This window comes from Lactuca saligna, chromosome 8, assembly GCF_052625555.1.
Source record: "Lactuca saligna cultivar CGN05327 chromosome 8, ASM5262555v1, whole genome shotgun sequence".
NCBI classification, from domain to species: Eukaryota; Viridiplantae; Streptophyta; class Magnoliopsida; order Asterales; family Asteraceae; genus Lactuca; species Lactuca saligna.
In genome coordinates this window covers 163,486,264-163,630,442 of record NC_136424.1, presented here as the reverse complement: position 1 = coordinate 163,630,442, position 144,179 = coordinate 163,486,264, and the positions used below count along the sequence as shown (strand labels likewise).

General features: G+C 35.0%; 11 protein-coding genes and 2 long non-coding RNA genes across 20 annotated transcripts; 7 read left to right on the top strand and 6 right to left on the bottom strand.

The window, feature by feature from the left end:
- The first annotated feature begins 37,231 nt into the window (after nucleotides 1-37,231).
- Nucleotides 37,232-38,248, top strand: LOC145010265 (uncharacterized). The gene is made up of 2 exons (XM_078968829.1): nucleotides 37,232-37,817; nucleotides 37,887-38,248. The coding sequence occupies exons 1-2, from the start codon at nucleotides 37,232-37,234 to the stop codon at nucleotides 38,246-38,248; spliced, it is 948 nt and encodes a 315-aa protein (XP_078824955.1).
- A 9,426-nt stretch (nucleotides 38,249-47,674) lies between these two features.
- On the bottom strand, nucleotides 47,675-49,217 carry LOC145010264 (uncharacterized). Its single transcript, XM_078968828.1, has 5 exons — nucleotides 49,202-49,217; nucleotides 49,055-49,112; nucleotides 48,729-48,940; nucleotides 48,207-48,460; nucleotides 47,675-48,088 (listed from the first exon to the last, which is right to left on the bottom strand). Exons 1-5 carry the CDS (start codon nucleotides 49,215-49,217, stop codon nucleotides 47,675-47,677), a joined length of 954 nt encoding a protein of 317 aa, XP_078824954.1.
- A 5,461-nt stretch (nucleotides 49,218-54,678) lies between these two features.
- On the top strand, nucleotides 54,679-57,014 carry LOC145011854 (polygalacturonase QRT3-like). Its single transcript, XM_078970600.1, has 3 exons — nucleotides 54,679-54,983; nucleotides 55,244-55,480; nucleotides 55,885-57,014. Exons 1-3 carry the CDS (start codon nucleotides 54,771-54,773, stop codon nucleotides 56,908-56,910), a joined length of 1,476 nt encoding a protein of 491 aa, XP_078826726.1. The 5' UTR covers nucleotides 54,679-54,770; the 3' UTR covers nucleotides 56,911-57,014.
- Nucleotides 57,015-59,962: 2,948 nt separating this feature from the next.
- Nucleotides 59,963-65,095, bottom strand: LOC145013085 (copper-transporting ATPase RAN1-like). The gene is made up of 9 exons (XM_078971888.1): nucleotides 64,693-65,095; nucleotides 63,505-64,107; nucleotides 62,997-63,426; nucleotides 61,979-62,304; nucleotides 61,803-61,861; nucleotides 61,367-61,709; nucleotides 61,084-61,284; nucleotides 60,755-61,012; nucleotides 59,963-60,644 (listed from the first exon to the last, which is right to left on the bottom strand). The coding sequence occupies exons 1-9, from the start codon at nucleotides 65,032-65,034 to the stop codon at nucleotides 60,168-60,170; spliced, it is 3,039 nt and encodes a 1,012-aa protein (XP_078828014.1). The 5' UTR covers nucleotides 65,035-65,095; the 3' UTR covers nucleotides 59,963-60,167.
- An 18,308-nt stretch (nucleotides 65,096-83,403) lies between these two features.
- LOC145008187 (uncharacterized) lies at nucleotides 83,404-89,807 on the top strand. 3 transcript variants are annotated; one of them, XR_013663287.1, is made up of 8 exons: nucleotides 83,404-85,261; nucleotides 85,396-85,443; nucleotides 85,576-85,627; nucleotides 85,712-85,749; nucleotides 86,294-86,408; nucleotides 88,058-88,201; nucleotides 88,592-88,728; nucleotides 89,549-89,805. It is a non-coding gene; the product is annotated as an uncharacterized LOC145008187 (long non-coding RNA). The 3 variants fall into 3 exon arrangements; XR_013663286.1 differs by having other exon boundaries at nucleotides 83,404-85,443; nucleotides 88,569-88,728; nucleotides 89,549-89,807; XR_013663285.1 differs by having other exon boundaries at nucleotides 83,404-85,443; nucleotides 89,549-89,804.
- Nucleotides 89,808-92,457: 2,650 nt separating this feature from the next.
- Nucleotides 92,458-94,229, top strand: LOC145012941 (thioredoxin O2, mitochondrial-like). Of its 2 annotated transcripts, none has more exons than XM_078971737.1 (6): nucleotides 92,458-92,747; nucleotides 93,168-93,236; nucleotides 93,337-93,387; nucleotides 93,512-93,591; nucleotides 93,687-93,731; nucleotides 93,918-94,229. In XM_078971737.1, the coding sequence occupies exons 1-6, from the start codon at nucleotides 92,513-92,515 to the stop codon at nucleotides 94,014-94,016; spliced, it is 579 nt and encodes a 192-aa protein (XP_078827863.1). In that variant the 5' UTR covers nucleotides 92,458-92,512; the 3' UTR covers nucleotides 94,017-94,229. The 2 variants fall into 2 exon arrangements, with proteins under 2 accessions (XP_078827863.1, XP_078827864.1); XM_078971738.1 differs by having other exon boundaries at nucleotides 92,460-92,747; nucleotides 93,171-93,236.
- A 2,011-nt stretch (nucleotides 94,230-96,240) lies between these two features.
- Nucleotides 96,241-98,689, top strand: LOC145010263 (uncharacterized). Its single transcript, XM_078968827.1, has 3 exons — nucleotides 96,241-97,500; nucleotides 97,583-97,682; nucleotides 97,914-98,689. Exons 1-3 carry the CDS (start codon nucleotides 96,241-96,243, stop codon nucleotides 98,687-98,689), a joined length of 2,136 nt encoding a protein of 711 aa, XP_078824953.1.
- A 3,487-nt stretch (nucleotides 98,690-102,176) lies between these two features.
- LOC145011987 (phenylalanyl-tRNA synthetase class IIc family protein) lies at nucleotides 102,177-106,163 on the top strand. The gene is made up of 10 exons (XM_078970749.1): nucleotides 102,177-102,515; nucleotides 102,967-103,157; nucleotides 103,437-103,643; nucleotides 103,735-103,852; nucleotides 104,024-104,100; nucleotides 104,829-105,008; nucleotides 105,354-105,398; nucleotides 105,480-105,584; nucleotides 105,677-105,790; nucleotides 105,941-106,163. Exons 1-10 carry the CDS (start codon nucleotides 102,320-102,322, stop codon nucleotides 105,989-105,991), a joined length of 1,284 nt encoding a protein of 427 aa, XP_078826875.1. The 5' UTR covers nucleotides 102,177-102,319; the 3' UTR covers nucleotides 105,992-106,163.
- Nucleotides 106,164-106,229: 66 nt separating this feature from the next.
- Nucleotides 106,230-110,746, bottom strand: LOC145013288 (potassium transporter 10-like). Of its 2 annotated transcripts, none has more exons than XM_078972091.1 (8): nucleotides 110,466-110,746; nucleotides 109,859-110,084; nucleotides 109,206-109,451; nucleotides 108,873-108,923; nucleotides 108,517-108,777; nucleotides 108,268-108,435; nucleotides 107,777-108,056; nucleotides 106,230-107,253 (listed from the first exon to the last, which is right to left on the bottom strand). In XM_078972091.1, the coding sequence occupies exons 1-8, from the start codon at nucleotides 110,583-110,585 to the stop codon at nucleotides 106,230-106,232; spliced, it is 2,376 nt and encodes a 791-aa protein (XP_078828217.1). In that variant the 5' UTR covers nucleotides 110,586-110,746. The 2 variants fall into 2 exon arrangements, with proteins under 2 accessions (XP_078828217.1, XP_078828216.1); XM_078972090.1 differs by having other exon boundaries at nucleotides 106,230-107,230; nucleotides 107,802-108,056; nucleotides 110,466-110,616.
- Nucleotides 110,747-113,940: 3,194 nt separating this feature from the next.
- LOC145010915 (wall-associated receptor kinase-like 1) lies at nucleotides 113,941-116,613 on the top strand. Of its 3 annotated transcripts, XM_078969490.1 has the most exons (5): nucleotides 113,941-114,226; nucleotides 114,298-114,403; nucleotides 114,529-115,068; nucleotides 115,200-115,316; nucleotides 115,394-116,613. In XM_078969490.1, exons 1-5 carry the CDS (start codon nucleotides 114,185-114,187, stop codon nucleotides 116,551-116,553), a joined length of 1,965 nt encoding a protein of 654 aa, XP_078825616.1. In that variant the 5' UTR covers nucleotides 113,941-114,184; the 3' UTR covers nucleotides 116,554-116,613. The 3 variants fall into 3 exon arrangements, with proteins under 3 accessions (XP_078825616.1, XP_078825615.1, XP_078825614.1); XM_078969489.1 differs by having other exon boundaries at nucleotides 114,298-115,068; XM_078969488.1 differs by having other exon boundaries at nucleotides 113,941-115,068.
- A 1,270-nt stretch (nucleotides 116,614-117,883) lies between these two features.
- Nucleotides 117,884-121,080, bottom strand: LOC145012572 (Ankyrin repeat family protein). Its single transcript, XM_078971371.1, has 10 exons — nucleotides 120,787-121,080; nucleotides 120,306-120,362; nucleotides 120,138-120,205; nucleotides 119,823-120,009; nucleotides 119,460-119,557; nucleotides 119,115-119,175; nucleotides 118,729-118,788; nucleotides 118,571-118,621; nucleotides 118,390-118,468; nucleotides 117,884-118,212 (listed from the first exon to the last, which is right to left on the bottom strand). Exons 1-10 carry the CDS (start codon nucleotides 120,865-120,867, stop codon nucleotides 118,133-118,135), a joined length of 822 nt encoding a protein of 273 aa, XP_078827497.1. The 5' UTR covers nucleotides 120,868-121,080; the 3' UTR covers nucleotides 117,884-118,132.
- Nucleotides 121,081-122,130: 1,050 nt separating this feature from the next.
- On the bottom strand, nucleotides 122,131-124,053 carry LOC145008107 (putative arabinosyltransferase ARAD1). Its single transcript, XM_078966727.1, has 3 exons — nucleotides 123,096-124,053; nucleotides 122,559-122,924; nucleotides 122,131-122,473 (listed from the first exon to the last, which is right to left on the bottom strand). The coding sequence occupies exons 1-3, from the start codon at nucleotides 123,852-123,854 to the stop codon at nucleotides 122,270-122,272; spliced, it is 1,329 nt and encodes a 442-aa protein (XP_078822853.1). The 5' UTR covers nucleotides 123,855-124,053; the 3' UTR covers nucleotides 122,131-122,269.
- Nucleotides 124,054-125,114: 1,061 nt separating this feature from the next.
- LOC145012677 (uncharacterized) lies at nucleotides 125,115-130,873 on the bottom strand. 2 transcript variants are annotated; one of them, XR_013664615.1, is made up of 3 exons: nucleotides 130,668-130,873; nucleotides 129,977-130,150; nucleotides 125,115-125,232 (listed from the first exon to the last, which is right to left on the bottom strand). It is a non-coding gene; the product is annotated as an uncharacterized LOC145012677 (long non-coding RNA). The 2 variants fall into 2 exon arrangements; XR_013664614.1 differs by lacking the exon at nucleotides 125,115-125,232 and adding an exon at nucleotides 128,507-129,042.
- Nucleotides 130,874-144,179: the final 13,306 nt, after the last annotated feature.

Genomic DNA, 144,179 nt, shown 5'->3' with positions numbered 1-144,179 from the left:
CGGTTGTTACAGGAATTATTTCCTTGACAATACAGTTATTGGGATGACTATGCTTTGGGACAAGATATATACGATTTGAAATGCTACAGTGGAATTCCATGGTTTGATTTAGGTCTAGGTTTGTCAGAGGTGGCAGAGGCATGGAATTAGGAAACTTGACAACAATTAGATGAAACTCGGGAATCATAGATGCAAATTAGCCAGAAGTCTCAAGAAGAGGTGACAAGGGAGAGACAGGGGTATCCGAATGTTGGTGGTTTGGAACATCTCCAATGAAAGTCAAGATTTGTAACTATTTCAAGGTACTAGCTATCGGTTTCAAAAACTTGCTTCCGAGACCAGGAGCTTTTGACCAAGGATGACGAAAATTGTGAGTCATCAGTTCATTTGCTTCAAGAATGTCAATATAATTATGCGAAGCATCTATTTGGCATTAAGACGTTTGTTATCAGAAATAAGAACATTTCTTTCTGAATAGGTGATTTCACATTTGTATTTAAGAATGATACATTTATCTTTTTACATTACAAGCTCACGTTCTAAAGACTCTACGTTTAACTTCTTATCCTCGAAACATAACCTAAGATGACTCAATTCATTGTCCTTCTTCTCACTGGCTTCTATGGCATACTCATAGGCTTTATAGACGGTGTTCATATGTATTTAGATCTAGGATAGATAAGATTCACAAAGAGACAAGTCAAAATTATTATCAGTAGTCATGGAATTTACGTGCTGAACGATGCTTCACCCTGGTGGATCATTTGTGGCCATATAGCAGTAGTTTGGTTTAGCAACTTCATCTTCTTCTTCTGACCCACGGGACCAATAGCCTTCATCACATTCAATTGTTTGTCTTGCCATCAAACACATGTTTCTTCCAGTATCGATATTGTCATCATTTGTAGAGGACCAGTACCCTTCTACATCTCTTGATACAGTGGTATCAAAAGCCTTCTCACTTTCTACCATTTTTTGAGCATTACATGCATAATAAGCGGGGTCCTTGATCTTGGGTTTCTGTGGGACTTCGGCTAAGCAATATTTGGTAAAGTGGTTTGCATGTCCACATTTGTGACACACAGTCTTGGGTTTTTACGACTTCGGAGTTTGTGATGATTCCGAGGTGTGATTTGGTGTAGGAAGGTTAGGTTTTTAGGATGGTGGTTTTTCTTGTGATTGTTGAAGTTCTGAAGCTGAAAAAGGTTGAGGATTATTTTGACGAGGAGCATGAAAACAATTGTGATGCGGTTTGTGGGAAGGATTGAAAGGATGTTTGTCTTTCATGGAAAGTAGTGTAAACTCTTGATGGAATTGGAGTTTGGATTCCATTGTTTCTGGATCAATATTGCTATCAAAAGGATATTTAGAAGTGGGTAAGATGGATGGTGAGGGTTGAACAAGTGAAACAACGGATTTAAAAGGGTTCAAGGCAGATGGGTTTGGAACATGAGGTTTGAAGGAGTTAACAAGAGCTAGAGGACCTCCTGAAAGTTCTCTTAAGGTTTGTGCAATGTTTGATTCATGACCATGGAGTTCATCAAACAGTTGGTAAAGTTTCAGCTTCTTCAAAGATATGTTGCTTTAAAGACAAGATTTAACATTTTCCCATCCTTTACCAAGACTATTTATGAACTTCATATTGTACTCCAAATGAGTTCGAATAATCCCATGAGTTGTCATGTTATTAACAACGATTTGGTAGTTGGAGGCAGAGGCAACTAATTCGCTAGGAGTTTTTGTGAAACTGTCAAACTCGTTGACAATGAGGTCAGACGCTTGTCTTTCATGTTCTTCTAACCTTTGAAAAGATCTTGAAGAGTATTCCAAATCTCTTTAGCAGATTTACACAACTTAATGTGTTCAAAGAGAGATGGTGGAATGCCAAATACAATTTCTGAAAAAGCAACTTGACCAGCATGCAGCTTCTTAATATCATCAGCAGTGACAGGTATCGGACGTTGTACATCTTGACCCATGAGTTGAGCAGCAACACTTCTAATTGTTGTTCTAACTGGAACATGAGGACCTTCTTTGATGGATGTCCAGATAGCTTCACCTTTCTCTTTAACCAGTAAAAACTTTTCCATCCTGAATTTCCAATGATCATATTCTTCAACAACTAGCAGTAGGGAATGAGTAGGGCAACCCACGCTATTTGATATTTGCATTGAATACATTTGTTGAGTATTACAAGCAACCATTGAAATTAAGATATCTCAAGCTAAAGTGGTATATAGAAGAACTTTTATCCTGGCCACATAAATGATTGAAATAACAAGGTAATTTCAAATCAACTATAATCTGATATTTTAGATTCCAAAGACAACTTCAAGCTATAATACCAATTGTGATGAGAAAGGATCTGATTGCGCAGGGACAAGGTTCGACAACTCAAACCTTCAATTAATGCTTAAGATCAATGTCTTCTACTAAATGAACGTTCCAGTCAAGTCTGAAGTAAGAGATTCAACAAAGTGTTCAAGCCATAAATGAAGAATGAATATAATGATCAGAGTAAGGACAATAAATGAACAAGATGAATGTTTTTGAGAATGGATTTGAAAGAGAGGTGCATGATAAATAACTTCAAGCAATATTATCTTTGGAGCAAAAATTTGTCTTATATTCTTTTCATTAAATGCACCATAAATATGTGAAAATGTTGCATCGTACAAACTCTTGAACATTCATAGGACCAGATAAAAGAGTTATTTCTAACATTCTGATTATCCAAGTTGACAAAAGAAACTAAGTCCTATGACTGGTTACATCAAACAAAATGAAAAGATAAATTAATATAGACGGATACATCATTTCTGAACATCTTCTTCATTTCGGACTTCCTTCACTTCGCACCATAAGCTTTTACTCCTAACGCCAACTCCACTTCTAATCACAAACTGACTCCGGAACATTTTCTACTTCGAAACTAAAACTGGCCTCAGAACTTTATTGTGAGATTGCTAGAGGTTCACTTTCAGGTAGTAACAATTTCAAGATCTAGCAACTCTTCCTTGTTCCTTCAAACTTTCATTCTTTCCAATGCTTCAAACACCCACAAGAACAATCCAAAATGGCTCAAAATCACTCAAACTAGCATTAGGGTTTCCGGGTCTAGGATTAGGATAGTGGATGCTGGAAATGTGGCCAAACCCTAAATCATAAGGTGTTTAAATAGGGTGCAAAATCCCGGATCTAGGGTTTCCCAAACCCTGTCCAACTCATCGAGTTGGTCTTCCAAAACACGCATCCCAACTTTCCAACATGTCAATTTTATTCCTTAAACTCAACGAGTTGGTCCTTAGAAATAAGGTTTTGTTTCCATATTTAACCTTTTGAATTTGGGGTCTTACATCAAGAGTCCTTAGTTTATCCTACATTACTATATATAGTCCATATGGCATCCTTTATTCTAAAGATAACCAAAACGAGTGGGTCGGCATTGGTGTAGCTCCCTGTTTCGAATTGTTTCCCATTTTGGGGGTGGAGATCAAGGTTTTGGTATTAGCAGACTTAGGACCCTTAATGAATTGATATTTGGGCTCATTTGGAGGTGGATGATGTAATTTGGATGACCCAGGTGTCCTATTTGTGTTTTGGGGCCAGAGGGTACATGGTAATATGTCAGTTCGGGCTTTTATGGAAATTAGATATCTGTTCAAGAAATGGTAAGGAACGTACGAATTGATTAAAGCGTAGTGCTTCTAGTTATCTTGTTATGGATATATGGATCGCTGGAATCGGATTTATAACGAAGAAGTTATGGCCTTTGGAGTGCATAAGGATTTAAGAGGAAACCCTAGTACACTGGGTGTATTGATGTGAAGGTCATTACATTGGGCGTAGTGTGGTGTACTCTTAGAGTACTTCGAATATTAGATCGGGGGTGAAAGAGATCGTATGTTAGGCGTACGAAAAGTATGTGAGGCGTACGAGGGGTAAATGAAAACCCTAATTTTGATGTTGTACCCTATATAAGCACATTAAGTCTTTTGCGTTGGCCTCTCTACCAGCCTCCAAGTCCCTAAAACCCAAGATATCATTCCTTAGCCTCAATGGTGGTGTTTTTGAGCTCATTATATGCATCTTGGTGTTTTTGGTTCATTTTCAAGAAGAAGGAGTTTGATACAAGGTTGTAGATCAAGGAAGAGCTTATGGATCTTGATTCTATACTTTATTTCCATCTTGTTTGAGGTAAAAAGCTATGAACTTGTTTATTGTTGGCTTATATATATTATGTATGAGTTTTGGTTCATTTTGGCCCCAAGAATGAGATCTAGTGGTTTGGTACCACTCTAGGAGCTATGAGTTGCCACTCTTGGTGTTTCTAAGGTTCTAGATTCATAAAGTTATCTCCTTTAGGGTTTGAAATCCCCCATGTATGAGATTGTGTTCATTTGGTGAAAGTATAATGCTATATCTTGAAGTTGGGTTTTTTTGGGGGCATGCAAAGTCACCATGTCAATGACTTTATGTTTCTAGACACTCGTTTGGACTCAGATCTGTGGTTTGGACTTCTGGACTTAAGCATTAAGAGCTTAAGAAGGATTTTGGCTTAATGGATGAGTACATTAGGCATATAAGTTTGTACGCACAGTGTTCACCCCAAAGAGCGTGTACGCTTAGTGTATAGCTGAGTACTCCCCGCGTACTCAGTCAGGTGGGATTTTGCTTAATGGGCTTTATGTTTAGGCTTTCTTTTGGGCTTGGGTGTTTGAGTTCTTAATAGGGCATCTGAGTACAAGTGTTTTGGACTATGAAAAATGGTTGAGCTTTAGGGTAAGGCTCATGTAAGGGTTTTGGGCACAATTTGGAAAATTGGGCCATATTTGGTCATTCGTTGATTAATTAGCTTTTAGGCCTTTTAGATTGTAAGTTTGGGCCTTAGCCTTTGACCAAGCTAGGTTAGGGGTAAAATGGTCTTTTTACCCCGAGTATGGGTTTATGGTTATAGATTGAGACCCAAACGTTAATTGGGTGTGGTTTTGATTTTGATAGTTCGGGAATCTGTCAGCCATCAGCCAGGTATCATTAGTATGATTTGGCAGTGCGTGGTGAGTCTCCTCACTAGGTTTAGCGGGTCGAAGGCACCAATGCTGACCCATGGTTTTTATGTTAGAATGTTAGATTGTTGTGTAACTCTTGCATGTGTTATGATATGGTATGCTTACCGGGCAAGGCTTGATGCCAGGTGGGGCCTTATGAGTATAATGTATGCTAGTTATAAGTATCTATTTTATGCTTACAGGGCGAGGCTCGATAAATGTATGGTATGCTATAGTCTTTGTGATTATTGCATGACCTAGTAAGGTTATATGTTTATATGATTATGTGTGTATCGGGCGGGGCCCAATGTCAGGCAGGGCCTGGTGATTGACAAATCTACCATCTGAGCGGGGCTCGATGTCGGGCGAGGTATGAGGCCAATTGGGACTCGAGACCGGGTGAGGCCCGATAGAGGGCAAGGGACTAGTATGTGGTTTATGTATCTGTAGTATGAGGTACCTTGGCAAAATCACTAAGATTTGTGCTTATGGTTTTCAGTTTATGTTTCAGGTAATTCTGTTTTCAAATGGAAGAGCACACACCACATATTTCCGCATTTTGTGATTTACTTTGATTTGATGATATTTTGATAAATCTTGATTACCTTAACTTTATGGAAATTTTATGTATTAATGATTTATTAATCTAAAAATGAAAATTTTATGTCATTATTTTGGGACGTTACAACTTGGTATCAGAGACTTGGTTTAAGGTATTCGAATATACTCTCGGGTGTGTCTAAACTCAAACTGAGGATTCGGTACGTTTTTTATTCAAAAATGAAAGAAAAAGTATTTAAAAGGGGAGACCCAAGTTTTCTAATACAAGAAAGGGTGTGGTGCATGCAATCAGTTGAGCTCAAGTAAGTTTTTACAAATTTTCCATACATGTTATCAGATATGCTTTGATCTATGAATCTATGAATCGCATACTAGATAGGGCTAAGGATCTGCTCAGTTTTTGCAAGGTAGAATGTTAGGAGAGATGCATTTGTATGCCTATTATATGAGCTTGTAGACTTACATGCTAGTTCTGATTAACTAGTGATAGGTTGGCTTGTATGTAATTCCTGGTAGCCTAGGAAGCATGGGATGTTGGATTGGGAATGATTTGTATGCATATTTGTGACAACCCGATATTTCGAATCAATGTAATGACCTAAAAAGTCAAGAATTGTAACCCCTTTTAATATAATGAAATTATTGTCGAAAATAAAATGTTCAAAAGTCATCTACTGGATTTCATAAATGATAGTTATCATGTCAAGGTTTTTAGAAATATAAAGAACACTAAAATTCGAGATATAACGAAGAAGTTATGACCAACCTAAGATTCACAACAACACTGTCAATACAATTAAACGTAAAATGCGAATTTTTAATAAAATACTTTTTAACCTTAAGTATCTAAATGAAAATCGTAGATATCATTAAACCGTGAACATACATAAAAAGAACGCCCAAATCTGACTTCGTATTGGGAAGTTATGATTTTTCGAAGTTTCAGTGTAGCGGTAGACAACTAAAAACTCGAAAAGAGATCGAGCGATTTCTAGCCAAAACAACCTAAATGAGAATCGAATACCTCAACAATGGTAGTAAAACGGTAAAAATATAGATGAAAACGGACATCGGATGAAGAAGTTAGGGATTTTTAACAGAGTTTTCGTGTCTCGGCCTGTTAAAAATAATGTATTAAAAATAAATTCAAAATTAGCCGACGGAGTCTAAATAAAAGTTGTAGAGTACATTCTCACCTACGCGTGCACATAAAAAATATCAAAAACGGAGCTCGCATGCAAAAGCTACGGATTTTACAAGTTCGAGGTGCACAAACCGAGACGAGTTACACCCCGCGTACCCTCGTACGCCCAGCGTACTCGGGTGCTAGGATTCAGATCGTCCATGTTGCCCCTCTACGCCTCTATGCCCCATCCCATCCGAAGTCCGGCAGACGAGGATGCGGTCATGCATAACGTCCGGTACGCCTCGCGTAACCCAGAGTTACCCCTACGTATCGAGGGTATCCAGCCCCTATAAAAGAGAGGCGAGGGTTCCGCGTATAATTGCTCATTTTCTCTCCTTCACTTGCGTTTTTACCCTGTTTTGTGTGCAAGAAGTATCCCAAAGCCCCGGTTTTCATACCCAAGTCCTGAAGGAAGTTTTACGCTCCTGAGATTCCCGAAAATCCCAAGAAATCCGCTTTCTCCTGCCAAAGTTCTGCTCGGTTTTCATCTCACCATCTTCACTCTATCAAGTGAGTTCATACCCCTATAACTACGTTTTCAAATGATTTTATACACTTTTAATGGGGGGAAATACAAGTAAACACACAATTATCCTTGTGTGAAAAACATCAATTTCTTGCTATGCTTTTTGTTCTAATCAATCATATGTGATTTATAACTACCATACGAAAACATTCTCATAGAACAAATCATGATAAGACTTTGTCTTTTTGGAGTGAAACATGTTTTTATATAAATATCAAACATTTTATTTATATTTTGAGTATAAATGTCGAATAATGGTATACTTTACATACAAAGTCAATACTACACTAGGGTTTACCATACAAACGAAACATACTTTTGGAAAAACTATAAAAGGTATAGTTTACTAGATATTCATGAGATTTTACATACTATAAGTACTATATCAAGGAAATACTTTCATATACAAGAACAAATGGACTTTTAATACGTAAATCTATTTGATACTAAGTTTTGTGAGACATTCAACTTCACGTACTTTCAAGTATGCCGGTAAAGTCATGTATTATATACCATAATCTCTTGTAGGGAGAGTGTGATACTTGTGTATAGATCTATACGGGATTGACAATCCCGCACCTAAATTGTTTGCTACAGTTAGACGGGCAGGCCTGGGGTGACAAACGTCATAACATTCCAACGCCTGAATAACGTTGTTACAGGCAGTCTAGGTCAATAGCATGGTTATAAAACTCACATGGATTATTAAAAACACGATGATTTACGGGGTTATCAAATGTATTAGTGATTTAATACATACATAAATCTGTTATTCTAGGCATGAAAAACTACAAATGCATTACAGTTTTGGAACTTTTAAACTACCACACACTCATGGAAAAATATTGGATTTTTCAGAAACAAACTCAGTGATTTTATACCAAACTTACAAATTTTATACATAAACGCTTATGAACTCACCAACTTAATTTTTGACACTCTTTCAAAACTACTTGTATTTCTCAGGGATTCAGTAATACAGGTAAACCCCAGCTTTTGGTGAAGTGACGTCAAGGCGTTAGTTTAAAACTCATTTTTGTCATCATATTGTAATTTATTTTGAAAAAGTATCATTCAACAATGTAAATTTTAAATTATATATATGATGGTTGTTTTACTTTCTTTGCTATGTATTCAACTGTTACGATACTACATGAAGTCATCTGCCCTCGAACAATTCCGTCGTTCTGGTTTGGTGGTGTGATAGTATGGCATTCAGTGGCGGGAGTGGGAGCTCCTAATATGGGTTGTAGTATGTGGGATTGGATGCTTTTGGTTATTCTGAGTATTGGATTGTTACTACACAAATGTTTCTTTCTTTATGCTTTGCAGAACTCATAAGTGATGTGAGTTAGCTATTAAGTGAATCTGTCAAGTCACATGTGGCAAAGGCTGGATAATCTCAGACTGAAGAATTTGACCATATTGTGCAACTCTTGTTTTATTCTAACCGTTATACGGATGAGTGTTACTTGAATAATTATCTAAGCTTTATTGCATGTGATTGTGTTCGTGAGGTAGCTAACCGACATTATGAGGAGTTCTTCAGCAGCTGATGGCAGGGTGAGATCGGGAACCTAAGAAAGCCTAGGGATTGCTCCAGTGGGTTTTGTTGTGTTGGGTAGCGAGTGTTTAGTGTATGGATTTGAGAAGGTGACTTAGAGGATTCGGGAGGATTATTGAGGAAAGTATGGATAGGTGTGAAAGGTAGTATTAGGCTTGTACTACTGAAATCACAAGATCCATACTCGAATCGGGGAGAGTCTTAGAGAATCTAGGAAGCCTGTGGGATGAGGATTCTTGGGTATATTCAGATCTTTTGCATGTTTTTTCAGTATGGTGTTGAGCACTCGGAAATGGGGTTCAGGTTTTGGTTCCAACTCAGGAGAAGGTACTGAGCCGATCGATGCGCGGATGTGGGAGTTCATCTCATCGAAGATTACTCGTGGTATTTTGGAATTCCCCCTAGTGGTCTGTGGTTCATCTAAGGAAGGGATTTTGGAGCTTTAGGATGGTCATCTCGGGGTCTCTGTGGACGAGGCTGTAATAAGGCAATCAAGGGCTCATCTGGAGCCCAAAGCTTGTGGACCCCTAGAATCCTTCAGAAAAGAGGACCATTTTGTTAGTTCTTGTTATTTTGGAATCGTAGGGGACTTTTGCACCATGTCCTCAGGATGGTCGAGGTAACCCATGAGGAGGAAGTCTGAATTCCTTCAGATGATTTTGCAGGTAGGTTATTTATGTGAATTATGAGCATTTGATTTGGCATGAGGAATTAATGAACAAAACGAACATGGTGATTTGGGTGTCTAAGAGATGTATTTGATCATGAAAGGTGTTACAAAAAAGTATAAGCTAGATCTAAACAAATAAATAGCTCACACTAACACTCTCAATGTTACATCTCTCAAGAACACCTCTACAAGTGGTATGAAACCAACTATAAAGAGAGATGTTTACATGTCTCTCTCTCTCTCTCTCTCTATATATATATATATATATATATATGTGTGTGTGTGTGTGTGTGTCTATATATATATATATATATATATATATATATATATCATTTCACAAGGATACTCTACCACATGCAAGTGGATCTACATGATTCAAACCATTACAAAGTCATACATGGATAACTTTGCACCCCAACATTGTCCCCCTTAAAGTTAGGAATGGATGGCCTGCTTCAAATCTTCCAAAATGGAGCAACTCCATTAACCAAGTATTTGATACGGTTGTGCATGGTCCTTTTGGGTTGCCTTCACCATAGCAACTTGATGGATGATTTGTTAAGAGAGAGTAAATATTATAAGGAATAATATATGGTTATTTGATTAATATAAGTCATAGATTAATTGGAATTAATTTGGTGACTTAAAGAGATTAATTAAATAAGAGGGTATAAACTGTCAATTGTTTGATAGTTACACTTTAGACTATAAATCCTTATCCATGATAGGATGGACGATTTCTAGGGCTTGGATAAGCCAAAATCATCCATAGGGTTATCAAGGAAAGGATATGGATCAACTTAAAGTCTAAGTTATCCAATTAGGGTTAAAGCTGTAATCCTTAAGGAGTCTACAAGTATAAATAGACCCTAGGGGTGAGGGAATTCGACACACCATCTAAAGTAGAGATACTCTGGCCGAATTCCTCCCCTCTCCTCTCTCCTAAATCATCTTACTTGCTATTGGTGTTTGTAAGCCATTAGAGGAGTGACATTTGTGACTCTAGAAGCTCCAAGAGAACAAGATCAACAAGGAATCCAAAGGTATGATTCTAGATCTATTTCAATGTTGTTATTTAACCTAATTAGCCATTAGAAGTCTTGAATTCAAAGCATGTTTAATTAGAAAGCCTAGATCCGAGCATTAGGGTTTTGCATGCGCACATAGGAAAGTTCTTATGGCTAAAACCCATCAGTGGTATCAGAGCCTAGCTTGGTTTTCTTTAAATTGTTGCTTGATTAACTGAAACAAACCTGCAAAATTCGTTTTTGGGTTTCTGAGTCATGGACTCGGCGAGTTCCAAAGTGGACTCAGCGAGTCCCTTTGTGTACTCGGCGAGTCCGGGCGTCAGGATTAGGCAAAACCGGGATTTTTTTCATGTTCATCTTATGGAAACTTACCTTAATCATATTAGATCAACACTAATCCAATTTTTTGATATATATGACTATAATCTTGATCTAATTAAAGATATTTATCATCTAATAAAATATTTAATTTACTTATATGATAATTGATTAATTATTTTGATAATTATCTTAAAAGAAATCCTGGATAAATCAAACAAAGATAATTAGGATATTAATTGTTAATTGGAATTATCTGTTATTTGATCCTCCATGTTTTAAATGTTTAAAACTTGCCCTCAAGTTTTGAAATTTATATTTGTAATTAAAAGGTTTTAATTTAGACAACTTAAATTTCAAACCCTACATTTTAAAAGGTTTAAAACACAACCTTATACTAATATGATATTACTAGAATAATATATATATATATATATATATATATATATATATATGTATGTATAACTAAATGCTAGTCTTACCGTTAGTAGGCCTCATTCATGAAGCCGATCTATAAGGTGGGTATAAGGTTGCGGCCTATAAAATGGCGCTTAATGGGTGTACACTCACACCCACTGCTTGCTTGATTGGTGGACGGTCGTCGCCTGTTACCAAGATTGGAGTGTATTCTTTAGTGCTTAGGAATAATTTGTGTTTAGATTTGAACAATTGTTGCTATTCGCCAGAAATGGCTAGAAACATCATTTCATTTCATGGTTTATATAGACAAGGATTTAGATTTTCTTTTAATAATGAGAATGGTTCTATTTTGGCTTATCTAAATAGTGTCTTTTACTTTGAAGCTATACCATGTAATGGAATATATGAAACTGTTATGATTGTTGATAACTTAGGAAATGATGTTTTGAATATTGATTCTTCCACTAGTTTGGATAAAGCATCCTTGTGGCATTGCCATCTTGGACATGTCAACAAGAAACGCATAGCCCAACTCCAAAATGATGGAGTGTTGGAGTCATTCGACCTTAGGGAAGATGACACATGCGAGTCTTGTTTACTTGGAAATATGACTAAGTCACCCTTCACGAATACTTGTGAAAGGGGTGAGGGGCTATTGGACCTAATACATACCGATGTATGTGGACCCTTTAGATCAACCACGAAGGATGGGAACCGCTTCTATGTGACTTTTACCGATGATTATAGTAGATATGGGTATATCTATTTAATCAAGCAAAAGTCAGAAACCTTTGAAAAGTTCAAAGAGTTCAAGAATGAAGTGGAGAATCAATTGGGTAGGAAAATCAAGATGCTTCGATCCGATCGATGAGGAGAGTACCTAAGTCTTGAATTCCACGATTATCTCAAGGAGTGTGGAATAGTTTCGCAATTGATGCCTCCTAGGACACCGCAGTTGAATGGTGTGGCAGAAAGGCGTAATCGAACCTTATTGGATATGGTTCGCTCTATGATGAGTCGTGCTTCACTACCTATCTTCTTTTGGGGGTATGCCTTAGAGACTGCCGCCCATATCCTTAACCGAGTCCCTACTAAGAAGGTTGCCAAAACACCTCACGAGATGTGGACGGGGAAAGCTCCCTCGTTGGCACATATCAAGGTTTGGGGTTGCGAGGCTTTTGTAAGATAAGATACTCACGACAAGCTTGAACCTCGAAGTGAGCGATGTATTTTCATCGGCTACCCGCAGACATCCTTTGGATATCTCTTCTATAGACAGAAGGACAATGTTGTCTTTGTTGCGAGGAGAGCAGTTTTCCGAGAGCGAGAACTCATAAGCCAAGGAGACAGTGGGAGGCAAATCGAACTTGAAGAGATTCAAGAGTCGATAGATGAAGGAACCTCTACCGTTGGCATTCAACCCGAGGAGGAAACTCCGGTTGAACCGATTGACGAATCCTTACCTCTTAGACATTCCGATAGAGTTAGAGTTCATCCCCAGTTTTATGGTTTTCATATTACTACCGAAGGGGACACGTATATTAGTGATGGTACACTAGTAAATCTTGATGAACCTAATAGATATAAGGAAGCCATGGCAGGCCCGGAGACTGCGAAATGGAAAGAGGCAATGGATAGCGAGATCCAATCCATGTACGATAACTAAGTTTGGAATTTGGTTGATTATGTGCCCGGACGTAAGACCGTTGGGTGCAAGTGGATCTTCAAGAAGAAGATCGACGTGGATGGGAACGTACACACATATAAAGCGCGATTGGTTGCGAAGGGCTTTACTCAAACTCTGGGAGTTGACTATGATGAGACCTTCTCACCAGGTGCGAAGATTAAATCTATTAGAGTGATGCTAGCAATTGCCGCATTTCATGATTATGAGATTTGGCAAATGGATGTCAAGACCGCCTTTCTTAACGGAAAGTTGGCTGAGGATGTTTACATGGCTCAGCCGGAGGGGTTTGTGAATCCGAAGCATCCAAATAGAGTGTGTAAGCTTGAGAAGTCCATTTATGGACTTAAGCAAGCGTCTCGCAGATGGAATCTTTGCTTCGATGAGAAATTCAAAGAGTTTGGATTTGTACAAAGCAAAGACGAATCTTGTGTATATGTCAAAGCCAGTGGGAGTATAGTAAGCTTTCTCGTTCTATATGTCGATGACATATTACTCATAGGAAACGACATCCCGACTCTACAGGAAGTCAAGTCCTGGCTCGGGAAGTGTTTCGCTATGAAGGACCTCGGAGAGGCTTCTTACATTTTGGGAATAAGGATAGTAAGAGAAAGAAGTAAGAGACTAATTGGACTTAGTCAGAATACTTACTTAGAGAAGGTACTAAAACGTTTTAGTATGGAAAACTCAAAGAAGGGAGAACTACCGATACAAGGAAATGCCAAGTTGAGTAAGACTCAAAATCCGAGTACTAAAGCTGAAATAGCAGAAATGAGCCGAATACCATATGCTTCCGCAGTTGGCTCAATCATGTACGCTATGACTTGTACTCGCCCTGATGTAGCCTTCGATTTTAGCATGGTTAGCAGATATCAACGGAACCCGGGCAAAGCACATTGGATTGCGGTGAAGAACATCCTTAAGTACCTTCGGAGGACGAAATAATGGTTCTTAGTCCTTGGAGGGAGTGATGACTTGAAGGTGCGAGGGTATAGTGATGCCAGTTTTCAGACCGATAAGGACAACTACCGTTCACAGTCGGGCTGGGTCTTTACCCTAAATGGAGGAGCAGTAACTTGGAAGAGTTCCAAGCAAGAAACCGTAGCTGATTTAACGTGCAAATCAGAGTACATCGCAGCGAGCGAAGCGTCAAAGGAGGCGATATGGCTAAAGAACTTCATTGGTGATCTTGGAGTTGTGCCTGCCATAAAGGAGCCCATGGAGATTTTCTGTGATAACGAAGGTGCGGTTGCCTTGACCAAGGAACCGAGGGATCATGGTAGATCTCGACATATCGACAGAAAATATCACTTCATTAGACATCGTGTAGAAGAAGGACAACTCATAGTTAAGAGGATATCATCAGAAGATAACCCAGCAGATCCGCTTACGAAGGGACTGAGTAGGGTTAAGCACTTGCAGCATGCTAGGAGTATTGGGCTAAAGGATGATATTAGTATAGATTAGATAGTATTAGAAACGTATAATAGATAAATGTAATTAACATTTGATGATTAAATAAAGGAGTTTTATTTATAAGTAAAGTTACTTTAATATGTTAATTGTTTAACTATTGTTTCACTTTGCATGTTTTGACTTCCAGAATAATTGAGTTTATTAGGAATAATCGAATTATTCAAATTGTCCACAATCGTTCATATGTTGGAAGTAGATATGAATGAAGATTGTCATGAATTGGTGTGTAGATTGTCTAAATGGTGTTAGACATAGCAAGGGTTGCTGCAACGTTCATGAGTGCTTATGAACTGGTTTTGAGCATTGGAACAAACCCGCGCATACTGGAATCACTTTATGGAATACGATATAAAAGGTGATCGCAAGACGATAATATCATATAGTCTTAAAACCTAGATATATGGTTTATTATTTATTAATTGGTTGTACATTGATAATGCGAAAACGCATTAGTAACTTGGTGTTATAAAACGCATTGTTATGTATAGTTGGTTAATGAATAAGTAAATGCATATAAGTCGAAGTTTATCTGTAAATTTTATCCTAAGAGGGTAGAAGAGATATCTTGGCCACTCGATGATTTGATTTGACTTATGTGCCGGGCCCGGTCAGAACTGAATTGATGTGTTTGATTAAGTTCTATGTCGAATAAATCGGAGATCGAGAAATCAAATGCTAGACTAACCATTCCATAGGATTGTCAGCATGATATCTAACAGAGGACTGTACGATCCCTTATCTAAAGGACAAGATTGATTAGATCAGAGTTTGATAGCGTCTTTGAGAGCTACGATTGCAAACCGAATTGTACTTGTATAGTTACTAGACTTATCCAAGTGGGAGACTGTTGGAATAGTGTCTAAGGCTGCAACTATATTAGGCAAGTATTTGATACGGTTGTGCATGGTCCTTTTGGGTTGCCTTCACCATAGCAACTTGATGGATGATTTGTTAAGAGAGAGTAAATATTATAAGGAATAATATATGGTTATTTGATTAATATAAGTCATAGATTAATTGGAATTAATTTGGTGACTTAAAGAGATTAATTAAATAAGAGGGTATAAACTGTCAATTGTTTGATAGTTACACTTTAGACTATAAATCCTTATCCATGATAGGATGGACGATTTCTAGGGCTTGGATAAGCCAAAATCGTCCATAGGGTTATCAAGGAAAGGATATGGATCAACTTAAAGTCTAAGTTATCCAATTAGGGTTAAAGCTGTAATCCTTAAGGAGTCTACAAGTATAAATAGACCCTAGGGGTGAGGGAATTCGACACACCATCTAAAGTAGAGATACTCTGGCTGAATTCCTCCCCTCTCCTCTCTCCTAAATCATCTTACTTGCTATTGGTGTTTGTAAGCCATTAGAGGAGTGACATTTGTGACTCTAGAAGCTCCAAGAGAACAAGATCAACAAGGAATCCAAAGGTATGATTCTAGATCTATTTCAATGTTGTTATTTAACCTAATTAGCCATTAGAAGTCTTGGATTCAAAGCATGTTTAATTAGAAAGCCTAGATCCGAGCATTAGGGTTTTGCATGCGCACATAGGAAAGTTCTTATGGCTAAAACCCATCACCAACTTATGTGTGATTCGATTTTGACTTCCAAAAATCGGTTCCTACTAAAAATTGACCACGAACACATATGTTTGTTCCAAACCATCATCAATCCACAATGTTCGACATCAAGATGCTATTTCCAAACCAAGATACCAAAATCAACTCTGCTCAACCACAATTCTTCTTATTTCGAAATCAAATTTGACCATAATACTACTTCAATTTCCAAAACAATATTCAAGTGTCGAATGAGACACACTTACTGTGTTCAACATCAAGAACATAAATCCAACCAACTTTCGAAATTGAACCCCAAATCAAGCATGATTTCGACATCCATAGCCAAACACATCTTGTAACTTCCAATTTCAACATTCAATTCATCAAATCAAATCATAGAAATCGAATTTGACTTTTTATGGGTTTGACTTTTTGAAGTCAAAGATCAACAAACATCAAATTCATGATTCTAATACCAAATTTCAGATCAAAAACGTGCTTAACCAACTGTTCTTCATCATATTCAAGTGTTCTTGGTCAAAATCTTTAAAATCAAAGATTCAATTTTCAATTTCTGAGCTATGAATTGAATAAAATCAATTTCATCATATACCAAATCATATGAAATTGAATTCCAGTTTCAAATTAACAATCAACATCAAACGATTGTTGAGAATGATGAGATGAAAATGAAACTCAAGAACAACATGATTATTAACTGAGACATACGGATCAGATGGTACAACTGATAAATGTATGTGATGTAAAAATGAAATCAGCGACAAGTTTAATTAATCAAATAATTCAAAGGACTTTGGGCTCAAACAATTGTATTGGATCAAAAACATTTTGGGCTTAAAGATTTGACATGAACAGTAAATGGTATATGATGTTTAGTTCAAAATTTTGAATTAAATTCTTTATGATCAAATAAACAGTATCAAACATATGATTTAATTCATTTAGCAGTAAATTTGAATTCAAATGAGAAATTGCAGAAATTTGAGAACTGAATCGAACAAAAGAAATATGAGATTGGATCGGGCTTGATCAATGAAAAATTATTGGATCATAACAATTAGGTTTATCAAAACAAATGATCCAATGAGTCAAAATGATCATAAAATTCAAGAATGCAAGCACGAGTCAAAGAGATTTAGAGAGATCATCGATAGACTGACCATAAACGTTCCAATTGTGTTGAATGTAGCCAAAACGAGAACCGTTTCTTCAAAAAATCGCTTTGATCTTCGAAGACCCGCTCTGATACCAATTGATGTAAAATTATGAGCATTTGATTTGGCATGCAGAATAAAAAAATCACAAAGAACATGGTGATTTGGGTGTCTAAGAGATGTGTTCAATCATGAAAGGTGTTACAAAAAAGTATAAGATAGATCTAGACAAATAAATAACTCATGGTAACACTCTCAATGTTACATCTCTCAAGCATACCTCTACAACTGGTATGAAACCCACTATATATAGAGGTGTTTACATGTCTCTCTCTTTCTATCTCTCATGTCACAAGGCTCTACCACATGCAAGTGGGTCTACATGAGTCAAACCATTACAAAGTCATATTTATAGATAACTTTGCACCCCAACAATTATCTTCTGTTTTCTTATTGGTTGTTATCATGAATTTGTATTGCGTTGAAATATTTCTTGGGTTTGAGTAAGTTATATCTCGGGTTGGTTCTCTACTATTGTCTGGGTTATCAAGGATTTTTATATGTCATTCTACATGCCAAGAGTCTTCAATGAATCTTAAGAGGGTTGTATCTTCTTGAGCAGGTTTTAGTGTTCTCAATTGTTGATTTGGGTCTTGTCCGGGATCAATTCATGGGTATTGCTTGGAGGATCTTTGGTCATGGTTAGCGGGTTAGTTCTCCAGTTAACTTAGGGTTTAGTGGTTTTATTGTTTGTTCTGGTATGATCGGCAGTTGCCTATGGAAGAGCATTTTGGTTCAAGCACTACCATTGCTAGGATAGGAACGGTAGCACGACATTCAGGTTTATGATCACTTGAATTACATCAAGAGGTCGGTAGCGATTCTGGATAGGAAGGTAAAGACCTTGAGGAACAAGTTAGTGAACTTGGTCAAAGTTCAGTGGAAACATCGGAAAACTTCGGAATGGACTTGGGGCCTGAGGCTGAGATGCATGAGCATTACCCTAATCTGTTTGCAGAGACTGACTTCGAGGACGAAGTCGGATTCTAGTATGGGAGAATTGTAACACCCATTGTCAGGTATTTTCATTTTCAAACCTTACTATATTAATTAATTGAAAATTAGATCCTTACATTGGGCGTATAAGGCTTGTACGCCTGGCATAAGTCAACAAAGGAGTCGTGGTGGAGGTGGTCCCCTATTTATGATTGGTTTTGTACATAAGAACATTCCTAAGTGCGCATACAAACCCTAATACTCGAATCTAGGTTTCTCTATTAAACATGCTTTGAATCCAAGACTTCTAATGACTAATTAAGTGTAAGAACAATACAAAAATCAGATCTAGAATCATACCTTGAAACACTTGTTTGAACTTCTTGTTCTTGGAGCTTTAGAGTCACAATTGTCACTCCTCTAATGGCTTACAAACACCAACTAGCAAAGAGGATGATTTGAGAGAGAGGAGAGAGGTGAAATTCGGCCAGGGGTTCTCTACTTTAGATGATGTGTCGAATTCCCTTTGCCATAGGGTCTATTTATACTTGTAGACCCCTTAAGGGTTACAACTCAAACCCTAGTTGGATAACTATTACTCAAAGCAATCCAAATCCTTCCCAAGATAATGCCTTGGACGATTTTGAGGCTTATCCTAGCCTAGAAATCGTCCAACCCCTATCCAATAAGGATTTACAGTCTAAAGTTTAACTATCAAACAATTGACAGTTTATACCCTCTTATTTAATTAATCTCCTTAAGTCACCAAATTAATACTAATTAATCTATGACTTATATTAATCAAATAACTATATTATTATTCCTTATATTATTCTCATAATATATTAATAATATCTATTCTCTCATAATAAATCATCCTACCAAGTTGCTATGGTGAAGGCAACCCAAAAGGACCATGCACAATCGGGTCAAATACTTGCCTAATAAAGTTGCAGCCTTAGGCACTATTCCAACAGTCTCCCACTTGGATAAGTCTAGTAACTATATGCGCAGGTACATTCCCATTTGCAATCGTAGCTCTCAAAGATGCTGTCAAACTCTGGTCTAATCAATCTTGTCCTTTAGATAAGGGATCGTACAGTCCTCTGTTAGATATCATGGTGACAATACTATGGAATAGTTAGTCTAGCATTTGGATTCTCAATTTCCGATTTATTTGACATAGAACTTAATCGAACACATCAATTCAGTTCTGATCGGGCCCGGCACATAAGTCAAATCAAATCATCGAGCGGCCAAGATATCACTTTTTCCTTCAAAGGATAAAAATTACAGATAAACTTCGACTTATATGCATTTACTTATTCATTAACCAACTACACACAACAATGCGTTTTATAACATCGAGTTACCAATGCATTTTCGCATTGTCAATGTACAATCAATTAACCAATAACAAACCATATATCTAGGTTTTAAGACTATATGATATTATCGTCTTGCGATCACCCATTTACTATCACATTCCATAAGGTGATTCCAGCAAGTGCGGGTTTGTTCCAATGCTCAAATCTAGTTCATAAGCACTCATGAATGTCGCAGCAATCTTTCGCTATGTCTAACACCATTTAGAAACTCTACACACCTATTCATGACAATCTTCATTCATATCTACTTCCGACATATGAACGATTGTGGACTATTTGAACAATTCGATTATTCTTAATAAACTCAATTATTCTGGAAGTCAAAACATGCAAAGTGAAACAATAGTTAAACAATTAACATAAGATAGTAACATTACTTATAAATAAAACTCCTTTATTTAATCATCAAATGTTAATTACATTTATCTATTACACGTTTCTAATACTATATAATCTACGCTAATATCATCCTTCATCCCAATGTTCCTAGCATGCTGCAAATGCTGAACCCTACCCAGTCCCTTCGTAAGCGGATCTGTTGGGTTATCTTCTGATAATATCCTCTTCACTACAAGTTGTCCTTCTTCTACACGATGTCTAATAAAATGATATTTTCTGTCGATATGTCGTGATCTACCATGATCCCTCGGTTCCTTGGTCAAGGCAACGGCACCTTCATTATCACAGAAAATCTCCATGGGCTCCTTTATGACAGGTACAACTCCAAGATCACCAATGAAGTTCTTTAGCCATATTGCCTCCTTCGAAGCTTCGCTCGCTGCAATGTACTCTGATTTGCACGTTGAATCAGCTACGGTTTCCTGCTTGGAACTTTTCCAAGTTACTGCTCCTCCATTCAGGGTAAAGACCCAGCCCGACTATGAACGGTAGTTATCCCTGTCGGTCTAAAAACTGGCGTCACGATACCCTCTCACCTTCAAGTCATCACTCCCCCCGACGACTAAGAACCATTCCTTCATCCTCCGAAGGTACTTAAGGATACTCTTCACTGCAATCCAATGAGCTCTGCCAGGGTTCCCTTGATATCTACTAACCATGCTCAAAGCAAAGGCTACATCAGGGAGAGTACAAGTGATAGTGTACATGATTGAGCCAACTGCGGAAGCGTATGGAACTCGGCTCATTTCAGCTATCTCAACTTCGGTACTCAGACTTTGAGTCTTACTCAACTTGGCATTGCTTTGTATCGGTAATTCTCCCTTCTTCGACTTTTCCATACTAAAACGTTTTAGTACCTTCTCTAAGTAAGTGTTCTGACTCAGTCCTATTAGCCTCTTACTATCCTTATTCCCAAAATATAGGAAGCCTCTCCGAGGTCCTTCATAGCGAAGCACTTCCCGAGCCAGGACTTAACCTCCTGCAGAGTCGGGACGTCGTTTCCTATGAGTAATATGTCATCGACATATAGAACGAGAAATCTTACTATACTCCCACTAGCTTTGACATATACACACGATTCATCTTCGCTTCGTACAAATCCAAACTCTTTGACTTTCTCATCGAAGCAAAGATTCCATATGTGAGACGCTTGCTTTAGTCCATAAATGGACTTCTCAAGCTTACACACTCTATTCAGATGCTTCGGATCCACAAACCCCTCTGGCTAAGCCATGTAAACATCCTCAGCCAACTTCCCGTTAAGGAAAGCGGTCTTGACATCCATTTGCCAAATCTCATAATCATGAAATGCGGCAATTGCTAGCATCACTCTAATAGATTTTATCTTCGCAACTGGTGAGAAGGTCTCTTCATAGTTAACTCCAGGAGTTTGAGTAAAGCCCTTCGCAACTAATCGCGCTTTAAATGTGTGTACCTTTCCATCCACGTTGGTCTTCTTCTTGAAGATCCATTTGCACCCAACGGTCTTACATCCAGGCACATTATCAACCACATTCAAAACTTGGTTATCATACATGGATTGGATCTCACTTTCCATTGCCTCTTTTCATTTCGCAGACTCCGGGCCTGCCATGGCTTCCTTATAGCTATTAGGTTCATCAAGATTTATTAGTGTACTATCACTAATATATGTGTCCCCTTCGGTAGAAATATGAAAACCATACAACTGGGGTTGAAACCTAACTCTTTCGGAACGTCTAAGAGGTAATGATACGTCAATCGGTTCAACCGGAGTTTCCTCCTCGGGTTAAGCGCCGGCGGTAGAGGTTCCTTCATCTATCGATTCTTGAATCTCTTCAAGATCGATTTGCCTCCCACTATCCCCTTGGCTTATGAGTTCTCGCTCTTGGAATACTCCTCTCCTCGCAACAAAGACAACATTGTCCTTTGGTCTACAGAAGAGATATCCAAAGGATTTCTGCGGGTAGCCGATGAAAATAGATCTCTCACTACGAGGTTCAAGCTTGTTGTGAGTATCTCGTCTTACGAAAGCCTCGCAACCCCAAACCTTGATATGTGACAACGATGGAGTTTTCCCCATCCACATCTCGTGAGGTGTTTTGGTAACCTTCTTAGTAGGGACTCGGTTAAGGATATGGGCGGCCGTCTCTAAGGCATACCCCCAAAAAGAGATAGATAGTGAAGCATGACTCATCATAGAGCGAACCATGTCCAACAAGGTTCGATTACGCCTTTCTGCCACACCATTCAATTGTGGTGTCCTAGGTGGCATCAATTGTGAAACTATTCCACACTCCTTGAGATAATCGTGAAATTCAAGACTTAGGTACTCTCCTCCTCGATCGGATCGAAGCATCTTGATCTTCCTACCCAATTGATTCTCCACTTCATTCTTAAACTCTTTGAACTTTTGAAAAGTTTCTAACTTTTGCTTGATTAAGTAGATATACCCATATCTACTATAGGTAAAAGTCACGTAGAAGCGGTTACCATCCTTCGTGGTAGATCTAAACGGTCCACACACATCGGTATGTATGAGGTCCAATAGACCCTCACCGCCTTCGAACGTACCAGCGAAGGGTGACTTAGTCATCTTTCCAAGTAAACAAGACTCGCATGTGTCATCTTCCCTAAGGTCAAATGACTCCAACACTCCATCCTTTTGGAGATGGGCTGTGCGTTTCTTGTTGACATGTCCAAGACGACAATGCCATAAGGATGCCTTATCCATACTATTGGAAGAATCCAAGTACAAAACATCATTTCCTAAGTTATCAACAATCATAACAGTTTCATAAATTCCATTACATGGTATAGCTTCAAAGTAAAAGACACCATTTAGATAAGCTAAAATAGAACCATTCTCATTATTAAAAGAAAATCTAAAACCTTGTCTAAACAAACCATGAAAAGAAATGATGTTTCTAGCCATTTCTGGTGAATAGCAACAATTGTTCAAATCTAAAGATAAACTATTCCTAAGCACTAAAGAATACACTCCAATCTTGGTCACAGGCGACGATCTTCTATTCCCCATGATTAGATTTATTCTTCCATGCTCCACGTCTCTACTTCTTCTTAGTCCCTGCACATTAGAACAAATGTGGTAACCACAACCGGTATCAAGAACCCAAGAAGTATTGTGAGATGAATCATTAGATTTAATCGTATATATACCTGTGAAAGATGGCTTGATCTTTTCTTCCTTGGTGGCGTGCAGGTACTCCGGGCAGCTTCTGTTCCAATGTACTATCTTGTGGCAGTGGTGGCACTATGCCTAATTCGGGTTAGAGCAGGGCTTAGCTGGATCAACTTTGGTCCCACTAGAAGAGGCAACATCTCGGGCTTTAACATTTTGATAGCTCTTTGATGAAGCCTTCCTCTTCTTTCCCTTTCCTTGTCCAATTGCCAAGACAGGAGTAGTGGGAAGATTGGGAGTTGGTGCAACAAACTTGTCCTTGAAGTTGCTCTCAGCGACCCTCAAGAGACCTTCGAGTTTGCTTAGGGTGACCTCTTCTTTGTTCATGTGATAGGTCATCCTAAATTGATTGTAGCTCGGAGACAAAGAGTGAAGCACCATGTCGATCGCCAAGTCTTCCCCAAAGTCAACATTTAACTTGCGAAGGCGGTCGACATACCTTTGCATCTTTTGCAAGTGCACGGTAAGAGATTCTCCATGACCCATCTTAGCGGAAATCATGTTTGTGAAAATCTCATAACGCTCTTGTCTCGCGTTTTTATGGTATCTCTCCAATAAGTCTTAGTGCATTTCGTACGGATACATGTCCTCGTAGGGCTTTTGGAATTCGGAGTTCATTGTCGCGATCATGATGCAATGCACTTTCATTGCATCACGCTCGTGAGTTTCGAAAGCGGATATTTCAGCGGGAGTAGCAATTTCGGGGTTGATTTTCTCAAGCTTCTCATCGAGGACATACTCCTTATCCTCATAGCGAGCAATCGTGCGAATGTATCTTATCCATTCGCTAAAGTTCGTTCCATCAAAGGTGACCTTTTGACAATGGCTAATCAAAGTGAAAGAACTCGCAGCAGCATTGTTGGCGTTCGACATCTATAAATAGAAAGGACAAAGATAGAATAGATTATGAATCCCTAATTATCACCCAATAAAAAATTAGGGCTAGGATCCAACAACAATATTTACACATTAGAAAAGGGATGCCGTAATCTAATATGCAAACAATTTGAAGGTAAGTGAATGACGATTCACTAATTCTCCACCATGAAAAACATAACTTTAAGTCCTAAATGCATTGAGAATTCCTAGGTTTGGATGAGATTCATTAAAACTTTTCAATGGCATGCTTAAATCTCGATATGCCCCTCTTGTTTGTGACTGGGATACCGAGGATCACAAAGCGGGTGTGAATTACCATGAAAATTCACATGGTTCCTTCATTGTAACGATCACCTATTCAATGTGCCAGTAAACCACACACGCTCCATCGAACTATGATAAACAATGAATCACCCTTCACCACCTTCTCTTAGAACCAATTAGTGTGCCAGTAAACCACACACACTCCATTAACTTCTTAGCAAGGTGCAAAGTGTAATTTCATGGGATTGCATCAATTCACTTTTCCTAAAGTAACTAAGATTGGGAAATTTTAAAAAAACATGAAGTTACTTTGTACTTCTTATCACACTTTTAATGAGAGGATGAGGTTGCCCTATCCTACCCGTTCGGCTAACGACCCTCCACCAATCAAGCGAGCGGTGGGTGTGAGTGTACACCCATTAAGCGCCATTTTATAGGCCGCAACCTTATACCCACCTTATAGACCGGCTTCGTGAATGAGGCCTACTAACGGTAAGACTAGCATTTAAGATATACATATATAGATATTAATCTTGTAATATTATATTAGTATAGGGTTGTATTTTAAACTTGTAAAATTCTAGGGTTTGAAATTTAAATTGTCTAAATTAAACTTTTAATCACAAAACATAAATTTCAAAACTTGAGGACAGGTTTTAAACATTTAAAACATAAAGGATCAAATAACAAATAATTTTAAATTAACAACTAATCACATAATTATTCATATTTGATTAATAATTATCATATAAGGAAATTAAATATTTTATTAATTGATAAATATCTTCACTTAGATCAAAAATATAGTCATATATATCATAAAATCGGATTAGGGTTGATCTAATATGATTAAGGTAAGTTTCCATAAGATAAATATGAAAAAATCCCGTTTTTGGCTAATCCTGACGCTCGGACTCGCCGAGTACCCACACTGGACTCGCCGAGTCAGGCCAACTTGCCGAGTCCATGACTCAGAAACACAAAAATCAAATTTTGTAGTTAATATTAAAACATTCAAGCATCAATTTAATAGAAACCAATCTAGGCTTTGATACCACTGATAGGTTTTGTACATAAGAACATTCCTAAGTGCGCATACAAACCCTAATGCTCGGATCTAGGATTCTCTATTAAACATGCTTTAAATCCAAGACTTCTAATGACTAATTAAGTGTAAGAACAATACAAAAATCAGATCTAGAATCATACCTTGAAACACTTGTTTGATCTTCTTGTTCTTGGAGCTTTAGAGTCACAATTGTCACTCCTCTAATGGATTACAAACACCAACTAGCAAAGAGGATGATTTGAGAAAGAGGAAAGAGTTGAAATTTGGCCAAGGGTTCTCTACTTTAGATGATGTGTCGAATTCCCTTTTCCATAGGGTCTATTTATACTTGTAGACTCCTTAAGGGTTACAACTCAAACCCTAGTTGGATAACTATTACTCAAAGCAATCCAAATCCTTCCCAAGATAATGCCTTGGACGATTTTGAGGCTTATCCTAGCCTAGAAATCGTCCAACCCCTATCCAATAAGGATTTACAGTCTAAAGTTTAACTATCAAACAATTGACAGTTTATACCCTCTTATTTAATTAATCTCCTTAAGTCACCAAATTAATACTAATTAATCTATGACTTATATTAATCAAATAACTATATTATTATTCCTTATATTATTCTCATAATATATTAATAATATCTATTCTCTCATAATAAATCATCCTACCAAGTTGCTATGGTGAAGGCAACCCAAAAGGACCATGCACAATCGGGTCAAATACTTGCCTAATATAGTTGCAGCCTTAGACACTATTCCAACAATTTAAACATCTTAATCCCCCTTGAACCTTCTTTTAACCATCCTTCATTCCTCTAATCCCCCTTAGAAGACTTCATTGTACACATTCGTCTGCAGTTTATGTGACAAACTAAAGATTTTTGAGTTGTAAAGTCAAGCCAATCAACCTTAAGTCATACTCGCTCCTGCTATCTTTTAGCACTATTTAGAGTCTGTTTGAGTGTTCTAAGCCTAGTACACTTAAGGATTGAGTGTTACGAAGTATTAACTCGAGATTAGAAGGTTGAAATCAAGCCGGAAACTCCATCACAAGGAGTCTACGTTCGTAAACTCTTGATGGCCATGAACTCCCATCCGATATATAAGTGAAGACTTCATTTTTCTTCATTTCTCACTTCTTGGTAGCACACCACTCCATTCTCTCTCAACCTTCTTCAACCGTGAACCCTCCAAAGCTCCAAAAACGTAAGTATTTCATCCTTAAACTCATTCTACTTGTAAGGCCTCTTGATCCAAGCCTTGATTTACACACGTTCATCATCAATCTCATGATCATCAAGAGTTTACGTCTGAGTTTACGTCCGTAAACTCTTGGTTATGGCCGTAAACCCTTGTTATGATCATGTTTTGAGACTTAAACACTTCTAAGTACTTGGCATCCATAAGAACACTTGAACCTATGAAACCCCCTTTGATTTAAGACCTAATTACCCTAAACATCTTGAGTTTACGGCCATGGAATCTCCCTTGGCTGTAAACCCATGGATTGGTCACATTTTGGCCGCAAACCCTTCTTATATCCAATCACTAGACCTTGAACCCTAAGGTATGATAGATAGGACCTTAAACTACCCTCTTATACATGTTTTACCATGAGTTTACGGCCGTAAACTCCAGGTCAGTAAACCCATGGCCGTAAACACTATTTGGTGGCCATGAACACTCCTTTGATCAATCACATGTGATTCACCACTTCATTTCAAGTGTTTCCTAGTCCCTAAAGGTGTTTCTTTGCATATGGTTGCTTCTAAACACTATATTCATGTCAATATATGCCATTATATGTCATTTAGGACTCATTTGTGTCTCGGGAGTTCATTTGTGGAACTTCTCATCCTTACATGCATCTACAATTGAATCACCCACATAAGGTGAGTTCATACCCCTATAATCAATCTTTTAAACTGTTTGAAATGCTTTTAGGGGGGGAATACAAGTTGAATACAATTGATAATTGTGTAAATGTTTGATATAAACATCTTTCAAAGGTTGCTTATGTTTTTATAAGTGGTCAAAACATTTCAAAAACTCTTTTTAAGTTATGTTACTTTATAGTTTATAAAACTACGTTTTTAAAGTACAATCATAACTTAGTATATAAATGAGTCTTTTCAATAACAGTTCAAGTAAACATACTAGTAAACTATAATAGGTATAGTTTAGGGGTTCAGTTCATACTAGATACTAGAACATACTATAAAGAGAAACAGGGAGGTAGATTCATTACACGATAACAAAAGGAGCATACTAAGATACTATAACATAAACAACATACTAAATGCTATAGCAGGAGAACAATATAGGATCTAATTATACCAATAATCACTAACTCGTTGTTCTAAACAAAAGGTGATAGTAAATTGGGTATACATGATCATATATATACGGTGCATCTACAATATGTCATGATTTATATATATGGGGTACATCTACAAAGTACCGGATATTAATAAATAAAACAAACTTGTTTTAAGGTAAACAGTGCGTCAGGTTGCCAGTTTAAAAGACAACTGTGTACTTACATTTTCCTATTACTTTCATATTGTGACAGTTCCACTTAAAAGTTAATGCAAACTATTTTCGAGTTAAGGTAGTTATAAACTAAGGAAAACTAACATCTTTTCAAATGACAAACAGAACAATTGAGTCTAGTACATTCAGTAGAAAGGGACCTGTAATGCTAACTTTATGATTCCTTACTGTACACATCAGGGATATATATTAATCGGATTCGATAGGTAATAGGATGTGTGCTTTCTGCTTCATTTCCTGTTCCTTGTTTGGTTGTGGGCTTAGAGCAGATTCACCCAGCCTACTATCTATTCAATCTTAGCTATATATATGTTTCGTATACACCAAGTAATCATAAGGGGTACCAAGTATGGGTCAGGTCATAGGACACTAATTCAATACACATTTTTCTAGTACAAAACATACTTTTCAAATATATCATTTGGTATACAAAACTAGACACTTACCATTAATGGGTTTAATCCATTTTATTAAACCAGTATAACTTAAAGCACCCTAAGTGGTTAATTCTATAATACCTTGGTCTATACATCAGGGTTATATATAATTAATACCTTATAGGTAGTTGGATGTGTGCTTTCCGCCTTACTTCATGTTCCTTGTTTGGTTGTCGACTTAGGGCAGATTTACACAACTAACTATTTATTCGATATTAGATTATATATAGCTAGTATAAACCAAGTGATTATAGAATGAACGATTGTGGTTAACAGTTTTACTAAAAGAAATAAGGGTTTTCTTAAATAATGTTCTCATCAAATATAAAGGAACTATTGTAGTTAACTCCGTGAGTACCAAGTGAATACGTCAGGGTTATATACAACGATGATCTAACAAACAATGGGAGGTGCATCTTCCGCCTCATTCCTTATTCCTTGTTTGGTTGTGGGCATATGGCAGATACACACAATCAATTATTTGTTTACTCTGGGTTTCATGGAATCTGTATCCACTTAGTACTCATAGAAAGGATTGTAGAGTCATTTTTACTTATCTTTCATCAAAGTAGGAACTTACAACTTACTATAACTTTCTTACAACTTACTTACATCACTAAAACCTTATGAACTCACCAACTTAAATGTTGATAAACGCTTTCAGAATAACTTGTATTCTCAGGAAACCAATAGACAGGTACGCGCGCTGGGATTCAGAAGATGGAGCATAATAGCTTCATGTCTTTTTGCTTATTTACTTTGTAGTCCATGTTATGTGAACCACATACTTTGTAAACACTTTCTTTCTAATGAAATGGTTGTTTATTACTTTGGTTCTATGATGCATGTCTTGTGATACTAAACATGACGTCCTCCACCCCCGAATGTTTCCGCCGTTCCGGTTTTGGGGTGTGACAGTTTATGATTCCGAATATTTTGGGACACTCTAATATTTCGATGATGATTTGTATTTAACACTTGTGATTGTATTGGAATGGTTTTTATGAAAAATGTTTTTATGTGAATTTTAAAATTAAAAATTTGGGTTGAAAACTTGGATGTTACACGGCTAGTTCAAATTTTTTTAGGGTGCTAATCCTGAAGAAAAGTGTATGTCTTGGGTTAATTGGAAACTTCTTTGAGCCAATAAAGTTAATGGTGGTCTCGGAATTTATAGTTTAATGCTTTTAGTGGAGCTTTTTTGTTAAAATGGAGATGGAGACTTGTTTCTAATCCTGATGCTTTATGGGATGGTATTATAAAGTCGATTCAAGGTCAACATGCAAGTTTTAATGCTAATTATTGTTTGGCTACAAAAGGAGTTTGCTCGTCTATAGTGGGTTCCATCATGAAATTTCACTCTAAACATATTATTCCTCTTTCCACCTTAGCGAAATCTATTGGAGGTAGGAGAAATACCATGTTTTGGAAGGACGTGTGGGTTGAAAGTGTTCCTCTCATTAAGTTATTTGCTAGATTGGCAGTTTTGGATGTCGATTCTAATTGTGTTGTTGCTAATAGGCATCAAGGTAATAATTGGCATTGGTGTTAGAGATATGATATGAGAGGAGGTGCTCAAAGTGCCCAGTTTCGTCCATGGTTGAGCTAGTTGCTAATATTCACTTTCAAGACTTTAAAGATTCTTGGGTGTAGAATTTGACTGATAATGTTAATGTTGATTTTTTGGTGAAAGATACGTGTGAGGTGATTGATGGCATGGTGTTACCTCATGGCATGGTTGAAACTAGATGGAATAGATTGGTGTCGATCAAAGTGAATACTTTTAGGTGGATAGTTATTCTTAATAGCCTTCCTACTAAAGATAACTTAATATCTAGAGATATGGATGCTCCTATTTCTCTTTGTCCTATCTGCATGGATCAAGTGGAGAATGTTAGTCATCTTTTTCTTGAGTGTCCACTTGCAAAAGCTTTGATTCAGAAACTCAGTCGGTGGTGTGATATTGACTTGTCTAAGTTAAATCCAGGGGATGAGATGTCTTTACTCTTGGAGGCTATGCATTTAAGTATGAATAGGAAGGATATCTTGGAAGCTATTATCTACAAGAACTGGCGATCTATATGGAACTTCAGAAATAAGTGTGTTTGACCAATCGAGACCTAAACAAGATAGGTTATTCGAAGATATTGTTGTTTTTTCCTTTAATTAGGTGGTGCATTGGAAGCATAAATTCTCTATTATGTGGAATTTATGGCTTCAAAACCCCATTTTTGCACTTTATGATATAATAGTTTCGTTTCGCCTTTAGCCTCTTGCTAGGGTTTTTTGGCTTTTTATAAAATTCAGTCGTTCAAATAAAAAATTTAAGCGGGAGATAATATTTCCTCTTAACATTCTCTCCAATTTGGAATGATTTTGAGAGATAAAATAGATTTTGAAATAAGACTTGATCATACTTTATTTCATTTTCCTTTCAATTCGATAACATATAAAATGTTTATTTTCTTTCAGATTTTCAAACACAGGAACCTTCTTTTCATTTTTTTCATCCTTTTCTGTTTTTTCTTCTCTAAACCTCGAAAACTAAGTATAAATGGCCGGCTTCATGTTTTCGGTGGAAATGCGGTTCCTACAAATCCGGACTAGGGCATGCGTGGGGAGTACAACCCCAACAAGGTCATGTTGTCAGGGGTCCAAAAAAAAATTCTTTTATATACATTATATTAAAGATAGATCAAATACTATGATGGATAGTAACGAATTAGTGAAAGATAGTAATAAATATTTGATAGATTTTTGTTTTGATGATTTTTATAAGAGAAAATAACAAAAATAGTCATTTACACTAATGGCATTACAAAAATAGCCAAAAAAAATCGAAATTACAAAAATAACCAACGATTTCGCAGATGGAAATGCCCCATCTGCGAAATCATCAACTCATCTGCGAAAGTACAAGCAGCTAAAGCGTAGTTGTGCTTTAGCTGCTTGTACTTTCGCAGATGGCATACTCCATCTGCGAAATCCCCTTCCTGACACTATATAAACGTTTTTTTTTCTCCATTTTTCACCCTTCTCTACACAAAAACTCTCTCTATCTTTGGGCTTTTCTCGCGATTTTGGCTAGTTTTTGAAGAAAACGGAGGATTATGTCAATAATCCCGCAAATATGGTTAGATTTTAACTCTTTTAATGTTTAAGCTTTTTCTTGTTATCATTTATTGTATTATTTAGTGTTAAAAAATGGTAATTTTGTTGTATTTTGATAGTTTTAATATTTCTTTAGTATACTTGAAGTTTAAATGCTATTTTGTTAGTGTTTGTTTGAATGTACAAGTAGAGACTGCGTAGATAATGTTTACAATTTGTTATTTTTGTTGTTTGTTTAGTTGTTGTATAACCTGAAAACTTGTATATTGTTATCGTATAATTGTTTATATAAAGTGAAAAATAGTTAAATTATAGTATGTGCAAAATAGTCGTTTGTATATATATATTTGTTTTATAAGTATAACATTTGTATAAGTTGAAAATTTGTCATATATATATAGTTAGAAATTGTTTATGTTTGTCGTATAAGTTGAAAATTTGTATAAAGTTGTCGTATAACTTGCAAAATTATTAATTTGGTTGTCGTTTTATTTGAAAAATTGTTTGTTTATATGGTTATAAAATGTTAGTTTATATAATTATTAAGATAAAAATTGTTTATGTATTTGTCATTTAAGTTGAAAATTTGTCGTTTATATATTTGTCGTTTAAGTTGAAAATTTGTTTAATAAAATGTTTATATAATTATGTATGATATTGTTTTTTTATCGTAAATACATTTGTTGTATAACTTGGAAAATTGTTTATATATGTGTATGTTATTGTTTTTTATCGGAAGTATAAAAATAATTATTAATTAAGAAATTGTATTTGCATTACTAATTGTTTATATACTTATTGCAATTCGTAATCATATATTTTAAAAACAAAATATTTTTTAGTTCTCTAATTTGTTTTTGTGTTTTTTTTTGCAGCACGATTTTAGTTTTATCAATATGAAAGCGTTTGCGAACTTAAAACGTTCGGGCGGTAACATATGGGCAGTATTTGAAGTTTTAGATGATGTCAGACGTGCCATTTTCAGAGATACCGTATTTGGTTATTTTATTGATGTCCCTCGTTTACAAGGGGACGCATTGTTGTTCCATAAAATGTTCCTTCATCAGATCCGGTCGGACCCTGTTTTATCTCCAGATGGAATAAAATGATTATATTTTCGAGTAGGCAATACGAAAATGGTTTATGGGCCGGAAGAGTTTTGTTTGATAACTAGCTTCAATTTTGGGGAGTATCCAAAAAACATTGGGAGAAAAGGGTCGGAAAAATTATTAAGCAGTAAAAAAAGATGTTTATTGCGTGAACGGCTATTTCCGGACCATACCAATAGTTCGGTGAAAATCGGCGACCTAAAACGTTTAATTTTAAATCGAACATTCCTAGCACTTGACGACGTTGATGCAGTTAGAGTATGTTTGATATACATTCTGTGTGAAGGTTTTTGGGTAAAGAAGTTAATGATCGGGTGCCACAAGATTGGTTTTTTTTTGCTGAGAATTTGGATCTCTGGAACAGGTATATTTTGTTTACGTTAAAAGTTATATTTTATTAAGGTTATAATTTATATAAAAACTAATATTGTTTTTTTGTTTTGTTAGTTTCGCTTGGGGTAGCTATCTTTGGGATTTTACTTATGTTGACCTTGAGGATACATGGAACAAAATACATCATTATTTATCACTTTCTGAGCGTCGTCAAACTTTAAAGTACTCCGTATCATGATTTACGGCTCCAATTAGGGTATAAAAATTTTCTAATATTTAAATTGTTTTATTGTTAAGTTTTTTATTTTAATTTTAACTTTTATTACTGTAATTGTAAAAAAAAAAATGTAGATATTTATATATGAGATGATTCCGGCTGTTCGTGCATGTGGATTTGTATTGAGAAAAAATAAAGACTTGCCTTGGATGAAACAATGGAGTGGAACAAAAAAATTAAAATTGGTTGACATGAACAAGATTTGGTCAAAGATGCAGGTTTATAAATTTTTCGTTTATTATTAATAAACTTGATTATTATACTTTTATATGCATTTTTAATATGTTTAATTTTTTAGGAGGGGCTACCACCAAGACAAAACATGTTACCGGTGATGGTGAGATGACATCTTGTTATTATATGTCATTTCAAGAGTATGTATATGGTGAAGGGAAAGCAGTTCCATCCCCAGTACGGGACCATTTTAGAAGACAAGACGAATCTTCGTCTAGTATATCGTCCAGTGGTCGCTCTCATGGTAGAGGTAGGGGCAGTGGAAAACACAACTTAGACGAGGTGTTGAAACGGTTACATGCACTGGAGCAGCATGTGTTTATGAACCGACAACCTACAGAGTTTTTTGTTGAAGAAGTGAATACTGAACAATTTTGGAACAACATTACTTATAATGATCCGATAGTGTCACAAAGAAATTATGATGAACAGGTTAGTTACACACTACATTATTTTTTAAATTTTATTAACATATATGAAGACCTATGATCATATTTTATATTTGAAAATATAGGTCGTGCAAGATGAAGTGATGAATAAAAACAATACAACTGAAAATGTTTTTGGTGATATTTAAGACGACAAGGTTGTTATAGATATTACCTTTACGATTTTAATAATTACTTTTTAATAATGTGTCTTTCGTTATTAAGTAAAAAGTTATATTTTTAATGTAGCTGTTGGAGGAGAGGAATGACTATGCGGGGAACAAATTTGATGATGATGTGTTTGATGTAAATGATTATACTGAATTTAAAGAGGTTCTTATAGTTACATTAATTTATATTTTTTTTTTAGTAGATTAAATCATTTATTTAATTAGATATTATTGCTTATTAAATTATGTGTATTTCGTTATTAAGTATAAAGTTTTATTTTTAATGTAGGAGTCGGAGGAGAGGAATGACAATGCGGGGAACAAATTTGATGATGATGTGTTTGACGTAAATGATTATAGTGAAGCTAAAGAGGTTCTTATACTTACATTAAATTATATTTTGTTTTTAGTATATTGAAACTTATTTTTAATTAGAGATTATTGGTTATTAAATTAGGTGCCGGACCAAGATGAAATAAGAATTACGGGAATTGTAGATTATTTTGATGAGTATGATGGCAAAGAAGTTACACACGATAAAATGAGGACTCGAAAACCATCACAATATTTGTGCACTCCTTACACCGAGGTATTCGTTTTATTTATAAACTCATGATTTTATATTTATGTGAATTATCTGAAAGATATAGATTTAAACATTTGAATATTGATTTTAGTTGCACACGACACTGAAGCCAAAAAGAAGAACAAAAAAGAAGATTGATATCAAATCAACAAGCCCCGTTCCTCCTCTAGTTTTTGGTGTTGCTCATGACTTCTCCATGTTGCGCCTGCAACCTTACGTAGAAGGCGGTGAGGTTGTCATACAAAATTATTTATTTCATTCATATGATGTCCAGCATCGTTTGTTAAATTTCGTGTTAGATAGAGATTTTTGGAGCTCATTGTTTGGGTATACACACGACGAATGGTTGGAGTCATCGGTAAATTAATTGTTAATTTATTATTTTAAAAGTTAATTGTTTTTTAGTCAATAACAAAAGTATCATGTGTGCAGCATATAACCATTTGGTACCGACTATTAATGGAGAGACGGTTTGAGAGCGACCGGCATACAATAATGCCTCCAAATTTTTTTGTTTCTCATGCTTTGGAAGAAGGACAGGATTAGAGGGCGTTTATGTCTGGTATTGCTACGTACCCTGACTTCATGGTTGCTTGGTGGGATGTTGATACGGTAAACTTAATTGTTTATATTGAAAATAATATCGTTATTTTTGTTATGTTTTTGTATTGTGATGTAAAAAAACATAATTTTATTTTATGATAATTATACAGGTCTTATTGTCGATTCATTCATCCCCTAATCATTGGCTATTTGGGGAACTACGATTAGCGTCAATGGAAGTGCATATTTATGACAGTCTTGGTAGAGGGGCTTATGAAAAATTCAACTCTGAATGAATCTTTTCCAAATTTGAACGTCGGGTGGCAAATTATTTGGACAAGATTAAGTATTGGGCCCGGAGGAACATCCCAAGGATTCCATTGAATATTCAATTCATTTATGAAGAAAATGTTCCCCAACAAAGTATTCATTTGGGAGATTGCGGTGTTTTTGTTTGTATGTTTATGGAGCAATTCGTTTCAGGTCAACGAATACGTGTTCTTATTGACCCAAAGAACACAGCTTTAGAGTTCCGTCAACGGATGGCAAAAAAAATTTGGGGGTCTAGTCTTGGTCCTATGTAGTTGGATTATATAATTGTATATCTAAATTAATGTTGGATATGATTATTAGTTTATTTTTACAGTTTCGTGAACGGATGGCAAAAAATTCAACGTTACGACAATTACAACAAATTAATGACCTACTAATAACTTATCAATACATACAACATAAGAACGACTACAACATTTGTTTTAATGTTACAAGTACATTGTTCTAAACGCAACTACAAATACAACAGTTTATTGACCTAACAATTTCAAAACCATAAAAACAATATTAAAAAGTTTACAACTTGTAAACAAGAACTGCCAAGAACAACACCCAACTACAAATCAACGCTATCTTTAACTTCTTATTTTCTGATTGAAAGAGCTTATTAGAGTTAGCTACTTTAGCTATTACCATAGATGATTGGTACTTCTCTTCATCAACCCAACTGATAAACCCGCATTTTGGTCCCTGTTAAATTTAACATTGACAGTAAGAAAATAATTTTTTATCATGTAAACACGAGGGTTTAAATTTGAATGACGTTAACAACATGATACCAAATATGGGCAAGCGTAAAACAATCTTCCTGGGTTTTTAGCTGTTCCCGAAATCTTAACGATACGTTCTCCTCCGCAATTGCAGTATGCCATTAGCCTTGTTTTTCTTAAAATAGGAGTTGCTTTCTCGGATAAATTTTTCATACTGAGTAACACCCATTTATAGAAGAAATCATATTACAGACAATTCTTTTTGACTATGAAATGAACTGGTTTGACTATGAATTCAAAAATTTGAACTACGAAATCCAGACAAGTACATTCTGTAGTATTGTCTTGTCGGTCAGTGAAATTTGACTATGAATTCAAAAAGTTGAACTACTAAATACAAACAAGTACATTCTGTAGTATTGTCATGTCGGTCAGTGAAATTTGACTATGAAATGAACTGGTTTGACTATGAATTAAAAAAGTTGAACTACGAAATCCAGACAAGTACATTCTGTAGTATTGTCATGTCGGTCAGTGAAATTTGACTATGAAATGAACTGGTTTGACTATGAATTTAAAAGGTTAAACTATGAATTTTGAACAGTAGAGATACAATATTTTCTATTTATAATTGCATTTTATTGATATTGCATTTGTGTGATGATTGTAGAGCACTTTCATCGGTTTTGAAAATGAGTACTTACAGCGAAAGAAGCTTTTCTCAACTACCAATTTTCTTGCATAACCTTCAAAGAACAAATCCTAATACCTTCACAGCCATTAAGAAAACTGATACCAACCGCTTTCAATTCTGTTTTGTGGCTTTAGGTTGCGTGGTATAACATACTTATTTTATTGAGTTATATAATATTTCATGGTAATGTATCTCGATTAGTTTTTACTCATCACTAATATGTGTTCGTTTTTATGTAGATTCGTACCTTCCTTAGGTGCATGATACCACTGATATATGTGGGTTATTTACCCCTTATTGGGAGCTATCTGACAACAATGTACTTCACAGTGGCTTTAGATGGAAATCATGAACCACTACTATTAGCAATTGGTTTGGGAACCTTAGAGTGTGAAGAATCATGGAGATGCTTCATGATGAGGTTAAAAGATTGTTTAGGTGAGGACATAGAGGTTGGTTTCATAAGCAACATGTGTGATAAAATAGACTTTGGTGTTCAGAGTGCCTACCCGGATTCCTATCATGGATATTGTCCTAAAGATATAGCTCGAAAGATACGTGACTCTGTCAGACATAACAATACGGAAGTCGAATCGTTGTTTTGGAAGTCATGCAATGCATATAGCGTTGATGATTTTTACTTGTGTTTGGAAAGGTTGCAAAGTGCATGTAGGAAATCACCTTTCTTCACCTTGCTTAGGAGTCCAATTTACTGGCTTGGCGATATACCGATTTCAAAATGGACTCGAGCATTTTTCCCAAAAATATGTTACAATGTTAAATCGATTGACGTCCCTGAAATTTTGCAAATTATATCCACACGTGAGTTTCCTATAACAGCGATAATTGAGTTAATCACCACGTCGACACAATCAAAGTATGCTGAACGGGCCGAAGTGGCGGGTAACGGAGATTGTTATATTTAGTTTTTTTATTGTGCTATTATTTTTATTAAAATATCAAATTTTACAGGGAGGTTGTCTGGTGGGTTGACCCCTTACATTGAGAGTAAGGTTCAAAAATGTGTCAACAAGTCTTATAATTGGAATGCAAGACGTTTGTATGGGGATACATTTGAAGTCGATGACAATTTTGCCACCACCAACGTACAACTTGAACGAAGGGTGTGTAGTTGTGGTAAATGGCAAAAAAGCGGTATAGCATGTCTAAGAACCCGTACATCTGAATCCATTCACAGAATGGTTGATTACAAGTTCACTAATTATGTGTATCGACTTACATATGGATCTGAGTTGGTGAATACTATACCATCACATGTGCATTGGGAAATACCAAATGAAACGGTGGTCCTGTTACCTCCCTCAATGTTGTAGTTATTCATGTAGCACCTTTATATTTTATGTAGTATTATGTATTAGTTTTTTATGTACCCCGTTTTTATTTTAGTGTCGTGTTACGTATTAGTTATCCATGTACCCTGTTTATATTTTATGTCGTATTATGTATTAGTTATTTATGTACCTCATTTATATTTTATGGCGTATTATGTATTAGTTATTTATTTTATGTCGTATTATGTATTGGCTATTGAGGAAACAACATACATTAAAAGAAATGGACGTTTATTAAATAGTGTCGACTACACACATACAACAACAAGCAACTTAAATAACGAAAAACAATTAACTTAACCAACATGCATATTAAAAATAAGGGACATTCTTTAAAAGATTCCATGCATCTAAGTGGGTAAACTCGCTACCATCATATTCAAAACGATATAGTTCCAAAGCCACCTGCCGTAGAATGTCTTCATCTGTATTTGCATGTTCGTTATCCAACTCGTTGTAAATACGTTGAAATTGTTTCACCTTCATTTTCAAATCCAGAAACTTCGCTTTGACATCTCTTCTTCTTCGATATTGAGTACGCCCCATTAAATGGTGAAACAAATGACAGACACGAGATCAAAATGATCCAGCACGAACTTGTGGGGGACCCGGTGGAAAATCCTCCTCTACAGTTATAATCCAAGCTTGAACCAAAGCGACATCCTCTGCGTTCCTCCATGTATGTGGTGAGTCCATAATTGCAAGGAGGGAAGTAATACGAAACAACTACAACGGATATTAAAATCTATTTATAATGACTCCTTACTTTCCTGTTGTAATGGTTTGTCAGTTCAAGCAGCAATGTATTGTGTTGTCATTCGACCAGGGATGACTTTTCAACTCGAACAGTGATCTGTTGTGTTATAAGTATAGTACACTGCATTCGTCAATTAATTTTGACTATGAATTGCAGACATATTAGAAGATTGGACTGCGATTTTGTGTAAAAACTACTATAAATTGACCTTGTGTTACATAAATAGTTTATTAAATAAACCAATACAGTTGTTCAAATATTGTTTTTTAGATTCTACTCTCTTAGTTTCAATCAAAATGAGTTCTATATCACGGACCAATGAAGAGTTCTTGGTTCTTACACATGCTTATATCCATGTGTACGAGACAAGCAAGTTGAACGATCCAATGTTTTGGAGCCGTTTAACCAATATTTTCAATGCTGAAAACCAAATGGCTATAAGAAACGATCGTGACGAACTAGATATCTTAGCAAGATGGTATGAAATGAAAACCAAAGTTCTATTATTCAACGATCTTTATACCAAAATTGACGACAACCGTTTAAATGCTACTGAGGAGGTCATCTTGGAAGCTGCTAAGGAGGAATACAAATCATTAAGTAACGGGTTGGAATTCCAGTTTCAAGCCCCTTGGAATATTTTGAAATATATCCCGTTTGTTTAAAATCTATTTTAGTTTATTATGTGAGTACTAGGTTATTTTCATGTACTAGGTTATTTTCATGTATTTCGTATGTATTTCGTTTGTTTAAAATCTATTTTAGTTTATTATGTGAGCAACTCGTATGATTAATTTGAATTAATAAATGCCCATTGCATTAGTTTTCACAATACATTAGAATACAATTCTAACAAGGATTCCATGAACCATTACAACAATTACATGAAAAACAACGACATAATACGAACAAAGCATTAACGTAAAACACAAGTCCATGGGTTATTCTTAACAGAAATTAGAGCGGTCTACATGAAATACTGTTTATTTTTAACAACCTTCCAAACTTCCTCATATTCGAAGTCTCTGCTGTCATGCTCACAGATGTAAAAATCTGTAACAACATCCAAGAACTCTTCTTCATCCCGATAACGAACATTGTTACGTTTCGCACAATTACATGTCACTTCTTCCTTTACATCCATCCACTTAGTAACAACATCCGATTTTTCTCTTTTTTGTCCTTTTCCCATCTCATGGTTAAACAAAGATGTTATGCGAGTCCATTCATCACCAATTAGGCAATGCGGGGGAGCAAGTAACGATACACCATCCTTAACGCTTAGCCAGCAACGTGTTAGAACTAACACCTCGTTTGTTGTCCATGGCCTTTCAGAATTGGAACCAGGTACTTCATTCGAAGAACTTGATGCATTCGACGACATTTCTAATAATGGGAGTTCGTTTCGTTTAGGTGATTTGGGTGTTTGGTTTTTAGATCTTAAACATCTATTTATATAAATAAGTAGACTACGAATTTAAACTTTGACTATGAAATGGTTACATTTCGACTACGATTTTCAGCTTTATGCAGTGATTTATCATGTCAAACTGTCATTTATGTCATGTCACTTAAGGGTTCCACTATGATTTGCAGGTTACTACAGTAACTTGTCATTACTGTCTAGTCATTTCAAAGTTGGACTTGTCATTACTGTCTAGTATGTATAAATACCGCTTATAGATCAAGTTTATTACAATGTCGACTTTATTATGAGTTCCTCACAAAAATTCGAAGTTTGCTCATGCAACGAAGTAGATTGTTACTACTGTGATTCGGTAGACCCTTTTTTTACACCCTCTTCAGCCGGGCCATATATGTCACATGAAACTTTTGAAGAATTGAAGAAGGCTGAAGAACAACAAGAGGAGGACAAAGAGTCATCCCGACTTCTCACTCAACTTGCTAATTATATTGCATCGTAATGCAAACAAGCTCAATAAAGGATAGAGCTCAATAAAAACAAAATCAAAGAGCATAAACATTGGATAAAAAAGAGTAAGAAGGCAATCAAAATGACTGAAAACGGTTTGCTGAGAAGGATGAGAAGTTGATACACATTATGGTAAAAAAGGATCGTTTGGAAGACAAAATGAGAATTAGGGATGACTATATAACAATGGAGAAAGAGAAGTACCCATTTCAGTTCCCTGAGTTTAAAAATTAGTTACAAAATTGTTGCAATATTATCATGATACAGATTAGGTTGCAAAAGGATCGTTTGTTGTTTTTTTTTAAATAACAAGTTGTAATTGTTAAAAAAAATCTGCAAACTATATTTTATAAAATAAAGGCTTCATTAATTGTTATAATCAACAAACTAAAGAAAAATATGAAAGCATAGCAATGTCTTGTAAGATTTAATAAAAATATTACAATACATAATAAGTTAACAACTCGTCATGAGTCTTCAAATCAAGGTTGTTTTATATAAAAATCAGCATTATAGGTTTGTGAGCAACTCGTTGAACCACCAATATTAAATATCATTTCTGCAGTAGAAATTATGTGACGTGCTCCGCTACCGGACGCCCTTCCAGTACAATTATTTCTCGTGTGTCCTATTTGACCACATGTAGAACACTCTTTTATAATTGGACCCTCGCCTTGGGATGGAATGCGGTCTGTGTTTCTTGGTCTGCCTGGCTGACGTTTATCCATTATTGGTGGCTTAACAATCATCAAATCATCGGGGATCTCCCATTCAGATGGCTTTGGCAGAGGGTTTATTGATTCCTCATATGTTTTCCTCAGTGTTTCGGTAAAGTAAGCATTTAATGCATACCTCGAGTAGTCTTGGTAATTGTTCACTGTTAAACATCTTATGACATGACCACAAGGTATCCCATCAAGTTGCCAATGCCTACATGTACATGTCATATGTTTGAAATCAACAATCACATTTTGTGCCCCCTTTTTGACCTCGCATTTCGTATTTAAGATCATGCGAACATCCCATTTGGTAAAAGTTTTCTTGTTTTCTTTTACAATTTCATCCGCCCAAGGGGTAAGTGTTGTTGTTGTTGTTTCCGCTAAAAAAAGAGCCAAAATGAAGAAGTTAAGATCAATAACATCAAAATTAATAAAACATTAATATTAAAAATTTACTTAATACCTGCAAAGTTACGTCTTTGAAACCACCATTGTTGCATTGTAGCACGAAAAAAATCGATCAACATAAGTATTGGCACCTTACGTGCATGTCTAGATAATGCATTTATAGACTCCGCACTATTGGACGACATAAGATTGTATCAGTTCCCTTTAAAATGTGATCTTGACCAAGCTTCTGGATTTATACTTTTTAAGTACTCCCATACTGGTTCTTTTGTCTTTTTCATAACATCCATGGCAGCATCAAAATCATTAACTGTGTACGCCCTACACGCCTCCCAAAAAATTCCTTTAACCGTCTTACTCTTTCCGAATCTAGATACTATGTTGAAATACAAATGGACACCACATATTCCATGATGATTGTGAGGAAAAATGTTGGCAACGGATGTTGCTATAGATGGAGACCGATCAGATATAATTGTAAGCTCCTGCATATTTCCTATGCAATCACGTACTTTTTGAAAAAACCATGTCCAAGAATCGGTACACTCATTTTTGCATATGCCATATGCAACCGGTAATATTTGGTTTTGTCCGTCCTTAGTAACTGCAAGTAACATGGTACCTTTGAACTCGCCCTTTAGGTGAGCTCCATCTACTACTAGGGTCGGCTTACAAAAATTGACAAAAACGCGTACCTACAATACATTGTATATCTATTCAAATACACCAAAAAAATATTAAAAAATTAATATAATATGATAATACTAACCGAGCAACCGAGTGCGACGTACAAAAACTCAAAGCGATCATCAGCATTTGTTTTAATATGTGTGACAGTACCCGGATTATGTTTGGCCAAGTTGTGACAATACGCCGGAAGTTTGGTAAAAGAATCCTCTTTCGTACCCCTTAACGACAACAATGCATATTGCTTCGCACGCCATGCCTGATGGTATGAGATATTGATATTCAATTGAGCATTCATATCATTAACAATTTCTTTTCCCCAATAAACTCTACTATAGTCTTCAGCCAAAACATCAGCAACATATTCACCCAAAACATATTTGTTTGCTTGTCGATGATTAGGTTGCAACAATGTTGAAGAACATGTGTGTACATCAACAAATTTATTCACTTGGAAAAGTCCATCAGAATTTTTAATTGCTTTTGCTCTTAGTAACCAAGAACAATTTTTCGAAACACACACAGCTTCATACCTTGATTTGGTGGATCTACTTGTCCTCGTCTGGAAACCTTCTCGAAGACATTTTTTACCAATACATTGCTTTAAAAGTTCTTTGTTCTTAAATATACTCTCACATTGAATCTGTTGAAGATTCATGTCTACCATCTATGTTGGGATATGTTCATTAATATCAACTGGCCATGCTGGTACAGGGGGCATACCGTGAAAAAGGTTATCGGGAAACTTAGCTTTAACTTCATCACCCAACTCATCTCTATCGGAATTGCTTTGTAGCTCGGTTATATCTAAACATACATCACCAACATCAACATAATGCCCGTAAACATGATTTTTTTTCATTTTTTTGACTTGAATTTTTTTTTCTTTTTAGTTTTATCTACCACACGCCTACTTATAACTTTAACTTCTTGTTCGCCAACATCATCACAACGACCACCCACATCATCAAGATAAGTACCAACATCATCATCACCAACATGCTTGTAATTCTCAGGATCCACATAGTGAATAGGTGAATAACTAACATTAACATTTTCAGCAACACTGTGAAACTGAGGTACACTAGGAGTATTGAAAGTACCTATCGGATCGTTGCTCCCTTTATAACTGCATAAATTACCAACAAGCTGGTTTCCAATTTCACCACCCACATTAACCTCCTCAACTTCATCAACCACCACAAACACTTTCACAGCCCTTCCTCCACTATATTTGATTACGTTTATCAACATTCTAACATCCATATCTTCAACTATAGCTATATAATAATTTAATTCAGGATGGTGGAAACGAAGACTAATTCTATATTTGTCTAACAAACCAATTTTGCTTCTTACCAAAGATACAAAATCACTATAACTAATATACTCAGAAAATATCAAAGCAAGTTCAGCAATACCTCCCTGTGGATATATGTATTCCAGATTAGTTCCATTAACTTGCCATCTCCCACCGATTACAAGACAAACCAAATATTCAATCATTTTTTGAGCAAATTGTAGAGAAAGTTCCTAAACAAATAACAACCAAAATGATATTTTTCTACAAAACTTTTTATATAGCAACATGATTTCGTAGTCAAACCAATTCATTTCATAGTCAAACTAAAAAAAAATACAAAAAAATACAAAAAAAATCCACTATTTCGCAGATACAGTGAGAGTAAATCGCAGATGAACCTATTCCATCTGCGATTTTACCCCTATATATACAGAAAAGAATTTAAAAAATAAATAAATAAATAAAACCACCTGCGAATGTACAAGCACCTAAAGCACAGCTGTGCTTTAGGTGCTTGTACATTCGCAGATGAGATGCTGATTTCGCAGATGGGGCATCTACATATGCGAAATCGTTGGCTAATTTTGTAATTTCGATTTTTTTTTGGTTATTTTTGTAATGTCATTAGTGTAAATGGCTATTTTTGTCATTTTCTCTTTTTATAATAATTATCGACTTATTGTATTATTAATGATTTTTGCTTATATAAAAATATATTTGGAAGAACATTTTTAATTTTTACTTTTCACATATGACTTTTAAAATCAATGAATAAGCCCTAAGTTTCCGGTACAGGGCCGGTCCAAACGTCTTGAAGGCCCAGGGCGAAAAGAAAAAATGGGCCCCTAGAATAATAAATAAAATAAATTTAATTTAATTTAAAAATAAACACATGGTTACAAAGTCCACATAAATCACTATTAATATTAAAAACATAAATATAACCACAACATTACCTAAAAGAGAAATTAGTATCATTTTAATTCAAATTAGTTTTCCTTCATTCAAACTAGACAAACTCAATGGTTTGAAAAATTATGCATTGATCCTTTATAAGTTAGATTGAAGGCATCAAAAAAATTTCGTTTCTTCCTTTTCTAGCTTCCAGATAAATGTTTTTGGGAAAATATTACATCTGATTTTTGGTATATGATTTATGTTTCAAAGTTGTAAAAGCCTAATATCATATTTAATTTAAATCAAAGTGCAACTGCAAATTAAAATCAAAAACAAACAATCAAACATCTGAAAATTAGAATTGGATTTAAACTTTTGAATTTTGAATCATATATTAACAAAAAATATTACCTTCGTAAGTAAAAAATCTAAAACGTTCGTAGAAGATATAAAGTCAAGTCTCGAGAAATCTGAGAACATCAAAACCAGAAAATATATATATATATATATATATATATATATATATATATATATATATATATATATATATATATATAAGCGTTCAACATTTGATTAGATACCAGGACCGGAAACGTGAATACAAAATAAAATCAGAAACAACACTAAAACATCAGAAAAATTAGAATTGGGTTTAAATTTTTGAGTTCTGAATCAGATATCTACAAAAAAATTACCTTGTTAAGTAAAAAATATGAAACGTAGGTAAAAGCTAGAATGAATTGAGAGTCTAGTCGCCTGCAATCTGAGACACAAATGCATAAACCAAATCAAAAAATAAATACATAAATAATAAAAAAAAATATAAGAAACATGAATAAGAAATCAAATTAGAAACTAATAAGAGTTGAAAAACAAAAGAATCGGAGGAAAAAAAACAAAAAAAAATCTATAGCCAAACTTATGGTTTTTATCTCATTCGTCGCGTGATTTGCAAATTTGCATTCAATCGACATAACTGATTATAATTGGATGGCTGGTAAGAAACTACGAGAAGGAAAGAAGTCGCACAATATAGCTGATTTTGAATCATAATTTTGATTATGATTCACGAGGAAATGATTAGGATTCACGATGTGTCAATTTGATTAATTGGTTTCCACCTGATGTAGATTCCTGAAAGACACCCTAAACGGTAGTGTTTGCTTAACATTACTTTAAAACGCGTTCCATAGTCTATATAAAAATAGGTTATTTCATTGGGCTAAAGTTAAGTTAATTTTGTAATTGGACCCTTGGAAGACATCTACATAAAATTTATATTTTATATATATATATATATATATATATATATATATATATATATATATATATATATATATATATATATATATATATATATATATTTCAGAAATTTTGGGCCCCTAAGAATTATGGGCCTTAGGCGGTCGTCTGGGTTGCCCATCATCAGGACCGGCTCTGTTCCGGTAGCCTGGCTTTCCTGCTTCAATACCTTGTAACGTAACTTGATTGAATTATAAATAAACTCTTTAAAATTTTATCTACTTGTAATAGAAGATATATTACTTATTTTTATCCGTCGATATGAAACTAGTTTATTTGGTATGGTAGAGGTTTTATCCTCTTTAATTGAAGGTCTTAGGTCTAAATCTAGATTTTGACAAATTTTACTAACATTGTAATGACTAATTTACCCTTGAAAAAAAAATAAGCATCTGTATAATTAATAACTAATATTGATAGATGGTTGGTCGAAGGGGGAGTAAGGAGCAAATGAAGGGAACTGCAGTCCCTGGCCGTTTCGCTTGATGTTCCCTTTATTTTAAATGATTTATTTTCCAAAGTCGTCGCAAAGTATACGTAACTCTTTGTATTTAATTTTATATATACAAATTAATGGTGACAGATTCGAAGAACTTAACCTTTGTCTTGCACCGTCTTATAAACATTATTACAGCAAAAGTTTTAAAATCCAAATTATATAAAGAGGAGCTACTGAAAAAAAAAAAAATAATAATAATAATAATAATAATAATAAAATCTTTTGGAACGAAATAAATAGTTCACATTAAAATAATAAATGTTTATTAGATGTTCCAAAATAAAAAAACCTTGCTAATTTTTACTTAGTCAAATTAGAAGTTTCATGATAAGAGTTTAATGGTTGAAAAGGAAAACTTACTGAACTCGGTCATCCATTGTCATATTAATTTTTATCTCTTCTTTTTCTTCATCTTTTTCAACTCACAACAAACGGAAATTCTATCTTTTTCAACTCACTCAATTAAAAAAATCACAAAACAACTAAGATACAAGTTTTTAAAACACATGGTACAAGAGAAAATGGTGAGAAAGTAGAGAGAGAGAGAGAGAGAGGATGAAGTGGGTTAGTGAAACCAATTAAACAACCTGCTGGAGAGATAGTGGTACTGACGGTAACTCTATTGCTAATTAAGATTTTACCTCGATTGTTTTGTATTTTTTTTATTGAATGAGTTGAGTGGATTGAAAAAGATAGGGTTTCTGTGTGTTGTGGGTTGAAAAAGATGAAGAAAAATGAAAGAGAAAAACTATTATGGCAGGGTTGGGAGGGAATGTCTCCCTCCTCCGTAACACATCAAATGTTGTTATAGTTCTCGCGTTGACATCCTAAGTGCTAATATATAACACATTAAATGTTGTTATATATTTGATCAAACATTATATAACAACCGTTTGTTACAATTTAAATTTGTGCTCTTCGTGCAAACATCTTTTGAAACTGCTCCATTACTTTTTCATTCTCAACTTTTGCAAGTGTTTCGGTCTCAACATTGCAAAGCAACACATCGTTCAAAAATTCATCACCAATTTTGTTGTGCAAGTCAGTCTTCAAGAGCTTCATCTTTGAAAAACATCTTTCTACACTTGCGGTCGCTACAGCTAATATAAAAGCCAATTTTAAAAGCTTATAAACTAAAGGATAAGACCATTGTTTCCCCGTACTAACCATCAAACGAGAAAGGTCGGAAATTCCTTTTAAACTAGTGAAGCGCTCATCTTTGATGCAAGAGTGATAAAATATCTCAAGTTGTCTTTCAAGATCTATCATATCCGGATCATCAAAGTCATACTTGTACAACTTACCCAATTTCAATAACTTTGATTTGTCAAATTATGCAAATGAATCACAAGGGCTCAAAAGCACCTATGTATTCTAGTAATTGGGTGCTTGTTTCACTAAATCAATCCCGATATTCTATAAGTTGAATATCTACCATCGTGTTGAAGATTTCAACCTCAAAATGAAATCTATTAGTCTTTGTAGTCTTACGGTTTCTTGCAGCAACATACAACTCTTCCATATCCGAAGTATCAATATTGTGTGTTTGACAAAAAGATGATACCTTTGGCAAAATGCTAGCAAACCCCGTGTTTCTAAAAGATTGCAATGCCTCCATTATCCCTCTAACCATCGAAGTTGCTCCTAAAATGTCTAGTTCTTTTCTTTGAAGTTGCTTTGACAATGTACCTGTGAGGCATAAAATGTCATTCATCATATGTAAGTAAAACAAGCGAATTCATATTATTCAAAATATGTTAAGATTTCAGATGCTTTTTGATAGTTTGTTAATGACTCTCCCTCCTCTTTCACAAAATCTAAAACTACAAGAACATCTACAAACAACTTCATCAAACTTGTGAGGATGTTGAAATGTGAGCCTCATCTTGTATCTCCCACTCGAACATGTGTAATCTCTTGATTTAATCCTCTTCCGATTTCAAGTTCACCAATACACAAGCCTTTTTGCACCATTTCTCTTGCTTGTTCTCGTAGTAAGTCTTTTCTTTTACACAAGGCACAAAAAACATTAACCACCAAAGAAATTTGTCTAAAAAGTCACTAACAGCATCATGCTTCTTTACTACAGCAAAAATGTAAAGCCCTCTATTTTCCAAGTTAATCAACTCGTCATGACCACAAAATGGTAAACCAATTTTCAATAAAAGCCTAACAACAATAATAGAAACACGTAATTGGGTTTTATATTTATGGTCCCCCGCTTCAGTTTGCCTCCTCAAGACTACATTAATAGTTTGTTTTTTTCTCATTAAAAATTCACACCTTTCTTTTGCTTTGTTGTGAAAACTAACAACACCACCCACATGAGTCTGAAATGCATCTTTTTTATTCCAAGTATCAAAACCTTAGGAAACAAATGCATATCTCCCTCCTCTTTGGTTCATGAGATCTCCACACACATAACAATACAGACAATATGCTTCATTCTTTTTTTTCACACTATATTTCAACCAATCAAAATCATCAAACCATGAAGGAATGAATCTTCTTAATCTATCACCTATTTTTTTTCTTTGGAAACTTATGTACCCTTATTTGACAAGGTCCTTGAAGTAAATGCGCTCTTCTTACATCATCCCTTACATTTGATTTGTAACTTGTAATCTTTGGCCTATCCGTCGGCTCCTTTGGAAGATCATTCAAATCAACATATCATTGGGTTCATTAGAGCATGGTGCTTGTGGAGTTTCATTAGAACATGAACGGATTGGTTGATTGATGATTGGTGTTTGTGGAGTTGCATTGGAATTAGAAACCGAAGGGATTGAGTGATTAGAGATTGGTGTTTGGGAATATCATTCACCAATTTCATTAGGATTAGGTTTTGGTCTTTTGGTAAAAAAAACCACCAAGGGTAACCTACAATTCAATATTAAGCTAAATAACTACTAATTTCACGAAATAATACAATAATTTCAATAAAAACATAGAAATTACACCAAATCAAACAATAATTTCTATAAAAACATAGCAACTAGACTAAGTCGAGATAAAAACATAGCAATTTCGAAAAAACTAAACAAATTGGTAAAATTTTAAAGTGTCAACAATACTTACTTGCTTCATTCTTAGGCTAGGGCTTTGATTTTTGCTTGGAATCGATTTGAGGAATGCAATTGAGATTTGGTTTTTGCTACTCAAATCAACAGAAGATGAGAAGGATTGAAGGATTCAACAATGGAAGTATCAAGAAGCTGGAAGCAGCGAAGTCAACATGATGCGATGAGTGAACACAGGAGGTCCTCGTGACCTCATTTTTTTTCTTTTTTGCTCCCCCTGCTTTGGGCTAAAATTAATAGGATTAAAATTGAAAGCATTGGTCTACTAATTATTTTGGCTTGGTTGATCCAACATAGTGACTTTTTTTTATGGTTGTCGGTTTTTTTACGTAATGACACAATAGGTAAAAAAAAATTGAAAAAATTAAAGTAGGTGTTGTCTGTCACACCCCCAAACCGGAATGACAAAAACATTTGGGGGCGGGGGACGTCATGTACAGTATCACAACAGTTGCAATCATAGTAATCAAACTAAACACAACCATTATATTGAATAAGCAGAGTATTTACATCTGGTCGATACATGATTCGTATGACAACAAAATGTATAACAAAAGTATAAAAGACGCGACTCTAAAATCTCTGTCTTCTCCAAAACATGTGGGTGTACCTGTCTACCGGTTCCCTGAGAATACAAGTGGTTTTGAAAGTGTATCAACATTTAAGTTGGTGAGTTCAAAAGATTGTTTTTGTAATGAAAACTTGTCTTGGAATCTGTAAAAATGTTTGTATGCTTCTCAAGAAAATCCAATATTTTCTTTAGTAATGAAAAGTAATCTTAAACCCTAAGACAAAATGTACGTTCGCTATTGTATTATGTAGTTGTATATGAAAGTATTAGTATGTATGTCTGGTTACAACCAGTTGTATTGTATCGTGTTGTCTTGTATGAAAACCTTTGTATGAAATCCATGGTTACTTCCAATAGTGTATGGTATTGTTCTGTATGAAAACCCTAGCTACCATCAGTAATGTATAGTTTGTTATGTAATGTATAGTTTGTTATGTATTAAAACCCTGGCTACCACCAGTAATGTATAGTGTGTTCTATATGAAAACCCTAGCTACCACCAGTAATGTATAGTTTGTTTTGTATGAAAAACCTGGCTACCACCAGTAATGTATAGTATGTTCTGTATGAAAACCCTGGCTACCACCAGTAATGTATAGTTTGTCTGTATGAAAACTCTGATTGCCACCAGTAATATATAGCAGTTTTATTACTTAAAATAAAACCATGTGTTTGTATTCCATGGAATCCTCTAGTTGTAGTGTATGGTAGTTCTATTAACTAAAATAAAACTATTTGAAAAATGGAAATCCCATAAACAAAGGTTACTTATACTATTGTGATTTTGGTATAACCATGCTTGATATGACCTAGTGACCTCTACGACGTTCTTCAGGCGTCGTAACGGTATGATATGTGTCACCTCAGGCATGTCTGCCTAACCGTAGCTAGCAATTCAGATGTGGGATTGTCAGTCCCGTATAGATCTATCACAAATATCATGCTCTCTCTCTCTCTCTAGGAGACTCTAGTTATATTGTGGTAAGACTTAGTTCCGTACCCCGGAGGGTACAATTGAAGTAGTGCCTCACAACCCTGTATTAACTAGTTTATGTGTAGTGTTGTAGTGTTCCCTTGTACTCGAAATCGTACGTATAACTTGCAGAGTAAAAATAATTATACTTAAATAATTATTTATTAACGTACTCTTGTATTCGAAAAATAGTATTGTAAATCATAAACTATATCTACCGTAGTGTATATATGTTTGTTTCTATATAATGTTCGCGAAGTAGTAAAACAGTGTATTGTATCTTAAACTATACCAGTTCCTCCCAGATACATGGCTTACATACCCGGCTCAACATTCTTGGAAAACAATCGAATCGAGGGTCCGGATTATAGTTTGAATGTATGTTCTCATTTCATGAAATATAATTCTGTAAAGTTCTGTAATGCTCCCAAACTATATCAACTATAGTTTGATTATATGTCATGTATTATCCTGAAAACTTTGCAATTATAGTTGTATGTTGAAAACTACCCTTATGCCCAGCATGTTACAAAAGGGATAAAAAAAATTTTCTAAATATTTTTATAAAATGTAGTGAATTCTATTCATTATATCAGAATAAGTGACAAAAAGAAAAGAAAGATTATTAAAAAAAAATTAATGAATTCAAGATATTATTATTTTATATGAATACAAAAATAGGTAGAAACAAAAGATAAGAGGATGTTTAATTTCTGTTATATTATATTATATTATATTATATTATATTATATATATATATATATATATATATATATATATATATATATATATATATATATATATATACATTAAATTTTTTCAAGTTTCTAAAAAGTTCGACATGTTTTCGTCATTGGGCGTCATAGCTTTAAGATTTGTATGTGATGTTATTCAGTAACAAAATATCGTTTTAAATCATATATGTATATAAAAATGAATAATAATAGAAAATATATACAAATTATTAATCTCTATTCTAATAAAAGAATAGATTTAATTTTCTATTGACAAGTGTCATATAATTAGACCTCCTCATTAATGTTATATATCACCAATTATGCCATTTGTTAACCTATTAATTATCCAATTTAAATTTTAAATTTTAAATTTTCACTATAATTATACTAATTGATAATTGATTATCTATTTTAAATTTTAAATTTTAAATTTTCCATTCTAATTATATTAAATTCATAACATTAGATTGAAAAATAAAATAAAATTAATATAGATTATAAGGTAATATAACTTCAAGTATTTATTTAAATTAACAATTATAATTTTATATAACAAAAAAATATATCTAAAGTAATAATTTATTTAAAATAATTGATTAATAATTTTAATTTTTTAATATGAAAATTTAATTAATTTTATAACCGTGTTTCTCACGGGTTATAAACTAATTTTATATAAAAATATCACCTTAAATTACGCCTTACAAACAATATAATGTGTCATGATTCGTAAAAGTTTGAGATTTAATATTACGACCAAGCTACCCTTAACGTTATTTAAAACATTGATTTTTATAAATAACGAAGTAATCACCAACCTCGTGAACCAACCAAACCCTTTTTGGAAATCCTGAACTTGAAAATTGTATTAATTTTCTGTTTGCAAGAAAGAGCAACTTTGACACAATCCCAAATACGTTAGTAATATCAAGTAGGAAGTTGGTCACTGACCAAAACTTTTAGCGCTTTATAGAAAACACATCTTTCAATAGGATCAAACAACCCAACCTCCTCCATAAATTAAAAACATATCATAAATACTTTAAATTAAATCATTCTATTTTATGTATCTATTTTTTATTTGGTAAACATATTTGCTAAAATAAAAAATAAAGAAAGAAATTGATATCTCTATGTATATATTTAGGGGTGTTTAGGATTTCTTATATAAAGTGTTTATCAGTTGTATACGATTTTAAATTTTAAATGTTTGAATAAAAAAATCAAAATATTTATTGATTTAAAAAAAAAAACAAAAAAACAAAAAAAAAAAAAAAAAAAAAAAAAAAAAAAAAAAAAAAACAATTTACTATCTTATTACTTTTTGAAAATCCTTATTTAAATTAAATATATATTTACCCATTTACCCTTATATTAACTAAAAGTAAAACATATACCGGTAGGATGAGCTTTGCCTTTTTTCTTAGTTGTAGACCCAAATTACCATCTCCTTTGCAAAATAATGTCTCTTTGGGCCTGTTTTGAATGTGAGTTTTTAGTTTTTATAAAAAAAATCCTTTTAAAAAAATAAGTTTGTAATTACAAGCTTTTAGCATTTAATTAAAAAAACATTTCAAATCTAAAAGGTTACCTACTGTTTAACAAAACGTTACCCCGTTAATAGTTATCCGACTAGTTTTACCAAACAAGTGTGTATTCATGGAAAAGGGTTGATTGTGGCATGCAGGTTTTAAGTTTTAAAACTTCTTGTTTAATAAATTACATATTTTACATTATGACGTTAAGATCCATATGGATTTTAATAAGTCTTTACAAAGAAAATAATAAATTAGATTTAATCGGTACAAGTTTAACGGCGATAAAAATATTTGTTAATTGTTAATTATATAAAATTTTATCAAGAATATTATTATGATTCCCAAAAAATGTAGTTAAAAATAAAGAAACTTAGAAACATATAAGTAAATAATATATAACGATGTCTATTCCGTTCATTTTTATATTTATAAACAAATTTTGTCGTGCATTAAAAATAACTTACAAGTTTATTGCATTTTGATACTGCATAAAATAACCGAAACATTTTCGATTAATTCAGTTTTAATATCGAAAAAACTAATAAATATTTGTAGAAAAAAAAACATATGTTGGTTTTAAATAATCAAATCCCAAACACCTTCTTAGTACAATCTTTACATATCTACACATTCATAAGTGCAAATATGTTTTTTCTATAATTATGATGCATGAATTTATATAATATTTCACGATTGTATAAGTAAGCACTTTTTTACATGCTTACAAGTATAAATATATTTATGTCTCATTAAGCCATGATGAAAAAAACCCAACAAAATGCATACTTCCCTAGTATAGTTGAAAACTATGTACAAAATTCTTATTAAGTTATAGACAGAAAAAAAAAAAAAAAAAAAAAAAAAAAAAAAAAAACAACTAGAGGGGGTATAGAATAAGACCTTAATTTCGTCACAAAATATGTTTGAATGTCGTTTTGTATGAATCCATTTTGTATAAATTTGAAAAGCAAAACACCATTTTTCTTCAAAATCTTGGTTAGCCCTTCCACTTCCCATGTCCTCTCTCTATATTTATATTAATATACATGCACGTATATAACTAAGATCTTAGAGAGAGAAAACAAGAAACAACAACTACAATGGGTGTGTTTTCGTGTGATACCACGATGTTAGTACTAGGATTCTCTACTTTCATCATGATTAACCATGTCAATATGGGACATTCGTTTCCACTGGATCGCGACTTTCAAACACGAAAATTGCAAGAATTTAAGTCGTATTTCTTCCAACGAGAGCATCATGTTTCTCTTGCTTCTTCGTCTTCATCTCCTTCTCCCTCTCCATCTTCGCCTGTAAGTTTATATATTCAAACAGATTGTTCTTTTTTAACTATTACTTTGAAGAGAATGAAAATAACTGATAACTAAATACTAGAGTTTGCAAGTAGGATCGACACATGTTTAGTAATATTCAAAATGGTTCAGCTGGTTGGGTTGATGAGTAGAAGTATAGAACATTTATGCTTATGAATACATTTTGGTATTTAATCTCTGTAATCCGACGCTAAAAGATAAACATAAAATAATGTTAAAAGCTATATACTCTCACACAGGCAACAACCGGGTCAGGAGTCTTTCCGGTGATTGCATATGGTGCGGATCCGACTGGGAAAACCGACAGCACAGACGCAATCCTTAGAGCTATTTCCGACGCCGTTTCCGGCGATGGTGTTGGGTTTTTAATGAATGGTATAAACAACGTCGGTGGAGTTCAAATAAGTCTAGAAGGTGGGATTTACAAGATCAGCCGGCCGATCAAATTCCCGGTCGCCGGCCGAGGGAACATTCTGGTATATATAATTTTTAACTTCAAATCTATTTAAACAGTTTTATATATCTACGTAACAAAAGATATATATTATATATAATTTACATAACACGTACCTAATCGCATCTATAAAACCTTTTTAGTTTTTTGTCGGGTGATTGGTATGTAAATGAGGTATGTAGTTGATGTTTGGCATACCCACTACATAAGAAAAATGTAAAAGATTATAAATATTATTTTTAAGTTTTACTCTTACTAGATAAAAGAGTAGGTACAATTAATTCGTTCAAATTCAAACTAAAACGTCTTATTCAATCCTACATGCATGATTCCACATTTATAATCCTCTCATTTGATCTTATGGTTTCCAAATGCATTTAATTACCAACAAGTATCATTGATTAATCGATGATCTATTTGAAACAGATATATGGTGGGACCCTAAAAGCATCTGATAATTTCACAACCGATGGTTACATGATCGATTTATCATCTCCATCATCATCATCATCATCAAATTCTCAATACAATTACGAATTCATAACACTTAGAGATTTAATGTTAGATTGTAATTTCAAAGGAAGCGGTATCCGAACAATCAACAACCTTCGAACAAGTATCGATAATTGTTACATCGCCCATTTTACCACAACCGGGATCCTAGTACAAGGTGGACACGAAACCTACATTCGAAACTGTTTCCTAGGTCAACATATTACAGCTGGCGGCGACCCTGGTGAACGTAACTTCACTGGAACCGGCATTGACCTACGAGGAAACGACAACGCCGTCACAGATGTTGTCATTTTTTCAGCCGCAGTCGGAATCAGTATTTCCGGACAAGCCAACATGATAACGGGAGTACATTGTTACAATAAGGCCAACGGTTTTGGTGGGACCGGAATATATTTAAAGGTCCCTGGAATCACACAAACTAGAATCGTGAATTCCTACTTTGATTACACCGGAATTGTAGCCGAAGATCCAGTACAACTTCATGTTTCCGATTGTTTCTTTTTGGGTGATGCGTTTATTGTTATGAAATCGGTTCGTGGAGTTGTGGATGGAATAAACATTGTAAACAATATGTTTTCGGGATCTGATAAAGGGATTGATATCGTTCAGTTAGATGAAACGAATCGAGAGTTTACAGAAATTGGTCACGTGGTTGTTGACAAGAATAATGTGAAGGGGATGAGTTTAAAGGCAACTATCGCGAATGGTGTAACAAGGGTCAATGGAACCTCGTGGAGTATTGATTTTAACAAGATTCTTGTTTTTCCTAGACGTATAAAATTTGTTCAACATACGTTAATGACTGATGCGGGTGACTCGTTTCCAAATACTGTTTTACGAAATATCTCGGAAAATCAGGTGTTGATTCAATCTGATGCGATAGTTGAAGGAAGTGCATCGGTGACCGTTGATCAAGGTCTATGGATGTCAGGCTAATTTATATATGTATTTAGCTGAATTCTTTTTCAATTTGTTACATATGTTATTGAGTTCAAGATCGGACTTGAAATTGTAACTTTCTGTATGGGATTAATATAAAAGTATACGGATTAATATATTTATTTGCTTATGTGTTTTCGGTTGTGATTGCAAAAATGAAAATACTTTTACAAAATTTGTCATTTCTGTGGGTCACACATATATTTTGGTCCAAGAGGATAACGTCGTGGATTATAGAAGTAAAATAGTAAATAGATATGTTTTGGGTCTAACTTTGGGCTGCGAAATGTAAAAGTGGGCCAAGTATATGACGTAAGTGCATAAATATATATATTACAATTCAGTATTAATATGTAAATGGCTATTAGGAAGTCTTTTAATTGAACGCAACCTCTTAATTTTTCAGATTTAAAGTGTTTGGTAGTAGCTAAAGAACTAAAAGTGTACCAAAAGTGCATAACAAACCACATGTACCAAAACTGTAATTTAGCATTAAAAACTAGAAGAACTAAAAGTGTAATTCATTCATTTTCTAAACTAAGTATAGGGGCCCAAAAACTGTAATTAATGCATAAAAAGTATATGGACGATAATTGTAATTCAATATTTTTCTAAATTATACACTATAGAATAGAGGCAAAAACTATAACTAATGAAAATTAAAAACTATAGGGACCAAAACTGTAAATAATGCATGAAAACTATAGGGACCAAAAGTGTAATTCAATCATTCCTTAATCAAAAACTATATGGAGCGAATTAAAACCTATCAAAGATCAAAACTGTAATTATTGCATTTCCTACAAATTAAGAAGGATTTTATTAACATATTACAACATTATGGTCAGGGCAGAACTATTTAGCCTGATTTTAAAGTCCATGGAGACTAAAAGCCCAATTTGGTCCATCAAATGAAATATGTGGATCCAGTCAAATGCAACATTGAGTAAGCATAGCCCTATTTGTTTGTTTGAATGAGTGATTATAGATTATAAGTTACAAACCCCCACTTATTAGGATTATAAGAAATATAACTACATATTGATTGAAGTTTCCAGGCATTGGAATTATAAGGAAATTTGAAGAAGTGGCATGGTTTGTATTAAGTAAAATAAATCTTTCTATTTGAATTTAAAATATTTTATGGGCAATATTTAATTGTGTATACATTGTGTATAAATCATTTTATGTTGGGTTTATCGAGTTTTATTTACGTGTAGTATCATGTTAATTTTTGTATCAAAATTTAAACACAACAAATGTAACATCCGGATTTTTACCAGGTATAATGTAAGTTTAATTGTGTTATATTGTGAGAGGGACTCGGCGAGTTGGGGCTCAGACTCGCCGAGTAGGGACGCGGAACTGATCGATGGTGCGCGCTTGGACTCGGCGAGTCCAGGGTATGGACTCGGCGAGTCTGCGCTGTGTGATGAAACCCTAAATCTCCGGGTTTGTGGCCTATTTAAAGGGCCTTATGGCCGTCATTTGCACTCATCCAACCCCCAGAGTGTGTCCCTAGAGTTCTTGAGCGTTTGGTGAAGGATTGAGAGCAAATCTTGACCTTGTGAGTGTTGTTTAGCAAGAAGAAGGAGGCTCTAGGCAAGAGGAAGCAAAGGAGGTTGCTATTTCGCGGATTTGGAGCTTGGATCATCACTTTAGAGGTATTATTTTCGGACCATTTTCTGTTTGGTGAAACTTGATGCATGTTAGGGTTTAATATGATCATTTATGGGGTGATTTGGTGCCCCTTTGGTTCCCTCTTGGAGTTGAGACCATGGATCTGGATCCATAGAGGTCCAGAGGGCCTCACTCATCAAGCTTTATGGGTGGCAATGGAGTCCTTGACCTTGTGTTGATGTATTTGAGTCAAAAACATCATTTATGGTCATGTAGAGGTTATATGTGCATCAAGATTGTGACTTTACGTGCTAAATAAGCATGGAGGGACTGGATCTATGGATTAGTGAACTGGATCTGACCTTTAGAGCAAGATTGAGTCAGTGCATGGCACGGACTCGGCGAGTAGCATGAATGTTGCGCGACCACTCAGCGAGTGGCCTCGCCGAGTTGGGAAGGGTGAACTCAGTGGGTCAAGGGAGAGTCAGGATGGACAGGTGGACCGAGTCAAGCTGGACTCGCCGAGTTGTTCTTGAGACTCGGCGAGTTGAGTCGTGGTGGCCCCACAACTCGTGCCAGGTGGAGCTCGTCGAGTTAGGGGAAATGCTCGACGTATCAAGGGAGGGTTCCAGGGAAATTGGTGCATGCGCACAGACTCGCCGAGTCGCCATAGTGTACTCGCCGAGTCCGGTCAAAGTTGACCGTTGACCAGCGTTGACCAAGAGTGATTTGTTATAGTGTGGTCAACCCTAGTGGGGAAAATGTTAATTAGAGATGTATTGTGCTATAGGGGGACTACAGCTCGGCGGATCGAGTGTTTAGTGATTTCAGGGTTACGAGTTACCGAGACACACGAGGTGAGTCTTCTCACTATACTTTACCTTGAGTAGGTAACCAGAGTTATGTGATAGAGTATTTGTATGCTATGTATGTTATGTGTTGTACTGCATGATTTCTATGTGATTTATGTGGTGCATGTTTATCAGAGCTAGAACCTGAGGGTTCACAGAGTTTGGGTGCACGGACCCACAGAGTTATAGCCTCGAGTGGCTAATATGTGTTATATGCGGTATTTTGGGAAACTCACTAAGCCTTGTGCTTACAGTGTTGATGTTATTTGTTTCAGGTACTAGTGACGACCGCGGGAAGGCGCCGGCTTGATCCGTACACACACACGTCGGAGCTTGACATTTTGATCTTGGGATTTTGTACTGTTTTGTTGAACAATTAAAATGGTTGTTTTTATGAACATTGATGGAATTATGTTTTTATAAAAATCGAAAAAAAAATTGGTTGAAATTTTTGGTGTTACAACAAAATATAACATTGACTTTTTTATACAAGAAAGTTTCCATTTTGTTTCAATACTGTTTCGTTATTGTATTTCGTGGTGTCGTGTGAACTTTAGCTACGCCTAGTCTCAGTAGAATTAAACGAAAGAACTTTCATTTTCATCACGAATACAATTGGTTTCAGTAGAATTAAACGAAAGACACACACAAGACATACCCCTAATTCTATCGATTGAATCTTCTTGATCAAACTCGATTAACAACAAGCCTCTATTTACATTGAGGGATGGAATATACATTCTTAAGAAAAAATAAAAATAAAAAACCAATAAATGCCATTACTTACTCCAATGTGATCTCAAGTATCGTAGTAAGCCTCGGTTTTCTATACAGTCGAAGAAGCAACGAAGAGCACACAACACAAATCGAAGAGAGCGCCATGCAAGCACCGGCGACCCATGGCGGCAATTGGACTTTGAACCACGGAAACAGGATTCCGGCGGATACCGGAATGGCGACAACGTTGTATGCCATGGCAAAAACGTAATTTACACGAATACGAGCGAAGGTTTTTCTTGAAAGATCGATGGCAGTGATCACGTCTTCTAAATTGTTTTTCATCAGAACGTAGTCAGCGGCTTCAATTGCGATATCAGTTCCGGCACCGATTGCCATTCCGACGTCGGCGGCTGCTAAGGCGGGGGAATCGTTGATTCCGTCGCCCACCATTGCAACGATGCTACCGTCTCTTTGAAATGAACGGATGACTTCAGCTTTTCCGGCCGGCATCACCTCTGCCCTTACATCTAGAATTCCAGCCTATAAATTGAAATGAAGTTTATTGAATTTTATGAAATTCTAGGAAGGAATTGGAATCTTATTGAATTGAATTTGAATTGAATTTGGGAGTGAGAAAAGAGAAAACAGACCTCTTGTGCAACAGCTCTAGCAGTACGCCAATTATCTCCAGTAACCATGATAGAGCGAACACCCATTTTGAAAAGCGCCTCCACCACAATCGCAGCTTCTCTCTTTAACGGATCTGCAACTCCCACAACACCGATAAGTTCGGAATCACAAGCCACTAGTATTCCTGTCTTTGCATTCTCTTCTAAATCCACCATAAAATCTTCAACTTCGAGGGGAATCATAACCCCTTTCTCTTTCAGCAAAGCTCTGTTTCCTACCTGTCCAAACCAATTCAAATAAGAAAAAAAAAAAAAAAATTAAAACAACAGTATGGTTTAGTTAATGTTACCAAAATCTGTTTCTGATTGATGCAACACTCAAGGCCTCTTCCAGGAATTGCACAGAAATCAGAGGTATCGAGAAGCCATCCTGTCATTTTTTCATCTTTGGTCACTCTCGGAGAATCTTTTGGAGCAGAAGGATTCTCAAAGAAATGGAAATGGCGAGCGTAATCACATATTGCTTTTGATAATGGATGTTCGCTATTAACCTGAGACGAATGGATTTATAATTAGTAAATGATTGTCTCTTTTTTATAATAACTGAACAAGAATGGATTTATATTTTTATACCTCGGCAGAAGCGACCAATGTCAAGAAGTCTCCACGATCCATTTGTGTGAATACTTTAACAGTGGTAACTGCAGCTTTATTCTGAGTTAAAGTACCGGTTTTATCAAATATTACATATCGAATATTTTGAGCCCTTTCTAATGCATCTCCTCCTTTGATAAGAACACCGTTATTAGCTCCAACCCCGGTTGCAACCATCACAGCAGTTGGTGTGGCTAGACCAAGTGCACAAGGACATGCAACAACAACAGCCGAAATAGAAAACATAAGTGCAAATTCAAAGTGGGACCCATTTGGAGGCAACCATGTTTCTGGGTAAACTCCAAAAATTCCACTAAAGTACCTGCGTTTAGTAAAAGATATAATATCATAACAATATTATCTTTATCTTTATCTTTATCTTTATGTTTTGTCTTGTCATGCATAATAAGCTTACCACACGATGAATGTCATCATTGACAAACTAACAACTGTAGGGACAAAAATGCTTGCAATCTGAAACAATCAACATGGCATTGAATGAGTAATGTGCTTATTCATCTCACAAACAAACTATCTTTATGGATTAAGACAAAAAGAAAGTCGCATATATACTTTGTAATGTGTACTTACAAAGTCAGCAAACTTCTGGATAGGAGCTTTGGACATTTGTGCTGTTTCAACGAGAGAAATAATCTGGCTTAAAACTGTATCAGAGCCTATTTTGGTAGCTTGAACATGGAGGGAGCCATGTAAGTTTATAGTCCCTCCAATCACTAAAGAATTTATCTCTTTTAAACAAGGTGTTGATTCACCTGTAACCATACTCTCATTCACATAACTTGAACCTGAGACAACATGGCCATCAACTGGAATCTTTGACCCTGGAACAATTTTTAATATATCTCCTAATTGAATCAGTAATGAATCTATCTCCCTTTCTCCTATAACATTTCCATCTGCCACAAACTCAAACTTATTAATCTCAAAACACCATTCATATTCATACCTGTGTCTTAGATACTACATGACATGATAGAACTAGACAAGCTTTGTAGGACTATACTGGATGATGAGGATGAAGAGGGTATTCGTGTCTTTTTGCATGGATGAGGGATATTGGGTCGGATAAAAAAAATTCACTTTTTGTCCCAACCAAAAACTGGAATAAAGGAGATGAGAAGGGTATTCATGTCTTTTGCACAGAGAGCTTAAAAGTGAGTCCTTGTCCCACCTTTTTGGATGGAATAAAAAAATTTTGGGAGAGGCACTAGACCAGGAAGAATGGCTTTTTAGTAGTAAGTTATATTTTTGGTCCCTGAGTATGCTGATTTTTACAATTTTGGTCCCAAAAAGATCCTTATAAACGTTTTTAGACTCTATTCCAAGTAAAATAACTATAATGTAGGGATCAAATTTTCAAAAATAAGCTACATTGAGTCACATAGACCAACAATAGTTATGTTACTGGAAACACGAGTCAACAGCTTACAAGAACCTCAAATAAGGGCCAAAACTGTAAAAGAAAACTTCATGGGACCAAAATTGAAAAAATTGGCTATACTCTGAGACCAAAAAAATGCAACTTACTCTTTTTCCAAGTGGTAAAAGATGTTGATGGGTTCAATTGCTATAGAAAAGAGTTAAGTACCTTTGTCTAAAAGAAGCAGCAAAGCTGTTGAAGGTGCAAGTTCCACTAACTTCTTTATAGCATCTGAAGTTTTCCCTTTTGCAAGGGTTTCCAAGTATTTCCCAAACAACACAAAAGTTATTAACATTGGACTTGTTTCAAAGTAAGTCCGAGACCAAAACCCTGTGATTGCACCATATAGAAGGGCATAAATGGAATAAAAGTATGCAGCTGAGGTTCCCATAGCCACCAAAACATCCATATTTGTTGCACCATTACGTAATGCTCGAAAAGCAGCAATATAAAAACGCTTCCCGGCTTTAAACTGAATGAGGCTAGCCAATATCACAAGCAACCAATCGCCAATTTGGAATGGTCCAATCGATAAGAGTAATATGTAATTAAGAAAGGGTATATGTGGACATATGAATCCCAATGCAAAGATGGGAATCTGTCATCAAGTGGAATAGTTAGTTAGTAAGTAAGAGAAGGCATAAAAATTAAAGAAACAAAAAAACCATTTCCTTACCCCAAGAGAGAAACTGAAAAGAAAGTTGTGCAACATGTGTGAAGATTCTTCAAGATTTTGAGTAACCATTCTTGCATAAGGATTCTTTACATGTACTTGAAAATTACCACCACTTTCTTTATGAATCACATCAACTAAATCTCTAGGAGTAAGTATCTCAGTATCAAAATAAACATCTACTTCACTTGTTATCTTGTTATAATCAAACTGTCTAACTCCATTCATGTTGCATAATATTCCATCTAATGTATGTTCATCCAAGTGATTCGATATCCCTGTTATTCCTAACATGATTCTATCTTGTCCGCTGCTTTCTGCAAGTGAAGCCTCAAAACCAGCATCTTCAATGGCATTGATGATTTCGTCCTTACTGATTGTAGAAGGATCATATTCTACTTGCCCTAGTGAGGTAGCAAGAGCAACTATAGCTTTTTTAACACCAGGAAGCTTTCTTAAAATGCCTTCAATGGAATTAACACAAGCTGCACATGTCATGCCTCCAATTATGAACTGGCCTACTACAGTTCCATGTTTTGTACCCTGGTCTTGTAAAATCTCGGCCTCAAACCCTGCATCTTCTACTGCATTCTTGATATCATCTTGCTGAAGAAAGTGTGCAAATCATGTTCTCAGTTTGTAAAAACTATGTGTTATCTATGAACTTTTTTCATCTTATTTCTTGGTTGATCATTATACTCAAATTTAACTTTTAAACAGCTTATGCTACCATTGGCTTTGAAAATAGTACTCATCAATCCATTTGGGAGTGAAATGGACTGTTTTTCAACTATAAAATTAAGTACATAATTTTTTCAAGAAAATTCCAATGACTAAACCGAAATTGAATAAACATATATGTGAAAACTTTGGTCCCAATCAAATTAATATAATAAAATGTATATCAGTTACCGAAATGACAAAAAGAGGGGGAAAAACGTAAGAACAATAAGAGGACAATCTCTAAGATTGATTTCTGCATAAATGTAAACTTGGAACAATCGTCAATGTTGACCTAAATAATAGAAACATACTGTTTACAAGTTCGGTAAGCTTACGATCACGATTTCACATTATAAATTATACATTCATAAAACAAAATGGTAACAGCAAGTATTCTTTCGTTCAGATATTACTCCATGAATCATGATTCAGAATTTAGTGAAAAGGAATCACAGAAATGAGACTTACATCGACCAAATTGGGATGAAAAACGACGTCAGCTTTGTTCTGTAACAAAGCTACGGAGGCGCTAACGACGCCGTTGAGGCTCATGAGTGCTCCTTCGACTGAATTGGAACACGCTGCACATGTCATCCCTGTGACTCGCACCTGAATTCTCGTAACGCCTACTTTCTCCTTACCTTTCCTACTTTTACCGGCATTATTATCATTATAAGCATCTTCATAAGAATCTAAAAGCCTAACATCCTCGAGGTTAACGTCTATGTCGATCGCCGACGAAGCACGACCGCCGTCGCTATCACGGTCCCCAACCTCCGTCAGCTGGAGGTCTTTGAAGGTCGGCGTCATGATTAAATCACGGGCGATCCGAACAAATTCTATATAAATGTCCTGTATGTATCTCTGTAAATATCGACAGAGAGAAAATCTACGTTATATATATACACAGGCATATGGTGAAAGAGAGAGAGAATGACAGGTGAAACTGATGATATTAAGGACCCAGACACCCAGCCATGGCGCTAAACTCTTTCGTAAATGTTCATTTACACCCCCTTCGTGTTATTTCAATTCACATCTTGGGAACTTAGATTAGCTTAATTCATTTATGAACAATTTCATTTTCTTTTTTCCTGTTGATATTGTAAAATATAATAATAATAATAATAATAATAATAAATAAATAAAATTAAAAAATTAAAAAAAAAGACTTTACTGTGATTTTACCATAAGTCACAAACTCAGGTGGTGTTTGTTTTTTGGAAAAAACCTCTTCAAACCTCTTACTGCTGCGCGGCGCAGCACACGCGCAGCACTTTTCATCTCGCAGCTGTTTGTTTTTTAGAAGTTTTTTGAATCAAAAACCTCTGCGCAGGCTCTGTTTGGCGCAGCACTTGTACTGCCTCTTCTAACCTCTTCCAACATCTTATTCTTCTTTTTTTATTGCTGAAATTTTGATTATATGTTATTAAAATTTTATTTCACATTTTTTTCCGTTTTTTTTTTTCGTTTATTCTTATTGAATTTATTTTTCATTTTTTTATATTCAATAATGATAATCTCTTGATGAAATATCATTATTTTTTACTAAAATATCTTTATTTTTTGTTGAAATATCATTCTTTTTTACTGAAATATCATTAATTTTTACCGAAATGTTATACATTATTAAATTTTACGTATTAAAAAACTATTTTCGGTTTATAAAATTAGTTTATTTTAATTTTTTAATATCTGTAGCAGTATGCGGATGTTAAAAAAACAAACACGTTTCTTATTATAGTCTGCAGTCGTTTGGTCCACCTCTTCTACTGTAGAGGTTTGCAGAGGTGGTCCGCAGACTTCATGAATTTTTGCTTCAGAAAATCAAACAGCACCGTCTCTACTAAATTGTTTTGATGAATATGATCCATATAGTTTCCAAAACTTGAATTAACGATGTCGTTGTTACTGTTCATCCATGAGTGTAAGGATATTTCTGTCTTTTCAATAGCAGGAACTGAATTTGTGATTAAGGATAAACCATAAAGAGTATTTATTTAAGTTTTTCTATACTTTATGTTTATGAGTTTGTTGATTTTCCATATCTTTACTTTTTAAAATATCACTTTGAACTTTGAAAAATATTATTTTCACTCCTTTATTTACAAAATTTCAGTGTTAACCCCGTATATATAATTTGATTTTAATTAATAATTTCTGTTCTTTAACTTAAAAAAAAAAAAAAAAAAAAAAAAAAAAAAACTATTATTACGTGTTTATTTTTATATATTTATCGATATAATTAAAGGTGGTTAGTGCTTCAATTTTAATTTACAACTTTCTTTTGTTACTTTTTTTAATTACATGGTCTTTTTATAAAGTTGTCGGCTTAAATTCGAGTTTATATACGTTTCGATGTAGTTTTTTTTTTCGTTTTTGTGTTTAAGTTTATGTATGTTTCCTACGTATGAGACGAGTCACATTGTAACGCTCAATTTTGGTATAAGCTTAATTATCTAATTAATTGTATTTTTCATTTGGGACTCAAAGAGTTGGAAGCTCCAACTCGTCGTGTCGAGAGGGATTTTTGTCGCGGATATTTATGGACCAACTCGACGATTCGGGGTGTCCCAACTCGGCGAGTTGGTGGTTGTGAATAAACCCTGATTTTTAGGGTGTTGCACCCTATTTAAAGACCTTAAGTCCCTTGTTGGCCTTCTTACTAGCCTCTTTGTCCAGGAACCCTAATTTTGTGCATTATCCTCCAAGGTTGAGTGTGTGAGCTTGTGGTGAGCTTTGAGAGTTGGTTTTTGGTATTCTTTGGAAAGAGCTTTGAAGTTGGAGGTGCCTAGTTTGAAAGGAGGGCTTTAGATCCAGAAACTCTCTATTTGTTGCAGTCCTTTTGAGGTATAAAGTCGATACCTTGCTTTGTTATCATCTAGATCTTTTTGTTTGATGTTTTAGCTTGATTTTGGGTTTATGTTTGGGTTGTCCAAGAAGTTGAGGGTTCCAGGGGTTATTATGTTAGATATGACCCTTTCATGACCTCTATTGGCTTAAAGTTGCAAGCTTTACTTGGTTCTAGGTCTCATTCATGCAATAAAACCTTTATTAAGCCATTTTGAGTCTTAGGGTTCGTTTCTAGCATGCATGGACGTAAAGTTGGAAACTTTACGTGATGTTCTAGCCTTGTGATGACATATATGTGTTTTGGGACAATGTTTTGAGAGTTTAAGGGCTTAATGGGTTAAGTCTCACTCTATTGAGGCTAGGGTTCAAGTTTGGGCTCATTGTGGTGGTTTCTAAGGGTAAAGTTGGAAACTTGACCCTTCTAGACATCATTTTGGAGGAAATCCAAGATTTGGAGTTACTAGATTCGATGGAAACAACTTAAAGCATCAAGCTGTTGGATTTCTGGCCAACTCAACAAGTTCATTAGTGAACTCAACGAGTTGATAGGATTTTTCCCGATCTGTACAGTTAATGGAGGAACCTAACAAGTTGGGAGATGACGAGTTGGGTCAACTCAGGTCGTTGACTTTGAGTTTTGATCTTGGACTTTAACCAATTTTGACCTATAAGGAATTGTGGGGCATTTTGAGTTGAATTTACGGAATTGTTTATGTTTAGGGGTTAATTAGAGTTGATATTCAGAGCCGGTACCTAGTCAGCTATCGATCAGTATCCGAGGTGAGTCTTCTCACTAAACTCATGGGTCGAAGGCACCAAGGTCAACCCATTAATTGATATGATATGTTTAGAGTATGTAATGGTTTGCTACTTGATCTATATGCGGAATTATATGAAGAACATAGGGGTAGCCCATGGCATTTGGTAAGACCTTGGGAGGAGCCCATGGTACGGGGATATAAGACAACAGGGGTAGCCCATGACATTCCATATGAAGACCATGGAGGGAGTCTATGGAAATCTTATATGTATGTGTGCATGGCATTATGTGATTATATGTTTTGGTGTTTTGGAAAACTCACTAAGTGTATGCTTACAGCTTTGTTGGTTGTTTCAGGTACTTCTAGCTCTAAGGACAAGACCTTAAAGGTAATAAAAAAAATACAAAAAACAAGAGGTAGAATCAACTTAGGAGATAATAGTTACACATGCATGTCCATCATGTACAAGAGAACAAAATGTTACTATATTTTAATTATTTTAATGCACCAATATATGTGGTACCTTAATCATTCTATTCTAAACATTGGGATTGTTTGGATTTTTTAGGCATTTCTTCTTAGTGTTACAATGCTAATTGTGTAAATTGTCCTCACCGAAGAGCATATGTAATCATTGCTACAAGCCACATATATTTCATAGAGGCTAATTCATGTCACAACTAGCATTTTTAGCTAGGAAATTATGTTTTCATGTAACCATCAACTATTGTAAGACTGGTAACCGAAGTGGATATTATGCCCTATGCTCAATCAGAATCATTCATTTGAATCAAAACTCCTGAATGAAGTTCAAATCCTAATACAATGCATCTCATATACTTAACTATGGGTCTGAAATCCTAAAAATCCTGGTTCAAGTTTATTATGGATTAGGATCCTCTTATTGGGCCTAATGGGCCAATAAACCTCTTAGTTGATGATTTTGGGCCAATGAAACCCATTTGGGCTCTAGTTAGGCCCACATTCATCAAACCATAGCAATTGGGCCATGTTGGGTCTAAGATAACTCACCTACTTATCATGGGACATGATGGGCCATGAACCCATATTCTCATGATAATTGGGCCGTAAACCCCACCCTTTCACCACCTTTGGGTCGTGAACCCTCATGAAGATCCCAATGGGCCGAGAACCTTTATTATGGGCCTTATAATCTTGAACCAAATCAAGAAAAGGCCCAAACTCTTTCATTCCTTTTCCTTTCTCGGTTTTGTGATATAAAAGAAAAAAAAAAGTTTATATGATGCAAGACTTTGACACCTCATCTTTACTTAGTGGTAATCTAGATAAAGAAACTTACATATAACTAAGCATCTACACTCTAAACCATCATGTATTAACCATTTGATCCTCTTGCCTCCTTCTTTATTTACGGTCGAGAATCACAACCTACCACCATTCTCACTTCAATTTGAAACACATACTATAATTCCTCTCATATTCCTCCAAGAACTTCAAGAAAATCCTCCCCTTCCCTCTTCAAAATTCGTGTGTGCTAGTGTGTGAGTTCAAGAGCACTTCATCCAAAATTCCACTCATCTTGGTAAGCTACTTCCACTCAAGAGGGTCAACTTCATGTTCATGTTAAACTTACTTCTCCTAACACTCCATTTCATGATCCATGCTTCTTAGAACTCCATAAGTTCGAAGATCTCCTCAAAGGGAGCTTGTAGAGCCGAAAACTCCACTAATCTTCATCAAGAACCGAAATCTTCAAATCAAAGTGAGTTCATACCTACTATTTTCATTTTTTATTATGTTTAGGGGTATAATACAAGTTGTTTTGTGTAGATCTATGTGTTTATACATGTATGTGTGTGTTTTCATGTTATATGTTGTGTTTATGTTATGAAAACATGCTAGATCTCTACCAAACTCAAAATATCTACTATACTTGGTAATGTTTGTAAACTAAACCATCTTATGTGACTTATTATGAGGTGGGAAAGATTAAACATGCTAAAAATATTTGAAAACTTATGTGACTCACAGTTTTGAGACAAAAGAGTCATTTTTAAATCAAAATGGATCTTTATGATTTTCATGGTCTTAAAGGGCCTAAAAGTGCAAATTTTCATAAATGGGCTTCTTTATGGGCCTTCACGGTTTTAATGGGCCAAATATGCTAATTTTCACAAAAATGGGTCTTATTTATTTAACTCACGATTATTAGGGAGCAAAAATGATTATTTTTGCTAAACATGGTTAGCTGCATTATTTGAGACCCTACAAGGACTAAAAATGTAAACATTTTCATAAATGGTCCTTATTTGGGCTTCTCACGGCTTTGGCCCAAAAATTCGTACTTTTTGGACTTTTATGGGCTTAAATGTCATTTTCAACAAAGTTGTGTCAAAAATGTAAAATTATGATAAGATGGATTAAAAATGTGAATCTATTAAAATTTGGACCAAAAAGATGGATTTATCTATAATGGGCCGAAAATTCACATTTTTATAAAAATCAAGTCAAAAATGATATTTTTGACAAAAGTGAGTTAAAAATGTTATTTTTACAAAAGTGGGCCCTTTATGTAATTTTGGTAAATAATTGAACTAAAACAAGCAATAAAATAACAAACGTGCTAATTTTGTCATTATCATATTATTGGGCCTTAGTAACCCATTTATATGTTTGATAGGTCATGAATACTCTTTACATGTTTATTGGGCCTTGTTGACCCATTTACATGCTCGATGGACCTTGTATACTCATTGTGTGCTTATTGGGCCTGTAAATAATATACATGTGAAACGGGGCTTAGTTGTCCTTTTACATATATATTGGGCTCGGGTTATATAATTTCATTCATTATGAGCCTAGAAATGATTTACATGCTTAGTAGGCCCTAGTTGTTCACTTACATACTAGGCCTGGAATGTACTTTATATGTTTCTATTCGTGTAAATTCGATTGATGATCTAGTGAGAAGTGTCGGTTGACACCTTTTGAGTGTACGATCGTAGCATGTAGTTATAACCATAATCACGTGGAGGGAGAGCGGTGTAACGTCCCAAAATCCAAGTCTAAAAATTTCATTTTTAGTTAATTAACTCATAAAACATTCACTAGAAAATATTGTATAAATACGTCATCTCATAAAAGAAAGTATCATGTTCGAAAACCACAACATAAACAAAGATCATATCATAGTACAATCCCAAAAAACGTCGTGCGGAAAATCAGATGTGTGTGTGATGCCATGCTACACCGTCGGTTCTTTCCCCTTAGACGAAGAGGTACCTGAAACCGTAAGCACAAAGCTTAGTGAGTTCCCCCATCATACCACATACCATACAAAACCATAGGTATCTTTCAACCGGTAATCATCATCGGAATCTTTCAACCGGTCATCGTCATCGGTATCTTTCAACCGGTAATCATCATCGGTATCTTTCAACCGGTAACTGGCGACTATTCCACTCCTTACCACTAGCATACAATAAGAAGATATAAGCATACAGTCAGGCATATCCAGGTACTGATCTACCCCTTGGTCCTAAGGACCACTATCCCTATCATGCACGTAACATATCATACAGATATAACTCGTAACCAAGCACATACCGAACCAAGATAATTATCACAAAAACAATCATCTTCTAAATATTCCTCATTGGTGGGCTGGCATTGTGGCCTTAGACCCACCCCTACTGGAAGGTAACTCACCTCGTACAGGTAGCTGTTGATAATCAGTGCGGGAAGCCTCCATCCGCTGCTGCTCCGGAAATCCTCCGGCTACAAACCCCACAAATACTCGGTTAGAAACTGATTTCTATACTCTTAGGGTAAAATGACCATTTTACCCTAACCAAGTCAAGTCAAAGTCAAAGTAAAAGTCAACTTACAGTTGACCCTACTCTCCGAGTTAGGACAACAACTCGCCGAGTCCCTCACTCTCTACTCGTCCTCATCTGCGTCCCTACTCATCGAGTTCGTTCGTCAACTCGACTAGTTCTTCTCTCATCCGAACGCCCCATGAAAACTCATCCGACTCGCCAAGTTGATGAACAACTCCTCGAGTTGGCCTTCATCTGTTGAACCAGATCTGTCCTTAACTCACCGAGTTGATGAACAAATCGCCGAATTCTAAGGAGGTTGCCTTGGACTCGCCGAGTACCATGAATTTACAGAACAATTTGCTTAGTCTAGGACTTTGGGTCACTCCCCGGGACTCCCTAAAACCTTTCCACACTCAACTGGTCCTTTTGATCCTCACTTATATGGGACAAAACCCTTGGACTCGCCGAGTCCAAGAATGGACTCGTCGAGTTGGTCACATCCCCTCCTTAAAATTTCGATTTCTGATGTACAACACTTGCCCAAAAGATAGATCCAAGCCCCTAAACTCGATCTAGCACGTAAAGTTACAAACTTTACGTGCATACATGGGACTTTTGAGCTTAAAAGGCTCTAAAATGGTCCTTTTGTTGCATGGGGCCTTCCTTGGGTGTAAAAGCAACCCAAATCTGTCTTGTGACTCCAATAACGACATGATCCAAAAGCTCAAACCCCCAACCATGTTTTCAAACATGGTTGGCCACCAAAACTGGCTTATAAACGCCCCAAGTCACCTCAAAGAGGGATCTAACAAATGAATGAGCAAGGTTCAGACTTTATACCTTCTGTAGACTGCAAATGATGAACCAAACTCGAATCCTTTAGTCTCCTCTGTATCCTTCTATGCTCTTCCTTCTTCCTTGAGGTCAAAACTCACAAGAATCACTCAAAAGCCTTAGATTTTCTCAAGAACAGCTAGGGTTTGCTATGATAAGTGTTTGGGAGCATAAATGGGGAATGGAGGTTGCATAAGGTTGCTTTAAATAGGGTGCAAAACCCTGGATTAGGGTTTTAGTCCAGACAGCAGCTACTCGCCGAGTCCGGGACCCGACTCGCCGAGTCCATCACTTAAATCCCACGTCTCGTCCCGCTTCTACTCGGCGAGTTTGTCCTTCAACTCGCCGAGTCCAAGACCAAAAATGCAAAATAAATAAATATTTAATAACATAATACGTACCAAGAACCAGGTGCTACAAGCGAGGATTTGTGTATAGATCTATATGAGGATGACACCCCACACCTGAGCTATTCCCTACAGTTAGACTAAACTAGTCTAGGGTGACGAAAACCTTACCTTATTCCGTTGGCATCCATAAACGCCAAGACATGCAAAATTGTCATTATCTAGTATGGTTATAACGACTCACTTAGAGGAATTAGCGTTATAAAATTTACGGGAGACCATTCTCTTTTCTCATTGGATTAATCGGGAACATACTTGCGCCGATACTCAACCCCGAAGGTTGGTATACCATCATTCTCTTTCACAGACAACATCGGGTTGTCTTGGGGCATTCTCTTTACATTCTCTGCATTCTCTTTTTGCATGCTAGTAAACAATAACACACATGCATTAATACAAGATCGGACACAAATATAATAAACTGTTTTCATAAAATATAGGATTTTCTGGTGGTTACAAAATTATACAAGTCATTTTCACAAACATGCGTATGAACTCACCAACATTTTTATGTTGACATTTTTAAATTAACTTGTATTCTCAGGAAATTGTTGAACAAGTTGGGCGAAACGAATTAATGGATATTTGTATATTTTGTTTCATCATACTTTAACTATTTTGGCATGTAATATTCAAAAACACAATACTCTATGAAAACAATATATGTTGTTATATTACATGTGTGATGATGATGATGTTATGTTTCAATTATATACTATGTAATTATACTACAAGGATGAAATCACACCAAGCCCCCAGACTTTTTCGCCGTCTGGTTTGGGGGTCTAACAATTCACGTTATGCTTTAGTTACATTAACCATCGTAAGTTGTTTTTTGTCTTTCCCGTGCAACAACAAAAAGACCGGAGGGTGTGAGTGAGAAACTTCCCTCACTTTTTGTGGGCCACAACACCCTTTCCATCACTTTCTTTTATCTCACCTAAACCCAAGAAATGGATGAGAAGCTTCCCTCACTATTTGTTTTTTATTTTTTAAATAAAATTAATTCATTTTTATAATTTATAATTTTTAAAATAATAACAACCAAAAATTTTAATTAAAAATAAAATGCATTTCATTAATTAAAATAAAAATTACAATAAACCTAAGATTTAAAAAATTAGAAAAAAAAAACATAAACAAAAAATCAAACAAACCAACAACAACTTATGGAAAATATTTTTTCATAATTTTTTCCATCTTCTTCATCACGAGCTCGAGAACCGGTCCCGAGAGATGGTCGGTGTTTTCCATCAAGAACTTCATAGTCTCCATTTCCCTCTTCTTCATCACACGACAGCCCCACCCTTAACCTCCTCCCCGCGTGTAATACCAGATTCCTGGTACGATTCATGTTTATGTATTTTTTTCTCATTTTGCCTTGGACTTGGCGAGTTGGAGGCTCGAATCGCCGAGTAGGAGCGATTTGGCATGGGATTTAAGTGAGGGACTCGGCGAGTCGGGTCCCAAACTCGGCGAGTCCATGCTGGTCGAGTAAAACCCTAACCAGGGTGTTTGCACCCTATTTAAACACTCTAACTCGGCCTCCCTTGTCCCTAACACTTCCATAGAGCTGTAGAGCGAAACCTTATCCCCCATATTGTTCTTGTGAGTGATTTTGGCTTGGTGAAGGAAGTTTGGAGCTTAGAAGAACAAGGAGGAGGTTGAAGAGTGCAAAGAGAGGAAGGAGATCCGAAGTCTACACTGTGAGAAGCTTCCATTCAGGTAGAAAAGTTCCTACCTTGATCACTAGTTCATTAGATCCCCTTTTGTCCCTAATTGATGGTTTTCAAGCCCTAAAACCTCAACCCCCACGTAGTTATGCTCTATGTTCCAAAAGGACTTCAGATCTGGACCTTATGGACACCTTAGAAGTGTAAATTCTTTGTGGTTGAAGTGATTGAGGTACCTATTGAGTGTATGACCTCATAAAGAGCTTGGAATTTCCTTTTGGAGCTCTTAAGGCCATGCATGCACATAAAGTTTGCAACTTTATTTGATAAGCATACCCTAGGAGCTTAGATCTATGGTTTGGAACCGTTGCATGTCTCAGATTTGGTTTGTATGGGAGGAGGGTTGAAGGGACTCGGAGAGTTCTATGAAGATGGTCTTAGACTCGATGAGTTGGACGAACAACTTGGCGAGTCCTTTGAAGATTGCCTGGAACTCGACGTGTAACACCCGTAGATCCGGGCTAGTCAATTTAGAGATAATAGGGGTCGAAAACAATTTTTCGACAAAAGATTATTTAAAATAAATAATCTTAACTAAGTTATAGTATATGTTACAAGAATTCCGTACATATAAAGAATGCCGAAATCCGAGTTATAACGAAGAAGTTATGACATGTCGAAGTTTCGCGACAGAACCGACACGACGCTAAATGACGTAAAAAGTGAATTTACGTTAGAGCGGTATTTAGCTTTAGTGATCTAAACGAAAGTTGTAGAGTTCGTTAAACTGTGAACGTGCATAAAAAGAACGTCCAAATCTGACTTCGTATGAGGAAGTTATGATTTTTCTAAGTTTCGACTTAGCAGTATGCAGTTCGAATACTCGATTTGAGATCGAGCGGTTTTTAGCCAAAACAATCTAAACAAGAATTGAAGATCTCGTCATTAGTAGTCCAACGGTATAAAGACAGACAAAAACGGACGTCAGATGAAGAAGTTATGATTTTATAACGAAGTTTTCCTGTCCCGGCCTACTAAAAAATAATATAATAAAAATAAAATCAAAATTAGCCGATGGAGTCTAAACAAAAGTTGTAGAGCATAATCTCACCTACGCGTGGATATAAAGAACGTCAAAAACGGAGTTTGTATGCGAAAGTTATGAATTTTTGAATATCGTGGCACGCATACCAAAGCTTATCCGAAGAGTACGCCCAACATAATCCCAGACCCAGCAGCCTGTAAATAGAAACCGAGATCAGCCGATTCTTTTGCCATTTTTCTTCCTTTTTCTCTAGTTTTTGCCTCATTTGCGTGCCAATTATATCCCGAAGCCCCGATATCATTCCAGAGCCCCGAAGCAATTTCCAAAGTCCCGAAGATCCCGAGAAGTGAGATTCCCAAGCCGAAGCCCTACCCGCACGGAGCCCGGTTTTTGTGAAGATCTTCCAGATCTACCCAAGAATACAAGTCGTAGTGCCGTCTGATCATCTTCTGATCAAGTGAATGTATAATCACTTTCATCTTACACATAGATATGAAGTATTTTATAAAATACGTGTTGTGTGTGTGTGTATATATATATATATATATATATATATATATATATATTGTTGTTTATATGCATGAGTGCATAGTTACTTTCTTCTAACACATAAATATAAAGTATTAGCTATGAAATACGTGCTATGTGTTATATATTAATTGTCTATTTGAGATGAACTTGGAATTGATGTTTTTATACTGGTGTTAAATGATTTAAATTGTGTTTGTATTTATATCTACAAAAATGTTGGGTAGAACATAGGTAGATGGAATAGTTGGTGACGATGCGACTTCGTGCCTATTGAGTAAGCCTTGGTGACGATGTGACTTCGTGCCTATTTGATAAACCTTGGTGACAATGTGACTTCGTGCCTTTTGTATAAACCCAGGTGACTATGAGACGTAGTGCCTTTTGTGTAAACCCAGGTGACTATGAGACGTAGTGCCTATTGTGTAAACCTTGGTGACTATGAGACGTAGTGCCAATTGTATGAACCCTGGTGACTATGTGACGTAGTGTCTGTTGTATAAATCGTGGTAGCAAATGGACTTTGTGCCAGTTCCTTAGGTAAATCCTTAGGAATGAATGAAGAAAGTATAATCGATTCTTAGGGTAAAACCTTAAGAAATAAAGAAGATAATGGGGATGGATAATTGAGTTGATTGTTTGATGATTAAATATAATGAATATATTATTGTGGGTTGAAAACCCTATATGCTCACCAGGCTCCCAAGCCTGACCCACTCAGTTTTCTTTATATTACAGGTATGACACAAGAGTATAAGTTGGTGGACTTAACGAGAGATTTCGGATTATAAATCAGTGGTTATAAATGATTGTTGTAAGGTCTATTTTATTGTTTATGCTTTTGATCTGTATCGGATCATGACATCCCGAGGTTTTATTATTTAATAAAAAAAATACATTCTTTTTGAGAAATATTTTGATAAATGGTTATCTTATTTTGTTTTTGGGACAAATTCCACAACTGTTTTCTTTAAAAGATAACTCTGATTTTAAAACAAAGCATAAACAAATCAGTATTTTCTGGCCGTGAAATTGGGGATGTCACAGACGAGTTGTTCTTCAACTCGGCGAGTCATATGAATTGTTGCTGAGTTAAGAGGGGTTTTAGTGTAGAAGGTCCAACCCTTCGTAACTGCACACGGGATGAGCAATTTAACGTGTGGCAATAGTCCCAGAAACCAAATCCTCAAGATGGATGCTCTGGTGAGGATTTGGAAGCGAGTAGGAGAGGGACTCGACGAGTCTGCGCCATGACTCGGCGAGTCCAGTCAACTGTAAGTTGACTTTGACCAAGGAGTTGACCTTGGACCAGGGATAGGTCAGTCTTTTGACCTAAGGGTATTTAGAACTGACTAATTTATGTTTATGGATTTATAGCCCGACCCACTAGTAGGTGTTGTATGTTAGATGATTGTCTTTGTTATATCATCTAGGTTTGCTACTACCTGATATGTTATATGCTGGCACGATATGTTATATGAGATAGTAATAGAGTTCGGTTGTTAGGACCGAAGGGTAGGTCAGGCACCCCAGATATGTCTGACAGTATGTGATGGTCTGTTTGTATGTTGGCATGATATTTATATGTGGTAAGGGTAGTAGGAGGGGAATAGTCCCCAAGTGCGGTTGTTAGGACCGACGGGTAGGTCAGCACCCCAGAATAGCATGACATGAGTAGGTCAGCACCCCAAAATGGCTTAACACGGGTAGGACGACACCCCAGAATGGCCGCACGGGTAGGTCGGCACCCCAGAATTGTCCGACAATATGTATGCTATATGATTGTATGGTATGTGGTACGATGGGGGAACTTACTAAGCTTTGTGCTTACAGTTTACAGTTTTGGTTTCAGGTACCTCTTCAGCGAAAGGGAAGGAGCTGGCGCGGTAGCGGCACATCATACACACACTCCTGTTTTCTGCATCATGAGATATTCTGAGATTTGTACTCTGAATTTATTATGACTTATGTTTTGGGTTTGCAGACACGAAATATGTTTTAAGAAATGATATGGTCGAATGTTGTTTATTTACAAATGTTTTACAAAGTGTTTAATTAAAATGAAATTTTCGGACTTGAAAAATTGGATCGTTACACCGCGCCACCCTTTCCGCACCGCCGGTGCGGTGTTCATTGAAGTGGGAAGCTTCCCGTGGCTCATCTCGTGCCCGGCTCTGTCCGACCTAATATATACAAAGTTATTCATTAAAATGACTATAAAATATCCATCTTTAGGGATCTTTTTATGTTAATGATTTGTATTCTTTACGATTAAATTAAAAACAATACAAAACAAACAAGATTACTACTAATTCAATGAAACATGAGAGATGTAAAATATATAAAACTACAGATAGTTTAACAACTTATTTGGATATAGTCCACAATATATATTAAATCACCAACTTCGTCTGCATCGTTGGATTCTTTATATAAATTGTTTATATAAATTGTTTACAAAAATATCATCTTTTTCGAAAACAATATCAGCCCAGACTACACACCATATGTTGTATTGTATCACTTGTTCATCCTTATCCTCTTCGCCAATTATAAATACAAAATTCATTGTTGCTTGCAAATACTTAGCGAGTTCTTTTACGAACTAACTCTTGGGAAGTGTATTATCATGACTTCACGACCATTAATTCGCAAGTTTTTTGACTGTTTTTTAATAAAATAAAATTACGTTACATTGTTTTCTATGTATAGTAGACCTATTTACATGATATTTAAATGAATAACTCAAAAGTTAACACTTATTCGGTAATACCTTAAAATCTAAATATATTTGTAAAGATATATTTTATATACATTAATTCATATGTTTTATGTTAAGTTAAAAAAAATTATATGAATTAACTTTTATATATATATATATATATATATATATATATATATATCTTTACTATTGTATAAAGCATATTGAATGTTTCTTGAAATTTTTAAGAGGTACAACTAATAATGCATCAAATACCATCATAAAATGCATCCAGAAAACACAGGATAATTTAAATGGTAACTCGTATATCACCCACCAATCTTGGACCTAATCACCCATTATCTCGCTCCTATTACACTTACTTTCCTCTTTGTCGACACAAATATTAAAATTTTCCCATTTATACATGGTTGCACCCATGCTTGCATTCGCCGCCATCCACGCCGCCCTTCTTTTCACCCTTCTCGGAAACCTTATTCCTTCCGCCCCCTTTTGCCTTCAACCTCCCACAAAGGCTCTAACTACTGTTTCTAATGATCTATTCCAGATTTGTGACATTGAAATAGGAAACATCAAGTGAAGAAGAATAATCAATCAGATTTTACAGTTTATTTTGGTGTGTATTTTTTGTTCTTACATTCATTTTCAATTTTCTAATCTATTTTTTTTTTATATTCAGGCACGATCCAAATCACACAATGAAGAAATCGATTAGGGAGACTTAGAAAATGGGGAAGATGATAATCAAGGTTATGATGGTTGTATCTGCTTACTGTATGTGGTATCCCCCAACAACCACCTCCATCTATCGGTTTTAGTTATAAGAAGTAGTTTCATTGTCTAAAGGATCTTCGTTTGTTCTTCTATTTCTATTTTGTTCCGATGGCATTTGTTTGAAGGGTGCACTATAAAAAGGTATTTCACTGATAGATCCATTTTTGAAGGATGAAGTAATGGTCAGAAGTTTTTGTTGAATCAATTTTCTAAGCTTCTTGACAAATATGATGTTTGATGTTTCCGTTTTAGGGGATTTTGATTATGTTGGAGTTTGGGCCTTTTTTTAGGGTTTTTGTTGGTTGACCAGATGTTGTGAGCAAATTTGGGAATCACACCATCATCTTCGTTTTCTCCTCCAGGTAATAGACCTACCTACCCCATCTCTTTGTGATTTTTTTTGTTTGTACGCATCATAGTTCAGAATCCCTTCTCCTTATTATGTGAATTATATAAGTTTTTACATATCATACAACAATTATTGACAAGGAAATAAAGGGATTAATTCAGAAACATGGGGTCCACACCCACTATCTAGACCACATACAATACACCATCGTAAGGAGTTTCAAGGAGATATCAACAGCATGTCACTTCAGACAAAAAAAGATAGAAACGTTAGGCCTAATTTGGAATTTACATTCCATTGAAGCTATAGATCCACCATATATGACAGGATAGATGTAGTTCAATTTTGCAAACTTTTAAATCTTTGTCTGATGCTATTTCTTTGGTAAGGCTTATGATTACTTTCATTTGCATATGTACCTACACAATAACATATAATATATATTAGAAAACATTCTCATTCGTTATCACATATATGGTGATAATTTTAATTTAATTTAGATAGATGGATGATGAGATTTGCACTAACAAGTGTGGCTGTCTTTATCAACCTTGAAACATTTTCATGGTTGAATATCACGATCCATTAAGCTAGAACCACTAAGTTATCGATTCTAAAGAAAACCAGTAGATGGACGTGTTTTATAAAAAAAGATAATTTAGTGTTATTTTCTAATAAAGTATGTTTGATCTATGCTTCAACGAGTTTCAATGGAAGGGATGAGTTGATGAAGCTCCTAAACGAGTCTTGGAGGTGCATTTAGTAGAAGATATCGATAGATCGAAGGCATTAATCTTTTAGTGTATTATTCCTTGGGATGATAGCTTCAATGTGAGTTTTAAATATGTACTGTATAAGCTTGAAATTATCAATTGTAATCATTTTTTTTTTTTTTTTTTATCTCAATATATATAATAAAGGTATTTCGGTATTTAAATGACTAAATATATTGTGTTTACTATTATATTCAGGTGGCATAATCATGAGATTTACCTAATGTTCTGCGGAACAGATCTTTCTAATCAAAGATATTTTCTCATTTACTTTGTTTGTTTGACCTCTTGATAATTAGTTCCGGGCATTGTTTGTGACTCTGTGTCAACAACTAAGGATTTTTATCAACTCGTAGCAAACTCATGATGGAATTTTTGGTCAACATATGCTCATCGAAATGGAGAGTGATCATATTGCTAATTACTAAAGAGAGGATTGAAGCTTCATTAAACTTTTCTCTTGGTCATATGTTGCACCTATTAAGTGGAGAGGACTGATAACATTCCTAAACATTGTTTTTCTTCAATAATCATTGAATCCAATCAAATGTGTACAGTTCAATTTTTGTTACACATTGCTCATATTGACAGCTTTTTGAAGTTGTAAATTGGAATTATTGAAAAGAATGATCATGACAACAATTTAAACAAAATGGTGCTTATAATATGCGACTAATATTTCAAACTGATAGGTTTAATTTTGTTGCGCAATTTAATTAACATCAAATTTTGTATTATTGGGTTAATTCATTAAAAAAAGTGTTTTTATTTTACTATTTTAGTTTCATTTATGTGGATAAACGTTTTCATACAAATTGAAAATACGAATTATTGTTATAAATTGACTTAAAGTAATGATTATGAAATCTAATTATTAAGGAACAAAGTAATTCGATATATAATTTATATGTAATTTCACATTAAAACAAATTATCATAAATCTTAAACGACCTCTTTAAGTAAAAAAGTAATATTGTGGTTAACTATAAAGTATGTATTTTAAATATAATAAATTAATGTTACAACTTACAACTATCAACTTAAAAGCGGTATAATAAAAAACGGTCACCAAACAGAAACTACTACGGATAAGATTTGATTGATTTAATAACTTCATCTTTACAATCAATAGATTTAATTTACATTTTATAATTTTGCGGACAATATTATCCACAAAATTGAGACAGTTGATGAAATTAATGATTATTAGATCAACCAATTCGATAAAAGAATTTACAATAGTTTTGATGAAAAAGAATATGATGAAAATAACTTCTACCTGTGGAGTTCTTGAACTCAGCCATTGTTAGTGGTTTACCCATCACTACCTTGGCGGCAATATAACAAGGACACTGCTCACTGGAAAAAGATTCACCATTTGATTTCGTAAGTCTTATGTTGTAATTTTTAACCTATATATATATATATATATATATATATATATATATATATATATATATATATATATATATATATATATATATATATATATATTAGTTATTTTATCTCCTACACATATGGTAACGTGAGCTTCAAAATTGAAAAAAAAGTTTGAGTCTTCCTTTTGTTCAATATAGATTGTAAACAAAAACACTAGGAAAATGAGAGTTACAGACCACAAAAAAGCAACTCTACATAGACCGGAAATAAGAATACGAGTAGAATATTACAAACTCATAGCTCATCAAACCGGCCAATGTTTCATAACGAGTTAAGAGGTTCCAGTTATTTGAAGTTAATATTACGAGTGATTAATTGCAAGTTGCAACGAAATGACACATAAATGGGTTTATCAACATTTGAGGATTCTAAGAACCGAAAAATTATCAATATTTTGTTTATATGTATTAAACTATCTGCATAAAATAACTAATCCTCTACAAACTAATTTTTGCATAAAATATTTGCACCCGACGCTTGGCGCGGGTAAACAGCTAGTATATATATATATATATATATATATATATATATATATATATATATATATATATATATATATATATATATATATCTTTACTATCTTATAAAAGAAATCTAACTATTTCTAAAAATAGATTGATTATAATAATATTATTTTTTTAAGACGTCCAAATGATGAAGCTGATAGTACAAGTAACCATTAATAAAATAATATTAAATTTTAACCACATTTTGAATTCAAATATTTATCATCAAATCTCCTTATATTTCTCAACAATTTGATATGGTTCCCTCAAATCCCGGATTCATTCAAATTTTGAACCCTTTTAGATATCCTTAAATTTAGCATGTTGATTCAAATATCCCTCCAATCGCATATACCTCTTTGTTCCCTCCTCTGCTATAAAGCCCACCGTCCAGGAACAAAAAATGACTTCATCTCCCAAATAACACCATAGTTTGATTATTTTGTCTTCGATATGTACTTTCTTTTGTAAAATAACATTTTTGTAGAGAAAACATATCACCAAAAGAATTTACACGCCCCGCCGTTTTGCGCGGGTACACTGCTAGTATATATATATATATATATATATATATATATATATATATATATATATATATATATATATATATATATATATATATATATATATATATATATATATATATATATATATATATATATATATATATATCATTACCTATATGTTAGAGAATTGTGTTTATGTCCACGTCCATAAGCTACTTCATCCTCCAATAAAAATGTTGTAGGCGGCAAATTTGAACGTATATTATAGTCAGCAGCTTGGCTATCTGTTCACCGCGACCAATTGGAACTTTGTCGCCGCCATAGGAGACTTCACGGTTGGTTTTGCTCCTAGCTTTGCCACCACCTGCTTCTAGCTTTACCGTTGTCATGCTCGGTGGCTGAGGCACTCTTGCAGACATCTCTCCACGTGTATCTCTAATCCTCTATATTCTACACAAACTCGGAATTAGAGCTTCATATTAACGTCGATATCTTCTATCATCCTCTTTCCCACTCTAGAATACCTGTATAAGCATCAACTTGAGACTTACCGCTGCTTTAATTCTAACCATCGGCTTATCATGTCACGCCTTCTGCTTGCATCTTACGCCTTTTGCAGTTTCTTGATTTCATTATCGGTATGTTCTTCAACAGTTTATAAAAAAAATTCCCCTAATTTTTCCTCCGTTGAACCAAGCAAGGCTCTTTCCTGCTCTAGAATACCTGTATAAGCATCAGCTTGAGACTTACCGTTGCTTTAATTGTAACCATCGGCTTATCATGTTACGCCTTCTGCTTGCATCTTACGCCTTTTGCGGTTTCTTGATTTCATTATCGGTATGTTCTTCAACAGTTTATAAAAAAAAAAATCCCCTAATTTTTCCTCCGTTGAACCAAGCAAGGCGATGGTCGACAAACCTTAGCTGTTTTCTTTGGAAGCATCATTATGGTCGACAAACTATAACCAGTTTTCTTTGTTAGCATAATTAAACTCAATGATTTTTCTTAATCTTCATTTGCTGCTTAACCTTCTTCAGATTTGAGGTACTCTTTTGTTTCAATTGGTTTATTTGGAGGTTTGGGTAGGAGTGAGGAAACCACGTCGATGACAGGCTCTGTCTCCTTGTTCTCTTTCTATTGGATTTTGTTAATCCGTATTCGTCTACTAAAATAAACTCTTTGTTGGTTTCGTGGTGTAATTTGGATTTTTAATCAGATATGAAGTTGTTGCTTAGGTTTAAAAAAAGAGAATTACGATTAAAGACCTTAGTCTCTGAACTTCTTGTTTGAATCAGTATATTGAAATAACTCATTAGTTTTCAGACTCCTACCAAATACATGAAGGGAGGATCATTTTGTTAGATATTTCAGAGATCCGATTATGGTCTATGGGTATAAAATAAATATGAACCGATGAAAATCAATTTTTTTTCTTTTACTATATGTTTTTCGTTTCAAATTTATTTTACCAAGTGAAGCTCATCTGCTCATTTGTTTCTTCACGAGTTTTACTTCCTTATTTGCATTTGATTTATAGCTATACCAAGGCACTTGATAATGAAATTTAAAATCAAGTTTCGTCATGTTCACCAACTGCTCGATGAAATGCTTGAATCAAATCTTAATTCTTATTTTTTAGCTGAAGAACCCACAAAATATTCCTACTGGAATTGTTTTGCTGCTACATATCTCTCAATATGTAATTTTTTTCTGGGATATAAAGATTAATAAAAAAAACATCCAATAATACAAAATTAAATCGATTTCTTTATCAATTTATGCTTAGGTGTTCTAAAAATAAGAAAATTTATTCTAAATTTCAATATTTTGGGTGATTATACATTTCAGATCATGATCTTCAAGCTTATAATCACGATTCATTTAAGTTGCTTGACTAAATATTCATAAAGTTACTTTTTGAAAATGAAGCTTTGCCAAAAGATGTATTATGGTGGGCTTTTTTATTGTCAGACAACAAAAAAAAAAGAATGACAGTTTGGTCTTTTATTGGATAACTACAAAAGGAAGGTATTACAGAGATACTTGTTGGGGATTTGCGGAAGGTATAGATGGCTAGAGAAAACGGGAAATAACATTTTTCATTGCCGAATAAACCCATTGTACATTACATTTAGTACCTTATTCAGAAACAACTGACCCCTTCTCTGTTGTTGTATCTAATGTTGTTACTTCTTAGGTCTGAATCTGACGATTTCATTAACTTCTTATGTGGCTTAAGATAATGGTAAATGTGTGCTCTTTCAAGTAAAAAAGAACCCAACCTGAAGCAATATGAATTTTGACGTTTGTATTGTTATGTTTGTGGTTAAAAAATGATTAACTCTTTAAGATGATCTTTACATTTTTTTAATTGCAGATGGGAATAACTAGGGAATGCCATGTTGAAATACTAAAGTTGTTGCTTGAAGGTGGAGCCTCTCAGTTTAATTCATTTTGTTTTATGTTAATTTTAATCTACCATTGAAAAGGTTTTATTTGAACTGCAATTGAAGTTGGGAGCGTTCAGTTCTGAACTCACTCATGATTACAGGTATATATGGTTGTTGGCGGTGCCAAATCTTAATGCCCTTAATTTTTATTTATTTATTTATTTTTAGCTTTCAAATGATGAAAACACACTTATATGTCATTGGTGAAGGGTACCTTTTCTTCATCTGCTGAAATGATACTAAGATAGCTTATTTGGCAATGGTAGGGGATGAGGAACTGTGGATAGCCAAAACCTTTGTGACTCTGCTAAAATAAGAAGAAAAATGTGTCCTAATAAGTAAAATTATATGTAAACTAATTACCTTAATTCAGGTATAGTACCATAACCAACAATTAAGTAAAAGTTTCAAAATACAATGTCCTAATAAGTAAAATTTTGAAAGAACGATGCTATAATTGGTAGATTTCTCAAAGTACAATGACTAAGGAAATAAATTCAAGTGCAATGTTGTAACTGAAAGAAACAAAAATAAGACACTATAATAAACCAATAAACAAATGTATTTATCTATTTCATGCATTTAGCCCTTCTGATTTATTTTTGATGTATATGGTGTAAATAAATGCACAACTATAATCCACAGAACGTGAAGTCTCCTAACATCCATCTTAGCGAGAAGTTGGACGCTAAAACGAGTTTGATTAAACTATTTACATCTCGACAGATGTTCTTACCACAACAAGGCATCTTGATCCAGAGTAAGTTTTTCCATCTCCCACATATTTACATATTTGTCCTTATTTATTTTTCCTTATATCTCTCCAAAGTTCTTGTCATTTCAAATATTTTTAAGTATAATTTTCCTTAGATGTCCGGTTAAAGCACCGCGTGAAGGCTTATATCAAAGTTTAAGCTTTACAGTTTACTCATTCATGAGGGTATTATTGTCTTTTGCACACCATGTCTAATTATGCAGATGAAAAGGGTACAAATAAAATAAAACAACATGCTATGATAACAGATCACCAAATTCATCTAAGGTCAACTAAGTATGAAAAAAAAATTGCAATTTTTTATAAAGAGGAGTAAGAGGACAAATGTCTATTTGTTTAGGGAACTATATGTGTAGAAAATAAAGTGAAATGACGATTCTGATAAAATTACATGTAGTTGGTTGGCCAATTTCATTTTTAACCCTTGTTTTAAATATTAAATATTGCAACACTTGATATTTGTATGGGTAAATGACACAAAAAACATTCTTTTTACACAGAATTTCGATTTTGACACCGTGTTTTTTTTTGTGTCAATTTTGACACTGTGTTTTTCAATTTGTTATAATTCTGACCACTTGACCGGTTAACCAGGTTACATGCTGACATGATATGCTGACGTGTCAAAATTGATTTTTTTTCCATAAAAAACACTAAGTTTTCACTTTTTTTCGATTTTGACACTAAGTTTAACTTTTTATTTCAATTTTGACACTATGTTTTTTTTTTGTTCGAATCGAACATCTTTTATCAAATTTTCTTCAATTTTGTCTATTTTCTATTTGAAACCGTATAAATATATTTTTTTATTACATTTTAAACCGTATAAACATATTTTTTCGTTTAAAAACCACATTTTTATTTAAATACAGTGTGTTTTTTTTCTTACATTCAAAGCATTAGTTATATCATGAGAATTACACTAACCATAAGCTTCTAATAAGATGTAAAAATTTGATGAGTTTTGATTGACTACATGCCTTCAAACCTCCAAACACATTTTAAAGTTGCATATTTAATATAAAATACAATTTTTATATAACTAATACATATTTATATATAAAAATATGGTTTGAGTGTAAAAAAAATGTATTTATACAAAACTATAGTTTTTAAATGAAAAAAAAAACATATTTATACGGTTTAAATGTATTAAAAAAATATTTATATGGTTTCAAATAGAAAATTATCAACATTGAACAAAATTGGAAAAAATGATGTTCGATTTGGAACTAAAAAACATAGTATCAAATTTGAAAAAAAAAAAAATTAAACTTAGTGTCAAAATCGAAAAAAAAAAATGAAAACTTAGTGTTTTTTGTGAGAAAAAAATTCAATTTTGACACGTCAGCATGCCACGTCATCAAAACTGACATGTCATCATGCCACGTCAGCATGTAACCTGGTTAACCGGTCAAGTGGTCAGAATTGTAACAAATTGGAAAACACAGTGTCAAAATTGACAAAAAAAAAAAAAAAAAAACACGGTGTCAAAATTGAATTTCTGTGTAAAAAGAGTGTTTTTTGTGCCATTTACCCTGTTTGTATTGCTAAAATTGTTTAATTTGTTGTGAATATTTTGGGTAAAATATTGCAGATGATGTAATTGAAAGTTGATTTTTGTTTTGTGGCAGAGTATATTTTGAATGTGTAGAAGCAAGAATGCTCAATATATGAGCCTATGCATGAGTTTAGCACATTAGGAGATTTCAAAGGCAATGTCTATCAAGATGCATGCAAGCATGATTATAGAGATGGATGCAAAACTAGACAACCAAGTAAACATTTAAAACAATTCCCTTCTTGGCCTCTTCACGTTCCTCTTTCTTCCTTTTCTTGCAAGTCTTGATTGTTTTGCTGAAAGTCTTATCCATAATCTTGTGTTTGTAGTCGGAGGATGCTTCATACATGACACAATAGTTGAACCTTTGCATCTCATTTTAGATGTATACATTCAAAGGCAAACTGATTTTTGAGTTTAGCAATGTTCTTAGTGAACTGATTTACTTTTTTTACAGTGATATTACTGGTTTGGCGAAACACAAACTTTAACCTCCTAGAAATAGCTATTCATCGTTTATGTACTATTTGCTCATTTAACCCCTTATCTTCCATCAGCTATAGTCAAGTAACAACCGGTTACAGCCCCATGTGTTTATATTTTGCAGAGCTTCCTGGGCTTGGTTTGTTCAAAAGTTGGTGGTAATTTTGTCAAGAAATATATATCAAATTTCCTGTTCAAAAATACGAAAGGAATCAAAGGCTAAAACGAAGACTGTCATATACACCGATTGTGATGGCGAGTGTAAGTTTCTTTCGGCCTCCTTTTTGCTTTATTTTCACAATAAAAAAACTTACTAAAACTTGAAGAACTTTTTTTTTTTTAATTACGATATACGCTTATTAGTATTTGTTGACATTATCGAAAAGGTATTTATTTGATACTTTGTTTGGATGTGTGATTAGTGTCACTTAAGAATGCAAGATAACTGAAATTCCTTTAAAGGTAGGCCTACGGATAGTTAGGTATGTTTCGGTTTTCTTGTAACAAATGGTTATTGATAATCTAAATATGATTTTTTTTAATCCTAAATTTTCAAAATTTTAGAATTATTGGCTATAACTTAAAAGTAGTTAAGTTGTTAAATAAAAAAAAAATGATAAAAGGATAATATTATTATTTATTTTGTCCATAGTAAAATAACTACCATTACAAATTATCATCATATTTTGTATTACCTGTAAGATAGAACATAACACAACCTAGATGATTGAATCCTAGATCAAAGTTCATGGATAGAAATTCAATAATTTTGATGACAGTTTCAATCCAATGGTCATGTTTACATTAATTGTCTGTATTTTCACCTTGCCAACAAAACCATATAACCCTCAACAAGGGATGTGGATATGAATCATGTTAACAATTCCAATAATCCTACTGCACCTTTGTCAAACGATTAACCGAAGTGAGTTTTATCTATATATATATATATATATATATATATATATATATATATATATATATATATATATATATATATATATATATATATATATATATATATGTTAAATAGGTATTTGATTTCATTCTTTATTTATTAATTTATCTTTCATTCATGTAGGATTTTTCTTTTAACAAGTCAAGTCATGAACGTAAGCCTCAAGCACTTGACATATATGGTGGGAAGTTGTAGTGAAGAGTTTTTGAAGTTTAACCTCAAATATGACCAGGTTTGCAATCTTCTATTTGTTTCATTCAACATTATGGTATATTATCTTTGTGAATTTTTTTTATCATAATGTAAGCATTTAAATGAAACTAGATAATGGACCAAAGGTTACATGAGGTTTATCATTTTTTTAAAGATTGTCGTAACGTGTTACAAACAAAGATGACATAAAAACAAAAAATACTTATTTATCTTCATGATAATCTACAAAAAAATCATATATATTATAAGAATGTACAAGTACCATGCAATTGTAGAAAATCAAAAGCTACCAACTAACCATACTTTTCTGTTTATAATAAAGTAATAAAAATTATGAAAATACCATGTAACAGGTATAAATTTCTATTATTTCATGTCTTGTTGTAAGCTCTTTAGATCCGATTATTATAAAATTAATCCTTTGAATTTGGGGATATTCCACAACTCGGATGGCAAATGCAAATGGTTGAGATTGACAAAAAACTTGTATCAAAATGTGTTCTATATGAAATCAATTTTAATAGGAATTACACCAAATCTCATCATTATGAGTAGTAGTATGAGATCAGGCAAGAAGATGACCAAATGAGCCGATGAGCTGGTTCTTGAGCTTTTCCTTATGTTTTTTTAATGGAAATCAATGGAGATACTATTTGAAAAATGTTGTTCCTTTCTTCATGGCATCTTCATGCAGGCAGGGAACTTCATGGCGGCATAAGAAAAAAATTCCAATCAAATGTTATGTTATTGGTATAAATCGTGTTTTCCCTAGAATCATTAAAATTTAGCTTACTGATCAATTCTTTAGGACCATGATTATCACGTCCCCAATAAGTTTCCTAGTATGTATATATATATATATATATATATATATATATATATATATATATATATATATATATCAAAACTCATAATAAAAAGGGTTATAATAAAAATTTAAAAATTTAATGAAAATATAGTGATACTAATATAAAGCTATAAGTTGTTTGATATTTGTTGATTGAGTTAAATTTGACTGAATAAGATAAAATTTAAAAGAGTCAGGAACTTCTAAATATGATATCAAATAATATGAATCTGAATGAATTAGACCTTGTCATTAGACTTAATCCTAGTCTAATCCTGAATCATAAACTTTTAAGAGACATCTTAAAGGAGTCACAAACTTCTAAGGCTATGTTTCGCGTACTAGCTGAAAAGCTAATTGTTAAATAAAAAAATAGCTGATAGATGAAATGTTTAGCTGATAAAAAATGACGTTTGGTAAAAAGGCAAATGTTATATTAGCCCATCAAATTTTTCGTGTTTCTTTTAAAAGGTCAATAAACTATATTTTGTTGCACATTAAGGGAATGAAGTTGAATGTGACCGGTTGAAATGGTCCTTTAACCCCTTATAAGAGGTTTCAATGCTAAGTCTCTGAAATTCGAAGATCCCAACTCCATCTGCCCTCCAATTCCAATCCACCTTCAACTTACTAGACCTCTATTCTGTTCTTGTCACTATTAGCGCCTACAAGAATCTTATCCATACACATTTTCAGAAAAGAAAGCAGTAAGTACTTGTAAAAATCATCAATCATATAACAATCACATCAATACAAACACTTCATAAGTCAAGTAACTAGGCATAAAACCAAAAATTTTCACCGACCTGCATTTAAACAAAATCCATATACAAATAAACGAAGTACGAACCAAAATATGGATATGAACCAAAATGTGGATGCCATGAAACGAAATGGAGTTTGATTTGGGCGTAATTGGGGGTGTTGTGGTGGGTAATGAGAAGAATGGTGATAGGCTGGGACTCGGGGTTAATCGCCGAATGCTCCAGGTGCTGTTCAACATCAGATTCGATTACTTCTCCATTTTTTCGATTTTGATAGTTTGGGGTTTTCATCTTCATCAGATGGTGGCTCCGGAGCAGAGTCCGAGCAATGCTAATTCCAACCTGTCCAGTAACTTCGACAACAAACACCGTATTTGGATCCTTACGTCTACCAAACAAAGAACCCGAAGATGATGGATTACTTACAACTGGAATCAACGATTTCATATTAGAAACCTTCCCGAAGTTGAAATCGATTCTCGGTTTCACCTTCTCTGGCAGAAGATACATTGGATTTCTTTGCATATACGATTAATCTCCTAGGGCTTTTGAGTGAGCGAGACTGGTGCGAGGTGTAGTGGCAAGGAGAAATGAGTTTGAGGTGAGAGCCGTACATGTATATTACCTTTGAATCCGGTTGTAGGTAACAAAATGGTATTTTAAAACATGAAAATGAGAGTTTATTCCCTTAATGTGCAAAAAAATAGTTTAGTGACCTTTTAAAAGAAACACAAAAAGTTTGATGGGCTAATATGACATTTGCTTTTGGTAAAACTAGCTGAAATATATAAAATTACATAAAAGGACATGTGAGAGTATGTATTTCTATAATTAATTAATAGGTGTATTTGGAAATTTTTAAAAGAGATTCTAAAAAGCTAGTCTAAGTACTTTTTCAAAAAGTTAGCTTATAAGCTACTTTTTGGCTTACCAAACACGACAACATAAAAAAACTCGAAAAATAATCTAGTTTATCAACTAGCTGTAGCACGTCAAACACAACCTATATAAAAATATAAATATGAACGGATACGACTCGATAAAAAACAAATCCCGTTCTTAGACAAATTTACTATTCATTACACCGAGTCACCAATATTTACATAGGAGAAGGTTTTGGCGGTGACCTCTGAGTATAAGGACTAAGATGAGCTCTAGAAAAAAAGTGTAAGGGCCTAAATGTAAATATCCTTTCACGCTAAACCCCGTCCCCAAACCTGGTAGTATTCTACCATCAGAATCAGCTTCGCCCTCCTTAGCAAAATGAGGGGAATCTTCGCTATCCGTCGTATGGTACGTAATGGAGTTTATTGCGGCTCTATCTGCTCTTCCATTGGTGAAATTGCATCAGTTTCCTCTTCAAATCCAGCAACAATTCCATACTCGTACTCGTGTTCCTTCTCTTCTGTGACGAAACCATCATGGTCAATTCCCATCTCCAAATTTCAATCGGGGCAGCAGCCTTCTAATCGGAATCACTGTTCCTCTCCCTCGTCGGGTATGATCTTTACTTTTATGATTTATCTATTAACAGCTCACCATTTTTTGTACATCGGGTGTTTTTAGGGATTAATCAATTGGGATTAGGGTTCCTGTCTTGACATATGCTCTGTTTTGTAATTCGGCATTTCTTTTGTTCTATTTTGACAATTCTCATTAACAAAAGAATCTAAACCAGTGTTCCGAAAGGTCATTATATAATCTGAATCACTAGCTTCTCTTGAGTGGGCATTTTAAGGGTGCTTGAATGTGCTGTTTGGAATTGATTGTGATATTTATAGTTATAATCCCAGAACAAGCCATATTAAAGCAGCTGTTATAAAGTCTTTGTGTGATATTGAATTGCTATACCACTATGCTGATAGTGCCTGTATAGTTGTAACAATCACTTTTTTTTTACTAAAACGAATGATTATAGCAGGTGGATCTAGAGTGGTAACAGTCGAGTCAGAAGCTGAATTTAACACCTTACTTCGCAAGATTCAAGGTTAGTAACTATACATATACATAATTACATATACATATACTGATTATATGTGTTATATGCACAATGTGTATATACTTATGTATTTTTATAATGTGACCAGATGAATCCTTGCCAGCAGTCTTTTACTTCACTGCTGTCTGGTGTGGGCCATGTAAGACTTTTATTTTTCTATATATATTTTGTTTTTTCTAATGTAGGGTTGAGTTCTTAAAAGTACTCTTCACTTCATTTTGTTTTACACTTGATTTAAAGTATATATATTTCTTGTTTCACAGGTAGGTTTGTATCTCCTCTTATTGGGGAGTTGAGTGAGAAATACACTAATGTCACCACTTATAAGATTGATATCGATCAAGTAAGCACACCTTCATACTTCTAAGCATTTCTTTCATTTCATATACCACTTGTTTTTTGTTTGTGCAAAAGACGTTAATGCCCTTCTCATTGCAGGAAGGTATGGGTGATGCATTGGCAAAGCTAAATATTTCTGCTGTGGTAAACTACTTATGCTTCCCATTTAACATGTGTCATTTTTAACTAAAGTTTTCAATTTCACACATTTGATCCCCTAGTAATGAATACAATCAAAACTGGCCCATGTACTCGTAAATTTGTCAATTTCGGTCCCTGAAAATGTTATACATGCTCACATATAGACATGTGTTTATATTGTAAGTGCAGCCAACTCTCCACTTTTTTCAAGGAGGAAAGAAGGTGTCAGAAATTGTTGGGGCCGATGTGAAGCTCCTCAAAACCACCATGGAGGATCTCTACAAGTGAGCTTGTATGCTCCGTAGCCACTTTTTATTGAATACATGTTAAATGTTTAGATTTTTAGTATTATCTTAATTTATGAATTCAATATGTATGATCCGACTATATATTAAGGGTTTTGGGTTTATGAAAAATACATATAGAGGATTGGAATATGATGTATCTCCTTTGTGGGTGTTTGGTTTATCAAGTGTTTTTAAAGAAATGGAATCTGGTAAATGCGTGGAGTTTATATAAACTAGATGAATGTATGAGCGTCACACAAATGAAAATTATGTAGTTAAAAATAGGGAGGAGATTCAAAACCGGAATCGGACTGGAACCGAACCGTTAGAACCGGAATATGTAAAGCTGATCTGGGTTCCAGGTTTAAAATAATGGCTTCGTACCGGTTCGGGGTAATCCGGGTTTGGGTTTTTCAGGTCCGGGTAAACCGCTTTAAGAATTGGAACTGGTTTTAATGAAAAAGTTTAAGATATGCATATCTCATTTGTTTGAAGTCGGATTAATATACGTTTTTTCCCAGTTTGTAGTTTAGAGTTTTTACGTGATTTTAGACTACAAATTTATCACTTTTAGTTTTGGGTAAATTACATGAATAGTCCCTATGGTTTGGGGTAATTTGCGTAGTTGGTCCCTATAAAGATTTTTAACTTGGATTGTCCTTATTGTATATTTTTATTATGCGTTTGGTCACTGATCAATTTAAAAAGACTGTTATACCCTTAATTATATTCCTTTTTACCTTTTATTATTGATTTTGTTTTTTAATAATATAAAAATTAAAAGAAATACTATTCCTTCTCTTTTCTCAAAATGTGATCTATCTCTTTCTCTAAACACTCTCCTTTTCTATCTCTCGCATTCTCTCTATCTCTCACATTCTTTTGGTTCAAAATTAGCCCAACGAATACATACAACATGAAGGAATTGATTTTGAGGTTTACTTTGATGCACCACTGGTCCAAAATTGGATTTTTCCATTGTTTTTGGTCCCTCCCACTAACTTCTGTCCATATGCTCCGTTACCTGCAATAAAGACGAGGGTATTGTCGTCTTTCCACCTCCATATCATCAATTACCGCCTTATTGAATGATATACACAGTTAACGACCCTTCACTCTACCCACTAAACCTACTTTGTTGATCGAAAACCCTAATCGTTCATTGAAATCTTACATTTGATCATCAACCGCAATCGTAAGTTTGAATCCACGAGTATGCTCCAAATGTGGGAAATCAGGCCAAGAAATCAGTATTTTGATGCAATCCGAATTTACGGTATCGTACTCTGTTTCTTACATATTTGTTTGAAACAAAAAAATCTTTTACAATCCATATAAAGTAATGTTTTTTTGGTTTGGTTCATGATTTTTACAGAAGGATATCCCACGATTTTCACTATTGAGCTCCATCATGGAGGGAGGTTCACAAAATTCTCAGGGATAAGCTACATTAAAGGAAAATTAGACCACGTTGATTTGGTAGACATGGATGAGTTCTCTGTGCATGAGTTGGACGAGGTGATGCTAAAGCTTGGTTATGAGGTACCACCAGTCATTTACTACCACTATCAATTGCCAACTGGAGATTTGGAGTTTGGTCTTAGAGCTCTAGGGAATGATATTGATGTACTTAGTCTTGCACAGTACATTGAACATCATAAGATCATCAAGGTATACACTGAACATAATGAAACTAAGTTACTTACATACTTTATGTCTCCAAGAGTTAAACCTAGGGTCATAATTGAGGAAATAGCAGATGATGTGCCCACTGCAACTGTTGGTGATCAAGATGTCCCAAATCTTGAATTGTGTTTAGTAAGATATGAGACACCCGAATACAATTCAAATAGGAGATTGAGGTTAGTTGAAGGGAGTCAATCATGTAGTAAGAAATTGTGTTTCAACTTGGAACACATTGCAATTGTTGGTGATCAAGATGCACATATTGAAATTGGTAATGAAGGTGCAAATATTAGTGAGCAAGGTGCAGCTGTTGGTGATCAAGATGCACATGTTGAAATTGGTAATGATGGTGCAAATATTAGTGATTAAGGTGCACCTGTTGGTGATCAAGATACAGAAGTTCATGATCAGGGTGCAAATCTTTGTGACCAAGAAGTAAATACAAGAGAGTTTGATACCTTTGATGACAACCATTTCAATTTGAAGACTTTGATCCTTTCTTTGACCAATATACTTTTAATGATGGTAATGATCACAGTATGGGAGTTGGTGCAGAACTTGGCACAGGACTAGGTGAAGTTCAATTTGAAAGTGAGGGAGTTTGTGAAGGACTTGGTGAAGGAAGTAGTGAAGGGGGTAGTGAAGGGAGTGAGGAAGACATCGACTTTCTTGAAGATGAAGAAAACTATGTAAGTGATATTGAGGTGGACATGAGTGATTTCTATATGAATGTTGATCTAGATGTTGAATATGTTGACAGAGGAAAAGGTGTTGAGACTGAAAATGAAGTTGTTGATACAGAAGATGTTGAAGATGTTGAAGTAATTGATAATGATGAATGTGACTCATTAGGTGAAGATAGTGACGATGAAAGAAGGAAAGCAATATTAAAACAGATGGTGAAGGAGAAGAAATGCTCTCTTGGTGAAGTCCATGCAGTAACTTTTCAAGTGGGTCAAAAGTATAAAAGTAAAAAGGAAATTAAGGACAAAGTCAACAAACTTGCCATTAAGACTAGAAGGAATCTTGGCTTCAAGAAAAACGACAAAACAAGGCTTAGGGTTGTGTGTAAAGGTAATGTACCTAATGTAAATGCAAGTGGGGTAGGTAAGGGCAATAAATTAAATTGTTCTTGGTCAATGCAGACTTCACGGTCAAAAGATAGTGATTATTGGTATGCGAAAACTTTACTGGACAAACATACTTGTGTTCAAACTAGAAAACTTAGGGCTTGCACTGCGAAGTATATATCTGCAGAAATCTTAGATATGGTCGAGTCTAACCCTACATTACCCCTTCGAAGCATTCAAGACCAAGTTCAGAAGAGGCTTCAAGTTGGTGTGTCCATACACAAAGTACAGAGGGCAAAAGCAGCAGCTACAAAGCAAGTGAGTGGTGACTACACAAATCAATACGAGGTGTTAAGAGATTATCTTATGGAACTACAAGCAACTAATGTAGGTACAACTGTGAAGCTTGAGGTTGTTAATGAGCCTAACAGTGCTAGAGAAACAAGGCAGTTTAAAAGGGTGTATATTTGCTTAGGGGCATTAAAGAAAGGGTTTAAAGCAGGCTTAAGAGATATTCTGGGACTAGATGGTGCTTTTATGAAAGGACCATTTCCAGGCCAAGTACTCACAATAGTTGGATTGGATTCAAACAACTGCATATACCCACTTGCATATGCCATTGTTGAGACTGAAAATATGAGTAGCTGGAAATGGTTTCTAGAATGCTTGGGAGATGACTTAGAGTTGTACTTAAATTCTAACTTTACTTTCATGAGTGATAGACAAAAGGTACTATTTTCTTCTTTTTGTATTACTAATAGTTTATTTGTATATGATTGTTGCAATGATTATGTGGGATAATCCTTTATAGGGACTCTTACCTGCTATTACACAACTATACCCACGGGCTGAGCATCGATTCTATCTAAGACATATTTATGAGAACATGAGGAAAAATGGAAAACAAAAGAGTATAAAGATCACTTATGGCAGTGTGCAATAGCAACCATAGTACCCGAATTTGAACACTACATGAATGAACTTAACAAGTTTGATAAGGATGCTTTTGAGTGGTTGAAGAAAATCCCCCCTCACCATTGGGCCAGAAGCTACTTTTTAGGTTATATTCCCTAACTTAGGTGAATCTTTACGAGTGCTCATTGTATATGATTTAGTTCATATAATTTTCTTGTTTAATACAGGCAGAGCAGGATCAGATATATTGCTCAACAATTTGTATGAGGTTTTCAACAGTAAGCTTATTCATGGTAGGAATAAGCCCATCATAAGTTGTCTTGAGTACATTAGGCAGTACCTTATGAAGAGGATCTGCAATGTGAAGAAAGTGATGTCCAAAGCTCTAGGTCCACTCACTCCAACAGCATCACAGTTACTTGAGAGAAATAGGGAAGCTTTAGTCCAATATAGAGCTAGATGGAATGGGACTGCAAAGTATGAAGTTTATGGTCCTTGGCATGACCAGCATGTGGTTGACATGACAAATATGTCATGTACATGTAGAAGGTGGGAATTGAATGGGATTCCATGCAGACATGCCATAGCTACAATACATGAAATGGCTGATAGTGGCGACAAAGTTGGGGAGCTTTACACTTATGTCAACAAAGTGTATTGGCTTCAAACATGGAATGCAACTTACTCTTACACTGTGGACCCTATAAAGGGTAGAGCCATGTGGCCAAAAAGTACCTGTCCATTTCAATTAACACCACCACCACATCACAATCAACCTGGGAGACCTAAGACCAGAAAGAGAAGTGCATATGAAAAATATGATAAACAGATGCAAAATCATGGTGCAGGTGAACCTGAAAAACTTACCAGAAAGTTTGTTAGTGTCAGGTGTGGGAAATGCAACAATAGGGGTCATAACTCAAGGACATGCAAGGGTCAAGGTGGGAATGCAGGAAGCAATGAAGGAGAAAATGCAGGAAGCAGTCAAGGAGGGAATGCATGATGCAGTCAAGGAGGGAATGGAGGTAGCAGTCAATGCAGGAATTAGTGTATTTTGTTTAAAAACTTATCTTTTGGTTTAGCACAACTTTTGTGCATTTGGATGTAATGGTTTAAACCTAGTTTGTTGTAATGGTTTTATTTTGGTCTTTTAGCCCTTTTGGTCATGAAACTAATGTCAACCTTTTGTCATTGTTGAAGAATGATGTTTATGGTTTATACCAACTTTGTTGTCATGTTTATGGAACACATTTATGGTTATAACAAAATTTTTCTGAAACAACAAATAAACATTAACATTAGGTGATAACTGCAATACATTGTCATTACATCCTTGAAAAGGGTACAAATTTATGAAGTTGTCCGAAATAACCCTAAACTGATATTACATTATCTAATACCAAAAACTACCACAATCCATTGTTACAATTTCATAAGACAAAAAAACACCCAAAATTACATGCAACTACAGGGGTCCCTAATTCCTTATTACTAAATGAAAAGCACCCAAGCCACCACAATAGTAACCAACTTGCAAACAAACACATCTTCAATCTTGCCACTTCATAGTTTGCATTGTTGATATTCCCCAATAATCCGAGTATTATCAGCATAAATCTTGCACATATTAGAGGATCAATCCATCCTAAGAATCTGCATCTGGAACCCTTCACGTAAAAAAACAAAACCCTAAACATGAGGGAGATTTTCCAAAATGAGGGTAAAATAGCAAAATCGAACACTTACCTTTTGAGGGAAGGAAAGAAACCTCCAACCAGGGTTTGCTGATGTCCAGGAGGTGCGAACCACCGCGTCCCTACCACAAAAACACATCACCATTTTAATTTTTGATCTCTAAGAAATTGTGAACATAGAGTAGGAAGAGTATGAAGCTCGTGAAGTTGAAGATGGAATAGTGATGTAGCTCTGCTTTTATTTTGAATAAGGTTGCAAAAAAGGTCCCTATAAGTGGAAAGATGAAAATACCCCCATCTTTATTGCAGGTAACGGAGCATATGGACGGAAGTTAGTGGGAGGGACCAAAAACAATGGAAAAATCCAATTTTGGACCAGTGGTGCATCATAGTATCGTTTTGGATCAAAGTCGCATAATTTTGCCAAACACAGGGACCATTTTTGCAATTTTGTCTTTCTGATTTCTTCTGGTAGTCTAAATCTTGTGGCGGATAAGAAGGTCTGATCGGGCAATTTCCTCCATCGATTTCATCAAGAACCACCAATGATCTTTAGGGCTTAATCGATTTCATCAACTTTGGATCTGCCTCCATCGATTTCACAAGCAACCATATGTTTGATTTTCGAATAACGTGAATCAAAACCACCGACGACCTAAGACCACTCACTGGCCGTTTTTTTTTTTAATTCATGAAATGTGTCTGGGTCTCTGAAGATGTACACAAAATATAAACCATACCATATGTGTTTTTAGTTGTTTTTCTATCTTAGAAAATATTATTTTCAAAACTAATAATTTCCTAATTAAATACAAGCGTTGATAATATTTATTAGTAATCAAATTCTAATAAATAATCAATAAGTGATAACCATTTATAAGGTGTGATCATATAGGATCATATGTTATTAGCAAATATCATTCTAAAATGATTCTTGAGAATATAGATATTTCAGTCTTCACTTGCACAAGACTTATCGTAGATTGATATAGATAGTGGTGAACGTCTATCAACATTTTACTACCCCCAATAACCTACGACGGAAATGCCCTTTATTAATATCTAATTCCCAAAACCTCAAAGTTACAATTGATGTATAAGGTACGTTTATCAGTTATCCTTTTTGTTATAGACATCATGTTGAACATGAGATTTGGATCACAAACAATTTCATTTGGTGTTTAACTTTTGGTAACACGTGTTAAATGTCTAACTCTCAATACATAAGAGGAACAAATCTCATATTAACTACATACGTCTCTTGCATAGTTCATACCTCACTTGATAATGACATTTATAACTGTGTGGTCATAGAACAACATTTGACAATATCAAAATATAACAATCCCCACACTCAAGTCACAATATGCATTAAAAGATATAATAAGGTGGTGATGAGGTGATCCTTTAAACTTTAATTGAGTTTAATGGAATGTAAAGTTTAATGAGTAAAATAGTGTAGTTGGTTGAATGTCGATGTGACAATGCATTGAACTCTTAAGAGTTCAATTCATTAGAGATAACCTTAATATATATATATATATATATATATATATATATATATATATATATATATATATATATATATATATATATATATATATATATATATATTAATGGAATGCTGGTGTGACAATGCATTGAATAAATATTTTTTAAAAGTGGGTTATAGATGTTCCACACCTCTAATAAGTTATTTATGATAGGGTTGTTCAAAACCGAATATCTGAAATTTCGGATACGGATTTAAATATCAAATTAGATATCCAAAAATTTATCTTCTTTGTTTAGATCTACTTAAAATTATTTATAAATCTGGAATAAATTTAAAATGAAGCTGTATAGAAACGGAGAACAAATATTTCAATGCATCATATAAAACATAAAAAATAGTTATTAGGAAACAACATTCTTGATGAATAGCATTTACTCTTACCGATACTAAAATCCACCTAGCTACCACCATCAAGCAAAATGTAAATTAATATAAAGATTGAACATAAAAACCACCACTGTCAACTCCCATGAATTTGTAGCCTATGTAAACGAAAATCTAGATTACTCTAAATTAATATTGAACTAAAAAACTTACAGATCCTAAGACTAGTGGGTATGAGCCGTTAAAAGGTGCCGGAAGTCCTATGTGGCATGCCTTAACGCCGTTAAGAACAAATGAACATAACCTGAGTTTCATGTTATATTAAGGTATGTTGGTGTCATAATATATTGAAACGGCTACCATTATTGGTTGTACATAATCTCTCTCTCTCTCTCTCTCTCTCTCTCTCTCTCTCATAACACCATATTATAACATGCAAACATCGTCCCCACTTCATGTTATAACATTTTCTTAACACCATATTATAACATGTGAACATCGCCCCCACTTTATGTTATAACATGTTGGAATGTGAGATGCCAATGTTTGATATTATAACATCCAATCCTCAGCGAACCCATATCTTGCAGCTTAAACGAAAATCATAAAATGTCAAAAGTGAAGATAGTGTTCATGAGAAAATATGTTTTTGCTGCTATAAAATTGATACGAAACCCTAATCCTCTTAAACAAACATAAATATACTAAATTAATAATTTAATTTTTGGGTTTTCGATACCTGAAATATCTGAAATATTAGAAAATGCTCTCCAAATTTGAATCCAAAAATTCGAATATTCGAATTTTAGGATAATTTCAATCGGATTTTGGATATGGATATTTTTAAACACTATTTTTTTAATATCACTTTGTCGAACGCTTATTTATATAAGGTTTTGACAATGTGTAAACTAATCCATTTAATAATAAAAAATCGTATCGGTGATCAGTAAACTAAACCATTTTTGATGTGTCTGTGGGTGAACCCCTGGAAACGCCATCGAGGCCTCTACTAAATCAGCATCCGCAAATCCATTACAATCAATCCACTGTGTGCACCATGGCTGCTCTCACCTTTGCTCACCACATCCTTTTCTCCAAACCCTCTGTCTTCCTTCATTCAACCAAAAATGGTTTCAACACCTTATTTTCCGTCTCCGTCCCCGCACCTTTCCTTCGCCGATACAAATCCTCACAGACAATAGCAGCAGCTTCTTCACTCCTTGAACTTGGTGGAGTTAAAATTTCGAAAGAAGGTATTCTAATCTAACCCCTCCTCATTCAATATTTTGGTACTCTTTATTTTTTTTCTGCTTTCTAGGGCATATCATGTGCTGTGTAATTCACCATATCTTAGCTCAATGAATGCTTTCGTTTTGATTTGTTAAATTTCACATACACGTTGATTCAGGCGGATTGTATTGTTTCGATTGTGGAAAACTGAAGATTTCTTGTTTTAGTAGGTGTTTGGATTTGAGGTTTTAAAGTTTCAAGTGATGTTTGATAGTCTGATAATCGGTTGAAATACAATGTTGATAGTGCTTGGATGTGTTTTTTACTCATAAAATCGTACTTATAACTTTATAAATGTACCTTCATTTCTTTTTTCTTCCACCTCTTTCTCATATAGCACTGATTAAATGGTATATTATCAAGTCATAGCTTTGGAGTTATAAATCTATTTATGCTTTTCACTGTGTGATACAGATGTGGTTAAAGATGAACCAACAAATAATGTCCCTGATTTGATATTCACTAAACTTGGATTGCAACTTCATAGAAGAGATCATCATCCTCTTGGAATCTTAAAGAATGCAATATACGAGTATTTTGACACCAACTATAACAATCAGTTTCATAAGTTTGATGATCTCTGCCCCATTGTTACTACAAAAGAGGTAACAACTTTTTATGTGCATCTCCAGTTTTAATTATTTTGATTGTCTTTGTGTCAAGAAAGTTCATCTACGTTCCTATTTATAGTTCTGACTCTTTATTTTGTTACAAAATACTCATGACTATGCTATGAATGCCTATTTAGAACTTTAACTACAAGTACATTGCTAGCTCTTGCATTTATCCCATATTTTTAATCATATCAACACCTATTTTCCCATAAATTTCTGCATACTTTTTAACATAATGGAATATCATTGATGAAATCTTTATTAATGCAGAACTTTGATGATGTGTTGGTGCCTTCTGATCATGTTAGTAGGAGTTACAATGATACATATTACATTGATACAGAAACAGTGCTGAGGTGTCACACAAGTGCACATCAGGCTGATTTACTGAGAAAAGGGTATGCAAATTTTCTTGTTACTGGTGATGTTTATCGTAGAGACTCCATTGATTCAACTCATTACCCTGTATTCCATCAGGTATCTCATTTTTCTATAAAGCAACTATATAATTAGTAAACAGGGTGTTACTTTGGGTAGTGATTCTGTATATGTATATGAGAATGTGTAGATGGAAGGAGTTAGAGTCTTTAGTCCAAATGATTGGAATGATTCTGGAATGGATGCTACTTTATATGCTGCACATGATCTAAAAGCATGCCTCGAGGGTTTAGCACGCCACCTTTTTGGTAACAAGTTAAATTCATAATCCAAATGAAATATAAATATATTATATTCTTTTGTAAAATGATATAAAAGTAACTAAAAGAGTGAACATCTACTCATGAGGTGAATGTAGTATGCTTTTTAGTAAAAAATGAAATATGGTTTTTGGAATTGAAGTCCGTTTAAATATTCAGGTGCTGTTGAAATGCGATGGGTTGACTCTTATTTTCCATTTACGAATCCATCTTTTGAACTCGAGATATATTTCCAGGTATGCCATTTTTTTTAAAACAAATTTATTAAGAGTAAATTACACGAATGGTCCCTATGGTTTTAGTTAATTTGCGCGTTTGGTCCCTAACTTATTTTTTTAACTCGGAAGGTTCCTACTATTTGTTTTTGTTATGCGCTTGGTCCTTATTGTTTGTTTTTGTTACGCATTTGGTCCCTGTCTTACCTAAAAGATTATAACTCCCTCCGTCCCAATATTATTGTCCATATTATTGTCACAGACAAAAAACACACAGATTAAGAAAAGCATTAATTGTCACTAACTTTATATAATAAAATGACAGTTTTGTCCTTACTTTGCATTTAATGTTCCATTAAATGCTTAGTTGGTTAAGTAATAATAAGGGGGTATTTTGGTAAAAATGTTATTTATTTATAGAAGTGGACTATTATTTTGGGACAAACCAAAAAGGAAAGATGGATTATAATTTTGGGACGGAGGGAGTATTTAAATAGGGAAAAATGGTGGGGTAGGTAAGGTAAGGTGAGGGGGTGGGGTTGGGGGCGTGTTTATTTAAATAAATTAAAAAATCAAGGGCAAAATAGTCTTTTTAGGTAAGAACGGGACCAAGCGCGTATTAAAAACAAATAGTAGGGACCTTCCGAGTTAAAAAAATAAGTTAGGGACCAGACATGCAAATTACCCTAAACCATAGGGACCATTCGTGTAATTTACTCATTTATTAATGATTGAATGATAATTTATAGGAGAAGTGGTTGGAGGTTCTTGGATGTGGGGTAATGGAGCAAGAAATATTGAAAAGAGGTGGGAAAAGTGATAATGTGGCTTGGGCATTTGGGCTTGGATTGGAAAGATTAGCCATGGTCTTATTTGACATTCCAGATATTAGACTCTTTTGGTCAACCGATAAGCGATTCACATCTCAAGTAATTTTAAATTTTACTACTTCTTGAATCATCTAATTTTGTCTTTTTGTTGTTTTTTAGATGGATGGATTGTCAAGGCGTGTTTGGTTCGTGGGATGGAATTGGAATACAATACGGGATTCCATTCCGTTGATTGTTTGGTTACGAAAAGGACGGAATTCAATTCAATTATGTTGGGATTCCATTCCTTCTAAAAACATTCCAAGAACCAAACACCTCAACTTTTGAAGAATAAAAAATGGAAAATATCCTTTATATTTAGTTATTTACCTTTCATGATTATATAGTAATATACATAGAAGAACCTAATGGGATTTTCATGATCTCCCCCCTTTACCAATGCAGTTTACAAAAGGTCAACTTGGGATAAAATTCAAGCCATTCTCAAAGGTTTCTGCTTCACTTAATTTTCTTTTAGCAATATATGCAACAATCTTCCATTTTAACACTTATTATTATTATTATTTTCAGTATCCACCTTGTTATAAAGACATGAGTTTCTGGATCAACGATTCGTTCACTGAAAACAATCTGTGTGAAATTGTTCGAGGTGTTGCTGGTGATCTCGCAGAGGAGGTATAAGTTTTTTATTTATTTAATTATTTAAGCAAAATTATTTATCTAAAATGATTTTCCATATTTGTTGGAATTATTGAACATTCATTTAGGTGCAATTGATTGACAATTTCACCAACAAGAAAGGAATGACAAGTCATTGCTATCGGATCACTTATCGCTCCATGGAGCGTTCTCTTACAGATGAGGAAATAAACGAGTTACAGGTATATCAATTTCTTTATTATAGCATACTACCTTTATTTTTTATTTTTATTTTTTTCTATTACATCATTAAACTATGCAAAATAATCTACCCAAATAAGAAAAAAAGTTGGAAGTATAATTTTGCCTTTTATTTTTGGATGTTGATGTAGTGGAATGTTCGAGATCAAGTCCAAAGCCAGATGAACATCGTTCTAAGATGATTTCCAATATGCCAAATGGAATTTTGTGAATACCTTCTATTTATGTTTTTATTTATTAATGAAGACATTCATATGTTGCATTATTACTTCTAATTTCAACATATGTAACCCTAGTTTTTTGTTTTTATCATATGATAATAAAATAAACTACAACTTTTCTTACATACAACAATTTGAATGATCTTTATGTATAATCCAATACACTTATTTTTATTCATGTTATATAAAAAAAATGAAATTATACAAAAAAAACTTGGCCAACATTCAAAAGGCTCTCATGAGGAACATTAAAAATAACACTATTTTCCCTACATATCTTTCTCAAAAAAGCATACAAATAATCAATACAAATCTTCTTATAACACCCCGAATCTCTTCTCGCCTTCACAACTGTATTCCCCAAAATATGCACAACTCCGGCATCGCGACACCGCGTCAAAAACTCAATCTCTTCCCGCCCACCACCACCGTGACTCGACGCCGTCTCCGTCTCCGTCCCCGTCTCACTCACCGTATCATCATCGGAAATTAAAATATCAACAACAGACGAAAACGTATTCTTATCAGATAAACCCGAAACATCTTGCTCATACAAACTGTATTCATCTGAATCCGAACTCCCATCCATCAACGACTCAAGTTTCACAAACAAAAAGATACTATCCAGCAACTTCTTCTCAAATTCATCGTCCTTTTTCTGATCTTTATACCCATACCTCGCGACACACCGGAAAATATGGTAGTTCTTCGGTCCGATCCGTTTGACCAAAAACCGTTCGTCTTCCGGGACGGAATAAACCGGGAGAGATTTAACGCAGACGAAAACAACCACCGTATGGATCGCCGGAAGATTCGTGATGAAATGTGAGAAGATCCGTGGGACGCCGCTTGCGAGTTCGGTGTACACGAGTCCGATTCCGGGGACGCGAACTAGCCCTAGACTTGGGCCGAGGTTAAGGATCCATCCCATTGAGATTTTGTTTTGCATTTCGAATTCGTACCTTTTGACTGTGCCGTAGTGCCAGACGTACATTATGAGGAGGAACACGGCGGCGATTGCTAGTGGGACCCATGCGCCTTGGTCGATTTTGATCAGGACTGCTGAGAAATAGGTGCATTCGACTATGAGGGATAGAAAGGTCATTATGAAGACGAGGAACCAGTTGCAGTGCCACACCAGGAGCATGATTAGGATCATCAGGAATGTTGTTACTAGCATCACTATTACTACTGCTGTGCCTGTTAACAAAGAGAATCGAATAGTATAAGAGGGCATTAATGTCTTTTGGGCGTAAAGTGTAAACTTTTTTTGTCATGTTGATATATGATGAGGATATGAGTATCATGGGAGATTAAATAATTGTAGAAACTTTTTATGGATATTGTTGTTGAGATACGAGGGCATTTATGCGTTTTGTGTAAAAGGGATTGAGACGATTTTTGGATGGTATAAAAAATTACAAATTTTGTCATATTGATGTCAATTTCAATATATTTATTATTTTTATGTCTTTTTCATATACAAAACCAAATTATTTTCCAACATTTTGGATAGGACAAAAGTAACCCCAACTTTCCAAGATTATTTTTAAAGATAATGATAAGAGGACATTTAGGTGTCTTTTATGCAGACAAAGATCTCTCCCATCTTTTTTTGGTTGGACAAAAATTGAAATTCCCGACTTTTTGGATGGGTTCCCAAAAGTGCAAATTTTGTACTAGTGACATCAAACTCATTTTCAGACTAAATCAAACGCAGTACAAACTGTTATTTTCATGATTGATTATAAATTATTGCAATAAAACTTACCATAAGCATTACCGATTTGGGTTTGATTTTTGAAACCAGTTGTTACAAGAATGCACAGAATCATGAGTGCCCAATTGATATCCGGAATGTAAATCTGGCCAAGAAATTTTCTTGATGTATGAACGACTTTGACTCGAGGGAAACAACCAAGTGCACATGCTTGATTAATTATCGAAAATGTAGCAGATATTGACGCCTGACTTGCGACAATTGCAGATAGTGTTGCAATTACAAACATTGGCCAGTATATAGCTTCTGCAACATTTTAAGCAATGTATATTATTATTACTTCAGTATTTGAACGTCATTTATAAGAAATTTTGCAAGGTCATTTACAATGGAAGTAGGAAGCTATAATGCACAAATAAATGAAGATATATTGCTAAAACTTTCATTTAACCCTTTACTTTTTCCTTCCAATTTTTATGTTCTGGAATATTTTTTAATCATTATTTAAAAAACAAACCTGGAATAGAGTGGTAAAATGCATCAAACACTTGTTCCTTGTTTTTCATGAGGTAGGCTGCTTGTCCACAATAAGCTAATAGAAGACAAGGGAACACAACCGTTGTAAATGCAATCTGGATTGCAGAAAGTGGATAATGAGCAAGATCAGCAAATAGTGCCTCCGTCCCTATCACAAAATAGCAACACATACTATAGTTTGGTACATTTAAAAAAATACAATGTTTTAATAGACAGAGAGAGGAATCACCTGTTATGCTCAACATGATTCCTCCGAGGGAAGTCCAACCATCTTTTCCTCTCCTTTTAAAGTACCAATATATATGCAAAGGGGAAAAGGCCCTCAATACAGTCTTGTCATGTTTTAAAATATTATAAATTCCAATTCCTCCAATTAAAATAAACCAAAGCAATACAATTGGAGCAAATAGCCATCCAACTTTATCAGGACCATGATGTTGTAGGCAAAATAAACCAATCAGTATAAAAACAGCAACAACCACGATAAAATCTGCAACAAACAACAACTCATAAGCATATTATATGCAATACTTACATTAAAGATTAAGTGAGAATAACAAATTTAAGATGAAATTATTTTCATACCATTATCCATCCCGGGGTGTGTTACCTTGATGCCACTAGAAGCCGATAAAACTGTTCAAATCACAAGGTTCGATTCAAGACACAGTCTTTTTGTATACAACACTTTAACAATATTCTTTAATTTTAACACGAGAGGAAAAAAGAAGGGGCACAATTCACAAATAGGTAAAGGGTTAGTGTCTTAATACATTAAGCCATGTTTTTTTTTTTTAAATCATTCTGTTCAACTTAAATAAAAAAGAAACAACCATGTATAATTGTTTGGATTAAATGCTTAACCCATTAAGCTCATGAAGGAAAAAATAATGGCACATAAAAAAACCAAGTTTTTACCTGAAATAGCAGGAGTTAGAATCCCATCTCCAATCACCATACAAGTGCCAACAAGTACAAGTACAAGAAGTGCATTCTTCTTTAATGCATGTGCTTCTAAACATTTCTTGGTTTTTTCAGGAAATGAGTTCTCATGTGTTGGGGTATAAATATAAGTAGTCAACTTTTCATCAGTCCGATGTTGATTTGGAATTGTACTAATTTTTGCATGTCGACACAATAGTGAGTAAAGAGCAAATGTTCCACCTAAATAACGAATTCAAATTTCGTACATGTTATTCATTCGTTAAATATAACTTTAGAATTACTTCTATCTCTTGTTGTTTTACAAGTATATAATGGAAAATAGAGAAGGGAAAATTTATTTGAAAAGCAATGTACCTTACTCTCACTACCAATATGAGCAATATACCTTATTTTTTTAAAATCAAAATAGCAATATATTTAGATCTTTTACACATAATAGCAACATACTTATACATTTCTTTATTGATAATAGCAATGTACTTAATCTTTTACTGATACTAGCAACATAAGCACATTGTTATTATGTGTATAGAATTGTAAGTACATTGCTATAATATGTAAAGAAATGGAAGTAAATTGCATATTGCTATTATCAGTAAGTTGCTATTTTAAAGAAGTAGGTGTACCTTGACCATTGTCACTAGCACGACAAACAATGAAGACATATTTGATGAGGGGCACAAGTGTAAGAGAGTATATGATTAAAGAAAGTGCACCAACAACGTCTTCAGTGTCATTGATTCCTTTAGGAAAAGTATTGTAAAATACATATAATGGAGAAGTTCCCAAATCTCCATAGACAACACCAAGACTTTGAAATGCAAGTCGCACAAGTAGCAATGTGGAACATTTCTGTATCAAAGGATAATATCAATAAGGGAAAATTGCAGAAAGTAGCAACATACTTTACTCTTTTTACCAATATAAGTAATGTAATTTATTTTCTTTACCCATAATAGCTTTGTCTTTACACCTTTTTTTGTACCAAAAATAACAATATGTAAAATCCATACTAGAACATATTCATCTTTTTTTACACGTAATCCCAACCTACTTACAATTCTTTACCCAATGTCCTATAACAAAGACAAATAATGTGTCAAATATAAATTATTGATTAGTTTTTAAAATGTGTCAAATGTCCTATAACAAAGACAAATAATGGCACAAATGCACAATCAATGCTATAAATATTTTGTAAAGATTACATTGGGGCTAAGAAGAAAGAGTTACCGATTCTGTGTTCATATGCTTAAGTCTGCTAGCTTCTTCATCCATGGGCGGATCAAATTTTTGCTGCAAAGCCCACATGCCACCTTTAACTTCACTCTCCTCATTCATGGACTTTTCCATCTCAATCAAATTCAGGCTGCCTGCACTTGCAACAACCTATGTGGCTTCCCTCTAAAGTGATCGACAATAGACAACATCATCAACTCAAAAACAATTTAATCGAACTGAGCTCCAATTTCTCATTCAATCAAATTGACTACAATCAACAAAATGGAACTCAATTTCATCACTATCTGAAGTGAGATCAATCAACTCTTTCATTAGAAAAAAGGAACAAAACACGTTCCTTCAAGAAGATCCGAATTTTCTGATCTAAAATCGAAAAAGCATCCAGGACATCTCAAATTGGACCTGAATGGATAACAATGAAGAAGAATTACAAAGATAGAATTGTACGTCGTGTCGACAATGAAGAAGAACACAAAAAGCAAAGAAAATGGAGGGAATCAACACGATTTTTGATAATTGCGAGTTTAATTTGAATTTGGGATTGATGCAGAAACGATTGTGTTAATCAGGAGATAGTTTAACATTTGACAGACCAAGAAAACCTGTTTGTCTCTCAAGAACGCCTTGATTACTCAGAGAGAAGAATTCGACAACAGTCACCAAGAGAGATGGAAGCGATCGGTTTGAATTTTTGATAATCATGAAAATTTTCATGCGACGCGTTCCATCAATCTCATGCAAATCTATGCATGTTCTTTTTCAAAATAAACATAATATCTTTTAGAGTAAAATATTGTCTTGGTCCATGTGGTTGTCCAGTTTTAACATTTTTGGCTTTTTATTTGGGATTTTAACACCACTAGTCCTTATTGGAGGTTTGGGTAAAAATCAAGTATTTGTCTCAGTTAGGCTCCGTTAAACCTTTCTAATTGCGATATAAAAAGTTGAATTTTCCCTTACTCTTGAAAGCCTTATACCCGACATAAACCTCATAAAGGCAAAATCACATCCTTGACACTTGACGTAAATCCCAATGATTTCTTCCTCGGCTACCACGATTTCTTCCTCAGCTACCACTGTCAGCTCCAACTCTAAGAATACTTCAAATAGAAATAAATTGGGTGTTAGGAGAGGTGGTTTTGCATTCTGTACGTATGGCACCTGATGTAACTACTTCCGGTTAGGTTAACATGATAGGATGGTCTTAATGAAGTGGTTGATAGTAAAGGTCCTAGTGAAGTGATTCATAATAGTCTTAAAAATGAGGTACAAAATGGACTTAATGAAGATAGTCAAGTGGTACATGATGGGCTTAATGAAGATGAGGACGTTGGTGAAGGGGAAGGTGATGATGCAGATGAGGGTCTTAATGTGGTAAGTCATGTTCTTAATAATGATGAGGGTGTACATGCACAACTTGAGTTTAATGAGGGTGATTATAATGATGTCTATACATGATAAGTCCTGGCACATGTTGATGAGTTAGTTATGATACTAGAGGCATGGTATACTATGGTAGCAATAGAAAGTATGCTTGTGTACAACTTGAACCGGATCACACACCACCAAATAAGTTAGGTAAATTTTAAGTCCTTGTAGATGTGTAAATTAATTTTACAAAAGTCTGTTTTGTCCACTAATTTGGTAACGTACCAAATATCAAGACCAAAAATTTTAATTTTTAGATTAATGAAACCATCTTTCAAAACATGTCCACGTAACCATAATAGAATTAAAGTGTAATCAAAACATCCAAATGCATCAGTGTCAAATAAAATGCAGAACAATGTGGTGTGTGCGTTGTGAGCTCTTCCCCTTGGATCCGAAAGTACCTGAAACATAAACTAAAATTGTAAGCACGAAGTTTAGTGAGTTCCTCAAGATACCACATACTATACATATTAAACACATAATGGGCCCCATTCGGCATCGAGCCCCGCTCGGAACATATCTGTCTGTAAATAATGGGACTCGCCCGATATACATACAAACACATAAACAAATGCAAGAATAAAAAGATAAATAACATACAAGATAATCATCATGCCCCGCTTGGCATCGGGCCTGATCTGGTATACATATAAACACATAACACATGTAAGAGTCACGCAGACAACTAGCATCATAATCATGACGAAAATTTAATAGGGGTTGTAATCAACAATGCACAGTTAGATGAAAAAGAGCTATGTACATTTATTTTTAATCCATAACGATATTTTCTTTTTTAAAGAAAAGATATCAACACATTTCTATTTTTAATACAAACAACAAATAAAATGGACAAATTTAGAATGACAAAAAAGCACCTAAAGGAAATGATTCTTCAAAAAATAACTTGTGTTCCTGGAAATATAACACGTTTTCGAATAAAAATAATTTCTGAAACTAACTATATGTATGACTAGCTTTATATGATATATTTAGAGAGATATCATATGTCAATACAAAAAGATTAGTGAAATTGACGAAGAATCAACAACGATGAAATGTATACATCAAATATGGTGTATAAAAAGTGTTGCATGATTAGTAATATATAGTCAATCATATGTTTGTAGATATTTGTATACAATCCAAACTTTTTATTTTTTATTGTTACTGATTTCGTATTTGCTAACATAATTCTTATTGACAATTATTTAAATGTAGTAAACTATTTGTACAAAACAACTAACCGTCTGAAGAAACTAATTGTTGAAAAAAATTATTCGTACTCGTCGCTTGGCACGAGTAAATGGCTAGAGTGTGTGTGTGCGTGTGTATATATATATATATATATATATATATATATATATATATATATATATATATATATATATATATATATGGGAAAATCTCATAAAAACCCAACGTATTTTCATCAAATGCTTAAAAAAATAATTATATTATTTTTTAGTGCACAAAAACCCTTATATTTTATAAAATTCTTATTTAAGGTTTTCTATACTTAGAAAAACCTAATCTAAATGATTAAAAAAAACATTATATAATTTTTTATAGTTCATTTAAACCCTCATATTTTTTTTGAAATTTTTTAATCTAATGAGTTGTAACAATCAAAACGTTGTCAATCGAGTACATAACATTTTTAACTGTTTAGGATTTACCGAGCTCAATGCATTAAATGATACATTTTAAAAAAAATATAATGGTTTTAACGTAAAAAAAAATTATATAGTGGTTTTTTTAAGACTTTAATAAAAATATGTTGACTTTTAATAAGATTTTCGATATATATATATATAATCGGGACAGAACGGGTCAGGACGAGAATAACCCACTCCCTACCTCGAACCCAAAATGATTGAGTTTCGGATCCGATAACGACCCGTTACCGGACCCGAAATAATTGAGTTTCGGATTTCCCAGCTTTTTTTTTGCCATCCCTACAGTGTCGGTATTAAAAATTCCCGATAGATTGAAGATATTTTGAACACCTGTAAATAAAATATTCCCACTTCAGTACACGAGGCAGTCAAATGAGGTGTGTTCTTGCTCTGTTTTGAAAGTTTAAACGCCTTGTATGATTTGGTCTCTCAAGAACTGCTCAACCTCCAATCACCGGATATCTCTTCGAACTTCCTTCAACACGAGGACATGCTTGCCTAAATCAGCAAACACCAAGATTATATATTTTTTTCGATTTCGGTTTTGAAACGTAACTGAAAACATCACATCACAAGTACTCGTTCCAACCATTCTTGACGATGGCAGCCAATATATATACGAATTCCTCACCACATTCCCAGGTAGAACTTGTCTGTAACAATGAAATTGATGCTATTATCCTTAGTTATATTGATTTCATTAGTATCAACAGCAACATCAGCGCCAATTTACGCGAGACCCGGATGCAAAGATATGTGTGGGGGTGTCCGGATTCCATACCCATTCGGAATCGGGTCAGGGTGTTATATCAATGAATGGTATGCCGTTGATTGCAACTTATCAACACCATACCTTTCTGCGATAAACAACCTGAGACTATTGTCTTTGAATCTGGAGAATCAAACGATGGCTGTTAATGTCTCAATGAATTCGAATTGTGCAGACACAATCCGGAACAACAGTCAGATCTTGAGCGTCGACTTGGGTGATAGCCCTTTCCTCTTTTCTCGAGAAGATAACAAATTCACTGTCGAGGGGTGTGGAAATGCAGTTATCTTGGAGCAAAATAACTTGGTCACAGGGTGTTCGACGATATGCCCAAACCAAACTATCAACCCAAGAAACAATTGTTATGGGATCAATTGTTGCCAAACCACGATTCCTTACTATCTTAAAACATACACCATCGATACTACACGCTTGCAAAGCCAGGATTCGGGTGGAGTTTGTGGGTCTGCGTTCCTGGTGGATGAACAAATGTACTCTTTTCGCAAGTTTTCAAGGCAATCTGCCATTGTTGGCAACTCCTTTGTTCCAATTTCACTTCGGTGGACTCTAAGACTAGAAGAAATCGGTGAAAGTGATTGTTCTTCAATGGTAAGAGAGGATCTTTATCTGGGTAATGGTACCAACATTGAATCTTACAAATGTACTTGTAAGCCAATTGAAGAAGGAAGCCCGTATTTAACCAATGGATGCCAAGGTACGCATTCTATTTCACTAATCAATCTTTATTTCCATTTAGCTACTTTCAAATTGTTGTTTATAGATTATAACTAAAGGTGTTCGTTTTTGGACCATGTGATATTCAATTTTTACTTTTGTTTGTTTTAGCTGTTGGACCATGCGCCACGTGTATCAATGGATGCGTGCAAATTAATGGGACAGGGAATTTCACATGTCTTCCTACTCAAGCTAGAGGAAAATCATCAACGACTGGAGTTATTCTAGGTAAAATCACAAGCCATAAGTTACTCCTTTTATGTAGAAAGATTCGACTTAAAGAGAAAAGTGTTGGTTTTCTGTAGGTGTTAGCATAAGCATCGGGGTACTACTTCTTACAGCAACCACCTTCGCTTTATACAAACTAATCCAAAAAACAAAAGACAAAAGACAAAAAGCACGATTTTTCAAACGAAACGGAGGCCTACTACTAAAACAACAAGAAACTACAGACGAAGGATTAGTCGATAAAACCACACTTTTCACTGCGAAAGAGTTAGAAAAAGCAACCGACCACTTCCACGAGAATCGAATCCTCGGTAGAGGAGGCCAGGGAACTGTCTACAAAGGCATGTTAACCGATGGAAGGATTGTAGCTGTGAAAAGATCAAAAATAGTAGACGAAAGCCAATTAGAACAGTTCATCAACGAGGTGGTTATCTTATCGCAAGTCAACCATCGGAACGTGGTCAAACTTCTCGGATGTTGTTTGGAAACCGAAGTCCCTCTTCTTGTATCTGAATTTGTATCGAATGGGACTTTATACGAACAAATTCACAATGAAACGGACGAGTTCCCGATGACATTAAACACACGGTTACGGATCGCAACCGAGATCGCTGGAGCTTTAGCGTATTTACATTCGGCTACTTCAATTCCGATATACCATCGGGACATTAAATCGACTAATATACTCATGGATGACAAATTTCGAGCGAAAGTTTCGGATTTTGGGACTTCGAGATTCGTAGCAATTGATCAAACACATTTGACGACGTTAGTGAAGGGGACTTTCGGGTATTTGGATCCGGAATATTTTCAATCGAGTCAATTTACGGAAAAGAGCGATGTTTATAGTTTTGGGGTTGTTTTGGTTGAGCTTTTGACGGGGGAAAGGCCGATTTCAGTGACGCGAATTGGTGAGCATAGAAGTTTGGCGACTCATTTTATGTTGGCTATGGAAGAAGGTGAGGGGATGGGGGTTTTTGATCGGAGGATTGTGGAGGAGGGTGGTCGGGTTGAGGTTATGGCGGTGGCTGAGCTGGCGGTGCGGTGTTTGAATTTGAACGGGAAGAATAGGCCTACGATGAAAGAAGTGGCGTTAGAATTGGAAAGAATTAGGGCGAGTTATTTACCATCTGGAAATGGTGTTGGGAAGTTGAAGTACAATGGTGGAATGGAAGAAGAAATGATTTTGTTCTCGTATGATGATGATGATGATATACCATCAACAAGTACTTATTGATTAAAATGTTTGATTTACTTGAATTATTTATTATTATTATTATTATTATTATTATTATTATTATTATTATTTATTTTTTTACATTTATTTCTTGTTTATTATACATAGGAAACCACTTTAATTATGCTCTTTGTGAGCTGTTGTATTTCTTATTTATATCATATGAACTTAGAGATCTTGCTATGGACTTTCTAAAACATTTACGTTGTGTTTCTTAATCTCTTATATTCTGCTCATGTGTGTGAGGTTACTTGTTTTTGTCTTCCCCTTAATAACATGCGGTGGTGCATTCAAGCATATGTTAGTTAGGACATTTGGGTTAAAGCTACCGAATTGTTTGTATACACGTTGATGCAACTAGGCTTGTGATGTCTTGACCCAATACAAGACAAAGATGTACAGTTGAAGGCAGAGGTTAAAAGTCAATGCCTTATGCTGTGTGCAACAAATAGTCATATTGAGTTGGAGACGAAAGGTATGACCAAATTACAAACATGTGTCAGCAAGCTATTTGCGAGCCTTACCATCTTGAGGTTGAACTAGACGATAGGGAGGGTAAGGTTTTGATATACAAGAGCGAGGTTGGATGTTAAGGAGAGTTGTAAGATGTTGAGCATGGATAATAAAATGCTTTTTGATAGTTAAGTATCTAAGGTTGTTGATTATTAGTATGTATTGGTGTTAAAAATCTAGTGGTGTTGATGATTTAGTATATAGTAGTGTTGCTGGTTTAGTATCTAGTGGTGTTGATAATTAGTATCAGATGATGTTTATGATCTAATGCGTATCTAGTTGTGTTGATGATTTTGTATCTAATGGTACTGTTAATTTAGTATCTAGTAGTATTGATCATTTAGTATCTAGTGTTAAGTATCGGGTAATGTTGTCAATTTAGTATCTAGTGATGTTGATGATTTAATATCTATTGTTGAGTATCTAGTAGTGTAAATAATTTAGCGGTGTTGATGAGTTAGTATCTAGTGGTGTTGATAATTGTATTAATCATTTACTATCTAGCGTGCTAAGTATCTAGTAGTGTTGACAATTTAGTTTCTAGCGATGTTGATGCTTTACTATCACTATGTAGTGGTTTTGATGATTTAGTATCTAGCAGTGTTGAGTATCTAGTAATGTTGATGATTTAATATCTAGTGATGTTGATAATTTAGTGTCTAGTAGCGTTGACTATTTAGTATGTAGTGGTGTTAAGTATCAAGTAGTGTTGATGATTTAGTATCTAGTAGTGTTGATAATTTGCTATCTAAGTGGTGTTGAGTATCTAGTGATGTTGTTGATTTAGTATCTAGGAGGTTCGAATGATATTCACACATGTACAAAATGATTTGTCTTGGATGTTAATAAAACCACATCAAACGTAATTCCCCCTTAAAAAAACTTTCGACATATAAAGATTACATAAATTTCCCTTGGCTTATTTCGGCTCTTTTGCTTCTTTGGGTGAACATGAAGATAAAATATAACATGAATGGTCTCCAAAAGTTAGAACTACACACATAATTCATAGAAGAAGCAGATAAAGTTTTAGGAAATGAGGTCGAAAGATGATATTGATGTTTACTTAGGATTGTTTAATTTCTTCCATCTTCTTCTTCATCTTGAATTGCAATGTCACAGGAGCACAATCAAGTGGCGTTTCCCCTGAAAATGAAAATCAGTTGGACAGCTACCTTTAGTTCTATTAGAATTTAGAACACTGTACTTCAACTTATTCTTATTTATCACATCAATTAAAAGTAAAAGATGGAAACCAAAACTTATTAGATTTCTTTGGCATTCTAAAATTAATTTAAAAGTAAATGGAATATAGTCATATACCCTGCAAGTTCTTGTAATCCAAACTTGCTCCATTTTCCATGAGTGTGAAAGCTATCTCAGTTTGGTTGAAAACCGCAGCCTAAAATCAACAAATACTGTTAAAATTGAGAAAACAAAAAACACACACAGACACACATTACTTTCTTATTAAGAGAGAGAGAGAGAGAGAGAGGGTGAGAACCAGATGCAAGAGAGATAATCCTTGTTTGTCACAGTAATTTGCATCCACTCCCTACAACAGATTATTTATTTTTTTCTTCAATTTCCCTAAATATGACATCATTTTCTAAAAAAACAATTTGGTACTAAGTATTAAATGATATCTTCCTTAATCCTTACCTCACGAAGAAGCTTTCTGACAGAAAATAAGTCGCCATTCTTTATAGCTTCACGTAACCCCTACCCAAAAAAAGGAATATAAAATGCTAAATTATTCAGTCTTTAAAATGTTATTGTTACCAAAGATCATAATTTAAGAAACTATATGTTCATGGGACTAAATTCAACATGCTAGAAAAAACCCAATTAAGTTTTTGATAAAAAGAAAATAACTCTACATTTTCTAGTTAAGTTTTGGAAAATAAATGTTGATTCAAGTAAAATCATGGATTTTAGAGAAAAATTACGCGTCAATAAATTTACATAAACATTAAACAAAAATGGGTTATGGACTTATATCAAAAGCATATGGGAAACAAGAAGAGAACAAATTCAAGATTCCATACCTCTCCATTAACTTCATAGTTTGCCAGTGGTTTTTCTGACTCAGTGTTGGATGATTGTCCACTGTTGCAAATTATTGTATATGTTAAATTTAAACAAAATTGACTTATATCAAAAGCATATTTTTATGTAATATATATTATTTTGGGAAGTAAAACAAATATGGAGACATATTGGTAATAATTGAGAATGTTTTGTGGCATGTGGGTAAGGTGAAAAGGAGTGAAATCTAAAATTAGGTAGAGAAAAATTAGATTTCTATAAGAAATTGCAGCAAACAGAAGAAAATGTGTATGTGCAAACAATTATAAAAAGAAAATAAATAAATAAATAAATAATATATATACCTGTATTTGCTAGATGAAGAGGCTCTACTCCTTGGTGCTGTGTCTGCTTTCTTTGTTTTTGAAATACTGGGAATTGTGGAAGTGGGGAAGGGTTTAGGCTGCAAGCAAAGCACAAGTCCATACAATAAAAAATTAAAAATCTGAATATTTATGTATATTTGTTTATCGTTTGCTTATTCTAAATATGTATATTGAGCTATTGTTGTTTTTTATTATTCCAATGAGGGTTTTCTGTTTTCTTGATAGAAAAAGAAGAATGGAATGGAATCTTGAATTCCAATTCCATCAGAATCAGCAAAGCCAACACGCATTAAGGTTCTTAGTATGATGCAATTGAAGGTGATTAAAATGAGTATGACTTGCCTGCACAGGAGCCACATCATCATTTGAAGGCACCTCACAAATACATAAAGGCATTCCACACTTGCAATCTACAGCAGCAGTTTGATTTGTATTGGAATTTGAAGGTGTACTAATATCTAGCCTTGAAACAGAATCTGTCACAGAATTTACTCCATTCACAGAAGCAGCTCCATCAGAATTTCCAGTCCTATCGAATGAAAATGTCTAATTAACAAATAAATGAATAAAGAGGTAAATAGTGTAATCAAAATGGTGTCTCAATAAAGTCAGTATAATAAAAAATAGATGCACAAAGTGACAAACTTTAATACTTACCGAGATGCATCATTATAACAATTTGAGCAAACTCTAACAGGTGAGAGGAGACCAAATTGTGGTAAAGCCTGAAAAGAGTCCACAATATCAACTGTTTCAACAATCTTTTAGGACTTATTAGTTATTGATAACAGTAGCTCAAAGAAGTTGTGAGTCTGCATAACATACCATTTGATCTGATGAATGTTCAGCACACAAGGTTCGTCCACAACATCGGCAATGATGCTACATATGAGAAGTATGGTAGGGAAACATGAAGATATGTAAGCATTGATATTAACAAATCTTTTCAAGAAAAAACTGAAGAGGTTTTTATCTTCCACTAAGCGTAGAGTAATTAAGGAGATAGATAATAGTTCTTGAACTTATAAAGAAACTTTGTTGACAGTAATCACTAGGAACAATTTATGTTTATTAAATCTGGAGCAAGCACCATATCAACTTTGCTTCTCGGAATGCATCCTTTTCCGAGTAGGATCCAAGGTTCACAGTTCATCACTTGTAAAGTAATTCCATATAATAATAACAAAGATCCAACACTAAAAGGTACAAGGACACCAAAAACAAATTTCAATAAACAATAAAATTTGAAGCAATATATGAATTATCAGCTAATTTCAATCGAATTATGGAAGATTCAAACGAATACCCGTCGTCTGAAGGTGTTGAAACTGCATTTACAGACGTCGCAGCGTGCAGATTCTTGGAACGGCGGAGGCTCCAATAACATTGTTGACCTAAACTTTCTGATTCTTGATTTGAGTAAGCTTTCCGATCAGCAGGTCGAGAATTATTGTTTGAAATGAGTGTGGATTTATGGTTGAAGAACCGATTTTTAAGTTCAAGAGTGAAATGATCGGAGATATGATATCGATGATGAAAATGGATGAGATGATCGGGTCGCATCCCAATCGACCCGTTTCTTTGGATGATGTCCACTAACTATCATTCTTTTTCTACTTTGGTCCTCTAACTATAAAAGATCTTTAATATATTACATCAACTTTTCTAATATGTTATGTGAGAATGTGAGACATTTTTTTGTCTTTCTTTTTTAAGTTGGCATCATTCAGCAAGCGACAGAGTAACATGATATCTACTAGTTTATGAGTTAGATAACAAAAATTAAACGTTTGCTAAAAATTAATCGATAAACTAGCATGAAGAGGTAAAATATATTTAAAAGAATATATTTTTATAATTATTTAATGATATTTGGAAAATTTTAAAAAGCAAATATGTGTAACTTTTTAACAAATTAGCATATAAACTAGTTTATCAACTTCTTTTTGATTTTTCAAACGTTATAATTTAATAAAAAAACCTTGAAAAATAAATTAATTTATGTAGTGCGTCGGCTTAATTAATCATTTATTAAATAGGAAGATATTGTCAACCATAGTGACAAGTACATCACAATACATCTCAAGGTAAATTGACCATTAAAATCTCAAAATAAGTAAACATCATAAATAATTAAAATTTACGTTTTGGTAAGTAGAAAATAGATTAAGTTAAATGATTTTTAATATACATATGTAAACATATAAAGTTTATTTTTTGGTCATATTTATTTCGATATAATATAAAAAAGTGTATAGCCATTTTGATAAAATAATAATAATAATAATAATAAAATTAAATTCATTTCATCCTCCCCTCTCCATTAAATTCATGGGAACGATTATGACAAAAGTTGAATTCTGTTACATTTGACAACCAAATCCGCTAAAGAAAAGAATCTTGAATTTGCAAATTTGACTCCCCCTTATAAATACCATAGAATGAAGAGGTTATGTTATCGCATCCCACTTTCTTCTACCTTTTTGCACTTTCTTCTACCTTTTTGGGTCCAATTTTTTTAGACAACCTTATAAACACACACTACACTGCTATCAAATCTACACATTTCGTCTGCAGGAGGACTTGAACCCTCAACCTTTGGTTGAACGGTTTCTATCTGTCAACTCCTGATACCGCTAGATCAGTCCAATTTTAGTTTCGTGTTTTGTCATACTATAGCAATATAACTACATAATAAATCTCGATTTCTTACTTCAGCACTAAAAAAATCTTATTAATCGCAAAGTACTAACCTATTCTATGCTAAAAACCGAATGAATAAATAAAAATTAAGAAGCAGCATCATGAAAGGATTCATGGATCCCTGTTTGGTTAGTGCAAAGGCAAGAACAATCTGGTCCAGTGAGTTCTCTCTTGACTAGTCTTTTGTCACGATTTATCATAAGTTTTATAAGCGGAACTTTTAATGAAACTTGTCGCCATATCTCATTCACACTCCCCTTCGGATCTTCATAATCAAAATAGTGCTTTACCTAATCACATTAGCAACACAAAATAGATCATTACAACGATATAACAAAGGCTAAATTCAAGAAACATCAATATACATTTACATACCTTAGTCAACTCTTGTTGAAATTCCAATATTGTCCCTGTCTTCACCCCTCTAAGCAATTTAGCCAAGTATCCTGGTGTAACAGCTGAATCCGTGTCTACAAATACAGCAATTTTCCTGTAGTCGATGACATCTTCAAAGGGTAATTCAATGTAATCACTGATGATAACTGGAATACATAAGCTCACAATAGCATCAAACAGTCGACATGCAGATGGTGTGTCGCCAGCTGGATGTAAACAGAACTTTGAACTATGCATTCCTTGTGTAGCCATTCGCCTACTTTCCCTTGATTGAGTGCCATGTTTTATCACAACATCTTCTTCATTTTCTAGTATTTTAAACAGGGAATCACGAATTTTTCCTCCCTGCAATACCAGAGTTATGAACATAAGAAACAAGAGAGAGAACTGGACTTCAAGATTTCCAGAGTCCATGGATTTCACTTCCATTCTTCTTTGTTTATATAACTATGAACACGTGATGATTTGAGAAACAGAATATATAAAGCAATGTATAAAAGAGACAATGATACATACCTCCTTTCGGTATCGATTTCCCATGAAGAACATCAAATATTTCCGATTTTCCACTCCAATATCTCCTTTATAGGCAGTGATCCGATGTGAATAAGGCAAGATCACATCCTTTACAAATGATGCCTGATTATGACCCAACCTTCCAAAATCTGAAACAAGCAACATCGCATCTTTAACACGATTAACAATATTGTGCAAAGCATTTGGATCCTGGCATATGAATACATGATCCCTCCCATGGTTCCTCTTCCAATACGGTTGCTTCCCCAACCATTCCATCAAATCCTCTTGCATTTCAACATCATTATAATGCTCAACTACCACAGGCCCATCACGAACAGGATTTGCGACTAAGCTTAATGAAGAAAAAAACGGCACATAGAACAAGTCGGCGGAATCTGGATCTAAAACCCTAGTAACATACGCACCAGATCGTTTTGGATTATTCAAATCGGAAAACAGATACCATTCAGCCGCGTGCTGATTTCCAGGGTACTTGAGGCTAGCCTCGTCTTCGTTTTCCAATTGACCTCGTACGATTAAGTAGTTTTTTATCACACCATAGGTGAACTTTCGGGGCAGATCGTACATGTAAAGTTTCACTGATTTTTGGGGGATTTTGCCGATACTATTTTCATGTGTGTGGAAATGTACATTGTTGTATGTATAAGGATAGATAGATGTGTTGAAGAAGGCGTAAAAGACTATGATTAAAAGAACCGTAGCGACGGTTTGTTTAACGATAGATTTTCGACCCATTTTAGTTTATGTAATTGGAATTTGACAACATTTGAAGATATTGGATATTGAGATGATTGTGTGATAATGACGATGGCAGTTGCGGTGGCGATGATAACTATAGCGGTGATCGGCGGCGGTTGTTGTGGCGGAGAAAGGAGAGTTGAGTTGTCTGTTCTGGTGGAAGACTCAAGACTGTAACAATACGCTTTGATTTCGGTTAAGGGGATACCAAGATTTATAGTTTCCGCTTATGACAAGGTATTTTATGATTATAGAAAATAAAATATGAATTTTTCTATAATGTTTATACTTTTTACACCTCCAAAATTCATGTTTATGTTGTTACTCTTCAAAAGTCATATTTTCATTGTCTATATCTACGTTATGAGTCGGTTTGAAAATGATAATTTTGGTTTTGTTTTCTCAAAACTATTGTGTTCAGTTTTCGTGTCGGTTTTTCGATTTCAACCCATGGGTTCATTTTCTTTGACTCATTGTTTTCCTTGGTGCACCCATTTTGCATAAGTCTTATTAAATAATATATATGGTTTTAAACAATACATATCAACTAAATATATTTTAATAAAGATGAAAATTCGTTTATGAATTACCAACTCATGACGAACCATTAATTTGAAACGTTTTAATGATTAATTTTCATACACTTATATTTAAAAAAAAAAAAAAAAAAAAAAAAAAAAAAAAAAAAAACTGTATACAATTTAACCATAAATGGTTCGATTTGCATTAAGCCTATTAAGCCTTACATGGCATATTGGCATTTTGATAGGAGTAAATTAATAACTAACAATAATATATTAAATGTATTAAATATATTATATAATATATGGGTCCGTTTTGGTTTTTTGGACCGATTCCACGTATTGGGTCGGTTTTGGTTTTGTGGGTCAATTCCAAATGTTCCAACCGAACCCAATTTGAATTTTCGGTTTTAAAAAATTCAAACCAAAAACCGATGGTTTGGATTTGATTTCGATTTTCATTTTTCGGTTATTGTCAGCATCTTCAATTCCAGGTCTAATCAATAAATGCCCATTTGATGCCTCAAACTACTCTATTAACCTTTTGGATCTAACTCACTCATAAACCATCTTAACCTCCTCCTCGTACGTCTTCAAACACAACTCTATGAGCATATACATGTTATAAAAAACATAAATTTGAAAAGTAAAATTATTACAATGTAACAATATCTGAATAATTAAGATACATAAGAAATCTTGAATTGAGTAAAATATTCAATGTTTACCATTAAACACTTCAAGCGGCCATGTGTAGTACTTGTCATTTGGACTCCATTTGAATTTTCCTTTTCCAAACAATCATTGATGTATTGTGTCCAATCTATTGTTGAAATATCCTCCAAGTGTACTAACTTTTCAAACAAAAAAGTTATAGGAACCATCATTTATGGTTTTGTAAAAGTATTGATGAACACTGTCAAGAAATTCAGTTTAAACATCCAATCAACTTGTCTTGTTCTTTAAGTGGTTGCCATTGTTGAATTTACCATTCAAGAACTGTTTTTTCCAATCTAATATAATTGGGTCAGATCTCCCACACTCAATCAAAATACTAAATTCAGTACCCCGAATGGATAATTCTAGGACTGTAAACGAATCGAATGAACACAAACGAGGGTTTGCTTATGTTCGTTCGTTTAAGTTAGTCAAACAAACGAACGAACACGTAATGATAAACGAACGAGTTTTCTTGTTTATGTTCGTTCGTTTAACAAATTACTTTGTTCATGTTCGTTCGTTTATGTTCGTGAACATATTAAATGAACAAAGATAAACAAACACAATTGAACATAAATGAACATAGATGAACATATAACATAGTAATATAATAAAGAACATTTGAACATATATGAACATAAATAAACATAAACGAATGTAAATGAACAACATAAACATACATTTACGAACATAAATGAATAGATGATGCCATTGTTCATGTTCGTTCGTTTAACTAAACGATCACTAATTTATGTTCATATTCGTTCATTTATTAAAGAAACAAACTTCCCGTCAAACGGATCGTCAAACGTTCGGTTCGTTTATAGCCCTAGGTAATCCTAACATAGCATGAAACAATTTCTTTTATTATAAGTTCCCCATTTTGTAATCTTAATGCCATAAAACCCTTATATTTTCATAAAATGTGTGGTTATGTCTAAAATCCGTTTTTTTTGTTCATTAATGCCCCCACATTTGTCTAATTTTGCTCATTTAACTTTTTAGCAGGTTTTACATCATCTTAACCGGTCATTAAGCCATAAAAGCTCTCATATTTACATGAAATGTATGGTTTTGCCACCATCGCACTCTGCCACCCCACCCCTCCCCACCCGTCATGCACACCACCACCACCCCCACCTACTACCATACTTTTCTAATGTCACCAACTACACCGTCTACTAGCACCTGCCTCTACCGCCACCACAACCATCCGTTGCCATGAACACTGTTCACAACCATCAGGAAATCGACACAAACCCATAAAAACCACCACCACTGGCCACTGTAATATCCCGGATTTGCAGGTATTTTCAAATTCTTCTTTCTAAAAATTAACATGTCATGTTGGCCCTTGAATGTGGTTGGATTTAGCCCTAAGAGGCCCAAGGGATACATTGGTAATTTTGGTAGGAGGGGAAGTATGCTAGGCATACATATGAGTACGCTAGGCATACTAGGATGCACCATAGTATGTTAGCATACATATATCTGAGTGCAACACTAACTTTTAGGGTTTGTAGGGTATTTAAACCCCATTATGGACCCTTTTTCCCCCATCCTATCAACCTCCAAGTTCTGAGATCGCTTTTGGAAAACCCTAACTTCTCTTTTGTGTGTGTGTGTGAGAGAGCTAAGAGTGTGTTTCTTGTGTGGTTGAAGAAGAGGAAGTTGCATCAAGGTGTTTGGAGAGTGAAGCAAGCTTGTAGATCTGGGATCATCTCATCATTTAGGAGCTCCAGAAGGTAAAAAGCTTCTGCCTTTATGCTTGTATTGTGTAGATCTTGTTTTGATAGCTTTTTGGTACTCTTCTTGTCTCAAAAGTCCCAATGTTGTGCATGTTATGTTTTGAATGTTTTAAGTTGTCCTTTCAGACCCTAAGAAGGGTTCTAAGTGATAAAAATGAAGTTCCTATGGCTAGAAGTGTCTAATGCATTTGGTAGAAAGGTCTTAATGGGGTAAGATATTGTATTAAAAACTTTTGGACGTCTAAAGTTGTAAAGTCGAAAACTTTATGACTCTAAGGTGCATTTGGACCATAGATTTGAAGTTAGGGCTTGGGTGGTTAAACCATTAAGCACTTATTGGAGTTTTGGACTCTGCGATGGTACACCCCGCGTAGGCGGTCAGCACCCCCGTTTCCAGTCAACGCAAGCTCTAGTACGCCCCGCGTAGCTTCGGAGTACACCCAACGTACGTCTTCTGATGGGTCTTTGCGAGTTGGGCTGTGGCCTTGGGCGATCTCGTCTTGGGCTCTTTTTGGACTTTCTGAGTATGAGTGTTGGACCAGTTAAAAAAGTTGGGCCTTACGTTTACAAGGCCTGACATCTCCTATGCGGTTCAACAGGTGTGTCTTTTCATGCATGCACCACGAGTTCCTCATTTTAATGCTCTCAAATGTATTGTTATATATCTTCAAGGAACTCTTGAGCTTGGTTTGCATCTTTATCCTTCCTGACCCACTCGACTTATAGCTTACACTGATGCTGACTGGGCTGGTTGCCCCGATACTCGGTGATCCGCATCTGCTTATTGTGTTTTTCTCGGGGATAACCTTATATCGTGGTCCGCTAAAAGATAACCTATATTATCCCGATCCAGTGCTGAAGCGGAATATCGAGCAGTCGCAAATGTAGTTGTCGAAACATGCTGGCTCCGTAACTTTTTGTGAGCTTCATGTCCCGCTTCTCCGTGCTTCACTTGTTTATTGCGACAACATTTTTGTGGTCTACCTTTCTGGTAATCCCTTTCAACATCAACGTACCAAGCACATCGAACTTGACATTCATTTTGTTCGAGAAAGGTAGCATGTGGACATGTTCGTGTTCTTCATGTACCGTCTGCTTATCAATATCATCACCAAATGCCTTCCTCGTCAATTGTTTCTAGATTTCAGATCTAGTACTCTTTGCGTCCTTCCGTCTCCCGCTACGACTACGAGGGAGTATCAACGATAGCTATCGTATAAGATAAGGATTAGAGTTGTATTTGAATGTATTTCGAATTAGTTTATCGTTATCTAGTGGTAGGATTGTTGTTGTATATATATACTCGTTGATGATTAATGAGGAAGGCAATGAAGCCGATTACCTTTAGTTTTATTTAAAAAAATTAGAAATTTAATTAATTATCTAATATAATCTTATCCATTGATTAATCCTAATAAACGATCATGATTTGTTTTAAAGTTCTTACACTAACTTAAGTTTTTATTAGAACCATAATTATGAAAACGATAATTAGAGAATTAAAAGACAAAATTGCAAGAATGGTCCTTGTGGTATGTCAAAACTAGCACCTTTGGTCCAAAATGGGTTTGGCTCGCAATGATGGTCCAATAGTTTCGTTTTGTTGCGAGTTTGGTCCAATTTCTTATGAGCTTTTTTTTATAATGACGGATTTGTCCTTATATTTTAATTTTCCATTTTTATTTTATTATCAGTAATTAAAAAACAATTAAAAATAAAACAAAAATAAAATACTCTTTCTCCTTCTCTCTCTCTCCTTCTCTCTCTCTCTCTCTCTTTCTCTCTCTCTCTCTCTCTCTCTCTCTCTCTCTCTCTTTCTCTTTATCTCTCTCTCTCTCTCTCTACAAACAAAATTAATACAGATCTGGTAGTGGATTTGTAAAATGAAGAACCCTAACTTTTATCAGTTTTGTTCAATTTATTGTATGAAGTCGAATATACTAAACACATACACACTCATATATGCATACGAATATCAAGAACACTCGGTTTTTCCTGAGTTCAAGAATAAGAACATCATATTCGCGAACTAAGAAATCGATTTCTGATGAACTGCCATCACCACCATCGGAATCAATTTCTTCTATGAATTGCCCAACTCAAACCCACAAACACACAAACAACTCAATAAACATAAAGATGAAGGTAAACTGCACCCCTTTTATCCCTCTCCTTGAATCGTAGACACCGTATACCCTAAATCAATACAGGTTAAAGAGATTACGATTTATAGATGAAAGGGATTACGATTTACAACCTAGAAATTTTTGTGTCCTTTCCAATTGTTGAATCAAATGCCAATCATGTCCCTCTCTCTTTGTTCTTCTCTAAATCGGTGTGTGTATCAATTTTAGGCGTAGAAGATGACTCTTGTAGAAGAACAACGATAACAGTGGCATTGTAGCTCTAAACGACAATGAGAGAAAAGTCAGGTATAGTGGTTTGACCTAGGAGGCGATGATGTTGTTGGTATTCGTCGGAGATGTTACCTGGTTTAGGTGATGGGCGAGGTATGATGGATGATGGCCAAATATAATAGGTGATGTTGAGGGTCAAGCGAGTGGGTCATGCAAGAGAAAAGATGTGTTTTCCGGTGATTGTATTCTCACATAGGTCACTGAGAGGTTGCAACATGTTTGATTTTGAAATTGTTTTGAACTGATTTCTTTGAACTTGTCGAAGAAGACATATCAGATAGGCAGGGGAGGGATGAAGAAGATGAACTGTTCTTGGGTAAAAAGAAAAAAAAAAAATATATATATATATATATAGGGGGAATATGGTGGAGAGAGAGAGAGAGAGAGAGAGAGAGAGAGAGGGTATTTTATTTGTGTTTTATTTTTAATTATTGATAATAAAATAAAAATGGAAAATTAAAATATAAGGGCGAATTTGTCATTATAAAAAAGTTCATAGGAAATTGGATAAAACTTGCAACAAAACGAAATTATTAGACCATCCTTGCAAACCAAACCCATTTTGGACCAAAAGTGCTAGTTTTAACATACCACAAGACCATTCTTGCAATTTTGTCGATTTAAAATCCTTGACAACATCACAAATTGTTTCAACAGATTAATAAAAAGAAGCAAAACCAAAAGAAAATACTACTACAACAGTAACAATTCACCTTTTTCTCAACAAGCTCATGGAGCAGGTAAGCTCGCAAGAATTTCGCAGATCAACAAGAGCTTACTAAATCATGGTGGCTTACTAAATCACCAAGAGCTTCCGCCAGTCGTGCCTCATAATCTATCGTTGAAGAGGAAGCCCTACAACAAACTTTGTTTCTTTTTCGCGTTTTCTGTAAAAAAATAAAAGAAAAAAATAAAAGAAGAGGAAATTAAAAATATCAAAAACCAAAAGTACTACGAGCTGATAGGTCAATGAAGTTTCTGACAGAACTCTAAAAGTCACCAATTAAACTGTAAAGAAAAGCGCAAAATACAAAACCATCGATTTTCCTTAATCATTTTCAAAGAAATAGCCAATAATTAGGCAAAGGACTATTAAACTATTAAGAATAACTTATAGAACTTAATCCATGCATTCATCTTTGAAGTTAGGTCGTAAAGCACATTATCCTTCTCCTTCGTTTACATAACAAAATGGTTCGAAGCAACTTTGCAAACTCCTATTCACCGGATTTTGTTTCATCATTGTTTTTGAAGCAAAGGTTTTGCATTAACATATGACACTCATAATTTGGATATCGTTATGTCATACTTTCTAAGATATATATAATAAATTCGCATAAATTAATGAAGTTTAACTATACGGCACAAAATATAGTTTAGTAAAACTATTAAAATTTTATTTACCTGTCCTCGTGTTCCTAACGGGTCGTCAAAACATGAGTCCATATTTATGCCTGGTTATATGGATCTCTTTCGTAGTTCCTCCTCTACTCGACGTATCCGTATCTCAAAATCTTCTGCAGTTGAGGGGTCCACTGTTGCTCGTGGTGGTTGTGAATGGATAGAATGAGTGCTGCTCGATGATACCTCATGTCATGTCTCCTAAAGTTATTCCGCAAAGGGGAAGCATATGGGGACAAATCACCATTATTATGCCGGATGTACGACAAATACTACTCTGTAGAAGCCTCATTATCGGACACATGCATCAGAGATTTAGGCCGATGCAACTCATCCTGAAAATAAAGTCACATGTTGTACATCTTTATATTTTTACAACAATATATATATATATATATATATATATATATATATATATATATATATATATATATATATATATATATATATATATATATATATATATATATTGCTAATAAAATAGCTCTTAGACACCATAGCAAACCCCATAACGAACCTTATCGACATTATAAATGTCGCAAACTTCAACCCACGTCAACCTTCTGATATGCCCCCATTGTGTTATCCGAGGAATATTTTTAATAAATAATATTGACAAATTGTTATTTTTTCAATATTAATATTAAAAAAAAATCAATTACAGATTTTTTGACCATACCTTATTACATCAATCGGTGCTGAAAATCCGACACCGGATATTTCAATTGTTTGTGTTCATTTGCTTTGACATAGTCGTCAATTTTTCCAAAAATCGTTCTCAATTCTCCGTAACTGTGATGCCATAAAAACTGCCCCACGTGAACCTAGAATATAAAATAACAACATTTAACTATTTTTAAAAGTAATTAAATAATTTAATACGGTTTTACCTGTTCCAATCATCCACGCTTTTGATCAGCCGTAGCCATTCTTTTGTTGTTTTATCTGTTTTTTCTTTTTCTAGAAACCCTTGGTTGAGAACATATAGTAAACAGGCTTTGACGCCATCCTCGTCTGAAACCATCTCAAAACGATTACTTAATATAAAATCACTCACATCCCCAACGCTTAACGAACTGTTTGTTCTTTCTGGGAACACACGTGATCGAAACGACGTCTCTTTTTTGTATAAATAAAGGCTATTGGCTCTAATGTCGATCTGCTCGGTTAATGGCTCTCGACTCCTTGCCAATCCACAATCAACATCGGGTATCTAGGCTCTAAGCTCCAATGTTGATCCACCATTAAATTTGAGTATTTAGGCTCTCATTTCCAATGTTGATCCACCATTAACCCCTCCACATAATATGTCGACATATCATACAATCAAATAATCAAAAAGCAACAAGCAAAATACTATACTAGCCTACTTACTTAATCAACACCCTAAAATACCATGTCATATAGAGGATAAATATTGTAACACGTACTAGAGTGAGTTAACTCACATGAACTGGAGGCTAAAGAAATATTGCAACACACTCGAACACACAAGGATCAATCTCATGTACCACCTAGATAACAATAGTGGTCAAACCTCAGCCTACATCTCGACCTCCTTAAGCGTGACCAAAGTCAAACAGATCAAAAAGTCAATGATCAATGGCAAACTTGGTTAAATTCAACGGCTAACGCATCATGATGTGTACACAGATCGCTTTGCATATCACTAAAGGATAAAATATATAGTATAGTGGATATATACCATAACACATAGTATAGTGAGTTAACTCACATGAACTGAATATTGAAGAAATACCACAACACACTCGAACACACAAGGATCAGTCTAGCATATCACCTAGATAACAAAAGTGGTCAAACCTCAGCCTACAGCTCGGCCTCCCTAAGTTTGACCAAAGTAAAAAAAAATCAAAAAGTCAATGATCAATGGCTAACATGGTCAGATTCAACGGCTAATGCTCTGGTCAATGTGTCTCAGTGGAACCCTCTAGTCCCACAACTTGGATGGACCCTCAGGTCCTAACTCAGTGAAGCTCGGAATAATACACAACATAAATCAAAAAGACATAATGCAGGATATCACAATACTCAATATAAGCATACAAGACCCTCCGGTCGCAAAAAGTTACCACTCATGGTAAGTATTACGCTATAGAGTTCAGCTACTCATAAAGCTTCAACAACTCATAAAGCTTCATTTTTATGAATCCACTCCATTAAAAACACTCAAAGGGACAAATATTAGGCTCTGGAGTTCAACAACTCATAAAGCTTCAAGCTTTGGGACCAAAAACCCTAAATTTAACCATATTATGCACAAATCAAAAAGGATGAGAAAGCTTTGAGCTTTATACCTTCAAATGATGCTCCAACCACAGTAACGCTCAGATCCAAATCCTGGACTCCAATTCCATTCTCTTCAATGCTCCTTCTTCACTCCAAGGATACCACAAGAACACTTAGAAGCTCGCAAATAGACACTTAAGATCAAGGGACAAAAATTAGGGTTTTGAGAGGGTTGAGGGCTAAAAATGACGCCATCATGTTCCTTAAATAGGAACACATCCCACACTTAAGGTTTTCACTCTGAGCCTAGTACGTCCAACGTACCCTCTAGTATGTCCAACGTACTAGGTGGCTTCCACATCCAAATCACACACTTGAGTACGATGAGTGTACACATGCGTACGCCCCACGTACTCAATTACCACCTTTTCTCAAATAAAGGGCCAAACTTGACAATTACAATAAAACAAGGGCTTATAAGTTATACCTGGTCTTGGGATGTTACAATTCTCCCCCACTAGAATCATACTTTGCTCTCAAAGTCATCTTGTGGAAATAACTCTAGGTACTGCTCACGCATCTCGGACTCCGGCTCCCAAGTCCGCTCGGATCCCTTCCGATGTTTCCAATGGACCTGAACCATGGACACCTCTTTATTCCTCAATACCTTTACCTTCCTATCCAAGATCGCTATCAGCCTTCCAATATACTTCAGGCTTGCATCAACCTGAATGTCCTCTAACGGCACCACTGCCATCTCATCGACTACACACTTCCTCAACTAGGACACGTGGAAGGTGTTATGAATCTGGCTCAACTCTACAGGTAGCTCCAACCAGTAAGCTACCTTACCACTCGGGCGATCACCCTGAATAGACCAATGTATCTAGGGCCAAACTTGCCCTGTTTCCTAAATCGGATAACCCCTTTCCACGGGGATACCTTCAGGAGGACAAAATCTCCGACTTGGAACTCTAGCTTAGATCGTCACCTGTGACAACCCGTAATTTCAATCTTGTAAAAGTGAAACTTATCCAATAAAGGTCAAACTTATTTCTTTATTTATCTTAATATAATTAGATTAATAAGTTACTATTGTATAAACCTAGTATTCTTTGGTGTTATGTGTTTTGGAGGGAAATCATTTGGAACCGAGGACCTTCGCATGAGCCGTAAACCCTCGCATGGGCGGTAATCCCTCGGACCACAAACGGTTTACAGCCGTAAACTTTTGTTTCGCGGCCGTGAACTCCTTCAGACAACAAACTCTACCCTATATATATATATATATATATATATATATATATATATATATATATATATATATATATATATATATATATATATATATATATATATATGTTTGACTGGAAATTTCCTCACTTCTACTCTTCTGGCCGAAAACTCAAGATTTTTCTCCCAAGATCTTCAACCGAAAACCCTTAGTTTTCTCTTAACCATCATCCGAAGATCATTTGTTTCACCTTCAGATCTCCTTAAGAACATCTAGCGTTCTTCTTTTCATCGATCAATCACCATCATTTATGAATTTACGGCCGAAAACACTTGAATCTTCAAGTGGCCGTGAATTGTGTGCGGCCGTAAACACTAAAGCCCAACCGTGAACTCCAAGCAGTTGCTTGATTTCGCTTCTAACACTTATTTTGTAAGTAAATCTTGCATCTCAAGGTGTTTCCTTAACATACTTTCATATATATATATATATATATATATATATATATATATATATATATATATATATATATATATATATATATATATATATATATATATATATATATATATATATATTCACAAATTGTACACATATAGACTACATGAATTGTGTTTAGGAATTGATTTTGTTATGGGACTTCACTAGTGGAAACAATCATCCTATATCGAACCTTCAATCGAATCAATCACATAAGGTGACTTCATACCCCTATAATTTACTCTTTTTAAATTCTTTTAGGGGGAGAATACAAGTAGAAAACAATATATTTGTGTTAATCATTTACATGTGGAAACAAACAAAAGGATTTCTTATACTTAAAAACTACCAAAAGTCATTTTAGAAAACCCTTTTAATCTATATTAGAGATTTGTTTTTATCAAAATCATATTAATTTTTATACTTATGTATAAGTATGATTTAACGAACTTAGGACTATTGCTAAATGTCGTAACTCCTGTTCCTTGATCGGGTGTGGGCTTAGGGTAAGATCACTAGTCCGACTGTCGGTTAAATCATAGTTATACTTGCTAAATATATACATGAATATTAAACCCCATTTTCCAAGAACATACTTAACTCAGTTGCATATATTGAGCAATTGAGTCTTTTCTCCAAATCAATTACAGTTCAAACAAACATACTAGTAAACTATAATAGGTATAGTTTAGAGGATCAATACATACTATTATCTAGAACAGAGAAACATACATGAAACAATACATGCATACTATTACTGTTCATTACAAAGCATACTATTCATTTACATGAACAAGAAGGAACTTACACACTATAACAAGAACAAGATAACTAAAATGTGATGATATTATTTCAGGGCATAACAATATTCTTGCTATGTTGCTTCTTATAACCAGAGTCTACTTGAGGGAGAGTGTGAGTTTGTGTATAGATCTATACGATATTGACAACCCCGCACCTTGGCTGTTAGCTACAGTTTGGACCGGCAGGTCTACGGGTGACAAACGTCATAACTTTTTTGATGCCTGAAGACCGTCATGTTTAACACTAGTCAATCAAGCATGGTTATAACCTTAATCACATTTTAATCTTAATCAACCAGTTTAGTTACAAGGTAGTGAAGGCATCAGTAAATTATTTTTTCTCAATACTACTATAAATCTTCATTTTTCGATTACATACATACATCGATATTCTCACATGAGAAAAGTGTACTACTTTTATAATAATGATGGTTTGCATATATGGAAAACATACATTTGACACTATTTCAAGTACATACATATATTTTACACTATTTTCAAGAGAACAGAACATACTGACAGTTGAGTCTTGGTAGAAGACTACTTTTCATTTAATGTAGAAAATATAGGATTTCCTAGAAAAAATACAAACATTTTCACTAGATAAATACACATATTTTCATGAAACAAATGCAAAATCTTGTCACTAAAATACTTATGCACTCACCAACTTAAATGTTGATACTCTATTTCAAAATAACTTGTATTCTTAGGGAACTAGTAAGGCAGCTACACGAGCACAGGTTTTTGAGAAGACGGAGCATGTTCAGATTCGTCTTTTATTTTTCTTTACATTTTTGGTGTCATACTACTATACAAAGAACACACATGTATTAACTATTTTATTAATGAAATGGATGTTCTTGCTTGTTTTACTATTGTGCATTGTTATGATACTATACATGACGTCCTCCACCCCGAATGTTTCCGCATCTCAGTTTGGGCGTGTGACAGATTGGTATCAGAGCATTGTTTATAGTGAACTAAGTATATCAAACCCTAAAAGATATACAATTATAAACACAACGAGATTAAAACACTCTGACCAAGAGTTATACTTTCTAAATAATAAAATATTTTACTAAAGTATACATACATGCATTCATACTATGATATCCCCAATTTCATGGCCAGAAAAGACCGATTTGTTTATGCTTTGTTTTTATAAAATCAGAGTAATCCTTTGATTAAAAGAGTTGCGGAATTTGCTCCCAAAACAAAATATGATAAAATTTATCAAAACGTTTCTCAAGAGAATGTATTTTCATTAAATAATAAAATCTCGGGATGTCATGTTCCGATACAGACCAAAAGCATAAACAATATAAAATAGACCTTACAACAGTTGTTTATAACTACTGATCTATAATCCAAAATCTCTCGTCAAGTCCACCAACTTATACCCTTGTGCCATTACCTTTAATGCAAAGAAAACTGAGTGGGTCAGGCTTGGGAGCCTGGTAAGCATATAGGGATTTCAACCCACAATAATACATTTATTATATTCAATTATCAAACAATCAACCCAAATACCCATCCCCATTATCCTCTTTATTTCTTAAGGTTTTACCCTAAGAATCAACTATCCTTTATCCATTCGTTCCTAAGGATATACCTAAAGGATCGGCATGAAGTCCATTGCTGCCAAAGTTTATCTATCAGGTACTAAATCCATAGCTATCAGGCGCTAACTCCGTAGTCACCAAGGCTCACTCAACAAGCGCTAACTCCATAGTCGCCAAGGTTTACTTTAACAGGCGCTAACTCCATAGTCACCAAGGTTTAGACGATAGGCGCTAACTCCATAGTCACCAAGGTTTATACAATAGGCACTACGTCTCATAGTTTCCACTATTTCATCTACCCATGTTTTACCCAACGTATTTTGTAGATATAAAATACATATATAGTTTGAATCATTTAACACCCGTATTCAAACATCAATTCGAAGCCCATCTCAAATAGACAAATAATATATAACACATAGCACATATTTCATAGCTAATACTTTATATTTATGAAAGTAACCACACACTAACTTGATCAGAAGATGATCGGACAACACTACGGCTTGTAAAAGTAGTATTCTTCGGTAGATCTGGAAGATCTTCACAAAAACCGGGCTCCTTGCGAGCAGAGCTTCGGCTCGGGAATTTCACTTCTCGGGATGTTCGGGGCCTCGGGACTTGCTTTGGGGCTTGGGAAATGATACCGGGGCTTCGGGATATTTCTTGCACGAAAAACGATGCAAAAATGCGAGAGAAAGAAGAGAAATGAGCAAAGGAATAAGGCAGCCTCGCACCCTTTATATAGGGGTTGGATTCACGATTTACGTTGGGCGTAATGGGGATAAGACCGCTGACTCCCCCCCCCCCTGGATAATATCAGATATTTTATAATTATATTTAATATCGAAATTATTTAATAAACTTCAAAAATTCATATCTTCCTCATACGAAATCCGTTTTCGACGTTCTTTATATCTCCACGTAGGTGAGACTACGCTCTACAACTTTCGTTTAGACTCCGTTGGCTAATTTTGAATTTATTTTTATTATTTATTTTTAGTAGTCCGGGACAGTAAACTCCGTTATAAATTCATAACGTCTTCATTCGACGTCCGTTTTCGCCTATCTTTTTATCGTTTCACTACTATTAACGAGATCTTCTATTCTCATTTAGATTGTTTCGGCTAAAAACCGCTTCATCTCAAATCGAGTATTCAGGCTGCACACCACTAAGTCGAAACTTAGAAATATCATAACTTCCTCAAACGAAGTCAGATTTGGACGTTCTTTTTATGCACACTCATGGTTTAATGTATTCTATGACTTTCGTTTAGATCACTAAGGCTAAATATCTCTCTAACGTAAATTCACTTTTTACGTCGTGCTGTGTCGTACCGGTTTTGTCGTGAAACTTCGACAGGTCATAACTTCTTCGTTATAACTCAGATTTCGGTGTTCTTTATATGTACGGAATCCTTGTAATATATAATATAACTTAGTTAAGATTACTCATTCTAAATAATCTTTCATCAAAAGTCATTTTTGACGCTTATCGTCTCGAAATTGACTAGCCCTAATCTACGGACGTTACAATTATCTCCCCCTTAGGATGATTACGTCCCGGAATCATCAACGAAATAGGATTTGTATACTGACTGCATACGTTATCTCTCCATCCTAAGTAATAATCGTGATGCTCAATCTTTCATCTGCTCTTCATACTATTTTGGACTTTTAATCGTAACCTTCAAGTTACAAAACAAATCCTTATTGTGGACTCCTTCTTCTTCCCGCATAAATACATTCCTTTATCTATTGTAATAGACTGATGGGTCGTGTCCTGATGACCTCTCATCGTAGTCGGACTCAATTGATATGACCACTAGGGTCGGAATAACAACCATCTTACTAGTTATTATCAAAACAATGGTAATCATGACATGCTTGAATAAAACGGAAACAATTTCTAGCTTCTTGGTAACCTTGCAACTTTCCTTGATCCAAGCGTGAGTCCTGTGCTTCCGGTAGTATAGATCTCTACTACCATTCACACCTACTCATACTCGTCCCAAGCATTGTCTCTCAGTTAACCAAGTCACCATACATAAATCATATAATCATTCAACACATCAGATAACAAAACCAGGGTTTATATTAATTCTTGAAACTATTACAAAAAAGTTCAAGTTCACCCTATACTATGCCTCTAACAGGCTATGCTTCTTGATACGGACTTTATATATTAATATGAATTCTTCATCTTTTAATCCTCCCATCGTTTTCTGCTTCGTCGAGGAGCATGTGGAATGCTCTCGACTGTGGCGGTGTGTCTTTCTTTGGGCAGTCTTTAGAAATATGCCCTTCTTCGTTACATCCGTAGCACACCTTCTTGATAGGTGCACACTTGTTGGTGTAATGCCATGTCTTCCCACATTTGTAGCAAGTCATCTCCTCGCTACATTTCCCGAAGTGTTTCTTTTTACACTTCTCACACCACTTAGCTTCATCTCTTCCTCCAGATTTCGAGAATTTTGTTTCTTTGTTGATCATTGAAGATCCTTCATGTTTCCTTTTCTATATAACTTCAGCTCTCTCCAGACCCTTTTCTTTTATTTGGGTCTCAACATTTTTGGCTGCCTAGATGGTGGCTTTCAGAGTGGTTTCTTGTTTGACTATCGGACCAAATTCCGCTAGTAATCAATTGGCAAACTTGTTGACCTTGGAAAGTTTCGTTGGAATTAGGTATGGAATAAGCTTCATCTTCTCCGTAAAGCTTGTAGCCTATTCAGTGATGCTCAATTTTCCCTTTTCAGATTCTGGAACTCATTGTTGATTTCCAGAAGATCCTGCTCAGAGTAGTATTTCATTTCCAGTTACACCACGAACTCTTCCCAAGACATCTTTCTAGCTTCCCCCTTGGGCATCGAACCAGCCAGTAACTTCCACCAGCTCAGTACTCCAGATTTTAATAGAGGAATTGCAAGAGCGGTCTTCTATCTGTTGCTGCACTCGCAACTTTCGAACATTGTCTCCATCTTGGAGATCCATCCCATGACTTGCACCAGTGTTGGGCTCTCAGAAAGACACGGTGGTTTGGATGCCATGAAATCCTTGTACTTGCATCCACGTCCGTCATTTCCTTCATCCTGGTTGTTTTGGCGAACTATTGGTGGGTTGGCTTGACCAACGGTCCCACTGTAGTTTCCTCCTTCCGACTGCCCTCCATTTACTTCGGGCTCTTCAACTTGAATTGACAATTCTTCACGATTCTGCCTAATCAGACATGTGATTTCTTCCATCTAATGATCCAACATTGCCTGGATCATCACTTGAACTCAGGCCATTGTCATTGGTTTAGGTGCCGCTGCTACAACATGTATTTGCTCAATCACTGGTATTTGATTCCTGTTTTCATCAACATTTCCAAATCCACTCCTTGTTCTCACCATTTTTGATCTATACACCGAATAAGGTGAAATTAGATCCTCATTCACGATAGATATTCAAATCATCCTTATCACTCCGAAACATTTACATGCTAGTTCTAATATCATAGACATGTGCTTAGAATCCTACACACATAAGGTTTCCAGATCCGATCGGCAACAGACCATAGATCCGAACATATAACATTTAGCATTTTAGGCAATTTTCCTAAAATATACTAGTGCTCATGTCTAAAATATGGTAGACACTCATCTCACAATCCTCACTTAGCATTCTAAGGTATTTTCCTAAAATAGATCCAATTCTCAGGTATTATCCAATTGTAGTTTCTTGCTTTGGCCCTAATCGACGAGTTGGTTGCCCTACTCGTTGAGTAGCAGCGGGATTGAATCGCAACTTAAGTGACTGACTCGGTGAGTCCACGAGTAGGACTCAGCGAGTAGGAGCTGGCAAAAGAAACCCTAAGTCCCGGGTTTTGCACTCTATTTAAGGAGGCTTAAGCCCCATTTGGCCTCCTTACAGTCAGATAGAACTCAAAGGAAAACCCCAACCAAGAATTTTGTGCCATTATTGCCTTGAAAGCTTGAAATGAGAACTTGTGGAAGGAAGAACTTGGAGAAGAAAAGGGCTAGAAGCAAGGGAGGAGTGGAACCCGAAATCTACCTCAACTAGCACTCATAGAAGGTACCAAGTCGACACCTTTATCTGTTTTCCCTTCTAGATCTCATATAGTGGAAATCTAGGGTTTTTGAGGTGTAAGTAAGGTGATATTGCAAAACAAAAGCTAGATATGAAGTTGTAACTTCAGATCTGGACCATTCCCGAGTTCTAGATCCATAAACTTTCTGTCTTGGACGTGAATGAGGCTTTCCTTGTGCATGAAACCCATTAGAAGCTTAGTTTTGGACATTAAGGACCTTTTTAGCCATGCATACACGTAAAGTTTGCAACTTTACATGAAAGGCATGCCCTGGAAGATTGGATCTGTGGTTTGGAGTCGTTGCATGGATTAAAATGGATCTGTATGGCTTAAGGACTAAAGGAACTCGGCGAGTCGCAAGAACGACTCGACGAGTCGTATGAATATAGCCGTGAACTCGACGAGTTGGTAGAACAACTCGGCGAGTCCGATGAAGTTTGCCTTAGACTCAACGAGTTGCATGACCAACTCGGCGAGTTGGATGAGTTCCCTCCAAGTTAGGAATGCGTGTGTATCAACATGTTACTAGAAGAGAAACAAGACGAGTGGCTCTAGGGCCTCAATCAAGAATCGTGGGAACTCGACGAGTCACGCCGGTAACTCGACGAGTAGGTAAAAGTTTTGAGGAACTCGGCGAGCAGTCGAGGGTACTCGACGAGTTAAGGTCAACATGGACTGTTGACCTTGACTAAGGACTTTGACCTTGATCAGGGTTAACTAGTTGGGTTATGGAGCACTCTATGAGGATAGAGACTTATGAGCATAATCGTATTATGGTAATAGGTGGTGGAGTCTTTGACAAGTGATCGGAGAGCTATGATTATTAACCGAGCTAACATCTACAAGGTGAGTTGTCCTCACTATACTAAGGGGTCCAAGGCACCAAGGCCAACCCATTGGATTTGATATTCTAGTAGTTATTGATATGTTGAGTTGAGTTCATAATGTATGCCAGTTGATATGCTAGTCAGGTAGATCTATAGGACTGCCTATGATACTGATTGATTACCTATATGTGCATTTATCTGTTACATGTCGATATGTTGTGTGGGGTGGGTTGAGGTTGTACTGCTCCGTGCGGTAGCCAACAAACTCGTGAGTATTCCAGATATGAGATGAGGGCCCGATAGGCATTCCAGACTCATACTGAGGACTCGGGAGCATTCTAGATACGAGCTGAGGGCCCGGTAGGCATTCCAGACTCGTACTGAGGGCTCGACGGCATTCCAGATACGAGCTGAAGGCCCGGTAGGCATTCCAGACTCGTACTGAGGGCCCAGGGTTAGTCCAGCTTGCAAAGTTATGGACCCAGTGCATGCTGTTCTGTTTTGATTGATATGATATGCTAATGTTGATATTGCTATGTGGACTGTATGTGTATCGGTATTTTGGGGTAACTCACTAAGCTTTCGAACTTACCGTTTCAGTTTATTGTTTCAGCTACATCAGGGGATCACGGCAAGGCCAAGGCGTGATCTTACAACTCCTCCTATTATGTTATTTTTGGGGACAAGACTCTAATAAACAATGTTTTGAAAACAAAGTTGTAATATTTTGATGAACTTGACATGTTTTTAAAAGTTTAAATTTGTTTGAAAATTTGGATGTTACATCAGGGCAGAGTCGGATGCAGCTACGGGTATGTTTCCATTTTGATGTCTTGTTATCTTGTTGAATATGTGGTATTGTAAATATGTTCTCCTTTTGCGCATGATTCATAGTATGGTTGGGGATCTTAGTAGTTAGGAGTTGTATTTGGTTAGCGTTCAAAAGGATTTTTGGTCGAAAGGTAGGGTATATGATCTCGCTGCTTGGAATAGCAACAGCATTGCGAGAAGTGTTCAGTTAAGATTCAAATTTCCTTGGAGTTCGGGATGTATGATGTCGGGAGAGTGACCTGTGGAGGTTGCTCACTCCGGAGGGATTTGGTTCCTAGAGTAGAGGGGGAAACTTTATCAAGTTATGCCGGTTTGTCAGCGGAAGTTAGTAGTGGGTACACTAAGTGGGGAGAATTGGAAATTTCTCCGGTGAAACAGAAAGCATCCAGGGTTGGTTAGCTGTTTGGTTTATTAGTGTTGTTAGCCGAGAGTATGGCATGGTTGGAGCAAGGGATAGACAAGTGTGGCAGGGAACAGACCATGGTTTCAGGGAAGGTAGTTGGTTGATGTGAGGCCTGCGTTTGGGCCACAGAAAGGATTCCGGGAACAGAACTAGAGTTCGGAACCCCAAGAGGGATAGAACATATTACATGGGAGAGATTCCTGGGAAGGATAGTTCAGCGTGGCATACGACAGTTTTGAACGGTCCGGATAGACTAAAGGTAAGAAGGCGTACCAGTCAGGTCGAAGGCTTGGGGAATAGTCAAGACAGGCTGAAGGCCCAGGAGGGCGGTCTAGACATGCTGAAGGTTCCGAGAGTGGTCCAAATAGGCTGAAGGCCTGAAAAGGTGGTCCAGTTATGCTGAAGACTCTGTATGTGTTAGTGGACTGGTATGAGGAGAATAAGTGAATATGTCGCCATGAAATGGTAATTAATATGGTCTGGCCCAAGTATTAATCATGATGATGGAGTTGGCTGGAGGCCGTGCGTGGGCCTAGTTAGTATGTGATCGGATTTGGAGTATATGGGAGTTCGAGAATAGCAGTTGCTTTACGTGGATAGTGTATAGTGGAGTTTAGCATAGTGGCACTTGTAGGTGTAGCAAGAGTTGTTGAGTAGATTTCCTGGAAGGGAAAGGTGTATAGCTCCAGAAGGAGTGTGGATCCTCTGAAAGGAAAACAGTAGTGTGAATGGGTGATCAAAAGTACTTCAGTTATTGGTAGTAAGCACTGGGGTTGTACCAAATATATGGAAGCACTTACGGGTTGGATGGTCATTGAGGTCGTAGCAATGTTGAATGATGCGCATGCATGTTTTCAGTGTCCTTGGAAGAGGAGGAGGATAGTGGTTCCAGATTGGAGGTTTGGATAAAGGAAGGTGAGACATCAAGTTAACAGATTCGGGAGTAGTCTGGACCAGTGTTGAGGACTGTATGAGGATTTTACAGTCGGAGGTCAAGGATCTAAAGGTCGTGATGGGGAGGTGTGAGTGGGT

Bases quoted from the DNA above. Each gene is read 5' to 3' on its own strand.
- LOC145010265 (XM_078968829.1), top strand. From the start codon at position 37,232: ATGTACTTCACAGTGGCTTTAGATGGAAATCATGAACCACTACTATTA. The intron at 37,818-37,886 runs GTAACGGAGATT...CAAATTTTACAG, and splicing joins TGAACGGGCCGAAGTGGCGG to GGAGGTTGTCTGGTGGGTTG.
- LOC145010264 (XM_078968828.1), bottom strand. The intron at 48,941-49,054 runs GTGTGAATTTTT...TATTGTTGTTAG, and splicing joins CACAACAAAGCAAAAGAAAG to GCTTTTATTGAAAATTGGTT. The intron at 48,461-48,728 runs GTGTATTGGTGA...TATGCCTCACAG, and splicing joins GAAATGGTGCAAAAAGGCTT to GTACATTGTCAAAGCAACTT.
- LOC145011854 (XM_078970600.1), top strand. From the start codon at position 54,771: ATGGGTGTGTTTTCGTGTGATACCACGATGTTAGTACTAGGATTCTCT. The intron at 54,984-55,243 runs GTAAGTTTATAT...ACTCTCACACAG, and splicing joins CTCCCTCTCCATCTTCGCCT to GCAACAACCGGGTCAGGAGT. The intron at 55,481-55,884 runs GTATATATAATT...TATTTGAAACAG, and splicing joins CCGGCCGAGGGAACATTCTG to ATATATGGTGGGACCCTAAA.
- LOC145013085 (XM_078971888.1), bottom strand. From the start codon at position 65,034: ATGACGCCGACCTTCAAAGACCTCCAGCTGACGGAGGTTGGGGACCGT. The intron at 63,427-63,504 runs GTAAGGAAATGG...ACTTGATGACAG, and splicing joins TTTTCAGTTTCTCTCTTGGG to ATTCCCATCTTTGCATTGGG. The intron at 61,862-61,978 runs GTAAGTACACAT...TGATTGTTTCAG, and splicing joins TCCAGAAGTTTGCTGACTTT to ATTGCAAGCATTTTTGTCCC.
- LOC145012941 (XM_078971737.1), top strand. From the start codon at position 92,513: ATGAGGGGAATCTTCGCTATCCGTCGTATGGTACGTAATGGAGTTTAT. The intron at 93,237-93,336 runs GTTAGTAACTAT...TAATGTGACCAG, and splicing joins CTTACTTCGCAAGATTCAAG to ATGAATCCTTGCCAGCAGTC. The intron at 93,388-93,511 runs GTAAGACTTTTA...CTTGTTTCACAG, and splicing joins TGCTGTCTGGTGTGGGCCAT to GTAGGTTTGTATCTCCTCTT.
- LOC145010263 (XM_078968827.1), top strand. From the start codon at position 96,241: ATGGGAGTTGGTGCAGAACTTGGCACAGGACTAGGTGAAGTTCAATTT. The intron at 97,501-97,582 runs GTACTATTTTCT...AATCCTTTATAG, and splicing joins TCATGAGTGATAGACAAAAG to GGACTCTTACCTGCTATTAC. The intron at 97,683-97,913 runs GTATAAAGATCA...TGTTTAATACAG, and splicing joins GAAAAATGGAAAACAAAAGA to GCAGAGCAGGATCAGATATA.
- LOC145011987 (XM_078970749.1), top strand. From the start codon at position 102,320: ATGGCTGCTCTCACCTTTGCTCACCACATCCTTTTCTCCAAACCCTCT. The intron at 102,516-102,966 runs GTATTCTAATCT...TGTGTGATACAG, and splicing joins AGTTAAAATTTCGAAAGAAG to ATGTGGTTAAAGATGAACCA. The intron at 103,853-104,023 runs GTAACAAGTTAA...TTAAATATTCAG, and splicing joins TTTAGCACGCCACCTTTTTG to GTGCTGTTGAAATGCGATGG.
- LOC145013288 (XM_078972091.1), bottom strand. From the start codon at position 110,585: ATGGAAAAGTCCATGAATGAGGAGAGTGAAGTTAAAGGTGGCATGTGG. The intron at 108,778-108,872 runs GTATGAAAATAA...TGTTTGTTGCAG, and splicing joins ACACCCCGGGATGGATAATG to ATTTTATCGTGGTTGTTGCT. The intron at 108,436-108,516 runs GTGATTCCTCTC...ATTTTGTGATAG, and splicing joins AATCATGTTGAGCATAACAG to GGACGGAGGCACTATTTGCT.
- LOC145010915 (XM_078969488.1), top strand. From the start codon at position 114,246: ATGAAATTGATGCTATTATCCTTAGTTATATTGATTTCATTAGTATCA. The intron at 115,069-115,199 runs GTACGCATTCTA...TGTTTGTTTTAG, and splicing joins TTTAACCAATGGATGCCAAG to CTGTTGGACCATGCGCCACG. The intron at 115,317-115,393 runs GTAAAATCACAA...GGTTTTCTGTAG, and splicing joins AACGACTGGAGTTATTCTAG to GTGTTAGCATAAGCATCGGG.
- LOC145012572 (XM_078971371.1), bottom strand. From the start codon at position 120,867: ATGTTATTGGAGCCTCCGCCGTTCCAAGAATCTGCACGCTGCGACGTC. The intron at 120,206-120,305 runs GTATGTTATGCA...GACTCTTTTCAG, and splicing joins AACATTCATCAGATCAAATG to GCTTTACCACAATTTGGTCT. The intron at 118,469-118,570 runs GTTCTCACCCTC...TGTTGATTTTAG, and splicing joins GATTATCTCTCTTGCATCTG to GCTGCGGTTTTCAACCAAAC.
- LOC145008107 (XM_078966727.1), bottom strand. From the start codon at position 123,854: ATGGGTCGAAAATCTATCGTTAAACAAACCGTCGCTACGGTTCTTTTA. The intron at 122,925-123,095 runs GTATGTATCATT...CTGGTATTGCAG, and splicing joins GAAATCGATACCGAAAGGAG to GGAGGAAAAATTCGTGATTC. The intron at 122,474-122,558 runs GTATGTAAATGT...TAATGTGATTAG, and splicing joins TTCAACAAGAGTTGACTAAG to GTAAAGCACTATTTTGATTA.